Source organism: Pelobates fuscus, chromosome 4 (genome assembly GCF_036172605.1).
Source record: "Pelobates fuscus isolate aPelFus1 chromosome 4, aPelFus1.pri, whole genome shotgun sequence".
Classification (NCBI taxonomy): domain Eukaryota; kingdom Metazoa; phylum Chordata; class Amphibia; order Anura; family Pelobatidae; genus Pelobates; species Pelobates fuscus.
The window spans coordinates 231,003,506-231,147,684 of NC_086320.1; the positions used below are offsets into that span (position 1 = coordinate 231,003,506).

Consider the following 144,179-nt stretch of genomic DNA (forward strand, 5'->3'; position numbering starts at 1 on the left):
TGTAAACAGTAACCACAACAGGGCAATAATCCATACTCTGAATGTCCTTTTTATATCTTACGCCTTTGATTGGTAGCCACGCCCCCAAAACGATCGAATTGAAATATTTTGGCGGGCCTTGACGTCATGACGTTGCATCATAAAAAGAGGCGGGGTTAAAGCGGCCGGCGTCGGAATTGTTGGAGACATGAGAGAGACCGTGGAAAGGGTCCCTCTCCCCTCCCTGGACCTCCCCAGGCTGTTTAACAGCCTAGGCAGCTCAAGGTACTGTGACAGGAAGATGACATTTTTTAAATGAGTTCCATTTTGATTGCATTGTTTATAACATTAGTTAAAGGGACACTATAGTCACTAGAACAACTACAGCTTATTTAATTTGTTCTGGTGAGTAGAATCATTACATTCAGGCTTTTTGCTGTAAACACTGTCTTTTCAGAGAAAATGCAGTGTTTACATTACAGCCTAGTGATAACTTCATTGGCCACTCCTCAGATGGCTGTTAAAGATCCTTCCTGTGTCATGGCTGCCTAAAATGCATCCAAACATTCAGCATCTCCTCCCTCTGCATGCAGACACTGAACTTTCCTCATAGAGATTCATTGATTCAATTAATCTCTATGAGGAGATGCTGATTGGCCAGGGCTGTGTTTGAATCATGCTGGCTCTGCCCCTGATCTGCCTCCTTGTCAGTCTCAGCCAATCCTATGGGGAAGAATTGTGATTGGATCAGACTACTACTTCTAATGATGTCAGCAGACATTCCGAGTCTAACAGCATGCAGTGTTACAGCTTCAGGCTTGAATACAGTAAGATTTTGCTATATTTATGGAGGCATGAGGGGACCAGGGGGGCTAGATGGTGGTGTTAACACTATAGGGTCAGGAATACATGTTTGTGTTCCTGACCCTATAGTGATCCTTTAAAGGACCACTATAGTGCCAGGAAAACATACTCGTTTCCCTGGCACTATAGTGCCCTGAGGGTGCCCCTCCCGCCGGGCTGGGTGGAGTGGAAGGGGTTAAACTTACCTCTTTTTCCAGTGCCGGGCGGGGAGCTCTCCTCCGGCTCTCCTCCTCCTCTCCGCCTCCTCGGCTGAATGCGCATGCGCGGTAGGAGCCGCGCACGCATTCAGCAAGTCTCATAGGAAAGCATTTACAATGATTTCCTATGGACACTGGCGTCTTCTCCCTGTGATTTTCACAGTGAGAAGCACGCAAGCGCCTCTAGCTGCTGTCAATGAGACAGCCACTAGAGGCTGGCTTAACCCTAATATAAACATAGCAGTTTCTCTGAAACTGCTATGTTTATATAAAAACGGGTTAAACCTAGCTGGACCAGGCACCCAGACCACTTCATTAAGCTGAAGTGGTCTGGGTGCCTATAGTGGTCCTTTAATGTTTGAAACTCTAGCGCTTGAATTTTTGCACAGATATTCTCCTTGAGCTGGTCAAGTGTACGTGATTTGTTCATGTACGATTTGTAGTATTGCCACTAACTCCTAGTTGATATTTCAAAAACCAGCAGGAAATAAAAGGCAAAGAGAAACCGCATGGTAGTGAGTCCAAGCAGAAAGCAGCACTCATCAGGTGGGATGTTTTCGATTCCCCTCCGAAAAAGTCCACCAGCTCAACAATACCTTCTGCTGCCTCTTCCACTGGCAATTCTGCTTCTTCTACTACAGCTTGTTCATGAATTATACCTTATGTGTTTTATGTTCGAAGCAAGGTACAGTGAAACCAGTGGATTTGTTGCTATTCCCAATGTTATCCACTAGATTCCCCAAGTAGAAACTAAGGGATATATCAGCAGTCTAGTTTGTTAATGCTGTCCGAGACCACCTTTACTGAAGAGGTTGAGCAGAGCAAGTAGTGTCCCACCTGTTGGTGATGAATCTGGTGATGATATTGTTCTTTCCCTCACCACTGCAGAATAGTTTATTGACCTCCAGCCCAGAAGGAACCGGATTATGAGCAAGAGAAAATACAAAAGGAAAGTCTGTAGAAGACAGGCAGTAGTCCACTAGTTTCTCCAGCTATTGTGCAGTCCTCTTCTACATCTTCTTAAACTTTCCCAAGTCAATGTGGGGCTTAGCCTGTTTAGCCTTGAATTGAGCGACATTCATCCCCTTTACATTCATAGAACAAAATGGTAAGTGCCATAAGGATTTGAAAAGTTATATGCTAAAACAGACATTTTTGTTAGTTTTTTTGTTTTTTTTAATTTTTAATATTCTTTTTTTTGTTATTCAAGGATCATTGCAGACTATAAATTCTCAGTTAATATTAGAAATGAGTGTATTGTAAATTATAGTTGTGAACAAAGTATTATAGGTGTGAACTGTGAACAAAGTATAACTGGAGCCAGTTATAACGCAAAAGCTTGTCTGGTTTAATTTAAGGAAAACTGAGAAAAGAAAAAAAGTGAATTCCACCTTTCCACATGGTAAAGTTCCTTAGCAGTGTACAATATATTATAACAGTGCTATATAGATAGAATTAACAACAATTACATTGAGGTGCAGTTTTTCTTCATAAGTAAAAACTAATTATCCCATATTGATTTGGCAGCCTTTACATACAGGGGTTAAATGCATTTAAATTATTATTATAATATTTCTGATAGTATTATTTAGTTTGCTGGGGTGGTGGAAGTTAGTTGGGAAATTTAATGTTAGGCTAGTTAGTGATTAACAGTAAAAAAAAAAGTTTAAAAAAGTTAAAAAAAAAGGTTTAAAAAAAACCCTCTTATTACCACTACACTTGATACAAACTAGCGAAAAAATGACCCCACAGTAAGGTTCAAAATATGCCCTTTTCAAATACCCCAGGGTTTATTCTTTAAGAAATGGTAGGCCTTTGTAGGGTTGTTTGATACCGATAATGATAATCTGTGAACTTTCAGGCCGCTAGCCGATAACTTACCGATATTCTGTACATTTACCGTTTTTAAAAAATAAACTATTTCTACACAAAACTACCGTTAACTGAACATGTTTATTATTTATTTATTGCAAATCTTTTTTTTATTAACCTCTTCAGGAACGAGGACGGTTCAGGACCATCATCAGCATTTTTGCATTGCTGACCGGTGACGGTCCTGAACCGTCCTAACGGTCCAATGTACTTACCCGATCGCCGTCGTTCCCCCGGCGGCAAACGGCATTGGTCCTGTTGTGGGGAGACTGCCTGCAGCCCAGAAAGTCTCCCCGCGGCGGTTAGGACCCCTGGGGCCATGTCTCCCTGTTAGTGTAAAATAAAAATAAAAAATAAAGTTAAAGTTGATAAAAAAAAAAAAATTATATTATATATATATAATGTCATACTAAGTGTATTTTTATATTAATATGTACATACATTAATATAAAAATACACTTATAATTAAATTACACACACATATATATATATATAATATATATATAATAACTATATATATTGTATATAAATATTATTATAAAATACAAATAATAAGTAATTTAAATTAAATAAAAACATGTAAAAATGATAATAAAAATTAAAAAAAAATGTATATATCTATATGAAATTTTATTCTAATTGTATTTTGATAGTAATATATATATATGTATATCAAAATACACTTAGAATGAAATTGTATATATATCTATGTATATATAAATAAATAAAAATAATGCAAAATATACATATGCCCATATACAAAATTACATAAATAATTATATATAACTATGCACGTAGACTTCAAATATATAAATATGCATATATATTTAAATTCTACGTGCGTATTTATGTAATATTTTTAAATAATTAATTAATTTTATTGATTGCAATTTGAGGGACCTGCCTGCCAACCCAGGCCGAAAGTCCAGATAATTTAATTTGCTAGCACTATATTTTACCCTGTAACTTTCTATGACACCCTATAACCTGTACATGGGGGGTACTGTTTTACTCGGGAGACTTCGCTGAACACAAATATTAGTGATTCAAAATAGTAAAACATATCACAAATTTGGAATCTATTTAGCAGTTTTTTTCATTCACTTTTGCAGATGAGTAAAATATTTTTTAAGTAAAAGTCAAAAAACATGTATTTCTTTCAATTTTTCATCATATTTTTTAATTTTTTTTAAATTAAATTACATGAGATTATATAAATAATGGTATGTAAAGAAAGCCCCTTTTGTCCTGAAAAAAACTATATATAATTTGTATGGGAACAGTAAATGAGAGAGTGGAAAATGACAGCTAAACACAAACACCACAAAAGTGTAAAAAGAGGCCTGGTCGTAAATGTACAACATCGCAAAAACAGTCCAGTCCTTAACACATTTACGACCAGGCCTCTTTTTACACTTTTGTGGTGTTTGTGTTTAGCTGTCATTTTCCACTCTCTCATTTACTGTTCCCATACAAATTATATATAGTTTTTTTCAGGACAAAAGGGGCTTTCTTTACATACCATTATTTATATAATCTCATGTAATTTAATTAAAAAAAAATTAAAAAATATGATGAAAAATTGAAAGAAATACATGTTTTTTGACTTTTACTTAAAAAATATTTTACTCATCTGCAAAAGTGAATGAAAAAAACTGCTAAATAGATTCCAAATTTGTGATATGTTTTACTATTTTGAATCACTAATATTTGTGTTCAGCGAAGTCTCCCGAGTAAAACAGTACCCCCCATGTACAGGTTATAGGGTGTCATAGAAAGTTACAGGGTAAAATATAGTGCTAGCAAATTAAATTCTCTGGACTTTCGGCCTGGGTTGGCAGGCAGGTCCCTTAAATTGCAATCAATAAAATAACTTAATTATGTAAAAATATTACATAAATACGCAAGTAGAATTTAAATATATATGCATATTTATATATTTGAAGTCTACGTGTATATTTATATAATTATTTATGTAATTTTGTATATGGACATATGAATAGTTCGTATTATTTTTATTTATTTATATATACATAGATATATATACAATTTCATTCTAAGTGTATTTTGATATAAATATATATATTAATATCAAAATACAGTTAGAATAAAATTTCGTATAGATATATAATTTTTTAAAAAAAAATTATTATTATTTTTACATGTTTAATTTAATTTAAATTACTTATTATTTGTATTTTATAATAATATATACAATATATATAGTTATTATATATATTATATATATACGTGTGTAATTTAATTTTAAGTGTATTTTTATATTAATATATGTACATATTAATATAAAAATACACTTAGCATGACATTATATATATGATATATAGACATATATTATATAAATATAATATATGTCTATATATCATATATATATACAGATATATAATAATAATTTTTTTTATTAACTATAACTTTAATTTTTTCTTTGATTTTACACTGTCAGGGAGACTGTCTGTGAGCACAGGCAGTCCCCCTGCAGGCAGACAGATGGACACCTATTGTGACCATGTGGTCGCCCTGTTGGGCGATCACATGGCCACAGGGATCCTAATTCGCCATGGGGAGACTGTCTGGGCTGCAGGCAGTCTCCCCACAACGGGAGCACCGCCGATCGCCGCCGGGGGAACGACGGCGATCGGGTAAGTACATTTTAAATTTAGGACGGTTCAGGACCGTCGTCGGTCGGCAATGAAAAAATGCCGATGACGGTCCTGAACCGTCCTACGTCCTTAAGGGGTTAAGGGGTTAATGTAAATGCACAAAATATATATGTGTGTGTAGTGGATACAGTGAGAGTATTTGATTACTGAATGCAGTGTGTTTGTTTGTGTAGTGGATGCAGTGTGTGTGTGTTTGTGTAGTGGAAGCAATGTGTTTGTGTGTAAATATGTTGGGTAGGAATCTGGGCTAGATAGGTGAGCAGGGGCAGTATGGTAGACATGGAGCAGGGGCAGTGGGGTAGTAGGGGCACTGGGGTAGATAGGGAGCAGGGGCACTATGCTGGATGGGGAGCAGGGGCACTGGGGTAGATGGGGTAGTAGGGGCACTGAGGTAGGTAAGGAGCTGGGGAACTATGATAGACCGGGGGTAGGGGCACTGGGGTAGATAGGCAAACAGGGGCACTATGGTAGAAAGGGAGCAGGGGCACTGGGGTAGTAGGGGCAGGGGCACTATGATAGACAGGGAGTAGGGGCACTGGGGTAGATGGGGAGCAGGGGCACTGTGGTGGCTGGGGAGCAGGGGCGATGGGGTAGTAGGGGTTGTAAGGGCACTGGGGTAGTAGGGGCACTGGGGTAGATGGGTTGGTAGGGGCACTGGGGTAGATGGGGTTGTAAGTGCACTGGGGTAGATTGGGTAGTAGGGGCACTCTGATGGTAGAGGCACTGGGGTAAATAGATGGGGAGCATGGACTCCTTCTAGTTTACCTCACACTTACCAGTTCGGGCCACATTTAGCCCTGCCGCACGCTAAGCCCCGCCCTGCTGCATGTGAAGCTCCGCCCAGCCTATGCTAAGCTCCGCCCCCAGGCTGCAGTATTGGAAATAACAGTATCTTTATAGGCCGATACTGATATTGCTGAAAATTTAGAATATTGGCCACAACGATAATCGGTTGATCCCTAGCTAAAATGCTCCAATATAGAACATGGACCCCTCAACACCATCTATAGAAATTCACACTTATGAACCTGAAATCGTCATGAGTCTTTTACAGCACTGTAACTACACAAAATAGTGTCTAGGTCTAGATTATACATTGCACATATTGATTTACTCAGAAGATGTAACAGAGCACAATTTGGGGGAGTTTATCACAGTGGCACATATGTACAAATGTACAAAATACCCAGCAAAAATGCAACATGTATGGTAAAAAAAAAAAAAAAAATTCTCCACAAATTTTGACCGAACTTAGGTAACAGAAGGATGCGCTCTAACACTGGGTGTGGGCGGTGCCGCTGCGGTGATGTCAGCAGCAGGGAGCAGCAAGCAGACCTTCATCAATTGTGAGTGGAGTGTCTGCTTGCTTAAATTCTTTTTAAATGGATACTACCGTAAGGGGCTGGGCTGGGGTTTTACAGAAGGGGGTGACCGGGGTTTGTAGAAGAGGGGGGCAGGGGATTTGTAGAAGGGGGAATAGGGGTTTTGTAGAAGAGGGAGACATTGGTTTTGTAGAAGAGGGGGGCATAGTTTACTGTGATGGTTATTAAATGTAGAAGACAAACATACCAACTTCTAAAATTGTTACACATCAAAATTTTTTTTACTCCTTGTATTTTGTGACCTTTAACTATCAAAAATAAACTGGAATACTAGACATATTATGCACTCTGTAAATCAATACATATAAATACATTTATTTTGAATATAATTTTTTTTAAGCTGGACATATTATCTACACGTTGTATGTCCCGTTATTATTGCCAAAACTGTGAATAACTTTTTTTTTCATAATAAATAGGAATTTAAATATGTATATGTGACATCAAACTAAAGCCCGTTTAAAAAACAGTATATCATATGTGTTGGTGCAATAAATAAGAAAAATGCAAATTGCGGTTGAACACAAACAGAAATTCGAAAAATTGCTTGTGTCCTTAAGTCAATGTCCAGCGCTATTGAAGCTATGGGGTTGGTTAATGTAATTACATGTATAGCAGCTTGGTGTCTATTTCTGTGTTGCCTAAATGACACATTTTACATTAATTTAAGGCCGTTTTCCCACATGTAGTTTTGCTAGAGATTTATTTTACTTCATGTCTCTGTAATCCCGCCATCACTGACCGCTCTGCGCTCTATCCCGGTCAGAGCAAACTAAGCAACCCGAAACCAGACCGGTTACTGCGGTATTTACAGCATGAGCCGTAGGAAGTGGTCACGGTCGCTATGGTAACGGTTGCCGGGATACAGGACGCTTTCCACTACAATAAAACCGGGGCCTTGTCTGGCTGTTTGCTGATACCGGCGGACGGTGTACTCGTTATAATAGGCGGCCGGGGAGACAGAACGTCCGGACAATCACACTCTGCCAAGGTATCAAACAGTTACACAGCGTGCTGGGTGGCAATGTTATAAAGGACTGCTCGCAGCATTCACAGAGCACCGCGTGTATTATATCACATAGGGAAATAAGTAATGACTGGCATCCAGCACGGCGCTTTGCTGAATTATTACTTTATTATTGTTATCACTTTCTATCTCATACCGGATTTTATGAAAATTATAAAAAAAAAAAAAAAAAAAATTATAAAAATTATATTAACTTAGTCAAGTATTTTTTTTTTAACAGTGAACATGTGTTTGCAATTGTGTTTTCCAGGGGTTACCATTCAGAGTCAGTATTACAGTTACTATTAAAGTATTACAGCCAGTGTTAGAGTCAGTATCGGAGTATTACAGCCAGTGTTAGAGTCAGTATCAGTCAGTTTCAGAGGCAGAATTATTATATTAGCGCTTTATGCATTAACAAATGTTACCGATTGCTTTACTTTTTTGCAATTTGTATTAATACATTGCATTAATATCCAAATACTAAGCTAATCAGAACTTATCATGTAGGTTTACAAAATCCGTGGACAAACAATATAGCAGGTGTCAAGAGTCATAAGATTGCGCCTCAAGTTTTTTAAGTATTTCCTCTGTATTATATTTGTATTATTATTATTAATAATACAGCACTTACATACTCTTCAGTGAGGTACAGTACTGTGTTCTTTTTAGGGAAAATATACTTACAGTATGCATACATATATAGCCAGGACATACTTGAAAACGAGAGAAATCTCAATGTATCTTTCCTGGTAAAATATTTTATAAATAAATAATGTTACAATTCTTTGAAACATAATTTCTTAATCGTTTTAATATCTCACAATAAGGTGTCCAAATATACATTAGTTTGGTGGTCAGGTGTGCTTGTATGGATGCAAACATTTTGGTGTGCACTAAAATATATTGGATGGTGCCTTATCTTACATCAGTATGTTTTCCAATCTAAAGTATATGTGTATCAGTGGGTCGCATTGCAAAGCTTTCAAAGTGGGACACCATAATTATTTGTGTTTCAACAAGTACAATTACTGATAGACTAACTCAGTATGATACATTTCTAGAATAGGAATTCTTTTTAAAATAAATGTTATATTTTATTTGGAAGTTTGCCTTCCAGAGGCTTTTCATTGACCCACCATCATAGTACAATTGTAATTTTTTAAACACCAACACTATTCAAGAAGCTTGACTCTCACAATAAGGTGGTGACATTTGTATACATTATTTAATAGATTCTAGTTTTACTTCAGTGATCCATATATATTTGTATTACATTTCAACAAAACATATACATATGTATACCTTGTCTTTTTTTAAGTTTATTTTCCAGACAGCCTCAAAGATATGCCTCTTCCTGACACAATGTTCTGTGCACAACAAATACATATACCTCCTGAACTGCCTGACATCTTAAAACAGTTCACAAAGGCTGCTATCAGAACCCAGCCTCATGATGTGCTTCAGTGGTCAACTGCGTAAGTTATATATTGCTACTCTTACCAACCTAAATGTGTCCTGCTCAAGTAAGAACATTTTATAAATGTCAGGAAAGTAAAATGGTTAAAATGGTTTTCAGCGCTGTGCAGGGCTTCTTGTCTCAAGCCTTGCCCCGATCAGCCACAGTAAAGCATTAGATTGGCTGAGATCATTAATTGTGATAATCTCAGCCAAGCAGGTGAGGCCGAGGTGGAGCCAAACGCCACCCTGGCCAATCAGCATCTCTATGAGTAACATTTATTGCCTTCATGCAGTGTGCGGAGATGCTGAACATCAGTGCTGCACATTGTGGTGTTAGTAGGCAGTAATGTAAATACTGCCTTTTCTCTGCATTAAAATGCCTGCATGGACATACTTACAAGACATGTTCTTGTGACTATAGTGTCCCTTTTAGTCCATTATTTATATGGTAATTATGTAGTAATTTATTTCTACAACTACATGTATGGCACATTACAACATTTTCATACAAGTTATGGCATTTGCTCAGTTTTATATTTATTTATTTATTTTTTTGCTTCAGGAAGTCTTCATTTTACAGCTCAAACATTTACCATTAGTGTATTATAATATGCTTCTCTCACTTTCAGAGCTCACACTTTGAATTCTAACTGTATCTTGATTAGGTGAAAATACCAAGAGCTCAAAAGGAATCCTATGAATGAAATGTGTTATATCATGTATACTTAAAATATGGGTAATTATTGCAAGTGATCTATTGTTACCATAAAACAGCTATTTTAGAGGTACTTAAGCAGGACAGGATATCAGGACCTCGCTCCCACACTCACCTACCTCATGCTCCCACGCCACGTCTCTCTCTCACTCCATTAGGACGCAGTTTCGGACGCGACCCTCCAGATAGCGTGGTCGGCTAAACCACCCATGCTGATCGCTTTTGTTCATACGAACGCCACGTCTGTTCGTGCAAACACAACTTACCAACACAGGAGGCAGAACTCCCTTTATGATAATAGGTTTTGAGTTAAACAGTTGTTTATATTTCATTTAAAGTGTGTATTTTACCTGTTGCAGGTATTTTAACTGTTTAGCCAAAGGAGAACAGTTACCAGTCAAGAGCCGGGTTGAACTACCAGTGGCCACACAAAAAACAGACACAGGCCTAACTCCTGGGCTTCTTACAATTCTTCATAAACAGGTACATAGAAGATTCTTCCATTTGATTGAGGTGAAACTCAAGACTTATTTTTTCATGGAAAAGGGAATGCAATAAAGATTTTATTTCCATGGTTTTGTGTTGATCTTCAGTAAACAATATTGTATATTGTCTAGCTCTGCCTTTTTCTGACATTACATATAAACACAATTCTGTATCATGTAGTTAGAATGTATTTTTGTGTCCTCTACATAAAATCACAAATAAGCTTTGTTCTATTGCATACCCAAATAACAGCAATTTTATCAGTTTTCACTAAAGTGATATTTTCAAAATGAATTTCAAATTTAAGGCCAATATAGCTGATCAGGAAGTAACATCGATTAGAGAATGTTTCCAGATTGGCTATTTTGGCCTTAAAATTTAAATTCATTTTGACTTCACTTTCAATTTTCAGTTTAGTGAACAAACTTACATACCAGTTGATCAGATACTCACAGATGATATAGGTAAAATGATCACATCCGTGGTATTGTTGAGTAGACAGTATATGTCAACTGCTAGCATTATTGCATTGTACTTCATTGGTCTTTATTGGACTTTTCCCCATGAGTTAACTTGGATATTATATCTCTTTAGAGGTAATGCTTTACTGGTGAGTTGTAGGAAGGATTTTCTAATTTATTTGCTTGTTTATTTTTTTATATTTGTTAGATTGCATAAGGCATTATTTAATACATTGATCGTTTAAAAGATTTCTAGTGAAAAAGTATTGAGCAGCTTACACAGAGGTGGGATGCTTTTTTAGCTCGTCTATGTCTGAATAACAGTACATCCCCTAATGTTGGCGTCAGTTTAGGATCCCTGCATTCTGCAAAGCTCTAACTGTGCCATACTCCATGCTATCTCATAATGCATCATAATGAAAAACACCTGATTCCCTGTGCTAGAGTTCTTAGGTTGTTGATATATCTTCAACTGCCTTGTCTGTCTGATTACAGTCAGAAGAAATGGAGATTGATCACTCTACAAGGATGATTAGATAGGAGTTGTCAGGCTGGAACTCACACTTCCCCCAAATTGCCTCATCACCAGTGTGGTTAATGATATCATGTTTGGCCTTCTTACATTAATGTGACCTTCCCCCTATTGAACTTGGCATATTGTACCAGTTTGCTGACTGAAACAACATTGTGTTCCATCGTGTTAGGTGCATCTCTGGCTCTAAAACCGCCTGGGGCTTGAGCCCAAATCCTCTGTCACTATGTTTACAGCCTTGCCAAGCCATTGAGACAAATGAAGGAAACGCTACCATAGACAGGGACGCCAAATTCTCTTTTGTTGTCAACAGTTTAGGTATTAATGGCTGTGTGTTGAGTTATTTTGAGGTGACAGCAAATTTACACTGTTACACAGGCTGTACACTTACTACTTTACATTGTAGCAGAGTGTTATTTCTTCAGTGTTGTCACATGAAAAGATATAATAAAATATTTACAAAAATGTGAGGGGTGTATTCACTTTTGTGAGATACTGTATGTCAGTATGTGTCTGTATGTATGTCAGTATATGTATGTGTCTATGTATGTATGCGTGTATGTAAGTATGTGTATGTATGAATATGTATGTCAGTATGTGTATATGTATGTCAGTATGTATGTGTATATTTATATCAGCATATATATGTGTGTATGTATGTATGTATGTGTGTGTATGTCTGTATGTCCTAATGCGCGTGTGTGTGTGTGTCTGTCTGTATCTATGTTAGCAGGGCTGGCCTTAGGCCATGACTTCACGGCGCCCCCCCGCCCCCTCTCCCCACCATGTTGCCTGTATACAGTCACGCACACAGGCACAGGCAGACAGTCACACAAGCAGTTAAAAGCAGACAGTCAGACACGCTCAGTTACAGACAGACAGTCAGACACGCTCAGTTACAGGCAGACAGTCAGACACGCTCAGTTACAGGCAGACAGTCAGACACGCTCAGTTACAGGCAGACAGTCAGACACGCTCAGTTACAGGCAGACAGTCAGACACGCTCAGTTACAGGCAGACAGTCACACATGCTCAGCTACAGGCAGACAGTCACAGAGCCAAACACACAGTTAAAGGAAAACAGTCACACACAGTTACAGGCACACAATCACAAACAGTTGCACACAGCAGACAGTCACACATGCAGGGAGGCAGTCACACACACACACAGGCAGGCAGTCACCCCCCCCACACACACACAGGCAGGCAGGCAGACACACACACACACACACAGAGTCAGTCACACAAACAGGAAAACAGTCACACACAAGCAGTCAAGACAGTCACACACAGGCAGGCACACACACACAGGCAGTCAGATAGACAGTCACACATGCAGGCAGGCAGTCACACAGACAGAAAGTCTCACACACACACAGGCATGCAGACACACAGGCAGGCAGTCACATACACACAGGCAGGCAGATAGTCACACAAAGGACAAGCGGGCAGACAATCACACACACACACAGGCAGTAAGACAGTCACACACAAAGGCAGGTAGTCACACAGACAGTCACACATACAGGCAGGCAGGCAGTCACACAGGCATGCAGACACACAGGCAGACAGTCACACAGACAGTCTCTCTCACACACACACACACACACACACACACACACACACACAGAGGCAGGCAGTCACAAAAACAGGAAAACAGTCACACAGTCACACACAAGCAGTCAAGACAGTCACACACAGTCAGGCGGGCACACACACACAGGCAGTCAGATAGACAGTCACACACAAAGGCAGGTAGTCACACAGACATTCACACATACAGGCAGGCAGGCAGTCACACAGACGGACAGTCTCACACACATACAGAGGCATGGAGACACACAGGCAGACAGTCACACACAAAGGCAGGTAGTCACACAGACAGTCACACATAAAAGCAGGCAGACAGTCACACAAACACACACACACAGACATACAGACTTACCTCTTTCCATTTTGGCTGGAAGGGGAGTGGATGCACTTGGTTGTAGTCCTTCTTTCATCCCTCTTCCTGTGCAGGGGCTTTGGGTATTAGCCCCGCCTCGCGATAAGCCCTGCCTCCGCCGGCCGTTAAGCCCCGCCCCCGCTGCCGCAATTTAAAAATTTTTTTTTTTAATAGACCCGGGTGGAGAATAATTAATCCTCCACCCAGGTACCTGCTTTAGCTCCCCTGACAGCCGGCCATGTGTGAGCTGTGTCGGCTGTCAGGGCGCCCCCTGCTCCATGGCGCCCTGTGCAGCCGCACAGCTCGCACACCCCTAAGGCCAGCCCTGTATGTTAGTATGTATCTGTGTGTCTGTATATGTGTGTATGTTTCAGTATGTGTGTCTGTTAGTATGTATGTGTGTGTCAGTATGTGTGTATATTTGTGTGTATGTATCTGTGTCCTTTTGTATAAGTGCGTGTGTTTGTGTCTGTGTGTGTGTGTATTCCTGTGGGGCAGGCCCTGGAGCGGGCTTGGAGGCTGTCCAAGGGGGGCCCAGACCTTGAGCTGTGTTAGAAGCCCCAACATTTCTGATGGCGGCCCTGACCCTAGAGTTCCACAGTGGTACAAATCTGCTGTTTTGAATCTACAGTGCCACTGCAAGGAAATAAAGCACTGGTATTAGTAGGAGGAATGGTAGCATTATTTAGAAATGTAAATGACAAATATCCCATGATGGGATATGGGGATAATGAGCAACATATCTGGGGTTTAACCCCTAAGGCCCCACTAGCATTGTACATGCACGACTTAAAAAGGGATATACATCTCAATAATACATAAGAAATAACATTTTGCATGGTGCTTAAAATTGTTAAGGGCTTTTTCATTGAACAGTTAAATTCATGCTTAGTAAGGTAAAGATAATGGTTCGAAACACAAAAGCCTATTTGCCTACAATCTAATTTCCTGTTAATACTTTGTTATTGCATACATTTATATGCATGGTATCGTCCGACAGCTTATGCAGGTATACATAATCAATTCATACTTTGGCCCAGAGACCTTACAATTGAGTTATAGAAAATTTACATAAAATATTGCAAAGTAGTGTAAAATCCCATTTTATATTACGCAACTTGCTGTTCTGCAGAACTATTGCAAAAAGGAACCTAGTGCTCTAAAAAAATCTTAATCTTATTTTCAGTTATCCTCCAAGATTTTTGTAATTGAAGATGAATTAAAAGAAAAGTGGAATGATCTCAGCTTACCTCAAGAGCAATTGCAATGTATTTTGGCGCTGGATAACTTCGAGGGAGATGTAGAGTGGATGAAATTTCTAGGTCTTGCCTGTAGCACTCTTGGAGGGGTTTGTATACTAATATTGCTATTTATGAAAAAAAAAAAGAATGTTCTGATGTGCTTTATATATAACATAATCCAGCGCACTCACTCAACTTTTAACGCTTTTCAAAGCTTGCAAAATGTTAGTTTCAGAAATAGATATATGCAAAATGAGGATACAGCTGTAGATCTACAAAGAATAAAATAAAACAATAGTGCAACACTGTATGATAAAATATGAGTGCACTAAGTAGAATAGAACTCACAAGATTGATGAATGGTTTGCGCCCAAGGGTGCCTCCCCTGATATCATTGGGGGGCGTGATCACTGCTCCTGCTCCAAGGAAGGTGAAGTACGACTCAGGAAGTGGAGTAAAAAAGTATTTCTTCTTTATTTAAAAAGATTAAAAGTATAAGTATACAAAATAAGCTGTTATAGTACCAGGACCTGGTATAAGTATACAAAATAAGCTGTTATAGTACCAGGACCTGGTACTATAACAGCTTATTTTGTTTTCTTATACTTTTAATCTTTTTAAATAAAGAAGAAATACTTTTTTACTCCACTTCCTGAGTCGTACTTCACCTTCCTTGGAGCAGGAGCAGTGATCACGCCCCCCAATGATATCAGGGGAGGCACCCTTGGGCGCAAACCATTCATCAATCTTGTGAGTTCTATTCTACTTAGCGCACTCATGTTTTATCATACAGTGTTGCACTATTGTTTTATTTTATTCTTTGTAGATCTACAGCTGTATCCTCATTTTGCATATATCTATTCTATATTGGAGGGATTATTGCTGGGATATCCCTGGAGGAAGCTGTCACCTCTGTCTACTAAGATAAGTGTTGTATATTCATCTTTTTGTTTTAAGGGCAAAAAGTGATTGTTCTTTTGTATTATATGCATAGTTTCAGAAATAATTCCCAGATTTTACTAGTAACATGACGTAAAGTCATGATTTTATTAAAGACACGGAGGCGAGTATTATGCATATCTCTTTCTTTATTTCCTCAGCAGCAAAGATAGAGGAATATAAATATTATCAAAAATGAAAGAAAAACTGTACAGGCATAACAGGTAGCCAATCACACAACGGAGGAAGTAGCTATATAAGTCCTGTGTCTCCCACAATCCCCCTCTTTCTTGCGAAACCGAAGACCAGGTAAGATAAATGATGTCCCACTTGATCCAAACAGGAAACGGGAAACAAAACGATAACTTCAAGCTAAAAAAGATAGAGAAATATGGTAATTTCCAAACTCAAAACTGTAGACTTACCAAACCTAAACGTGAGGAATCTACATGAAACAGTATTCTGAAATAGAAAATATATAAGATTAGAAATCAATATAAAACTGTCAAATCATCTAAGCATGATAAAAACTACACGATACAAAACATGAACTCAATACAGACCCAATTGACAACATACTTGTATAGCATCGAAGCATCACTAATCCCAAATCCACACTGGGAGGGTGGGAGGGAATAATACTCGCCTCCGTGTCTTTAATAAAATCATGACTTTACGTCATGTTACTAGTAAAATCTGGGAATTTTATTAAAGACACGGAGGCTCCTATTATGCAAGTTCAAAGCTGTGCTATCACCTGAGATGCGACGTGTTCAATTGGTCTGAAATAGAAGTCTCTGAAGGTCGACTCCCGGGACCAGTCCGCTGCGCGCATGATGTCTTCCAGGCGGCAACCAACTGAGGATGCCTTCGAAGCCATAGCACCCCGAACAGAATGAGGCGTAAAGACAGACGTGTCTATACCCGCTAGGGATAAAAGCCAACGAATCCAACGCGCTAGCGTCGGAGTCGAAACTGGGCGATGAGGAGCCTTAAACGAAATGAATAGGGGATGGCGTTCAGGTGAACGCAACGTACGTGTAGCCTCTAGATAGGCCTTCAAACAATCCACCGGACAGAGTGCCGGACATAACGTGAATCTAGGATATACGAAGGATTTGGACGCCGACTTAGTTCTCCTAGATATGGTGAAAGTAACGCCATCCGGCGTAAACACAAAGGCACCCCAATCAAGAGCCCTAACATCGGAGACTCTCTTACAAGAGACCAGGCAAAACAGCATAACCATCTTGGAGGATAGTTGTTTAAGAGTCAAGTCCTGGTTAGGGTACCATTCCGACAGGAACCGCAACATAATGTTGACGTCCCAAAATGTCGAAAACCGCGACCTAGGCGGGCGGACGAAGCGAATACCCTTGAGAAGACGGCATACAAAAGGATGTTTGCCGACGGGTAAACCTTCCAAACCACCATGACCGGCCGATATGGCCGATCGAAAAACATTGATAGTCCTGTACGCCTTGCCTGAGTCGAACAGGGCTGTGAGAAACCCCAGGATCAAATGGAGAGGGGCAGATACGGGATCCATTGCCCGTTCCACGCACCAATCAGACCAACACTTCCATGCAGCTCGGTAAGCTGATCGCGTGCCCGGAGCCCAGGCGTTATCGAGGAGCAAGAGAGTTGACTGCGGAACGTCAGGGACAAGCCAGCGTCCCCTGAAAGGAACCATGCTACTAGGGGCAACTGGTGTTGGAGCACCAATTCGTGCGAGTTCCCATCCGGATCCAGAAGGAGGTTCTGAAGGTTCGGCAACAGACGAGGGAAGTCTATGGACAACTCCATCAAACGAGGGAACCACGGACGGGATCTCCACAGAGGGGTGATCAGAGCCAGACAACAGTCGTGACGAACCAGCTTCGAGATCGTACGAGCGATCATGTTGAATGGGGGAAAGGCATACAGGTGGCCTGGAGGCCATTCTTGAAGAAAGGCATCCGTCGCCACTGCCGCCGGGTCCGGTCTCCAACTGTAGAACCTCGGCAACTGAGTGTTCAGTCGGGATGCGAACAGGTCCATCTCGAACCGACCCCACAGCCTGGTTAAGCCTCGGAAGACCGAGGCGTGCAAACGCCAGTCTCCTGAGTCTCTCAAATGTCCGGAGTTCCAATCCGCATCTGAATTGTCCAGACCCGGAATATGTTCCGCCGTCACCGAAACGTTGTTTAGAAGGCAGAACTGCCAAAAGTCCTTCGCCAGGAGAGCCAACATCTTGGACTTGGTGCCGCCCAGGTGATTTATGTATCGGACCGCCGATACGTTGTCCAACTTGAGGAGAACACAACAGTTCGCCCTTCCAGGGGTCAGGCTGCGAATCGCAAAGGCCCCCGCCAGAAGTTCTAGGCAATTGATGTGTAACGACTTCTCTGTGTCGGACCATCTGCCTCCCGTGGAAATGTCGCCACAACGAGCCCCCCAGCCGTGTAAGCTGGCATCTGATTCTATGATCACGTCCGGAACCGAACCGAAAATTGCTTTTCCGTTCCAGGCTTCCATGTGTGCCAACCACCATACCAGCTCGTCTCTGGATTCCTCGTCCAGACAAATTCGGGATTCGTACGATCGACCCGAACGTAGGTGTGACCCCTTGAGCCGCTGGAGAGCCCGGTAATGTAAGGGGCCTGGGAATATAGCCTGAATGGAGGAGGCCAGCAGGCCGATGATCCTCGCCAACTGTCGGACTGACAAGTCCGAAGCACGAAGAGCTCGACGGAGCTCTTTCTGGATGGCTTTTATCTTGGATTCTGGCAAGTACAGGAACTGCCGTACGGAATCCACCTGGAACCCCAAAAACTCCATAGACTGGGCGGGTTGCAGGACCGACTTGTCCCAGTTGACCAGGAAACCTAGGTTCTGTAAGAGGTTGATCGTCCAGTCTAAATGCAACTTCAGGCATTCCAACGACTGGGACATGATTAGGATGTCGTCCAGGTAAATAATCAGTCGAACCCCTCGGGTACGGAGGAACGACACCACCGGCTTCATAACCTTGGTGAAACACCAAGGGGCCGAGGAGAGACCGAACGGAAGGCATGTAAAGCGCCAACGCCGTCCGTGCCAGGTGAAGTGCAAGTAGTCCCTGGACTCTATCGCTATTGGAACCGTGAAGTACGCATCCTTCAGGTCCAATTTGGCCATCCAATCCGACTGTCTCAGAAGGCCTCTGAGACAATGAATGCCTTCCATCTGGAAATGTTGGTAGCGTAGGAAGGCGTTGAGAGGGCGAAGGTTTATCACTGGGCGGACACCGCCCCCTTTCTTGGGTACAAGGAAGAGATTGCTCGTAAAGCCTGGAGTGGCGAACGGCAATTCCTCGATGGCGCCCTTCGAGAACATCTCCGCGACTTCCGCGGAGATCATTGCGTCCTGCTCCTGTGGGAGGGACAACTCCCTGGGGGTATACGTTTGGACAGGCAGGGAGACAAAATCTAGTTGGTAACCCTTTACGCATTGCAGAACCCAAGCATCTGAGGTTATAACTGCCCACCTTGGATAAAATAAGGCTAGCCTCCCCGCCACCCGAACCTGATCTAGAAGGGAAGAAGGGGTACTCACCATAAGGGCGTCTGCCCGACGACCCACCACGGGGGTATCTAGAGCCCCACGATCTCCCTCTAGCCGGGAAGAAAGGAGGCGTTTTCGGGTCCTGGAACCCTCGAGAGGGGAAAAAGGAACCTCTGTTGGCACGGAATGAGCCTCGGAAACCACGGCCGGGTGGACGGTTCCTGCTACGCCCGGCCCCACCGAAAACCTTGGGCGCGAAGACACGCTTCATATTTGCCTGCGCCTTGTCGATAGCCGTAAAGGTTTTGACATAGGACCCCATGTCCTTCACAAAGGATGTGCCGAACAACATCCCCTCATCGGCTGAGTCAGGCTCAGCTACGGTCATAGCAGCCAACTTAGGGTCTATTTTCAGAAGAATAGCCTTGCGTCTCTCGGAAGACATAGCCGTGTTGGCATTCCCCACAAGGCATATAGCTCGCTGGACCCACCCGATGGCCACATCCATATCTAGAACTGAGTCACCACTACGGGCTGCCTCAAGGAGCTCGTACAGCTTAGACAGGGGGCCCAGCGTATCCAGAATTTTATCCTGGCACCCTTTCAGGGAGTGATCAAGACCCTTTTTCGGCTTCCACCCAGATTTATTTAGAAATTGGGCAATTTGAGGGTCAACGTCTGGGGTCTTACAGGCAGCGCCAGGGAGGGAAGGTCGTGGGCATTCGGCACGCAATTTATTGCGGCCTTCCTTTGACAGAGGTGTGCGAATCCTCTTAGCCACATACTGGGCGATATGGTCCGGAGGGACCCATTCAGCAGACCGCGGGTGACGCAGGTCGTCCGGGTCAAACAGGGGGTTACCCTGTGGGTCTAAAAGCCCTTTATCATTATCCCCAGCGGGGTCAGGCACTTTGCCACGTGGAACGGCAGAGGACCCAGAAGGGGTTACACCCGTAAGGGGTTGATCCTCGCCTGACTCGTCCTCCCCATAGGAGTCATAGTCCATAACATCGGAATCATTGTCCACACTCCGGTCGGTATCCGACCCATCATCCAGGGCTCTAGCCCGTTTCCACAATCTAGCCTTTTTAGCCCGGCCAGGGGCTCTTGTGCGCGTGGGATGCGCGCTATCTGCGACCGCCAGAGGCGTGTCAATCATGGCAGGCAAAGCCTGCATCGAGGAGTGGGATCCGATATGTCTAGATTTTGCCTTCGCCTTACGGGCACCCGGCACAGTTTGGGCAGGGGAAGGGGACCCCACACCCAGGGGGTTAGGGGTAGCCATGGAAGGCAAAAACACAGACTGAAGTGACTGGGCAAAAGAGGATGAGACAGTCCCCATAGCGGAGGCAATAGCCTTCTGAAGGGAGGAAGCCATAGTGGCTTCTAATAAGGCCTGGAGTTCCTGAGAGGCCATAGCACCTTCAGGAGTATCTATTGGGAAATCCCCAGAGGGGTCAGTAGGCCCGTCCTTGCTATCCTGCATACTGAGGCACAATAAAAGCAAAACGCAAAACTAGAAATGGGTTGATTAACCCAGCAGAACAGACAAGCGAAAACCTGATCGTTGGTGTAGTAAGGGGACCCGGAGCAAAAAGGGACCGACCGCACGGCAGAACAGGGTGATACGACCCAAAATGGCCGCCGCACGTGTCAGGGTGTGCCCGTGGACCGGCTCCAGGCGGGGGAAGGGGCGCGTGCACTTACCCGCGTGGGCAGCCCACGAGAGAAAAACGAGCACACTCAGCCGCGGCCACAGAGAAGGGTCACGCGGCTGAGATAGCGCCGATAAGCGGCAATAGGGACGGAAGGAGGGAAAAAACAGCCCGCGGCGGCGGGCAAAGCCCCCCCGGGGGAACCCCCAAATACACCAACGATGTAGGTACCAGATAGTTATCAACAATGAATAAAAACGACAATAATGAAACAAATCATAATCAAAACATGAGCACAAGTAAACAAAATGCAATGAGTAGGAGAGCTCAAGTAAAATACTTAGCTGTCTGAGGAAGCAGCAAAGAAAGAGGGGGATTGTGGGAGACACAGGACTTATATAGCTACTTCCTCCGTTGTGTGATTGGCTACCTGTTATGCCTGTACAGTTTTTCTTTCATTTTTGATAATATTTATATTCCTCTATCTTTGCTGCTGAGGAAATAAAGAAAGAGATATGCATAATAGGAGCCTCCGTGTCTTTAATAAAATCTGGATTTAATTACAGTATGTATTGATACATTGTATAATCCATTTCACCCCATTTCTGGCAGGTCCATCCAACCCTCTCTTTCGTTTGAAATTTCTTTGTGCCTTTTGTTATTAGCAACAAAAACAGAATATGAGAGCGGGCAAAAGCTCAGAGAGCCTCAATAACTTGCCCTTTGGTTAGTCTCCACTCGTGTTTTAAAAATGTTTTTGCTCACTTGTGCCATTAGAGAGAACTAATGCTATTTGCATTTCAGACTGATCCCGACAATTAGGGCAGTCTAGATCCGAAATGCTGAAAAATTGATCTCTGATCAGTCTGATCTCTCCTTGGGCCAAGAAGCTTTTAACACACATATTAAATATTATATTCCTCAATATTATGCTTTTGCAAGAAATCATCCAGTTGCTGTTTAAAAATCTGTACAGAGACTGATAAAATCCTCTTTTCAGGCAGATAGTTCCACATCATTACTCTTCTTACTATAAAGAATCCTGGCCTTTGCCTTAGACTAAATCACCTTTCGACCAGTCTACATGGGTGACCTTGTGTCCTAAGTATAGTATACGTACATATCCTATGTATAGTGTATATACAGGTGTGCTCAAAAATTTGCATACCCTTTGAGAATTGGTAATATATGTACAATTTTTCAAGAAAACACGTGTGCAGGCAAAATACATTTCTTTTATTTCTTATGGGATTCATATTCAACTGTAGGTTATAACAAAATGGCACAATCATAAAACAAAACATGGCAACAAAGAAAAAATGAAATGACCCCTGTTCAAAAGTCTGCATACCCTTAGTTCTTAATACTGTGTATTGCCCCCTTCAGCATCAATGACAGCGTGCAGTCTTTTATAATAGTTGTCTATGAGGCCCCTAATTCTTGCAGGTGGTATTTACTGTATGGGAAGGGAATCCTCCCTTCCCTCAAATTGTCTGCCAGTATTTTCTGATAACATGCTGCATTCATCTTGCCATCAATTTTCACAAGATTCCTCGTGCCTTTAGAGCTCACCTCCCCCCTCTCCCCCTCCCCCCCCAAAAAACATCAGTGAGCCACCACCATGCTTCACAGTGGGGATGGTATTCTTTTCACCATAGGCCTTGTTGACCACTCTCCAAGCAAGTATGTCGTATTGTGCTCCTTGAAAAAATCAAACCATCTTTTTCCAGAGCTGCCTGTGTTTCTCCTGAGGTTACCTGTGGGTTTTTCTTTGTATCCTGGCAGTTGTGGCTGAAATCTTTCTTGATCTATCTGACTTTGGCTTGGTATCAAGAGATCCCTGGATTTGGATATCTCTTTATATCCTTTTCCATTTTTATAAAGTTTCATTACCTTGTTACGCAGGTCTTTTGACAGTTCTTTTCTGCTCCCCATGGCTCAATATCTAGCCTGCTCAGAGCATCCATGTGAGAGCTAACAAACTCATTGACTATTTATACACAGACACTAATTGCAATTTAAAAAGCAACAGGTGTGGGAAATTAACCATTAATTGCCATATTAATCTGTGTGTCTGTAACAAGGCCAAACATTCAAGGGTATGTAAAGTTTTGATCAGGGTCCTTTGGGTGATTTCTGTTATCATTATGATTTAAAAAGGAGCCAAACAACTATATGATAATAAATGGCTTCATGATCACTATCCTTCAATAAAATATATATATATATATATATATTTTTTTTGCATGATCAGTCATATTTTCAAAATCAATGCCAAAATTTCTAAATTTCTGCCATTGTATGCAAATTGTGAGCACAACTGTATATAACCAGCCAATAGTTTGTTTTAGCCTCAGATATATTTGTATAATGTACATTTGTTATCATATCCCCTCTGAGGTGCTGTTGTTCTATACTTAACAGATTTCAATGTGTTAGCATTTCTTCTTAAAGGGAAACTCCAGTGCCAGGAAAACAATCCGTTTTCCTGGCACTGGAGGGTCCCTGTCCCTCCCACCCCCCAATCCCCGGTTACTGAAGGGGTGAAAACCCCTTCAGTCACTTACCTCAGGCAGCGACATGTCCCACGTTGCTGCCTGCTCCTCCCCCGCCGCTCCACCTTCTTCCTCCAGCGGCCGGTGGGCGAGACTGATCCCGCCCACCGGCCGAGGAGTCCCAATGCGCATGCACGGCAATGCCGCGCATGCGCATTGGCGCACCCAATAGGAAAGCATTGAAAATGAATTTCAATGCTTCCCTGTGGGGAATAGAGCGACGCTGGAGGTCCTCACACAGCGTGAGGACGTCCAGCGACGCTCTAGCACAGATAATCTGTGCTAGGGACCAGGAAGTTCCGTCTAGTGGCTGTCTAGTAGACAGCCACTAGGTGAGGACTTAACCCTGCAAGGTAATTATTGCAGTTTAAGGGTAGTGGGAGTTGGCACCCAGACCACTCCAATGAGCAGAAGTGGTCTGGGTGCCTTCCTGCCATCCATCAGCTGGGGCATTCCATCCTCCTTTTAATATGCCTTTGTCCATTCCACTTGTTAATTTTGTAGCCAGCTTCTGCACTTTTTCTAGTGCAATATAATGCTTCCTTAGATAATGTGCCAAAAAATGGCACAGTGTATTTATAGTGTGGTTTTGCTATTAATTTATAAAGAAGCAAAATTATATTTTTGGCTCAAGAATGAATGCCCCTTTTTGGGTATGATAACCAGGGCCATTTGAAGGAATTTGGGGGCCCCAAGCAAAACGGACAGACAGACACACACTAACAGACACACTCACTCACTAACAGACAACCACACTAACAGACACACACACACACTCACTTTTTTTTAAATCATTTTTTTATACTTTTTAGCATTCCCAAAAGTAAGGAGGCTGGGAGGGGGGGGGTTCTCCCTCTCCCTGGGGTCTAGTGGGGCTGCTGGGCGGTTGGTTGGGTGGTGCTGGCGAGGGAGCACTTTCCCCTGAGCACTCTGCTCAGCTCCCTCGCACGCCGCAGAGTGATGCCGGGAGCTGGAATATGACGTCATATTCTGGCCCCCGGCATCACTCTGCGGCGAGCGAGGGAACTGAGCAGAGCGCTCAGAGGAAAGTGCTCCCTCGCAAGCGCCGCCCGACCGACCGGATTGTTAGTAAGCCGCAAGGCTAACAAAACATTTGCCCTGGGCTTTTTTGCGGCCCCCTGGAAAGTGCCGACCAAGGCAAATGCCTTGTTTGCCTCACAGCTAATACGTCCCTGGTCATTGTCTTGGGGCCCCAGGCCAGCTCGGGGCCCCAAGCAATTGCTTGGTTTGCATGCCTTGTCGCAACGGGCCTGATGATAACACCTTACTGGCCTTAGCAGCTTTCGATGACATTGAACATTGTTGCCTGGTTTCTCGTTTTTACTATTCCCAAATCCTCCTCATATGTTGCTTTCCCTAACTCACTACTTTTTAAAAAACATTTTTTCTGACACTTAAACTCTATACATGTTCAAAGGGGAGAGGGATACAGAAAACACGGGTGTGTAAACTGGTATCACCTCACAATGGTACACTACAAACATGTCAAGTTCACAAGGAGCACAGTCAGCATTTGTCCTTATAAGGTCAAACTCACAGAGAATTTTCATATTATATATTAAAGGACCACTCTAGGCACCCAGACCACTTCAGCTTAATTAAGTGGTCTGGGTGCCAGGTCCAGCTAGGGTTAACCCATTTTTTTTATAAACATAGCAGTTTCAGAGAAACTGCTATGTTTATAAATGGGTTAATCCAGCCCTCAAATCCTCTAGTGGCTGTCTCATTGACAGCCGCTAGAGGCGCTCGCGTGATTCTCACTGTGAAAATCACAGTGAGAGCACGCAAGCGTCCATAGGAAAGCATTGATAATGCTTTCCTATGAGACCGGCTGAATGCGCGCGCAGCTCTTGCCGCGCGTGCGCATTCAGCCGAATGGGAGGAGAGGATGAGGATCGGAGGAGAAGCTCCCCGCCCGGCACTGGAGAAAGGTAAGTTTTAACCACTTTCCTCTCCCCAGAGCCCGGCGGGAGGGGGTCCCTGAGGGTGGGGGCACCCTCAGGGCACTATAGTGCCAGGAAAACGAGTATGTTTTCCTGGCACTATAGTGGTCCTTTAAGGACATAATTCAGAATTATATGCATAAACACCATAACTCATAATTCTCTCTCCTATTCCTCCACCTCACCCTACAAGCAAAACTTTTAAGCCACCACCAGTATTTTCAACTGATCTCCATGCTCACTACAGTGACCATGTCTTAGGAAATGTTTTTGTTGGTGTATATATGGCATATAGCTATATTGGGCTGTGTAGAGATTTTTTTTTAGTATTTCAATGAAAACCCCAATAGTATATATATTAAAGGAGTAAAAGGTAATTATAAGACTGGTCACCTCAGTAACTGTGTGAGGGCCTCCAAAAAAGATTCAATCCGAGAACAGTTCCACCACGTATGAATCATGGAACCTTCCTCTTGACCACACCCCCAACATGAGGAAGATGCTGTTGGATACAAAGAAAAAGATAAGAGATGATGTCACCACAAGGGAGATCAAATCTTAGATCGTTACCACCCCAAATAAAATAATCATTTATTAGACAGAACTAATAAAACCAAAAATACTTTATTGTAAAACACTATGCCATACATACAATATCACATAGAAGACAAATAGTGATTTATGGTGTTTAAAAGAGGAACCAAAGAATCTCAAATTTTAAATATTTTGATATTTCAACTATTAGACAAAGGGAAACCACATTGTTAAAATTGAATTCCCAGGTTTAAATAGATTAGATTAGAGTATATGTTACAGTTGATTAAGGATATTTAGATACATGTGAAAAAAGTTGAGAATTTGATCTTATTGGTAAGAGAGACATTGTATCAAAAATGGAAATTCACACGGTTGTTTCTGACAATAATAATAGAGCCCTTTAGCATTCTATTTGCAGTGAGTTTACAGCTTGTTTGGGGATTTCCCAGTCACGCACAGAAACCTACCCAGGTTATTTTAAGGATTTTTTTTTATAAATATAGAAAGGTACATGTGACATAGAAATAGTTAGTAATGATTTCCAAGTAACTGTGTCATTTTTGAGTCACCCAGTCATTGAGAGACATACTTTGAGTCTATATGAATACCATCCAGAGGACAGCACTCTGTTTTGTACTAGAGATTTAAAGTGAGAGGTGCCCAACATAAGTGTGACGAAGTGCCCTTTGCCACTTGTTCTTGGAGAGGACTAATGGCTAGTCTTTTGCCCTGTGATTATGGCCCCTGTGACTTATTGGATTTTAAAACACTTTTTCTGCCCCTTTTCCTGTCCATTGTTCCCCAGCAGGGCGTTGTACCAGGGACACTGCCAGACCGGTTGAGACTGGCTGCTTTGTCCCTCCTCAATCTCTCATCAGCCCTTGCTGTTGTTTGGCCCCATGGCGATCCAACTGTATTGGTGAGATCTGAGCGCTTTTCGGACATATTGAACGCTCATATCCAAGGTATCATTGTATTATGGGAGTTAAGTATTTTTGTGTGGTTTTTGTGACAGTTTTTGTTACTGGAGATAATTAGCTTACCACAGCCACTTAAGCCAATTATCTCCAGGGTAGAGGTGGACTGTTTTGGGCATGAAAGCCATGCTTGCAGTCGGTCAAATATGACTTCCACAAAACTTTTGAACCCCTGCTCTGATCTGGGTGATTTTTGGATATGTTGTTCACCCAGATCAGGGCTACCCAGGATGTAATTTGAGGGGATATGTGGTGTTTTGGGGTGTTTTCTGTGTTTTGTGAAAAATGTGTTTTCTGCCTGTGGGTAATTGAGTTAGTCCATTATGTTTGTTAATTGCATCACAGGCAGAGGGGAGGGTTTGTGTACATTATCTGTGAGTGCACAACTGTACGAGAGTGTTTTGATTGGCTTTGTAACCTTGTGTCCTGTGTACCACAAGGTCCACATGGATGGTAACCTTGTGGGAAAACCTGTATAAAAGAGACAATAAACACTCAGTTAATTCTGTTCCTGTTTGACCCTCAACACGTAGTCTTGTCTCGTGATTGGAGGGGAACTGCTATAATCACACTGGGGATTGCTATACTTTGTATACTCCCCTGAGCTCTAATCACTTAGCTCTTTTAAGAGCTGTTCCTGATACGCTCTCCTGGAGGAGAGGTCTTTCCCACACAGTCCTGGAGGACAGAGGCTGATCCAGGTTGGTAGGAAGACGGCAAGACTCCAGTTAAGCTACGGCGGTTGTGGAGTCTGTGGTGGTTGTTGTGTCTGGTGCGGTGCTTATGGTCCTCGGCGTCAGCTAGGAAGCGTCAGTCAACGGAGGTGCCCAGTTGGGGTGCCAGGTGATCCGTTATAATAAGTGTCTAATAAATACACTTACTAAGGGTATCATGAAAGAGTTAACAACTCTTGTTTTCACTTACCTGACTCCAGCACCAAGGTGTACTCCTCCTGCTATCTCTCCAATAGAGGAAGCTAGTGTGCATGCGCAGTGAGTGCCAAGTGCGCATTAGGCCTTCCCCCTCTCAAAGCAGTGACATTCTTATTGGCATTTTTAAGACACTGGACATCCTCATGCTGGATGTCGTTTCACAGAGTTAAACCTTGTGAAGCAGCAGGAAGCACCTCTAGTGGTTAGTTAGCTAACACAGTGATGTAATTATTGCAGTTTCTCAGAAACTTCAGTGTTTTACATTACAGGGTTAAACAGACAGGGGCACTGAACCCAGACCACTTCAATGAGATGAAGTGGTCTGGGTGCCAACAGTGTCTATAGACTACTTAAAGCAACTCCAAGTGGTTTCTGCAGATAGAATTACATTGAGGACATTTGCCTGCCTCTTCTTTTGACCCTAGTATAAATGATCTGTTCACAGTCTTTAGTGCTTCAGCTGTGCACATGCTTGCGCACGACAACATAGTCTAAAATGGCAAGCCAAATATCAAATAATTTAAAAGCATTTTCAGAAGATGAAAGGTCACCCACTATAAATACCGTTTCTAATTTCTTAAATATTGACCAAACCAAAGGAACACCTTTACTTACTAACTGGACATTACTAGTAAATGGTGTACTGTGTCCAGTCAAGCCCAATAATAACAAGTTGTGCTGGAGTTTGTTAGCAGGCAATGAGATTGCACTCAAAGGCATTTCATTTGGAGCAATATAATGGCTTAAATCCATAATTTTACTGTAAAAAAGTATTTTGTGCCAGATGTCTGCCCCATTTACAATTATATAGACCTCAATGCCAGCTGAAATGCCTACATTACTAATTTTTCTGAGTAACATGTATTCGGTTAATAGTGTAAGCACAGGCAGGGAACCATAGAGTAAATTACTTACTGGAACTATCAATCTTTCTTATTTTACTGTATATCAGAAAATCACTTTACTCCTGTAAAACCAAGCTCTGCCTAATGTGCTGGTCTCAAAGGATCAAGTCTGACATCTATAAGCAATGTTAATATGCTGCATTGTAACAGGACCTTCATAAAGTCCTTTGTCCCAACAATTCCTTTGCTGAAACTCGGAACTCATTATAAAGGCAAATGCTTCATCAAGGTCAGTAAGAGGAATGTCACCAAATTATCTGATCTAAGTTGTCAGAAGGCATTTTCCAGATGGCTCCTGATGAAAAAGATTTCCACAGGTGTATCATGAGCCTCCTGGTATCAGTTAGAGCTGTCAGCATTATATTTAGCTGTTGAAATAGGAGTTTGCAGTTTGTCAGCAGGATACATGCCATCTTTGATAACCATAAATGAATTTAGAAAGCTATTCATATCTACTCCTGGAGACTTGATACAATCCCAGTGCATTAAATATTGTGATACCTTCAAGGTTTCTGAAAGCAAACCAGTTTACAGTATTTTGCAATTTCCAATTATTGTGAACATTATTTTCTATATATCCATAAGGATGATAACAATGACATTTTAAATCTCTATTGCGTAGTTACACGGGCTGAAAAACGACTTACATCCATCAAGTTTGGCTTTTTTCATATTTGTTTCTGCAGTTGATAAAAAAAAGAAGGCCATCAACCCAGTCTAAAGCACTTTCCAATTTTGCAACAAACAAGGAAACAATTCCATCTCGACCCCAATATGGTAGTCAGATCTGCCATTAGGGTGTGATAATCATGTCTTGGGCCTGGCAGTCTTGAGGAGCCCAAACTGCTCGGGGAGTACATAAAGATCAAGGGGGTACAGGCATTATACTTGTAAGGGGCTTAGCCCCCATACTGTGCATAAGTATTTCTATAGAGCTGCGGGAAAGGGAGATCAAAGTTGTCCCTCCCCGTGCCACTACATTCTTCCCTGCTTGGAGAGTACACCATTTAGGGTGTATGCTGCTGAGAAGTAATATCCTGCTCACAGTGTATTGCCTTTACTATTTTTGTGTCATCCTTAAACACTGGAAAATGATTTTCAATTCTTTGAAACGACTTTGACAACTCTCTGTACTCTATCTTTAAGCCAATGTTCTCTCCAAGAACAAGAATTTCATCTAGACTTCGTTTCATTTAAACGCTAACCTGTTTTGTGGAATTGTATCAAATGGCTTTGGAAAATCCAAGGATATTACATCCAGTCATCCACTGCAACACCATGATCAATCTATCTATATTATACAGATCATCTTTCTTTGTAGTATGCAATTCAGTTATTTTCTGTAATTTGTTTGAAGATATTCCTTCTTTTTTTTTTTTTTCAATAAAGATTTTATGCCAGTTGAATAAAATAAAAACTTGAATATTGACAATCAGAAAATCAGCATGGTTTGTTATAATCAGATCCAGACAAGAATCCCTTTCTAGTTGGTGCTTCTATCAGTTGTGACATTTAGGTGTCATTTAACAGGTTCAAAACATTTTGATTTCTCTTGGTGATGTACTAGTCCCTCTTTATGTCTTGGTAATTGAAGTGTTACGCAGATGTGCAACTTTTCTAATTTGTTTCCTAAAACAAAGCAGGAAAGCTGCACATTTATTAATCCTCATCAGTATCAATATTAGGTGGTTTATAACATATTCCAACTAATAATTGATTTCCCCTCTTTTGCCCGAAGCCGACGTCTACACATAAAGCATCCACAATTTCCCAATTTTTCTTCTCCCATATTACGTGCATAATATTTGGCTTCCACTCATGGTTGACATATAAACATACCCCTCCACCCAGAGGCGTAACTAGAAATCACTGGGCCCCAGAGCGAAAACTGCCCTTGGGCCCACCATGTGTCTCAACCCCCCACCCCATCCACACGACTAATTCCCTCCCCCATAGCCCTTCCATGCATCTCATTCTTCCCTGGCCCCTCAATGCGTCTCATTCCCTTCCCCATAGCCCCTCCATGCGTCTCTTTCCTCCCTAGCAACCACGTGTCTCATCCCTTCCAGCCCCTCCTTATGACTCATTCCCTCCCCCATAACCCCTCGTTTCTCCCCCAGCCCCTATGTAGCTCTCAATCCCCCCCAGCCCCTCCATGCATCTAATTATTCCCTAGCCCCTCCATGCATCTAATTTCTCTCCCAGACCCCCCATGTGTGTCATTCCCAACCCCCCAGCCCCTGTGACTGTGAACTGGCCCAGAAGCTATGCAGGCCACCCACAATCGCTGGGGTCGTGGCTGCGGCCGGATCCTCTGGAGTGATCGGCATTGTCAAGTGGCGACCCCTGCAACCGTGGTAGGTCCCAAAGCTTTCACCTTTCCTATTTTTTTTCTATTCTTTCTAAATGACATGTGAGCAGAGCTGGGGAGAGAGCTAAAGAGAGACTGCAGTAGTAAGGAATACCTATACATTCATCATCACTTGCAGCTGCAGTGATTTCCAGGACTATGGCCTTATCCTCTATTTTTAACCCCTTAGTGACCACACCGTTTTTACATTTTCTTACCATTAAGGACCAGGGCTGTTTTTTCACATTTCTGCAGTGTTTGAGTTTAGCTGTATTTTCCTCTTACTCATTTACTGTACCCAAATATTGCTGTTTCAATATATATATTTTTTAAAAGTATCAACAATGACATTGTAACACTGTTATCTGCAGGGACATATTAGCTGCGAGGCAAACAAGGCATTTGCCTTGGGCGGCACTTTCCAGGGGGCGGCAAAAAAAAGCTGCCCCCAAATGCCCAGAGCAAATGTCTTGTTAGACTTGCGACTAAGTAAAAATCCGGTCGGGCGGGCGGGCGGGCGGCGCTGGCGAGGGAGCACTTTCCCCTGAGCTCTCTGCTCAGCTCCTTCGCGCGCCGCCGAGTGATGCCGGGAGCCAGTGTGTGTGTTTTTGTTAGTGAGTGTGTGTGTGTCTGTTAGTGAGTGTGTATTTGTCTGTTAGTGAGTGTGTGTTTGTCTGTTAGTGTGTGTGTGTGTGTGTGTCTGTTAGTGTGTGTGTGTGTGTGTGTCTGTTAGTGAGTGTGTGTGTGTCTGTTATTGTGTGTGTGTGTGTGTGTATCTCTTAGTGAGTGTGTGTATGTTAGGGAGTGTGTTACTATGTGTGTGTCTGTTAGTGAGAGTGTATGTGTGTCTGTTAGTGAATGTGTGTGTCTGCTAGTGACTGTATGTGTCTGTTAGTGAGTGTGTATGTCTGTTTATACTAGCTAGTGTATGCATGTCTGTCAGTGAATGTGTGTGTATTTAGAAGGCGGGGCAGGGAGAAAGGGTGGGGTTGCGCGTGGTGGGGGCGCCTGAGTTTTGTAATGCCTAGGGCAGCACAAAACCAGGATACATCACTGGTTATCTGTCAAAAATCTCTGAATCACACCTCACATGTACATATTTGTTTCAAACCCAGGGTATTCAATATGTGGTATGTCTAGTCTTTTAGTAGCCACTTAGTCACAAACATTGGCCAAAGTTAGCATTTATATTTGTTTGTGTGTTAAAAATGCAAAAAAAAACAATCATGAATGCTAACTTTGGCCAGTTACTTTTTAGTAGTTAATTTGGCTACTAAAAAATAATGAACATACCCCATTTGCAATAGTTTGGGTTGTCTTCTTTTGCAAATGGTATGCCATCATCAGGTAATTCTCATTCCTGGGCTACCATGCGCTCTCAAAAGCAACATAACCAATCTGGCAAATTTCAATGTGAAAAAACTGAAAATTAAGCCATATATTTTACCCATAATGTTCAAAAATACTATAAAACCTGTACATGGGGGGTTACTGTTATACTTGGGAGACTTCGCTGAACACAAATATTAGTGTTTCAAAACAGTAAAACTTATTATAACAATGATATCATCCATGAAAGTGCCGGATGTGTGTTTGAAAAATTCAAAATTATTTCATTTTCACTGACAATATCATCGCTATGATAGTGTTTCAAAACAGTAAAACATAATATTTGTGTTCAGCGAAGTATCTCGAGTAAAACAGTACCCACCATGTACAGGTTTTAGGGTGTAATAGAAAGTTACAGGGTTAAATACAGTGCTAGCAAATTAAATTATCTGGACTTTCGGCCTGGGTTGTCAGACAGCCCTCAAAGTGCAATCAATAAAATTACTTAATTATAGAAAAATATTACATAAATAGCACATAGAATTTAAATCTAGATACATATTTATATATTTGAAGTCTAAGTGTATATTTATGAAATTATCTATGCAATTATGTATATGGATATATATATATATATATATATATATATATCGTATTATTTTTATTTATATATATTTATTTTCATTCTGTGTATTTTGATATATATATATATATTTATATCAAAATACAGTTAGAATAAAGTTACATACATATATATATATATATATATATATATATATATATACATATATATATATATATAAAATTTATTTTCTATTTTTATATTTATTTTATTTACTTATTTATATGTTATAATAATATATATATTTACACACAATATATATATATAATTATATATATATATATATATATATATATATATATATATACACACACACACGTGTGTAATTTAATTCTACGTGTATTTTTATATTAATATATGTATATGTTAATATATGTATATGTTAATATAAAAATACACTTAGTAACTTAGTATGACAGGCAGTTCCCCTGGAGGCAGCAGTATGGACGCCTATTGCGGCCATGTGACCGCTCTTGCAGTGTGTGATGCTGAGACTCCTGAACTCAATAATTATTAAGAATGTCCATATAATGTATATTATGTAAAACAGCCTGACAAGTTGCGAGTGTGCATTTGTTGGTATATTTCCTGAATTATAACGCAAGACATCTGAGTTAGTATGATGAAGCCTATTCTGACAATACTGTGGAGGTCAACACTATTTTGTTCTTTTGTTCTCTCATATAGAGTATAACTTCTGCTTTGAAGCATGCCTGTGAAATTCTTACAGAAGATCCAGAAGGTGGTGCTGCTCGCATTCCTTTTAAGACGTTCACTTTCCTGTACAAGTATTTGGCTAAAATCGATGGGGACATTTCAGACACAGTAGTAGAGAATGCACTTTGTGCTTTGCAGACAGAAGCGTAAGTACAATGTGTAACATGTGTAAGAGAATAAGTGTGACATTTAGTATTCTATACAGGCTTAATAGGGGATTCATGAGAATAATTTCACTGCCTCTCTATATTTCTCAATATCGTTAAATGAGGGTTATAATGGATTATGGAACTAACCATGCTATTACAAATTATATGAACCTACTTCCATTTACAAACTGTATATAATATAAAGTGTAGATCTTACCACTAGAACACGTCTTATACATAAATATATTAGGATCAGACTAATTAACCAACAGGAACCTTTGATTTATGCCAGTTTTACAAATATCCAGAGGTATAATATTAATATTTCCCAATTAAGGGCTTAATAATCTTATCATAATCTGGGTTATTCACTAAAGTGAGAATTTTTGGAAATTCAAGCAGGGTTATTTACTGAACTGATAATTCAAAAAAATATTTAATTTGAATCCTCACTTAGTGAATAACCTAAAAGTGATATCAAATTAAAGATAAAAGTATAATCAAACTACAATTTTTGGGCGTAAAATTTTAAATGTACTTTGAATTCCTTAAAATTCTCAGCTTAGTGAATGCAAGTGATACCAACAAGCTGCAAATCGTTAAAATGGGTATTGTTAACATTAACAAGTAGCAGCTCTATCCATACTACAAAATCATACCAATTGTCTATCTCAAAATATATCAACAAATAATTAATAAAGAAAGCAAAGACCAGAGACATGAATTACAAAATATGTTTATTTAAGTAAGGTGTATGTATCATTCAAATAAACAATCTGTGTAACAGGAATTAAAAGAACACTCCAAACCAAAGCACTTCTCATTGGGACATAACAAATTGTGGAAGCACTTATCATTACATTGTACAAAAACACATGACAAAAACAAAAACACATGACAAAAACCAAAAACACATGACAAAAACCAAAAACACATGACAAAAACCAAAAACACATGACAAAAACAAAAACACATGACAAAAACCAAAAACACATGACAAAAACAAAAACACATGACGGTGCAAAGTAGAAATACTTTTTTATCATCGGCTTGTACTTAGACAAAAAGTGTATATATAATGAGAGATATTTTCTAATGAATTTCTGCAACCAATCTTCGTTAAACTAAACCGCAAAAACCATTCACTCAAATAACGTATTTAAAGCTTTCAAGTGTTCATAACTCAGATTTGACATTCAATGGCACCTATCTTCTTAAGGTTAGAGAAGGGTTAATATCAGAGTTGGATTATATAACGTATTTTGTGTTAGAAGGATTAAAAGCTTGAGGGGACATTTTGGTTATAACAAGTGTTAAGAATTATTGGTTTTGTATTTGGTACAATGTTTCATTTTTTACAGTATTTAAATCTAGGATTGAGGTAAATGGTTTTGTTTAATGTTTTGGCTTTTAGTGCTTAAAAACTCTATGGTAAGTTTTGGGAGGGGTTCAATTTAGGTTTAGAGAACATAGATTGTTTAGGGTACAGGAATATGGAGTTTGAAGGATTATTTGCAAATTACTCACCCTCCTATAATTGATAATATAGCAACGGGAGTTGTTATATAGTATGAATCACTTAGTGTTGTCCTATTATACACTAAAACCGCCTTCCTACTATTGGGTATGTCCCCCTCGTGCTGCCAAAACTGCTCTGATGTATTGAGGCATGGACTCCACAAGACCTCTCTGAATGTGTCCTGTGGTTTAAGGCAAGAAGACAATAGCTGCCAATCCTTTAAGTCCTGTAAGTTGCGAGGTGGGGCCTCCATGGCTCGGATTTGTTGTTCCAGCACATCCCACAGATGCTCAATCAGATTCAGACCTTGGGAATTTAGAGGCCAAGGCAACACCTTGAACTCTTTGTCATGGGAACACCATTATCGTGAAAGAGTGTACGTGGTATTCAAAAATCTCTAGGCAGGTGGTACTTGTCAAAGTAACATCCACATGACTGCCAGGAGCCAAGGTTTCCCAGCAGACCCAAGATTCCCCACATAAATGACACATACACCACCGGCCATCCAACTAATCTAAAAGAAAATGTGGTTCACCAGACCAGGCAACCTTCTTCCTTTGCTCCATGGTCCAGTTCTGACGCTCACGTCCACATTTAAGGTGCTTTTTCTTTTTCTGCATTTTGGAGATTAATCCCTGTTTAGACTTATATTTTCAACCCTCTACTTCAGGGGTTCCCTACCTGTTGTATGCCTACCCCCAGGCGAGCAATCCAGTACCCTAGGGAGTATCCGAACCCCCCCCCCAAAAAAAAATGCTAATGGCGGCATTGCAGCTTCACTGCTCGGGCTGTGAACCGCAGGCTGAGGTTCCATCGGATAGCCCATGTACTTAGGGCCACTCGATAGACATGTGACATTTATCTGCATGTGTGTATCAGTGTGTCTGTGCAACTGTATGTGTGTCAGTGTTTGTATCTGTGTAACTGTATGTGTGTCACTGTTTGAATCTCTGTGTCTATGTATCTGTGTGTGTGTTAATGTGTTTATGTCTGTGTATCTGCATGTGTGTCAGTGTGTGTATCTGTATCTCTGTATCTGTGTGAGTGTGTCATTGTTTGGATCTGTAAGTCTGTACATTTGTGTATATAAGTGTGTCTGTACATCTGCATGTGTATTAATGCTTTTTTTGTGTAAGTGTTTGTATCTGTGTCTTTGTGCGATATTGTGTGTTGGTATCTGTATTTATGTCAGTGTTTATATCTGTGTGTATGTGCATCCGCATTTGTGTCAATGTCTGAATCTGTGTCAGTTTTTGTATCAGTGTATCTGAATGTGTATCTGTTTGTTTGTATATCTGCATGTTTGTCAGTGTGTGTCTGTGTATCTGCATTTGTGTCAGTGTGCCTTGGGCAGAGGAGGTTCAGGGGTGCCTGGGTCAGAGGAGAAGCTGGGGGAGCATGGGTCAGAGGAGAAACAGAGAAAAGTGGAGATGAGGCAGAGAAAAGCGTACACAATTTGTGGAAATGGGCTTTCAAGGGGTACTCAAGCGAAAAAAGATTGGAAAGCACTGCTCTAGTTAATTCATCATAGTTCAATGTTTAGTAAACAAAGACCTTGGTTTGTCATGTGATTTAATGTCATGACATGTCATGTCATGTGATGACTGGCTTCCCCAGTTGAACACATGCTCATGACTCACAACATCTGCTTCAGAGCCAGCAGAGCAATTCCATGCCTGCCAGCAATTTTCTGGAAATTATGGGGTTTCCCCAGAAAGGAGAGCACGAGCACATGAGCTAGGATTGTTTTGCAGCTGATATACTACAAGGAGACTGAGGCTGTCTTGTTATAATACAAGGAGACTGAGGCTGTCTTGTTATACTACAAGGAGACTGAGGCTGTCTGTTTCTGGAGCACATTGAGAAAGCACACTCCTTTGCAGCTTATGTAGTGCAGTTATATTATAAGCAGTTTGAAAACATTATTAAAGACTGGTCCGTTTTGTCATACCCTGGTGTATAAACATTTTAGAATATGTGTGTATCTAAGTATAAACAGGATATTTCAGTGTAAGATTAGAGGATGAGTCTCAATTACCATGCATTAAATGTGTTGTCAATTTGCTAATACAGCATCTGATTATTTGTTAATAATCCTTTTTCAAAAGTAGTAGGTGCTGTTAGTGTGTACAGGGATTTACAGTTACTGTTTAATTGATAGACTTGGGCATTCATTTTCAGAAGAATCGCAATTCAAACGCAAATATGCTAATTTTTCCATTTGTTCAATGGGTTTCAAATTCTACCATGTGCAAGTTGTTCATTATAAAATTGGTCAATCCCACATAAGGTAGCCAAAATATGGAGCTATCTACCAAATAGCTCCCTAATGTGACATTCTTAAATATTGGAATCCTATGTCACAGTACCAAATTATGGTGTTTTACGTCAATTTGATCTTTCAGCTGCTTAGTAGATAGCTCCGTAACTTGGTATTCTTTTGTGAGATTGTCGTATTTAAGAACACCAAATAAGAGAGCTATCTGCTAAACAGCTCTCTAATTTGGCACTCTTAAATATGGCATTCCCACATAAGGGTACCATTTTAATTTGGGGAGTTATTTACTAAAGAGCTTAGTGATCAATATTAGGAAAAGCCCTTTTCTTACATTTGGTCTTTCTGCTGTCTAGCAGATGGCTACCTAGTTTTGTACCTTTTAAATATGGCAATTCCACATAGGGTTACCAAATTAAGTAGCTACCTGCTAAACAGCTGAATGGTCGAAATCAGCTTTTGTTAATTTTAAACTTTCTGCAGCTTAGAAAATAGATTCCTAATTTGTTATCCTTATGTGAATTGCTATGTTTAAAGATACAAAAATAGGATGCCATCTACCAAACACAAATTCCTTCCTAATTTGGTACACTTGGAGGAACACTATAGCAATAGGAACACAAATATGTAATTCTAACACTATAGTGCTGTAGTCATCATTTAAGTGACCGGTCCCCACTGACAGCCTACAGCTACGCTTAAGTAAAATGTAATTTAGAAAAGAACAATGTATCTTATTTATACAGACTGATTTCTAAACACATTTAAAACCAAATGTAAAACATTCAAATCAATTCAATTTAAAAGCAAATTACTTTAAAGGACCACTCTAGGCAACCAGACCACTTCAGCTTAATGAAGTGGTCTGGGTGCCAGGTCCAGCTAGGATTAACCCTTTCTTCTATAAACATAGCAGTTTCAGAGAAACTGCTATGTTTATAATAGGGTTAATCCAGCCTCTAGTGGCTGTCTCATTGACAGCCGCTAGAGGCGCTTCCGCGCTTCTCACTGTGATTTTCACAGTGAGAAGACGCCAGCGTCCATAGGAAAGCTTTGATAATGCTTTCCTATGGACTGTCTGAATGCGCGCGCGGCTCCTGCCGCGCATGCGCATTCAGCCGAGGAGGAGGAGAGGAGGAGGAGAATCCCCCGCCCGGCGCTGGAGAAAGAGGTAAGTTTAACCCCTTCCACCCCCTAGAGCCTGGTGGGAGGGGGACCCTGAGGGTGGGGGCACCCTCAGGGCACTATAGTGCCAGGAAAACAAGTATGTTTTCCTGGCACTATAGTGGTCCTTTAAGTATTATTGGTGTGGAGCTCTGTTATGCACTGAGACTCACTAACAATTATGGACCTCCTTCAAAGAAGGACATTAGGATAGAAAAGAGGGACAGTGGAATTTGGTTGTAAAATAGGGACTATAGATCCTAAAAAGCGACAGTTGCAATGTATGCTTTAAATATGGCAAATATGGCAAATTAAAGGGACAGTCTACTGCCCAAATGGGAAAACCATATAAATCACTGTTTCTTAGATATACCTCCAATTAATACATTCATGATTTTTTCATACATGTATTCATTGGGAGTAGATCTTGCAAAAATTTTCTTATGACTGCAGCCTTTGCAAGCCCTCCCTTTTCCCCCTGAAAGATACTTTCAGTATTTTCATAGGGAATTAATCAGAGGCTGATCACTGACATGATGCCTGTATGGCATGAGGCTAGCACTTAAAGCGGCACTGTCATGCCAAACTTACCTTTCCTCAATCTCTTCCTCTTCTCACCCTCTCTCGGGATCTGTTATTCATTTCTTCCATTCTTCTTTAGTTTTCTTTAAAACCATAAGACAAAGTAGGGACTCTTTGTCTTATGGGATTCCTCCGCTTGACCAGCTCTGACCAGCGGAGGAGCAAAGTGTGCTTCATTTCCGCTGGTCAGAGCAATTTTCCCATGATCCCTAGCTTTCCTCCCTGTTCCCACAATGCTTCCTGTCAGTATTGCCGAAAGTCCTGTCACTTAGACAGAACGCCGGCAAAACTGCCGAATTGCATCCTAACAGAATGAGAAGAGTTTCTCCATTGGTGTTAGGATGCAATTCGGTACTTTGATCGTATCGGAATTTCATTCAAATGAATGAAACTCCGATCCTATTCATTGCTGTGGCTGCATCTTGCAGCCGCTTAGTAGATAACTCCCTAATTCCCACGGTATCAGGGAGCTATCTACTAAAAGGCTGAAAGACCTAAACTGGTCTTTCAGCCAAATTTACTAGCACCAAGTAAAAATGACTTGGTATTAGTAAATAATATGCCCCTACTCGCTATACCGCGAGTAGGGGCATGTTTAGTAAGCAGTGAGCAGCCTGTGGCTGCTCACTGTAGAAAAAAAAAAAAAAAAATATTGCCCCCCACCCCTAAATGACGGGTGGGGGCCGTTAAGTAAAATAAGGGAGGGAGACCTATTGTCCCCCCCCCCCGGCCCCCACCCCTGAGCGGTGGGTGGGGGCCATAAAGATAATGAGGGGGGGGGACCTACTGTCCTCCCCCCCCGGCCCCCACCCCTGGGCGGCGGGTGGGGGCCATAATGTTAATAAAGGGGGGGGGGACCTACTGTCCTCCCCCCCGGCCCCCACCCCTGGGCGGCGGGTGGGGGCCATAATAGTAGTAGGGGGGGGGGACCTACTGTCCTCCCCCCCGGCCCCCACCCCTGGCCGGCGGGTGGGGGCCATAATGGTAATAAGAGGGGGGGGGACCTACTGTCCTCCACCCCCCGGCCCCCACCCCTGGGCGGCGGGTGGGGGCCATAATAGTAGTAGGGGGGGGGACCTACTGTCCTCCCCCCCGGCCCCCACCCCTGGCCAGCGGGTGGGGGCCATAATAGTAATAGGGGGGGGGGGACCTACTGTCCTCCCCCCCCAGGCCCCCACCCCTGGGCGGCGGGTGAGGGCCATAACAGTAACAAGGGGGGGGGACCTACTGTCCTCCCCCCCGGCCCCCACCCCTGGCCGGCGGGTGGGGGCCATAATGGTAATAAGAGAGGGGGGGGACCTACTGTCCTCCACCCCCCGGCCCCCACCCCTGGGCGGCGGGTGGGGGCCATAATAGTAGTAGGGGGGGACCTACTGTCCTCCCCCCCGGCCCCCACCCCTGGCCGGCGGGTGGGGGCCATAATAGTAATAGGGGGGGGGGACCTACTGTCCTCCCCCCCCCAGGCCCCCACCCCTGGGCGGCGGGTGGGGGCCATAACAGTAACAAGGGGGGGGGACCTACTGTCCTCCCCCCGGCCCCCACCCCTGGGCGGCGGGTGGGGGCACTAAGTAAATCCCCCCCCCCCCCATCAAGGTGACTAGGGGTGCCCAAGCCCCTAGTCACCCACCCCCCACCCAAATAAAAAATGCCCCTACCTACCCCCCTCACCCTAAAAAATAGTGAGGGGGGAATAAAATTGCTAACCTGTAAAGTAAAATTAAACTTACCATTCGACGTCTTCTTTTTTCTAAAATCTTCATTTTTCAGCCCCAAAAAAGGCCAAATAAAAAACCATCATAGCCGTCGAACTAAAAATAAAATAAAAAACCCGAGCGCAAAAAAAAAAACCCGACGAAAAAGAAAAAACCCGAGCGCACAAAAAAATAATCCATCTTCACCCATGGAGGGCTCCGCGCAGACTGAGCTCCGCAGGGCGGGGCAAGGCTTATAAAGCCTTGCCCCGCCCTGCAATTAGCCTAAGAACACTCTGATTGGTGGGTTTAAGCCAATCAGAGTGCTCTTTGTCATTTTACAAGCGTGGGAAAGTTCTTTGGAATTTTCCCACGCTTGTAAAATGACACAGAGCACTGTGATTGGATGGCTTGAAATCCATCCAATCACAGTGCTCTGTGTCATTTTACAAGCGTGGGAAAATTCTTTGGAACTTTCCCACGCTTGTAAAATGACACAGAGCACTGTGATTGGATGGCTTGAAATCCATCCAATCACAGTGCTCTGTGTCATTTTACAAGCGTGGGAAAGTTCTTTGGAATTTTCCCACGCTTGTAAAATGACACAGAGCACTGTGATTGGATGGCTTGAAATCCATCCAATCACAGTGCTCTGTGTCATTTTACAAGCGTGGGAAAGTTCTTTGGAATTTTCCCACGCTTGTAAAATGACACAGAGCACTGTGATTGGATGGCTTGAAATCCATCCAATCACAGTGCTCTGTGTCATTTTACAAGCGTGGGAAAGTTCCAAAGAACTTTCCCACGCTTGTAAAATGACACAGAGCACTGTGATTGGATGGATTTCAAGCCATCCAATCACAGTGCTCTGTGTCATTTTACAAGCGTGGGAAAGTTCCAAAGAACTTTCCCACGCTTGTAAAATGACAAAGAGCACTCTGATTGGCTTAAACCCACCAATCAGAGTGTTCTTAGGCTAATTGCAGGGCGGGGCAAGGCTTTATAAGCCTTGCCCAGCCCTGCGGAGCTCAGTCTGCGCGGAGCCCTCCATGGGTGAAGATGGATTATTTTTTTGTGCGCTCGGGTTTTTTCTTTTTCGTCGGGTTTTTTTTTGCGCTCGGGTTTTTTATTTTATTTTTAGTTCGACGGCTATGATGGTTTTTTATTTGGCCTTTTTTGGGGCTGAAAAATGAAGATTTTAGAAAAAAGAAGACGTCGAATGGTAAGTTTAATTTTACTTTACAGGTTAGCAATTTTATTCCCCCCTCACTATTTTTTAGGGTGAGGGGGGTAGGTAGGGGCATTTTTTATTTGGGTGGGGGGTGGGTGACTAGGGGCTTGGGCACCCCTAGTCACCTTGATGGGGGGGGGGGAATTTACTTAGTGCCCCCACCCGCCGCCCAGGGGTGGGGGCGGGGGGAGGACAGTAGGTCCCCCCCATTATCGTTATGGCCCCCACCCGCCGCCCAGGGGTGGGGGCCGGGGGGGGGAGGACAGTAGATCCCCCCCCCTTATTACTATTATGGCCCCCACCCGCCGGCCAGGGGTGGGGGCCGGGGGGGAGGACAGTAGGTCCCCCCCCCCTTGTTACTGTTATGGCCCCCACCCGCCGCCCAGGGGTGGGGGCCGGGGGGGGGAGGACAGTAGGTCCCGTCCCCCCCCTTATTACTATTATGGCCCCCACCCGCCGCCCAGGGGTGGGGGCCGGGGGGGGGAGGACAGTAGGTCCCCCCCCCCCCTTATTACTATTATGGCCCCCACCCGCCGCCCAGGGGTGGGGGCCTGAGGGGAGGACAGTAGGTCCCCCCCCCTTATTACTATTATGGCCCCCACCCGCCGCCCAGGGGTGGGGGCCTGAGGGGAGGACAGTAGGTCCCCCCTCATTCCCATTATGGCCCCCACCCGCCGTCCAGGGGTGGGGGCCGGCGGGGGAGGACAGTAGGTCCCCCGTCCCCCCCTTATTACCTTTTTTTTTTTTTTTTTTTTACAGTGAGCAGCCACAGGCTGCTCACTGTTTAGTGGACATGCCCCTACTCGCGGTATAGCGAGTAGGGGCATCGGGGAGATTTGAATCTCCCTTGTGCTATTATGGGGGTCATATTGACCCCCATAGAGTGAGGGGAGGACCTGGGGGGCTAATGAAGTGGTGGGGAGCACTGCTCCCTGCCGCTTCTGTCTTTACATAATGCAAGGAGGGAGCTGCACGCCGGTAGCTCCCTCCTTGTAATAAACCGAACGAACAAACTAACACTGATACACAGTGTTAGTTTGTTCGTCTGATTTTTTCTATTCATTCATTCGTCTGTCTGATGAATGAATGAATGAATAGATGAAATTCCCATTCGCATGTCCAGGTGTTTCACTGGGCATGTGCGGGAATCTCACAGTCTGTGTAGTGTGGGTAGATGACGTGTCCCACAGGGACTTCACCTACCCACACAAAGATGGCGGCGCCCTGAATATAGATCGGGGCAGAAAATAAAGAATAAGAAATAGGTAATGTGGGGGGCATAGGGGCATTTGGGGATGACTAGGGGGTCGATTGGATGTAGTTGAGGCGGGAGGGGGGTTAAAAAAAAAACGGAATTCGGCATGACAGTGCCGCTTTAACTAGAGCACGCCTGCTACTTCTGTTAGTTCTACTGATGCTGCAGCAAATCTCTCTAGCTGTTTGATTGACAGTTTGAGGGGTGTTCCTAATTTGGTTTCCATTTTTCATAGAAAACTGGGGTTAAAATTGGATACTCCTCAACCATAAAGCACTTCAACAATTTATCTATTTATTTAAAACACAAAAAGATGCACAGGTGATCTAGGCATTACATTTGTCTACATGGAAATCACAAACAGAAATCATTGGACAAATTTAGACTAAAACGCAGACCAAATGAATTTTGATGAAATTTAATTTATTTTCGTAACCCAGAAAGTCTATTATTTACTTTAATAGAACCAATTATTTTGGGAATATCTACATAACAGATTTTAAACCCTTACATTAATGTCATGCAGTCCTTCACTTATTACCAATGCAAAGTTGTGTCCCAAGAGTTATGTTATATATCAATGTTCCTGACTGCAACTTTACAACAAGAGTAACTTTCTACACCCATATCAGAGCTGACAATGGCACAGATCTGCTCAGGCAGAGCTGTTTAGTAAACATGAAGAGGCAGCTATGGTATAGTGCACTCAAACAAGTCTTTTGCAAAACAAAATCCCCAAAGGTCTTTAAATGAGCATTCATTGTGCTAGAGCAAATAAAGTCATTAGTGAAGTGACTTGTAATTCAGTTTATAAACTAATTAGAGATACTGGGGCTTTCCACTAATGTTTGAAATCATGAGTCACATGTAGTCCTGTGATTTAGTCATTTCCTTCTATATGCTCGCAAAACAATGTACACACAAGGAGCAGATTTCCCTTTTGGCACAGTAGGCACCTGGCTACAACCATCTGTCCTGTGGGGGTTTCTTGTTTTCAACAGAGTTATTCACTAAAGTGAGAATTCAAAGCAAATTTCACATTTAAGTTCAAAATGGCCAAACAGGAAAATATCAACTGTGCATTCAGCTTGGTTAATCTGGTCTTAAAATGAAATTCACTTTGATTTCACTGTTATACATGGTTTTTGCCTAAAGTGAGAATTCAAAATCAATTTTGAACTCAAGGCCAGACTAGCCAAACAAAGCATAGCTTCTCTCCGTGCTCCCAGTGATCATGGCAGATGTTCAGGCGGCAGCTCCAGCTGACACCGACGGCAAACTGAGCAAAAATGAGCTTAACCCCTTAAGGACACATGACATGTCTGACACGTCATGATTCCCTTTTATTTCAGAGGTTTGGTCCTTAAGGGGTTAAAAGGCAATTGAAAGCAGTTGAACAGGAAGCGAAGCAAAAAGAACAAAATGAGAAATTGCCCAGTGCAGATACAGAAATTATTAATGAAGAAACGCTTGATCTCAATCAATATTTTAAAATCCGCTCCCAAACCATTCAGCAGCTGAAGGGAACAAAGAATGACCCGTATCCGCAGAAGTACCAAGTTGATCTGTATCTCACATATTTTCCAAAATACAACAGTTTGGAGACCGAGGACCATTTAATGGAGGTCATTAGTGTGGCAGGAAGAAGCCATGCCAAACGTATTTCTGTAGCCAAGTTGATCTTCTACAATCTGCGTGGAGAAGGCACAATGTTGCAAATTATGGCTAACTCTAAATTTTACAAATCAGATGAAGAATTTATGGCAATCAATAACTGTCTGCATTGCGGTGATATTATTGGAGTGAAAGGAAATCCAAGAAAAAACAAAAAGGGTGAACTAAGTATTATACCCTCTGAAATAACCCTGCTGTCTACCTGTATGTATATGTTGCCACATCTCCACTTTGGATTGAAAGACAAGGAAACGAGATTCCGACAGTGTTACCTCGATCTCATCTTGAATGACTACGTAAGGCAGAAGTTTATTACAAAAACTTATCACATACTTAAATCAGAGCATGTAGGGGTAACCCATTAATGTACATCTTGTAAATACAGACCGGTTGCAGAGGGTATAATAACCACCCCTTAAGTGGCTTATATAGAAATCATAAATCAAAAAATACCCATACTCCAATGCAAATCAGATTTTATTAATTAATCAAAATTAAAATTTGTTCATAGTTAATCCATAGGTAATCCATAACCCTTGATAAAGGCCATCAATGCCGAAATGTTGGGTGATTTTTCTGCCCTCTTTTGACTGATAAGGTAAATATATTGTACAGCAGTTGATGTGTTTATCTCTTATGATTTGAATTTATTTTCTATATCTTTTGTTGGTTTATATATATATATTTAGATATATATATATATAATTTTGATAAATTAATAAAATATATATATATTTATATGTATATGAGGATTGATGCATATAATATTAACTTGTATATTAACTATTTCATATTTGTTCCTGAATTGGTGTATATGGATTAACTATGAACATATTTTAATTTTGATCATTTCATAAAATCTGGTTTGCATTATATATGGGAGTGTGGGTATTTTTTTATTTAAAACATATCACATACCTCAGAAAATGTCTGCATAATTTGGGCCTCGTTGAGATTGAAACTCCAATGATGAACATTCAAGCCATTCATCACCCATCATAACGAGTTACATGAGGATAGAACCAGAACTGTATCACAAGATACTGGTAGTCGGTGGCATTGATAGAGTATATGAGGTGGGCAGGCAGTTCCAGAATGAAGGGATAGATCTCACTGAAATAACAGAAAAGCTGATATCTGGAATGGTTAAACACATCACTGGCAGCTACAAAGTTGCTTACCATCCGGAAGGTCCCAAAGATCCTGTGTTTGAAATAGACTTTACTCCACCATTCAGAAACATTTGCATGGTGCATGAACTGGAAAAAGTCCTGGGGAGAAAACTGCCTAATAACGGCCAGTTTCACACTGAAGAAACTGTTTTCCAGCTACTATATTTTCTAAAATGTAAACAATTCCTTTTACAGACCTTGTTGGAATTATTGCAAAACAAAGGATACTGCATATAAACTTAAAACACTTTAACCACTCCACACACCACATAAAGTACTTCAGCAATACCTCCCTGGTTCTCCAGCTTTCTCCAGGTCTCCAGTGGTCTTCCTGGCCCCTCCCTTGCCTGCTCGTAATTCAGAATCCGAAAAGCTTGTGATTGGCCATTTCCCTGGTGCAGACTCCGGAATAAAAGAGGAGAGCTTGCAAAGGCTGCAGTCAGGAGAACGGCATCACAAACATTTTTTTAGATATACCACCAATGACTACATGCAATAAGACCTCATATTGCTATGATGAAGGTTGAAAGCCTCCATATAACCTCCCCTGCCATCTGGGTCATCAGGCTGGGACAAGTTTAAACATTCGGGCGGAGGACCTAATAAAAAAGGGGGGCTATATTTCCCTCCCCTGGCCTCCACGCATGGGCGGCTGGTGGGAGCCCTGATATGAGTAATAAAGGGGTCATTTAGTTAGAAAATATGCAAAAAAATTATTATTTTATTTAAGGATTGTGATCATATGAGGCCATTTACTATCACATAGAAACATAGAATGTGACGGCAGATAAGAACCATTCGGCCCATCTAGTCTGCCCAATTTTCTAAATACTTTCATTAGTCTCTTATAGTTAGGATAGCCTTATGCCTATCCCACGCATGCTTAAACTCCTTAACTGTGTTAACCTCTACCACTTCAGGTGGAAGGCTATTCCATGCATCCACTACCCTCTCAGTAAAGTAATACTTCCTGATATTATTTTTAAAACATACTTTTTAAATCATAATGAAAACAGAAATCAACCAAATGGCCCTGATCAAAAGTGTACATACCCTTGAATGTTTGGCCTTGCTACAGACACACAGGTTAAAATGGCAATTAATGGTTAATTTCCCAGACTGTGGCTTTTTAAAATTGCAGTTAGTGTCTGTGTATAAATAGTCAATGAGTTTGTTAGCTCTCACTTGGATGCACTGAGCTGACTAGATACTGAGCCACGGGGAGCAGAAAAGAACTGTCAAAAGACCTGCATAACAAGGTAATGGAACTTTATAAAGATGGAAAAGGATATAAAGATACCCAAAGCCTTGAAAATGCCAGTCAGTACTGTGCAATCACTTATTAAGAAGTAAACATTTGAGGATCTCTTGATCTCAAGCCAAGGTCAGGTAAACCAAGAAAGATTTCAGCCACAACTGCCAGAAGAATTGTTCGAGATACAAAAAAAAACCCCACATGTAACCTCAGGAGACATACAGGCTGCTCTGGAAAAAAACAGTGTGGCTGTTTCAAGGAGCACAATACAACAATACTTGAACAAAAACGAGCTGCATGGTCATGTTGCCAGAAGGAAGCCTTTACTGTGCCAAAACCATAAAAAAAAGCCCAGTTACAATATGCCTGACAACACCTTACAGCTTCTGGCACACTGTAATTTGGAGTAACGAGACCAAAATAGAGCTTTATGGTCACAACCATAAGCCCTGTGTTTGGAGAGGGGTCAACAAGGCCTACAGTGAAAAGAATACCAATCACCACTGTGAAGCATGGTGGTGGCTCACTGATGTTTTGGGAGTGTGTGAGCTCTAAAGGCACGGGGAATCTCGTGAAATTTTAGGGCAAGATGAATTATTCTGCACGAAGGCCGCACTTAAGATGCTCTTGGAATTTCCAGCATGACAATGACCCTAAGCACAATACCAAGTTGACCCTCCAGTGGTTACAGCAGGAAAAGGTGAAGGCTCTGGAGTTTCCATCACAGTCTCCTGACCTTAATATCATCAAGCCAATCTGGGAGATCTCAAACGGTTCATACAAGGAGACCAAACTCTTTGCATGACCTGGAGACATTTTGCCAAGATGAATGGGCAGCTATACCACCTGCAAGAATTAGGGGCCTCATAGACAACTGTTACAAAAGACAGCACAGTGTCATTGATGATAAAGTGGGCAATACACAGTATTAAGAACTAACGATATGCAGACTTTTGAACAGGAGTCATTTCATTTTTGTTGTTTGTTGCCATGTTTTGTTTTATGATTGTGCCATTCTGTAAAAACCTACAGTTGAAAATGAATCCCATAAAAAATAAAATAAATGTGCTTTGCCTGCTCACTCATGTTTTCTTTAAAAATAATACATGTATTAACAATTCTCCAAGGGTATGCAAACTTTTGAGCACAACTGTAGCTACATATTGAGGTTATAATTTTATGTTTTTATTAATATTAAGAGGCACTTTTTTTATTTACTTCCAAAAATTAGCAAATTAAGTAAAATTAAATACCATACATGTAAATAAAAGTATTTTTTAACTATCTCAAAACAGTGATCGTTTTATCATTTATCAATGTGTCAGCTATGCGTAATGTATAATAAATAAATGTAACACGTTTTGCAAACTCTTTTATATATTTTCTCTTATTAGTGTCTCTTTGGGTACTATTCATTTTAGATTTGTCTAAAATATGTTGTGTTATTTTTTTTAACCTGTTGGATTACAAAACAATAAAAATCCCTAATAAATAATGCCAGTGTTTTAGTAAAGAATACACAAATCATAATTTTTGCTAAAAGTGATATTTAGCTAATTTCTGAATAAATCTATATGCAAAATTATAGTTTTTACAAATTTTATAGCATGATAACCATGCTTCCCATGTTTTAAATACCAGATATACTCGAGTATAAGCCCACCCGAATATAAGCCGAGGTACCTAATTTTACCCCAAAAAACTGGGAAAACGTATTGACTCGAGTATACGCCTAGGGTGGGAAGTGCAGCAGCTACTGGTAAATTTCTAAATAAAATTAGATCCCAATAAAATTACATTGATTGAATATTAATTTACCGTGTGTGTGTATATAATTAATGCAGTGTGTGTGTTTGTGTAGTGTGTATATAATGAATTCAGAGTGTGTGTGTGTTTGTGTAGTGTTTGTATATAATGAATGCAGTGTGTGTGTGTATATAATGAATACAGAATGTGTGTGTATATAATGCAGTGTGTGTATATAATGAATGCAGTGTGTGTATATAATGAATGCAGAATGTGTGTGTTTGTGTGAATGCAGTGTGTGTATATAATGAATGCAGTGTGTGTAAATAATGAATGCAGATTGTGTTTGTATTAATGCAGTGTGTGTGTATATAATGCAGAGTGTGTGCTTGTGTATATGATGCAGTCTGTGTGTGTGTTTGTGTAGTGTGTGTAAACTGGGTGGGGGGAGGACATTTTTATATTTTTATTATTTTAATATTTTATTTTTTTTTGTCCCCCCTCCCTGCTTGTTACCTGGCCAGGGAGGGGGGCTATGGCATTTCCTGGTGGTCCAGTGGCATGGGCTGTGCAGTAAGGGGGCCGGCAGCAAGCTGTGACTTACCTTCCCAGCAGCTCCGTTCATCTCCCAGTGTAAATCTCGCGGTCTGTGTGCCGCGCGGAGCGTTTCCACGGTAACCTGTGGCAACGCTCTGATGGCCGTGGGTCTCGCGAGATTTACACTGGGAGATGAACGGAGATGCTGCAAAGGTAAGTAACAGCTTGCTACCGCCCCCCCCCCCCCCCCCAGGACCGCCGGGCTTGTAATGAGCCCGGCGGTCCTGGTCTGTATTATGGCAATGTAAGTTGCCATAATACAGACCCTGACTCGAGTATAAGCCGAGGGGGGCTTTTTCAGCACAAAAAATGTGCTGAAAAACTCAGCTTATACTTGAGTATATACGGTACTACTATTTATATCTATTTGTATATTTTTTATTTTATTTTAATATAACTAGGTAGTAAAGGGGTTAAGACTGACCTTTAAAATATGAAGAATATTTTCTTATGATGTATTAGGCAAGAAGATAATGTGTTTAAAAAAAATGAAAAAGTACCAAATTTTTTTATAGTGAATCAGACATATACTTTAAATTAAGTGGTTCTGACAACCAAACATTGCGTAAGTAATCACTATTTTTCTTTGATATGAAGACTAGGCTATTTTTTTTATTTTTCAATTTGAGAATGCTGCCAAAAAATAAATGCATTTATGTAATCTTGTTATTGTTTCTAAGCAGACTGAATGCCAAACTGTGAATAGATAAAAGTATTTTATAAATTGTATTATCGAGAATACTGTTATGGTCAACTTTTGGGACGTAACAAAAAAGTAGTTTTTGACATTTATTTGGTCTTCTAGCGCAACCAGTACAACTGCAGAGATTTGTCATAATGCATCCTTCTATATGCCGTTCTAAATGCTATTTGATGAAGGCTTTTCGTCATGTTATGTTGTCGGGGAGTTTTAGCCATTAGCCCCCATTTATGCCAATGTTAATCAAAGAAAATGTTTGCTTACACATAAAGTTAACTAGTTTCACTTTAACTAAAGGCAAATAAGTCTATACAATTTTTATTTAAAAAGGCATGTACTTGACATTTTTTACAGTAGCATATGCTATAATACAGCAATGTATCCCATTACATTAAAACACTGGACTTTCATTGAAAATAAAGACTCCAAACAAATAAAACACTTTGCTTCCTGAAGCATGTTTCTTCTACTTCTGTTACACCTCATTGGCTATCAAACAGACAACCAGCCCTGTTACTTACTGGCTCTTTAGCTCAGTGGAGCTAAACTCAAGAGGCGGCCAATTGTTCAGAGCACCTGCCTTGCAAAGACTTGTCATTGAGCTGCATTGGGAAGTATGTAATTGGACAGACATAGACAGTCTGGACTGATTTAAAAGGAGAGGGCTTGTAAAGACAGAAGACAAGAGATTTACATGGTTTGCAAACTTTTTTTTAGATATATCCCTAATGCATAATTAAATACAGGTATGCTTTCATGGGTGTATATCTACTGAATGTTTATTTACAACCATGGAGTGTACCTTTAACAAATGACACATAGTATAGTCTAATATGTTTTATAAATTGCAGGGAAAAAGTTGACTTCACTTATTGCAATCTAGTTGAACAGTTTAACATAATGTATGTTTTTTAAAAAAATATTAGCCTTCACACTTTGAAGAAATACAAAGATTCATATTAAAATCATCTCTCTGTCTTTTTATTTTTCAGGAATAATCAAAATGAAATGATCCAACCAAGAAATTTCCTGAGCGCTCAGTGCCCCCCACTTTCCTGAAATTAACATTCTTTTCCAGAGTGGGAAAACCTGCAGAAAAAAATCTGTATCTAATTCTAAATAAACCTGAAGCAAATTGTAATAGTATTGGTGTGTGTGTGTGTGTGTGTGTGTATATATACATATACATATATATATATATATATATATATATATATATATATATATATATATATATATATATATACAGTTGCAAGAAAAAGTATGTGAACCCTTTGGAATGGTATTGATTTCTGCACAAATTGGTCATAAAATGTGATCTGATCATCATCTAAGACACAACAATAGAAAATCACAGTATGCTTAAACTAATAACACACAAAGAATGAAATGTTGCCATGTTTTTATTGAACACACCATATAAACATTCACAGTGCAGGTGGAAAAGTATGTGAACCCTTGGATTTAATAACTGGTTGAACCTCCTTTGGCAGCAATAACTTCAACCAAACGTTTCCTGTAGTTGCAGATCAGACGTGTACAACGGTCAGGAGTAATTCTTGACCATTCCTCTTTACAGAACTGTTTCAGTTCAGCAATATTCTTGGGATGTCTGGTGTGAATCGCTTTCTTGAGGTCATGCCACAGCATCTCAATCGGGTTGAGGTCAGGACTCTGACTGGGCCACTTCAGAAGGCGTATTTTAAGCTGTTTAAGCCATTCTGTTGTTGATTTACTTCTATGCTTTGGGTCATTGTCCTGTTGTAACATCCATCTTCTGTTGAGCTTCAGCTGGTAGACAGATGGCCTTAAGTTCTCCTGCAAAATGTCTTGATAAACTTGGGAATTCATTTTAAAGTGCAAACAAGTGTAAATCAAGTGTTAAAAGTGCAAACAAGTGCATATAAAATATGTAAATCCATTTATAGAGACACCAGAGACAAGTTGCAAGGAAACACAGTGCAAGCATGTTATTAAATTTGCTTGCGCTGTGCAGAACAAATACAGGGCTTTTTTCTCATGCTAGAGCTCTTTAGCAGAGCTCTGCACATGGTCTGCCCTGGCCTGCACTTTGAGAGCGGGCGTGTTTGTCGTTAGTGATGACAAAACACACCCTCTCTGCCCCGCCCCCTTCTTAGTGGGCCGCTGTGATAAAAAAATGCCCGGGCCGAATTTTTATCCCAGTCCGGCCCTGGTCATAGCGAGCGTATACTGAGTATCATTAAACACACCAAGTAGTATGATAAGGCCGATATAATGTTTTTGAAGCTTAAAGGCTACATCTCTGTGTATGAAAATGGAGACCCCTTTAGTCTTACTATCTGACATCGCATGGTATTGGGTGGGATAATGCTTAGTGAACAGAGCAGGGGTATGTCCACTTTTTGTTTTAATTCTTTATTTTTGTTGTGCAGGTAAGTACAGAGCATAGTCATGCGCCACAACAGCGTACGTTTACATATAAACATAGGTTAAACAGTGGCATGGAAAACTTGCACATTTTTTGTTTAAAGGCATAGTAAGCTAGGCAGGTATGTCTAAACGCTAAACTATTAGAGAACGAACAAGCTTGCAGCATCCTGACTTCGTTGGACCTCAGAGTTGAAAGAAAACAATGAGATGGTATCAACATTTGTGCCCTTCTGCAATGCTGTGTCATGATGACTATTGTGTTAAGTAATAACTGGTAATAACTGGTTAACTATCAGTGTATCTTAGTGCTTCAAAGGGCTGTCTGGTTTTCATGTTGTAAGCTATCACTCAGCTGAAATGCCACTAACATAACAATTGTAATTAAGGTAAGTATTCCCTGGATAAGCACCTCAGCCCTGGGCTGTGAACAGGTCATAGTATAAGATCCTAGCTGTTCTAGCATCCTGTGATAGCAATGTTTAAATGTTACTTGTAGAGGACATGCTGAGCAAATGTAACTTGACGATGCTTTATGTACAGGTTTGGGTATGTTTTAACACTGACGAAATGCAGGCTGAACATGTCATTTCTAAATAAACGATTTGCTGCGAATTACATTGCTGAATCAAGAGAATTGCATGAGCGAGTAGCACATTGCATATAGTAAAGGAGTAAAACTGAGCTTATTAAAGCACACTGCCTGCTACGTTTTTCCTGAATGCTCGACGCAATTGCAATACTGTAAAATAAGAGGCTTCTCAAAACATAACACAATTTTAAAAAGAGATTAAAAAAAAAAAAACGTAAAAGTGAACACGCTTAGAGTTCGATAATGGGTGGTCTGCTGGGGATATGCCCCAGAGAGAGCAAACAAATAAGAGTCATGTAAAATGAGGGAAATACCTCTGGGTGATAGTGGGTTGATATGCCCAGATGGCTCTAGTCCTCGGGACTGACAGTTTGTGAGTTATTCTTTATTCAGCCCACGCCAGTCAGGTAAAGTCCCGGTGCCCCTAGATAGTGTTCAGTAGTCGAGGTTCTCCCTCTTGTGGGCCACGGAGGGGCTCTCCGCCTGTGTCTGTTGCCAGTTTCCAGCTGGCTCCTGGTCAGCGCCGCGACCGGCACTGTGAGTTGTCGAGTGTGAAGTTGCGCCTTGCTGGGTAAGGGTAGTTGGGACCGCTGAGGTGCGGGCGGGTCAAACCTGTTGGCGGGACCATTCCTGAGGCGTGAGGGTGGGTGTGCTGGTGCCCATGATACCTGGTGCCGTTTCCCTCTGGTCCTCGGCTCCGGCGGGGAGGCGCCCTGGAGGTACGAAAGGGAAACCCGCCTAGACGGCGCCGGATTGCCGGGCGGATCCATGCAGCTACCGCTCTTATCGCCATCTGAAAGATCCGTCTCTGGGCATGAAGCTTTTTCCAAAGGCTGGCGCAGATCCGCTCATAGAACTCTTGTGGTTTTTGGCTTCAGGCTTTCTCCCAGGGTTGGATCGGGATAACCCCCACCGATCCGGGGGGGGGGGGGGAGGGAGCGCCATGTATCTCAGGCTGCTTGCGAGAGGACGGTTTCCTCTCCCCGGTTCCTGCGCCCACAGGTCGCGTTCATGCATCTTTGGACTCCGTGCACCGGTTTTCTCGAGTAAGGTATCCGGGTGTTTGGTGGGGCACACTGAGTCCAGGTAGGATAGTCTCATGTGGGTGAGCGCTTTTTCTCCCGATTATTTAGTGGTTTTTCAGTTTTTGTTGCAGGAGCTATGCAGCCATGCATGTAGTCAGGAAGCTGGTCAGGCTCTGCCCCGTATGTCCACTTTTAAAGTGAGTTTCTTGGATACATGCAATGTTAATTTTATTTTTCGTAAGATCTCTAAGTAAAAGTCTCCTCTTAACCAGGGTCCTCTTACATTGTAAGTAACTATTTTCATACTTAAAATAGACGTTTAGATGATACCCTGTGGAGTCAATATACCAACAATCAGGGCCGTCTATAATATGAATAGGACCCTGGGCAAAGCATTTTCTTGGCCCCCCTAGGCCCTGCCCTTCTCCCCCCCCCCAATTACGCCCAACCCCCAATCACACTGACAGACCTTCTGACACACACACACACACAGACAGATATATTAAAACATTCGCAGATACATACTGACACACATACACTGACACATGTATTGACACACACAGACATTCTGACACACACACAGGGATACTGACACACACAGACATACTGACACACAGGCATACTAACATACACACCGACAGGCATGCTGACACACACACACACACACACTGACATACACACAGGCATGCTGACACACACACACACACACTGACATACACACAGACATACTGACACACAAACACACACACGCACACAGAAATACTGACATACACACACACACACACAAACATACTGACATACACACACACAAACATACTGACATACACACATACTGACACACACACACAGACATACTGACACACACACACAGACATACTGACACACACACACACAGACATACTGACACACACACACACACAGACATACTGACATACAGACACACACATACACACACAGACATACAGACATACTGACACACACACACACAGACATACTGACATACAGACATACTGACACACACACACACACACAGACATACAGACATACTGACACACACACACACACACACACAGACATACAGACATACTGACACACACACAGACATACAGACATACTGACACACACACATACATACTGACACACACACACAGACATACTGACACACACACACACACAGACATACTGACACACATACACACATACATACTGACACACACACACACACAGACATACTGACACACACACACACACACAGACATACAGACATACTGACACACACACACACACACACACACACAGACATACTGACACACACACATACATACTGACATACACACACACAGACATACTGACATACACACACACAGACATACTGACATACACACACACAGACATACTGACACACACACACAGACATACTGACACACACACACACACACAGACATACTGACACACACACACAGACATACTGACACACACACACACATACATACTGACACACACACACACACATACTGACACACACACACACACAGACATACTGACACACACACACAGACATACTGACACACACAGACACATTTAGCCACCCTCCAGGTTCTTACCTTTTCCTGGAGGGTGGTTTCCCTGGGGTTCAGTGGCAGGCTGAGGCAGATGGGAGTTCTCCTCTGGAACTCCCCTCCTCCTGCCTTTCTCCTCCCACGCAGCTATTATCTCCGGCGGGAGGAAGTGACATGCGGCACTCACCTTCTCCCAGCCGGTACAGGAAGGGGCCGGTCGCGCTGTTTAAGCGTCACAGCGCCCGACCGGGCCACTGCTCACACGTGCTTACCGGGTGGCCCTTAGTGCATGGGCCACCCGGGGGGCCTTCTTAGTTGGCGGGCCGGTGCGGCTCTGTGCAGCTGCACCGCCGGGTACATGGGGGCTGCGCAAATCGCAGGGCCCACAGGGCAGCTGCTCTGGGGCCCCCCAGGAGCAACTGGGCCCGGGGCAGCTGCCCCGTTTGCCCCGCGCTAAAGACGGCCCTGCCAACAATTGACCTACAACATGCAAGCGGAGTCCCTTGGGTTAGGTGGCAGGGGCAGGGAGGGACACACAGTATCTTTCCTATGGTTTGGAGGAGTGGTGTCTGTGGCAATCCCGGAGAGGAATTGTATCCGTGCCCTTGGGAGCTTAGGGACCAGTACCGCACCTTTATGCTGGTGGGGCCTTGAGTCGACAGTCTGCTGGAAAGGGTAGAAGCAAGGCTGAAGGGTACAAGGGGAGGAAAAACGTGGGGGTAACATACCCAACTAGGTTCATCTATTAACTATCTTAAGATAGTCTTGGTCGCAAGTTGTGGGGAGCGTGGTGGTAAGCATCAGCACAGATTAGAGCAGCTCACCTACGGGAGTGAGGAGCCAGTTTTGAAAGTAAAAAACAGTGAAAGCTGTGCTCAGCTATGGAACATTTTTTTTTTATGTTTGTATTACATTTTGTAGTTTTTGTATAGTAAGCAGAATTAGGAATACAGAAACAATAGTAGTTAGCCACTTAGAATAATCAGCTTCACAAAAGTACAGAGCGAGAGCCTTAGCCCTATATCCCCAGTGGCCTAGGCAATGGGCGATATCTGTCAAACTGTGGGGCTGAGGTTAAGCCTCTTGGTGGGCATCGGGGGCTTAGTGCCAAGACAAGAACATAAACAGTGAAACTCATGAACCATTAAAATTCAGTATGTGTAGTATACCTGTGGTACGAGTAGGGCTACATGTAAGATAAGGGAGTTTACATCCCATATAGGGCTACCAGATACTTGCTGTGCAACCGTCATGGTCGTGCAGGTCTCAGGTGAGTGTCCATTCTGGTGACATCCGAGGGACTTTTGTGCATCTCTCCTCTGCGACAGCAGATGGTTGAAGGCCCCAGTCCCTGAGTTTTGACATACCAACTTCCAGGGAGGACACTCCATGGATGGTGTCTTTATAGTGGAGAAGCAACTTTTCTGGGAATCCCCATCTATAGGCAATGCCTTGGGCTCACAATGCAATGTGGTTGTGAGAGGTGACAAACTCTTCCGGAATTGGAGGGTCGCGGCTGAGAGATCCGTGAAGATCTTGAGTGCTTGATATGGCTCTGGCATCCCCGCCAATCCGCAGACACGCACCAGCCTCTCCTTTGCGTGGAAGAAGTGCACCCGAACCATGACATCACAGGCAGTAGTGTTATTTAGGTGTTTAGGCCGTCAGAGCCTGTGGGCTCTATCGATGAGTATTTGGCCTGGGTGGATTTCTGGTGCTGGGGCTTGAAAGAAACCAGTAAATAATTGTTGAGTGCTGGAGCCAGGACTGACTCAGGAATGCCCCGTATGTGCAGGTTATTCCTCCGAGCCCAGTTTTCTATGTCAGCGAGTTTCAGCTTGTGATCTCTAAGGATTGCGTCAATCTCCTGTAGTTTGTCTGCGAGGCTGTTGTGAGCTTCAGTGAACTCATCCATTTTCTTTTCCACATGGGATTTGCGTTAGCCCATATCGTGAAGTTATTTACGTAGATCTGTAGATAGTGTATGTATTTGAGTTTTCAGGTTGGTCTGTATGCTCTCGGAGAATTCCGCCATCATCTGGCACATAGTCGCCATAGTTAACAGTCTCTCGTCCGTCAATGAGGCTGAGGAGGCCGGGGGTGAAAGCGATGCTTCTCTAGAACAGAGCTGCTGCCATCTTTGGACTGGCTTCGGCCTTCCCGTGCTTTCGGTGCGGAGGTCTTAGTCAAGAAGAAGGATGCTCTGTCCGATTTGGAGTCTTTTGTTTTGTGTCTCTGTGACATGGTGAAGCTGTCCCGTGCTTGAGGGATAATTATTGCTTTGCAGACGGGTTATTTTGAGCTCCGTTGCACCCCAAACTCAGGCGCCTCACAGGTGTGCGTCCATTCAGTTCAGGTGCCAGGCCACACCCCTATTATTTTAGTTTAACTCCTTTTGCAACAGATACAATGTTGCAACACAAAAGATGAATATATACAAAGTTATTATAGTGGGGCCGTCCTACCATTCAGCATTAAATAGCATTTTGCATTTAGAATTTAATGTTTTAATGCTAAAAGATTTCTCAGCATCCAATCCACTCTCTGCTGCTTGGCCTAATGAGGAAGCATTAACCAGTGAAGCAATGGGCAGCTGTGATTGGCTGAAAGTGTCAACTGACTGCTTTAGCATATCATATTGTTATTGCAGGTATGCATCAGTATGGCTACAAAGAAGTGTGTAATCTCTGCCTTAGCCACAACTACACTGGGGCAGGGCAATGAGAAGCGTTAAACTGCTTGAACAGGATTTATCATTGGAGGACATTGCCATGGGACTTCAGGTTCTATAACAAATTCAATGAGATGAAATGGTTATAATTGCTACCATGTCCTTTTAAAGAAGCACTGTCATTTTGCAGGTTTTGTTTTGAAATCAATCGATTTTTGTAATAGTTTTTTTTTTTGCTTATCTTAGTTGTTTAGTTATACTTAACCTCTTAAGGATGGAGGCAATTGTCCAACTTCTGAATAAAGACAATACCTAGGATTTGTGCTGTGCATTTATCCCACTGTAATTTAATGGGACACTGTAGGCACCCAGACCACTTCAGCTCATTGCATGATGACCTCCAGCGTAAAATCTTTCCCCATACAAAAAGCCTAGTGCGAGCATGGCCATTGCCGCGCATGCGCATTAGGTCTACACGGCAGCTGACGTCGGTGGGAAGGAGCATGGGCCCCGGGGGGTTGGAATTTTTAATATCTTTATTTTTAGTTGGTTTCATAAATACATACATACATACTGACACACACACACACACAGACATACTGACACACACAGACACATTTAGCCACCCTCCAGGTTCTTACCTTTTCCTGGAGGGTGGTTTCCCTGGGGTTCAGTGGCAGGCTGAGGCAGATGGGAGTTCTCCTCTGGAACTCCCCTCCTCCTGCCTTTCTCCTCCCACGCAGCTATTATCTCCGGCGGGAGGAAGTGACATGCGGCACTCACCTTCTCCCAGCCGGTACAGGAAGGGGCCGGTCGCGCTGTTTAAGCGTCACAGCGCCCGACCGGGCCACTGCTCACACGTGCTTACCGGGTGGCCCTTAGTGCATGGGCCACCCGGGGGGCCTTCTTAGTTGGCGGGCCGGTGCGGCTCTGTGCAGCTGCACCGCCGGGTACATGGGGGCTGCGCAAATCGCAGGGCCCACAGGGCAGCTGCTCTGGGGCCCCCCAGGAGCAACTGGGCCCGGGGCAGCTGCCCCGTTTGCCCCGCGCTAAAGACGGCCCTGCCAACAATTGACCTACAACATGCAAGCGGAGTCCCTTGGGTTAGGTGGCAGGGGCAGGGAGGGACACACAGTATCTTTCCTAGGGTTTGGAGGAGTGGTGTCTGTGGCAATCCCGGAGAGGAATTGTATCCGTGCCCTTGGGAGCTTAGGGACCAGTACCGCACCTTTATGCTGGTGGGGCCTTGAGTCGACAGTCTGCTGGAAAGGGTAGAAGCAAGGCTGAAGGGTACAAGGGGAGGAAAAACGTGGGGGTAACATACCCAACTAGGTTCATCTATTAACTATCTTAAGATAGTCTTGGTCGCAAGTTGTGGGGAGCGTGGTGGTAAGCATCAGCACAGATTAGAGCAGCTCACCTACGGGAGTGAGGAGCCAGTTTTGAAAGTAAAAAACAGTGAAAGCTGTGCTCAGCTATGGAACATTTTTTTTTTTATGTTTGTATTTTCATTTTGCTCGCAGTTTAGGGAATAAGATCCATGAACTTGTGGCAATAATGGCAACTGATAGTGTAGATTTAGTCGCTGTTACTGAGACATGGTATAATGAGAAAAATGACTGGGACATAGCAATACCAGGGTACTCTTTATATAGAAAAGACAGGGAAGGCAAGAAAGGGGGAGGGGTGGCCCTGTATGTAAAGAATAGCATAAAATCTAGCCTAATAAAGGTTAGTGAGGCGAACATAGAGTCAGTTTGGGTTACGTTAGAATTTGGTAATCACACAGTAACTCGTGTAGGTGTGATTTATAGGCCCCCAGGACAAATTGAAGAGTTAGATAATCTACTAGTTGAAGAAATAGCTAAAATGACAATGAAGGGGGAAGTTATCATCATGGGTGACTTTAATCTTCCTGATATAAATTGGAAAACAAAAATAGCTACTTGTGCCAGGAGCACACATATTCTAAACTCCCTACTGGGATTGTCTCTAAAACAAGTCGTTGAGGAGCCAACTCGTAAAGAGGCCATACTAGATTTAGTGTTAACAAATGGAGATTTGGTATCAGATATTACTGTAGGTGAAAGTTTAGGATCCAGTGATCATCAGTCAGTGTGGTTTAATATAAGAACAGTGACTGAGTCACACCACACAAAAACAAAAGTTTTAGACTTTAGAAAAACAGACTTTTCCAAAATTAGAATATGTGTAAAGGAGTCATTATCAGACTGGAGCAATTTAAATGGAGTCCAAAAGAAATGGGATTATTTAAAAGTTGCACTACTGAAGGCAACAGAAAATTGCATTAGGCTTGTCAGTAAAAGCAAAAAATTCAAGAAACCACTGTGGTACTCCACAGATGTAGCCAAAATAGTAAAAAACAAAAAGTTAGCATTTAGTAATTATAAAAAAACCCAGAGTGAGGAAGATAGAATTACCTATAAGATTAGGCAGAAAGAGGCTAAGCAAGTTATAAGAGCTTCCAAATCACACACAGAAGAGAAAATAGCACAGTCAGTAAAAAAGGGGGACAAAACCTTTTTTAGATACATAAATGAGAAAAGAAAAGTAAAACAAGGATTAGTTAGATTAAAAACAAAAGAAGGAAGGTATGTAGAAGAGGATAAAGGTCTAGCTGACTGCCTCAATGAATATTTTTGTTCTGTATTTACAGATGAAAATGAAGGAAAGGGACCTCAGTTAAGAAAAAGGATAAATGAGTCATTTATTACACGTGAGTTTACAGAGGAAGAGGTTCTATTTCAACTGTCAAAAGTAAAGACAAATAAGTCAATGGGACCTGATGGAATACACCCAAAGCTATTAAAAGAGCTTAGTGGTGTACTAGCAAAACCATTAACAGATTTATTTAACCAATCATTGATAACAGGAGTAGTCCCAGAAGATTGGAAGTTAGCGAATGTTGTGCCCATTCACAAGAAAGGTAATAGGGAGGAGTCGGGCAACTATAGGCCAGTAAGCCTAACTTCAGTAGTGGGGAAAGTGATGGAAACCATGTTAAAGGATAGGATTGTTGAACATCTAAAAACACATGGATTTCAAGATCAGAGACAACATGGGTTTACTTCAGGGAGATCATGCCAAACTAATCTTATTGATTTTTTTGATTGGGTAACTAAAATTATAGATCAGGGTGGTGCAGTAGACATTGCTTACCTCGATTTCAGTAAGGCTTTTGACACTGTTGCACATAGAAGGCTTATCAACAAACTACAATCTTTGAGTTTGGATTCCAATATTGTTGAATGGGTAAGGCAGTGGCTGAGTGACAGGCAACAGAGGGTTGTAGTCAATGGTGTATATTCGAAGCTTGGGCTTGTCACCAGTGGGGTACCTCAGGGATCTGTACTTGGACCCATTCTCTTTAATATTTTTATTAGTGATATTGCAGAAGGTCTTGATGGTAAGGTGTGTCTTTTTGCGGATGATACTAAGATATGTAACAGGGTTGATGTTCCAGGAGGGATAAGCCAAATGGAAAATGATTTAGGTAGACTAGAAAAATGGTCAGAGTTGTGGCAACTGACATTTAATGTGGATAAGTGCAAGATAATGCATCTTGGACGTAAAAACCCAAGGGCAGAGTACAGAATATTTGATAGAGTCCTAACCTCAACATCTGAGGAAAGGGATTTAGGGGTGATTATTTCTGATGACTTAAAGGTAGGCAGACAATGTAATAGAGCAGCAGGAAATGCTAGCAGAATGCTTGGTTGTATAGGGAGAGGTATTAGCAGTAGAAAGAGGGAAGTGCTCATGCCATTGTACAGAACACTGGTGAGACCTCACTTGGAGTACTGTACACAGTACTGGAGACCCTATCTTCAGAAGGATATTGATACCTTAGAGAGAGTTCAAAGAAGGGCTACTAAACTGGTTCATGGATTGCAGGATAAAACTTACCAGGAAAGGTTAAAGGATCTTAACATGTATAGCATGGAGGAAAGACGAGACAGGGGGGATATGATAGAAACATTTAAATACATAAAGGGAATCAACACAGTAAAGGAGGAGACTATATTTAAAAGAAGAAAAACTACCACAACAAGAGGACATAGTCTTAAATTAGAGGGACAAAGGTTTAAAAATAATATCAGGAAGTATTACTTTACTGAGAGGGTAGTGGATGCATGGAATAGCCTTCCAGCTGAAGTGGTAGAGGTTAACACAGTAAAGGAGTTTAAGCATGCGTGGGATAGGCATAAGGCTATCCTAACTATAAGATAAGGCCAGGGACTAATGAAAGTATTTAGAAAACTGGGCAGACTAGATGGGCCGAATGGTTCTTATCTGCCGTCACATTCTATGTTTGTAGTTTTTGTATAGTAAGCAGAATTAGGAATACAGAAACAATAGTAGTTAGCCACTTAGAATAATCAGCTTCACAAAAGTACAGAGCGAGTTGGTATTTTTAGTTGGTTTCATAAATAGGCATTTTACCACCAATCTATGCCAAATTAAAAAAAAATAATTGGTGATTTTTTTTGACACACATAACAATTTAAGAATACATTTACAGAGAACTTCAAGAATTACTGCCAAAGAACACCCCAATATGTTTTCAGCAACATCTCCTGAGTACAGTGATACCCCCATGTATAAGTGTGTCGGGTTGTCTGGGGGCTAAAAGATCTTATTTGGAGGGTGCGCATTCCAGTTTTCCAACTTGTTTTTTTTCTTAGCTGGTCATCATGCACCCATGTCCAATTTGTAACATTTTTGAAGCCGGCCAATGTAATTTACCCCCATCAAACCATATATTTTTTTAAAGTAGACATCCTAAGGTATTTCAAATGGTGGTATTTTAACACTTTCCATGCACTAATTTTACCAACAGTCTTTGTCAAACTTTTGGGTAATCTTATTTTTGTGTTATTTGTCTCTCACATTGTACATTAGACATGGATTTTCAGTTCCTGTTTTGTGTTACTGACAGAGAACACCCCAATATGTGTTCAGAAACATCTCCCGAATACAGAGCACCCAATGTACAGGTTTTATAGGTTTTTGCAAACTTACAGGGGTCAAATGTAGGGCTTTTCCATGTTTGCACATTGAAATTTGCCAGATTGGTTTGCTGGGCCTTTGTTGCCTTTGAGACCGTATAGCAGCTCAGGAATGAAAATTAACCCCATCATGGCATACCATTTGTAAAAGTAGACAACCCACGGTATTCAAAATGGAGTATGTCCAGTCTTTTGTAGTAGCTACTTAGCCACAAACGCTTGCCAAAGTTAGATTTCATATTTGTTTTTTGCATTATTTTTTTTTTCACAAAAACTGCTGATTTCATAGTCGTGATGAGTTTTACTGTTTTAAACACTCATATTTGTATTCAGTGAAGTCTCCAGAGTATAGCACACATGTACAGGTTTTATGGGGTTTTGAAAAGGTGCAGGGCAGGGCCAGATTAAGAACCCAGTGGGCCTGGTGCTGACAATTATGATGGGCTTAATTATAAAATCTTATCGACCAAAAACACTAAAACAGTCCTACTTCCCAAGCGTCATGTAGCTGATGGAGATGGTGCTGGAGGAAAACTCATACGATGCAGCTATGAGAAAACACATATCCTATGCTAATCTCACGCTTTCATCTTTCAAGTAAATCCATACCCTCTATCAGCAGTGTCCAGTAAAGCAGGAAGTCTATGGACGGGGTAAAAGGGTGGGCCACTGACGCAAATTACATAACCAGAACTGCCAAAAGGGGCAAACATACCCAAAAAGGGGACATGTCTCCCAGTCTCCCAGTCCCTTAATGTCTGTATCCCCATGTCTCCCAGTGTCCCCATGTCACTAGGACACTAGGGGACATTGAGAGACATTGGGACACTGGGAGACATGGGGACACTGGTAGACATGGGGACACTGACATACTAGGGAACACTGGGAGACCTGGGGAAAGTAAGACACTTGAGGACACTGGAAGACATGGGGCAATTTGAGACATGAGGGGATACTGGGAGACATGGGGCACTGAAACACTGTGATACATAAGGGACACAGTGATATGTAGGGGGCACTGCAGACTTGATAAAGACCTGGGTACAGGTCAAAACATTGCGGTGTCCAATCAACCTGCTTAAATCTATCACAGTGAGTGCCTGAGATTGTATTATTTTATGCTAGGGGACACTGAGACACTTGGGGGCACTGTGAGACACATGGACACTGGGAAACTAGGGGACTCTGGGAGACTAGGGACACATAAACTAGTGACATTGAGAGACACCAGGGACACATACACTAGGACATTGAGAGACACCAGGGACACTGGGAGACATGGGGACACTGGCTGGGAGACATGGGGACACTGAGAGGGGCCCATGTCTCACAGTGTCCCAATGTCTCAGTGTACCCAAGTCTCTCACCGTCCCCATGTCTCACAGTTTCCCCTAGTGTATCAGTGTCCCCAGGTCTCCAAGTGCCCCCTAGTGTCTCCCAGTGTCTCCAAGTCTCTTAGCCTTCCCATCTCTCACAGTTTCCCCTAGTGTATGTGTCCCCAGGTCTCCCAGTGTCCCCTAGTGTCTCAGTGTTCCTAAGTGTCCCTATGTTTCCCAGTTTCCCCTAGTGTCTCAGTGTTCCCAAGTGTCCCTATGTTTCCCAGTGTCCCCTAGTGTCTCAGTGTCCCCATGTCCCACAGTGCCCCTAGTGTCTCAGTGTCCCCTAGTGTCCCCTAGTTTCTGTGTCCCCATGTCTTCCTGCAGCCTCCCCCCCCCCCCCATCCCACATTTACCTGAGCAGCTGGCTGCTGTCTGGACTCTCTGTGCAGAGCTGCTCCCCTGCAGATCAGTGAGTAGAGAGAGGCAGGAAGGGAGATGCTGTAACTTCTTATCCCTGCCTCTCTCCACACACACAGTGACCCCTACTGGCCGGTGCTGGTATTGCAGAATAATCTCTGCTTATACTGAGACTGACATTTGTATTGCCGGTATTACTGCAATACGGGCACAGGGTAGGCAGCCTCAAATACCTGAGAAACACTTTTGAGAAATACCTGGCAACCGTAAGAAATACCTTAGAAATACCTAGCAACCCTAAGAGTAGCATGTAAAAAATAAAAAAATAAATATATATTTTTTAAATCAATGGGCCTATTCTATTGACTAGGAACTATAGTGATATACAAGCTATACTACTGGCTGGCAAACAAGCCTGGCTCAGTAAGACGGACATAACTAACGCTTTCAAGTTACTACCAATCCATCCGTCTCTCTGGCACATCCACGGCATCAAATGGAGGAATAATTATTACTGCGCCCCCAGGCTCACTTTCGGCTCCAGGAGCAGCCCGAAGCTGTTCTATATATTCGCAGAAACACTTTGTTGACTGCTCCTGAATACAGTCAGTTGCCCCACGGTCATATATTATTTAGACGATTTTTTACTGGTCGAGGCAGGATCCCTCACCCCACATAATATCATTAGCACCACTGCACTGTTTTCTGCATTAGGTGTCCCATTGTCCCCTGACAAAACAATAGGCCCCACAACACAGTTGGTATTCCTGGGTATCTCAGTCGACTCAGTGTCCATGCAGGCACGCCTCCCCGATGTGAAATTGGTACGCATTAGACTAGAATTGGACCAGTTCCTGCAGAAAGGTACTGGTTCTTGGAGGGATCTCCAGTCTCTACTGGGATACCTTAATTTTGCGATGCGTATCATTCCACAATGGAGATCCTTCATCTCCAGGCTACTCTGCCTCCTACCCGGCATGCCTGATGATGGCACCATGGTCCTTAACCCGCCAGCTGTAGCCGATTTAATTATGTGGAAGCACTTTCTAGATGAGTGGAACAGCATCTCCCTGTTCATTCCCCCCCCTGACCGAGCACTCTCCTGCTATTTGGACTGATGCAGCAGCCCACTCGGGGTCCGCTGCAATTTTTTGGTAACCACTGGTTCAGGGACGTGTGGCCACAAGAGGAACTTGCCTTACCGGCCTTCAGGGAAACTTCAGCCCTTTTCGAGGTATATCCCATTGTAGCAGCAGCACATACTTGGGGTCATCTGTGGGCCAGTAAGGCAGTCATGTGTTTCTCAGACAATTTGGTGGCTTGCGATATCATAAATAAAGGGTGCTCTTCCTCCTTAACCATTATGCGGTTAATAAGGATATTGACATGGCTGGCCGCCAAACTACAATTCTTTCTAGTTTGTGAACACATCCTAGGCATCCATAATACGGCAGCTGATGCGTTGTCCCGATCAAACTTTCAGGCTTTCTACAAGGTGCACCCTTTCGCCAACCAGCTCCCATCCAGAATAAAAAATATTTTTCTCTTTTTTACTTTTTAGCAGATAATATACCATTGTTTTATCCAGAGAGCACTATTGGTTGTCTCCTTTTATCCTTCTTTTTGAGTGTTGAACATACCTCTGATGGAGGAAGTCTACCCTATATCCCATAAGCGGGGATTGTACCGCTGTACGCTCTTCACACAAGAGCTAGCTACAGCTCTAATATATGTGAGTTTATTACCATCCTTTTTATCATTTGCTATCTTATACTGGACATATTACACTATTTGGTTCTTTATTTTCTTTATCTTTTCATATGAGTGGATCTGCCCGGGCAAAGACAGAGAGGACATTGTTCCTGGCCAAGCACTTTATAGACTATGTAGATGATCGGTAAGATCATTCCAGCTAAGACTCTTTTATTCGGATTACCCTCATATCTTGACTATTGAATGTTATAAGGTCTTTTTTGCGCAGCCCTTATCTCTCTTTTTTATTATTCTTGTTGTACGCTAAGGGTTTTTGAGGGATTCCCTTATAGGGTTGCTGCCCCAATTGTTATTGAGCGTTTACTCTTTCCTCTTGTTTTATATATAACTATGTACCCTAAGGGTGAACGTGCAGAGTGCCAAATTCCAAGTCCATAAGAAATTCATTAAGTGCTACAAAAAATTAAATCTAAATATATACAGACTGTCAACATTCCTATGAGACTAGAATATAGTCAGTCAAATAGTATACAGAACACAGATATAATCAAAAATATGAAGTTCTATAAATCCAAATGCAATTTCTCCAGGATAGTACCCCAAACTCATAAATTACTAATGTGTCACTTGTAAATGTTCCACTGTAGAGTAGGTAATGTAGTTCCAGAAAAATATGCAGTTTAAAATATCCCTAAAAAAGAAAAAAATAGAGAAAAAATTACATGAAAAAAATGACATGAAAAAATAAGGCTACTGGAATGGGAAATTATCCAAGCATACAATTGAATTTGATCTCACCCATGGTAAATGATTAGGGAGTCATTGTAGTCTCTGTACAAGTAGAGAAGAAGAGTGTTCCTCTGTTCTAACTGTATGTCACTGGGCTCCACTTTAGAAGTGTGCTAGGCAAATCCTGGACTGTTCTGACTGACGTCTTCCAGACTCCAATAGTAGAATGTAACAGGTAGATCCTGGGCTGCGCACTCGGGAAAAAAACCTCCCTTTGATGGCCATCATAGAAATGTTGACAGACTGTATATATTTTGATTTTATATTTTGTAGCACTTTATGAATGTCTTATGCACTTGAATTTGGCACTCTGCACTTTAATATAGGTTATGCACTTTCACCGTTAGGGTACATAGTTATATATAATCGCATGATCAGTTATATTTACTTGTAGACTTGACTGATGGTGGCAATGTTATGTGAATACATTTATAAACTTTTTCTTTCCATATCTATTATTTTTTTGGAGTGTGGTATCATTTGGTTATTTTTGTATATTTATTGTTGTGGTCCTTGGAGGGTTCCCCAGATACCAGCACTAGTGATGTCGCGAACACGAAATTTTCGGTTCGCGAACGGCGAACGGGAACTTCCGCAAATGTTCGGCGAACCGCCATTGACTTTAATGGGCAGGCGAATTTTAAAACCCACAGGGACTCTTTCTGGCCACAAAAGTGATGGAAAAGTTGTTTCAAGGGGACTAACACCTGGACTGTGGCATGCCGGAGGGGGATCCATGGCAAAACTCCCATGGAAAATTACACAGTTGATGCAGATACAAAAAACAAGATACACCTAGAAAAAGTAAAAGCAGAGGGCATACATAGTGAAGTACCATTAAGTAGAGCAAACCCTACTAGAGATATATTGCACTCACGAAATAGAAGTGTATTCCAAGCCCATCAGGATATCTTTGGAACTTTTGAAGATCTTATGAAGAAATCCCTTGTTTCTCAGGCATACATGTAAAAGAGACTGAACATAGTATAGGACTGTCGGTGGGGGGGGGGGGGGGGAAACAACTACCCGCAAACACTTCCTGACCGTTGTTGTTTCCCCCCCCCAGCTGAGTTATTTACTGACAGCGAGTGCCCATATTGAAACTTCTACTACTTAGACGAAACGCGTAGAGCTTTTTTCTGTACCTGTTACCTGCTACTTCTATATACCATCTTGAAGGAGGGCTACAGATATTTGATGAGCATTTTTACTTTTCGCTTCTTGTAAGTGTTTCAAATAAATTATACTTTTTATCACACCAACAGTCCTATACTATGTTCAGTCTCTTTTACATGTATGCCTGAGAAACAAGGGATTTCTTCATAAGATCTTCAAAAGTTCCAAAGATATCCTGGTGGGCTTGGAATACACTTCTATTTCGTGAGTGCAATATATCTCTAGAAGGGTTTGCTCTACTTAATGATACTTCACTATGTATGCCCTCTGCTTTTACTTTTTCTAGGTGTATCTTGTTTTTTTGTATCTATATGTGAGGATTTGAGGAATCCTTTGTTACAGCCTAGTACATAAGGGGAGTAAATGTACCTTTATTTTTTTATTATACACTGCTGCACCTGGGTGGTCTGTTGAGATTTATATATATATATATATTTTCCCACAGTTGATGCAGAGTCTGGTTTTAATCCATAAAGGGCAGAAATCACCTAACATTCCTAAATCACAATGGATATGGATTGACACCTGACATATGACATATTGACACCTTGACATATGGATTGACACATGTCCTCAGAGACCCTGATACACACTGACACAGAGCAGAATAGGGACTATTCCCCCTACATCAGGTCACTTGGCAGATATGGATTGACACCTATCCTAAGGATCCCTGATACACACTGACACAGAGCAGAATAGAGACTGTTCCCCCTACATAGGGTCACTTGGCAGATATGGATTGACACCTGTCCTCAGAGACCATGATACACACTGACACAGAACAGAATAGAGACTGTTCCCCCTACATAGGGTCACTTGGCAGATATGGATTGACACCTGTCCTCAGAGACCAGGATACACACTGACACAGAGCACAATAGAGACTGTCCCCCCTATATAGGGTCACTTGGCAGATATGGATAGACACCTGTCCTCAGAGACCATGATACACACTGACACAGAGCAGAATAGGGACTCTTCCTCCTACATAGGGTCACTTGGCAGATATGGATTTACACCTATCCTAAGGATCCCTGAATCACACTGACACAGAGCAGAATAGAGACTGTTCCCCCTACATAGGGTCACTTGGCAGATATGGATTGACACCTGTCCTCAAAGCCCCTGATACACACTGACACAGAGCAGAATAGAGACTGTTCCCCCTACATAGGGTCACTTGACAGATATGGATTGACACATATCCTAAGGATCCCTGATACACACTGACACAGAGCAGAATAGAGACTGTTCCCCCTACATAGGGTCACTTGGCAGATATGGATTGACACCTATCCTAATGATCCCTGATACACACTGACACAGAGCAGAATAGAGACTGTTCCCCCTACATAGGGTCACTTGGCAGATATGGACTGACACCTATCCTAAGGATCCCTGATACACACTGACACAGAGCAGAATAGAGACTGTTCCCCCTACATAGGGTCACTTGGCAGATATGGCGTGGTCGTGGGAGGATGACTTTCACCTCTTCCCCTGTTAGATTCCCGTTGTGCTGTGACATCACCATTATACGCTGTTTAAAGCATACTTTTTAATTTATTTTGCAAATGCTGCATCCTTTCCAACTTGTAATTCGGTAACATTTCCGCCACTGTCTGCTTATACCGGGGGTCTAGTAGCGTGGACACCCAGTATGGGTCGTTCTCCTTCAGCCTTTTTATATGAGGGTCCCTCAACAGGCACGACAGCATGAAAGACCCCATTTGCACAAGGTTGGATGCCGAGCTACTCATTTCCCGTTCCTCCTCCTCACACAGAGCAGAATAGGGACTGTTCCCCCTACATAGGGTCACTTGGCATATATGGATTGACACCTATCCTAAGGATCCCTGAAACACACTGACACAGAGCAGAATAGAGACTGTTCCCCCTACATAGGGTCACTTGGCAGATATGGATTGACACCTGTCCTCAGGGACCCTGATACACACTGACACAGAGCAGAATAGGGACTGTTCCCCCTACATAGGGTCACTTGGCAGATATGGATTGACACCTGTCCTCAGGGACCCTGATACACACTGACACAGAGCAGAATAGGGACTGTTCCTCCTACATAGGGTCACTTGGCAGATATGGATTGACGAAAAGAAAATGTTACTTGCGCTTTCTCCTTAATCCCTATGTATATTTAGACAAATGGAGGTCATTTAGTTGCTCCAATGGCCATTGGAGGGATGCCCGCCTGCCAACGTCAAGGCAGACCCCCCTAAGCGGGTCCTAACACTGACCCTTCAGCCTGCTTCCTTGAGCTTCTGGCAAAGATATCTCTAATGAGACAGAAAGGGGTATTTTTTATATACACCCCTTTACTTATTAACCCTTAATAGGGAACACATGGGATGGGTAGCAGCATTGTAACCAGGCTGTGTGATACAAAGTAAATACAAATACAAAAAGAGAAGTCCTGCGCTTAAGCAGCAAGGACTACAACACACATCAGCCCCAATATATAGTAAAAACCAAAGAAAAGAAAATGTTACTTGCGCTTTCTCCTTAATCCCTATGTATATTTAGACAAATGGAGGTCATTTAGTTGCTCCAATGGCCATTGGAGGGATGCCCGCCTGCCAACGTCAAGGCAGACCCCCTAAGCGGGTCCTAACACTGACCCTTCAGCCTGCTTCCTTGAGCTTCTGGCAAAGATATCTCTAATGAGACAGAAAGGGGTATTTTTTATATACACCCCTTTACTTATTAACCCTTAATAGGGAACACATGGGATGGGTAGCAGCATTGTAACCAGGCTGTGTGATACAAAGTAAATACAAATACAAAAAGAGAAGTCCTGCGCTTAAGCAGCAAGGACTACAACACACATCAGCCCCAATATATAGTAAAAACCAAAGAAAAGAAAATGTTACTTGCGCTTTCTCCTTAATCCCTATGTATATTTAGACAAATGGAGGTCATTTAGTTGCTCCAATGGCCATTGGAGGGATGCCCGCCTGCCAACGTCAAGGCAGACCCCCCTAAGCGGGTCCTAACACTGACCCTTCAGCCTGCTTCCTTGAGCTTCTGGCAAAGATATCTCTAATGAGACAGAAAGGGGTATTTTTTATATACACCCCTTTACTTATTAACCCTTAATAGGGAACACATGGGATGGGTAGCAGCATTGTAACCAGGCTGTGTGATACAAAGTAAATACAAATACAAAAAGAGAAGTCCTGCGCTTAAGATATGGATTGACACCTATCCTAAGAATCCCTAATACACACTGACACAGAGCATAATAGAGACTGTTCCCCCTACCAGGACCGGTGCTAGGATTTTTAGTTACACAGGCGAAGATGCATTTTGGTGCCCCCCACCCTCGTTTAAAATAAGGTTCATACAAACACAGAAATAATCATACAGAGACATACAGACACAGACAGAGGCATACATGCAGGCATATAGACATACATACAGAGGCATACCGTCATACAGACACATACATACATACATACATAAATAGACATACAGAAACATACATACAGAGACATCCAGGCATACAGACACATACATACATACAGGCATACAAAGACATACACGCATACAGAGACATACCGTCATACAGACACATACATATATACAGGTATACAGAGACATACAGGCATACAGACACATACATTTGTACATACAGAGACATACAGGCATACAGAAACATACATACAAAGACATACAGAGACCTACATACATACATACATACATACATACAGAGACATACACACATACAGAGACATACACAATTACATACTTACATCAGTTCAATCTTGTCCCCTGGATGCATGCTGTCTGGCTCCTTGGAGTCCTGTCCTGCAGCCCAGCCCCATCACAGGGCGCCAGCCGCGCTGTGTGGTACACAGGGAGCAGGGATATGATGTCATTCATATCCTCGCCCCCTCCACACATCCTGCGGCAGACACCAGGGTAGGTGCAGTGGCGTACACATGACCCATGGGGGCCCCAGTGTGCAAATTGATCCGTGCCCCCCCCCCCTCGCGCTTACTCTGCGCGGGCCGAGGCCGCAACTCATGGCGACGGGCACCTGGTCGCAGGGGTTGCAGGGATGTGACCCCTGCGACCACGGTATGTACGCCAGTGCATGCAGATGCACACACAATTAAAGGACCACTACAGACACCCAGATCACATCAGCTCAATGAAGTGGTCTGGGTGTCAGGTCCCTCTAGTTTTAACCCTGCAGCTGAAAACATAGCAGTTTCAGAGAAACTGCTATGTTTCACCGAGGGTTAATCCAGCCTCTAGTGGATGTCTCACTGACAGCCGCTAGAGGAGCTTCCGCTATTCTAAAACACTGAACGTCCATAGGAAAGCATTGAGAAATGCTTTCCTATGGGCGGTTTGAATGCGTGCGCGGCAAGAGCATTCGGAGCTGAGAGGCGGAGGGATCCCCAGCGCCAAGGGAGTCCGGCGCTAGAGAAAGGTAAGTGCTGAAGACACACACACACACTCTCACGAACAGATGCATACACACCAGCTAACAGACACACACATTTACTGACAGACACACTCAGCGACAGACATACATACACACTCACTTACAAAACATACACTCTCACTGACAAACACACTCACTAACAGACATCAACCAGACTCACTAATACACACACAAACACACTCAGTAAGAGACACACAGTAACACACTTACTGACACTCACTAGCAGACACACTCACTGACACTCACTAGCAGACACACTCACTGACACTCACTGACACTCACTAGCAGACACACTCACTGACACACTAGCAGACACACTCACTGACACTCACTAGCAGACACACTCACTGACACTAGCAGGCACACTCAATGACACTAGCAGACACACTCACTGACACTAGCAGACACACACACTGACACTCACTAGCAGACACTCATTGACACTCACTGACACTCACTAGCAGACACACACACTGACACTCACTAGCAGACACACTCACTGACACTCACTAGCAGACATACTCACTGACACTCACTAGCAGACACACACACACACACATACTAGCAGACACACACACACACACACACACACACACACACACACACACTAACACTCACACTAACACATGTTTTTTTTTTTATTTAATCCCCCAGCCTCCTTACCTTTTTGGAGTGCTGAAGGGATTCCCTGGGGTCCAGTGGTGCTGCTGGGCTCCTGGGCTCCTTGGCTGGCTCCCTGGCTCCCTTGGTGGTTGGCTGGCTCCCTTGGTGGCTGGCTGGCTGGCTCCCGGGCGGGCGCGAGGGAGCACTCTCCCATGTGTGCTTCCTCTTCAGCTCCCTCGCGCACCGCGTAGGGATGCCGGCGCCGGAAGATGACGTCATCTTCCGGCTCCGGTATCAGTATGCGGCGCGCGAGGGAGCTGAAGAGGAAGCACACATGGGAGAGTGCTCCCTCGCGCGCCCGCAGAACCGGGTGCTCGGCCACGCTACAATAGGTCGTCGGTTGGAGGGGAGCGCAGTGCGCTTCCCTCCTTCCGGTCAGCCTGATTTTGCGCCCCCAGGGCCGGTGCGCCCTAAGGCGGCCGCCTGGGCCGCCTTATGGTAGCGCTGGCCCTGCCCCCTACATAGGGTCACTTGGCAGATATGGCGTGGTCGTGGGAGGAGGAGGAGGATGACTTTCACCTCTTCCCCTGTTAGATTCCCGTTGTGCTGTGACATCACCCTTATACGCTGTGTAAAGCATACTTTTTAATTTATTTTGCAAATGCTGCATCCTTTCCGACTTGTAATTCAGTAACATTTCCGCCACTGTCTGCTTATACCGGGGGTCTAGTAGCGTGGACACCCAGTACAGGTCGTTCTCCTTCAGCCTTTTTATACGAGGGTCCCTCAACAGGCACGGCAGCATGAAAGACCCCATTTGCACAAGGTTGGATGCCGAGCTACTCATTTCCCGTTCCTCCTCCTCAGTGATGTCAATGAAGGTATGTTTTTCCCCCGAGCCACGTACAACACCACGGGTACCAGATAGGTGACAACGAGCACCCTGGGATGCCTGTTGTGGTTGGTCTTCCTCCTCCTCCTCAAATCCACATTTCTCCTCTGACTGCTCTTCCTCACAATCCTCTTCCAGTGTTGCCGCAGGTCCAGCAAGCGATGCTGATAAGACTGTTTCTGGTGGTGATGGTGACCACAACTCTTCCTCTTCACGCTCATCTACGGCCTGATCCAGCACTCTTCGCAGGGCACGCTCCAGGAAGAAAACAATTGGTATGATGTCGCTGATGGTGCCTTCGGTGCGACTGACTAGGTTTGTCACCTCCTCAAAAGGACGCATGAGCCTAAAGGCATTGCGCATGAGCGTCCAGTAACGTGGCAAAAAAATTCCCAGCTCCCCAGAGGCTGTCCTAGCACCCCGGTCATACAAATATTCATTAACGGCTTTTTCTTGTTGGAGCAGGCGGTCGAACATTAGGAGTGTTGAATTCCAACGTGTCGGGCTGTCGCAAATCAAGCGCCTCACTGGCATGTTGTTTCGCCGCTGGGTATCGGCAAAGTGCGCCATGGCCGTGTAGGAACGCCTGAAATGGCCACACACCTTCCTGGCCTGTTTCAGGACGTCCTGTAAGCCTGTGTACTTATGCACAAAGCGTTGTACGATCAGATTACACACATGTGCCATGCACGGCACATGTGTCAACTTGCCCAACTTCAATGCCGCCAACAAATTTTTTACGTTGTCACAAACCACTTTGCCGATATCCAGTTGCTGCGGAGTCAGCCACTTTTCCACCTGTGCGTTCAGGGCGGAAAGGAGTGGTCGTCCGGTGTGACTCTCTGCTTTCAAGCAAGCCAAACCCAAGAAGGCGTGACACTGCCGTATCCGGGATGTGGACTAGTACCTGGGGAGCTGGGGGGTGCCGTTGATGTGGAGCAAGACGCAGCAGCAGAAGATGACTCAGCTGAGGAGGTTATGGAAGAGGATGGAGTAGGAGGAGTAGAGGAGGTGGCAGCAGGCCTGCCTGCAAGTCGTGGCGGTGTCAAAAACTCCTCTGCAGAGCCACGCATTCCCTGCTTGGCAGCCGTCAGCAGGTTTACCCAATGCGCAGTGTAGGTGATATACCTTCCCTGACCATGCTTTGCAGACCAGGTATCAGTGGTCAGATGGACCCTTGCCCCAACACTGTGTGTCAGACATGCCATTACTTCCTTTTGCACAATCGAGTACAGGTTGGGGATTGCCTTTTGTGAAAAGAAATTTCGGCCGGGTACCTTCCACTGCGGTGTCCCAATAGCTACACATTTTTTGAACGCCTCAGACTCCACCAGCTTGTATGGTAAAAGCTGGCGGGCTAATAGTTCGGACAAGCCAGCTGTCAGATGCTGGGCAAGGGGGTGACTTTCTGACATTGGCTTCTTACGCTCAAACATGTCCTTGACAGACATCTGACTGTGGGCAGATGAGCGGGAACTGCTCAAGGCGGGAGACGGATTGGCGGATGGTTTAGAGGGGGAAAGGAGGACAGCAGTGGTTGACGTGGCTGAAGATGCTGGACCATGAGGAGGATGGCGGCTTTGAGTTTGTGTGCTGCTTGTACTCATGTGTTGATCCCATAGGCGTTTGTGATGTGCGATCATGTGCCTACGCAAAGCAGTTGTACCTACGTGGGTGTTGGACTTCCCACGACTCAGTTTCTTTTGGCACATGTTGCAAATGGCATCGCTGTTGTCAGAGGCATACACACAAAAAAAATTCCACACTGCTGAGCTCTGCAATGACAGCATTCTGGTGGTGGACACAGCATGCGTTGATTGGCGTGCTGTCGGGCTGACCCCGGGTGCCAATGCATGTCTGACTGTGCCACTAGCTCCTTGCGACGACCTCCCCCTGCTTCCAACTCGTCTCCTCCTCCTCTCTGTCTCCCCATCTGAACTTTCGTCCTGTTCTTCTTCTTACCGAGCGGGCACCCACGTGACATCCATGGACGCATCGTCATCATCAACCGCTTCACTTGTATCTGACAACTCAGCAAAGGAAGCAGCAGCAGGTACATCATCATCATCACACCGTACGTCCATGTGTGTAATGCTGCCTGCCTGAAACATATCCCTGTTATCTACATCCTCTGGCAATAATGGTTGCGCATCACTCATTTCTTCAAACGGATGTGTGAATAACTCCTCTGACATACCAAGTAAAGCGGCTGTGGTGCTAGTTTTGGTGGTGGCGGCAGGCGGGTGAGTGGTATCTTGAGAGGTGCCTGAAGCTAAGCTGGAGGAGGATGGTGCGTCAAGGTTCCGAGCGGAAGCTGTAGAAGATTGGGTGTCCTGTGTTAGCCAGTCAACTATGTCCTCAGAACTTTTCAAGTTCAGGGTACGTGGCCTCTGAAAACTGGGCATTATTCTAGGGCCAAAGGGAATCACAGCACCACGACCACAATGGCCCCTGCGGGGTGGCCTACCTCTGCCTGTCATTTTTTTTAGGATTAGTGGTACTATGCGTGCAAGCTACTGTGAGACCAGATATGAGTGGCACTGTGCAGTGGCAGAGGTTGGCAGAGTACACGCTGTAGGCCTGATACACCCGCTTGAAGACAACTAACTGCTTTGTAAAGGCACGCTATAGAGACACCAGATATGAGTGGCCAAGTGCACTTGCTGAGGTTGGCCGAGTACACGCTGAAGGCCTGACACCCGCTTGAACACAACTAACTGCTACTAGCTTACAGTGAAAAACTTTTTTTGTTTTTAAAGGCACGCTATAGTCACACCAGATATGAGTGGCAAAGTGCACTTGCTGAGGTTGGCAGAGCACGCGCTGAAGGCCTGACACCCAGACGCTTGCAGACAACTAACTGCTATTAGCTTACAGTGAAAAACTTTTTTCTTTGTAAAGGCACGCTATAGAGACACCAGATATGAGTGGCAAAGTGCACTTGCTGAGGTTGGCAGAGTACACGCTGAAGGCCCGACACCCGCTTGAACACAACTAACTGCTACTAGCTTACAGTGAAAAACTTTTTTTGTTTTTAAAGGCACGCTATAGTCACACCAGATATGAGTGGCAAAGTGCACTTGCTGAGGTTGGCAGAGCACGCGCTGAAGGCCTGACACCCAGACGCTTGCAGACAACTAACTGCTATTAGCTTACAATGAAAAACTTTTTTTCTTTGTAAAGGCACGCTATAGAGACACCAGATATGAGTGGCAAAGTGCACTTGCTGAGGTTGGCAGAGTACACGCTGAAGGCCTGACACCCGCTTGAAGACAACTAACTGCTATTAGTGTCACGGGTCCGCGGGCGGCTAGTAGGGGAGGCTGCTCGCAACTCTCAGCACTCACCCTCAGTCCATCGCCGCCCGCGGTCTCCCCTCCACCTACCTGTCGGCGAGCGGCGTCTCCTCTCCGCTGCTCACCGCTCGCATCCGTCACGCCTCCCAGCGGCAGCATGTATAACGCTGCACGCTGGAAGGTCGTTGATTTATGCAAACGCCGGGGTCACGTGAGTGACCTGGCGTTAAAGCAACAGTACCACAATCACAGTGGGAGGCTTAGATATCTCCCACGTGTGATTGTTAATTCTGATTGGAAGTTATCCAATCAGAATTTAACCTAGGGTATTTATACTCACATTTCCTGTTCCTCCCTGCCCTGTTGTGGTCTTTGCTGTATGGTATTGATTCTGAATTTGTGATTTCTGGTTACGTACTCTCTGGCTTGTTAAACTGACTTTGTGACTTTCTCCTACCCTTTAACCTCGGCTTGTTTATCATTATCCTGTTTTCTGGTTCCCCTGACTCGGCTTGTCTCCTGACTATTCTGTGTGTGCTTAGCCCGGCCACTCTAAGGTCCGGTACGGCACCTTTTCTGTGTGTGTGTGTGTGTCTGTTAGCGTGTTGGGTTCCCGGAATCATGACATTACAACAGGGCCATTATGGAACCTGCTGACATTCCACAGCTCCTAGTTAATCAGGAGGCTAGAATGGATGGTTTAGACCATCTTATGGATCAGTTTGCCCAGGCTTTACAAACCATACTGTCTCGTACTGCCCACTTGCAACCTGCCGTTCAAGAAGTTGTTGCTGCTGGGCCAGAACCCAGTCCTGATCCGGTAACCGCTCCTGCTCACATGACGCCACCTCAGCGCTATAGCGGTGATCCAGCATCGTGCTGTGGTTTCCTCAACCAAATTGATATTCATTTGGTGATGAATCCGCGCTCATACCCCACTGACAGAGCCAAAATTGCTTTTCTGATCAACCATCTGTCAGGAAAAGCTCTAGCATGGGCCAACCCCATGTGGGAGAACATGTCCCCAATGTCCTTTGCAGACTTTCTAACAGCTTTCAAACGTACGTTTGATCAGCCCGGCCGGGTTGCTTCTGCTGGCAAAGCTCTGCTTAGGATCCGACAGGGAAGTAGATCAGTAGCGGATTATACCATTGAATTCCGCACTCTGGCAGCTGAAGTGGTTTGGAATAATGACTCTCTCGTAACAGCTTTTCAGGAGGGTTTGGCCGCTTACATATTAGACAAAATAGCATCCAGGGAATTGCCTATTCTTCTGGATGATCTAATAGATTATATCATTCTAATTGACAACCGTATAAGAGAGAGGCGTAGTCAAAGAAGAATGAATACACAGGGGTTACCTGCTTTACCCAGTACTGCACTACTAGCGTTACCTCCCCCTACTCAACCACCTCCCGAACCCATGCAATTAGGTGCTGTAGGCTTATCTGAAGCTGAAAGAACATACCGCAGAAGGGAGGGCTTGTGCCTTTATTGTGGTAAGAGGGGGCATCTCCGAAGTAACTGTCCTAGTTTGCAGGGAAACTACAGCACCTAAGGCCTAGAGAGGGGTCGGCCTCGAGTGTTATGGTTTTTTCCCCTCATGTGTCCATCTCCAGACCATTCATTACGGTTACTCTTTTGGTCAATCAAACCACGATTACAACTAAAGCCTTGATCGATTCAGGTGCTGCAGATAACTTTATCGATGAGAACTTTGCTAAAACCGCAGCCTTGAATCTGATCCAAAAGGCCACACCCTTGGCCGTTGAGGCCATAGATGGTAGACCACTTGAGAAACCCCTGGTGACCCATGAGACCCAAGAAATGGTTATGGCCGTGGGTGCCTTACACAAAGAAAGGATAACCTTCCAAATAATTGACTCCCCTACAGCTTCCATCATACTGGGCTTCCCCTGGTTAGTTAAGCATAACCCGGTACTTGATTGGGGTTGTTTGGATATACTCTCCTGGGGGGAATCCTGTCAACAAGACTGTATGGTCCGTTTACGTCCCGTTTGTTTACTCAATGTGCCTACAGCTAAACCACTTTCTGTTTCTGTCCCCCCTGTCTATGAAGACCTCGCATTGGTCTTTGAAAAAAGGGAAGCTGATAGACTACCCCCACATCGGGATTATGATTGTGCCATAAACTTGTTACCTGGAACGATGCCTCCTAGGGGCAAGGTCTACCCGCTTTCTGAGAAAGAAAACCAGGTCATGGAGGAGTACATACAGGAATCCTTACGTAAAGGTTTTATCAGAAGGTCCTCCTCTCCGGCTGTTGCTGGTTTCTTTTTTGTTGCCAAGAAAGAGGGCGATTTAAGTCCATGTAAAGACTATAGAGGCCTGAATAACATAACAGTTAAAAATGCTTATCCTATCCCTCTCATTACTGAGTTGTTTGACCGTGTCAAAGGTTCTAGATTTTTTACCAAACTAGACCTCAGGGGGGCTTATAACTTGGTTCGTATAAAAGAAAACGATGAATGGAAGACAGCGTTCAATACACGCAGTGGGCATTACGAGTATCTAGTTATGCCTTTCGGACTGTGTAATGCTCCTGCTGTCTTTCAGGACCTCATAAATGATGTCCTTAGAGATTTACTACATGTCTGTGCCGTGGTCTATCTCGATGATATACTTGTGTTTTCTCCTGATCTGGAGTCTCATCATGCCCATGTGAGGAAGGTACTTAAGAGATTGCTACAAAATGGTCTTTATTGTAAATGGGAGAAATGTTTATTCGACCAAAAATCAGTACAATTCCTAGGGTACATCATTTCTGAACAGGGGTTCAGCATGGATCCTTCAAAATTAGAAGCCATGTTGTCTTGGCCTCTTCCTCAAGGCCTTAAAGCAATACAGCGATTTATAGGCTTTGCCAATTATTATCGCAGGTTTATTAAAAACTTTTCATCAGTCATTACTCCTATCACTAAACTGACTAAAAAGGGTTTGCACCCCAGGGTTTGGACTCCTGAAGCCATTAAAGCCTTTGAGACTCTCAAAAAGGCATTTGCCACTGCCCCTGTGCTACACCATCCCGATCCTTCCCTTCCCTTTGTCATGGAAGTAGACGCTTCAGAATCAGGTGTGGGAGCTGTATTATCACAAAGACTATCCTATAACGAACCCCTCCATCCCTGTTGTTACTTTTCTAAAAAATTATCTGATTCGGAGAAAAATTATGACGTCGGGAACAGGGAACTATTAGCTATTGTGATGGCTTTTAAAGAGTGGAGATACTTATTAGAAGGAGCCAGACACGAAATCCTGGTTATAACTGATCATAAGAATCTCTCCTATTGTCAGGATCGGGACAGGGATCCAACACGCAGAGTACAAAGAGTGGAAAGGTACGTATACCGGGCCTTAGAATGGCCGGACTAACGTACCGAGAGTAATAGAGAATAGTCAGAGACAAGCCGAGGTCGAGGGAACGGGAAGACAGATAAACGAGAGACAAGCCGGATCAAGGGAGAACAGAGAAGCAGGGAAGTACAACAAGCCGAGTCAAAACCAAATAGAGCAAACTAGAATACCAGAGCACTGAGTGACTAGACAAGCTAGAACCACGACAGGGCAATGAGCTGAAGAGAGAAGTAAGCTTAAATACCCTGGCTCCGGATGGTAAGCACGCCTCTGACAAGTGCCGATTGGCTATCGGACACTTGAGTGACAGGTCGCTCGTGATAGCGTCATGACGTCACGTATTGAGCGTCCTGCTAGAAAAGGACGTGGATTCCTCGCGGCCGGTGTTTAAGTGGCTGGATGAACCGCGAGGAACGGAGGAAACAGCTCGCCTGGACGGATAAACCATCAAGTCTCTACCTCCCTTAGAGGTAGAGACCTCAGGTACCCTGACAGTACCCCCCCTCTCAGATACGCCCACCGGGCGGAAGGAACCGGGGCGAGATGGGAAGCGAAGGTGAAATGCTCTGCGAAGGCGAGAAGCATGAACATCCTCCTGAGGTACCCAACTCCTCTCCTCAGGACCATATCCCCTCCAGTTGACCAGATATTGCAATTCTCCCCTTGAAATTCTGGAATCAACGATGGAGCTGACCTCGTACTCCTCCCGACCCTCCACCTGAACAGGACGAGGCGAGGAGACCTTAGAGGAGAATTTGTTGCAAATAAGAGGTTTCAACAAGGAGACATGAAAAGAGTTAGGAATGCGTAAGGCAGGTGGCAGAGCAAGGCGATACGCAACCGGATTGATACGAGTGAGAACCCTGTAAGGGCCTATGTAGCGAGGAGCAAATTTCATAGATGGAACTTTTAGTCGAATATTCTTAGTACTTAACCATACCCTATCCCCAGGAACAAAAACAGGAGCTGCTCTTCTATGCTTGTCAGCGTGTTTCTTGAACAACGAGGAACTATGTAACAGAATTTGCCGAGTCTGATCCCATAATTTCTTCAGGTTGGCGACATGATCATCAACCGACGGTATCCCCTGAGAAGAGGAAACCGAAGGAAAAATCGAAGGATGAAAGCCATAGTTCATGAAGAAAGGGCTAGAGCGAGTTGAATCGCAAACAAGGTTATTGTGTGCGAACTCCGCCCAAGGAATCAGACCGACCCAATCGTCCTGGTGTTCGGAAACAAAGCAACGCAGATACTGTTCGATCTTTTGATTGGTACGTTCAGCAGCTCCGTTAGACTGAGGGTGATAGGCCGAGGAGAAGTTCAATTTGATGCCCATTTGAGAACAAAAGGATCTCCAGAAACGTGAGACAAATTGAGAGCCTCTATCAGAAACAATCTCCGAAGGAATCCCATGTAGGCGAAAAACCTCTCTTGCAAAAATCTCCGCCAATTCAGGAGAAGTCGGAAGTTTAGGTAATGGCACGAAATGGGCCATCTTAGTAAATCTATCCACCACCGTGAGAATAACAGTCTGTCTCTTGGAAGCAGGCAAATCAACGATAAAGTCTATGGACAAACAGGACCAAGGTTTCTCAGGAATGTCCAAGGGGTGTAAGAGGCCACATGGAGATGCATGAGGTAGTTTAGTCTTGGCACAAGTTTCACAAGCTGCGACGAACTCCTCAATATCTTTTCGAAGTGAAGACCACCAGAAATCCTTGGATATCAAAGAGTATGTCTTGCGAATACCAGGATGACCAGCTATTTTACTTTCGTGAAAACATTGTAAGAGCTCCAGTTGAAGTTCAGGAGGAACAAAGTTTCTTCCCTCAGGAGTGTTTTCGGGAGCTAGATGTTGTGACTTCAAGATCTGGTCAAGTAGCGGAGAATGAATTTTGAGACTGGTATTAGCAATAATATTGCATTTGGGTACAATGGAGGACATAAGTGGTTCAACTGAAGCAGAGGGCTCATATTGGCGAGATAGCGCATCGGCTTTAGAATTCTTTGACCCAGGTCTGTAAGTCAGAACGTAATTGAAATGGGTAAGAAACAACGACCAACGAGCCTGCCTGGAGGACAACCGCTTAGCCTCTCCGATATAAGACAAATTTTTGTGGTCAGTTAGAATGGTAACAGGATGTAATGTACCTTCCAATAAATGTCTCCACTCTTTCAAAGCCTTGATAACCGCTAGTAATTCTCTGTCACCAATGTCATATCTGCTTTCAGTACCGGTCAATTTTTTAGAGAAAAATCCACATGGATGTAATGGTTTATCAACCCCCAACCTTTGAGATAGGACAGCACCTAAACCAGTCTCTGATGCGTCTACCTCAAGTAGAAAAGGCAGAGAAGTGTCGGGGTGAACTAAAATTGGAGCGGAAGCGAAAAGCTCCTTGAGAATTTTGAACGCAAGGAGAGCTTCAGTAGTCCAATTCTTAGTATCAGCCCCCTGTTTGGTCATATTAGTGATAGGTGCGATAATGGAAGAATAGCCCTTAATAAAGCGCCTATAATAATTAGAAAAACCAATAAATCTCTGTACGGCTTTAAGACCTTTGGGTAAAGGCCACTCTAGAATGGAGTGGAGCTTATCCGGATCCATCTTAAATCCCTCCCCAGAGATCACATAGCCGAGAAAGGTTACCTGGGTTTGATCAAAGCTACATTTCTCCAACTTGCAGTACAAGCCATGCTGGAGAAGCTTGTGCAAAACCCTCCTGACTTGCTTGTGATGAGTCTCAATCTCACTAGAATGAATGAGTATATCATCTAGGTATACAATGACGCACTCTTGCTGAAATTCCCTAAGAACCTCATTTATCAGATCCTGGAATACAGCTGGCGCATTGCATAACCCAAAAGGCATAACAGTATATTCATAGTGACCATATCGAGTATTGAATGCCGTCATCCACTCATGTCCCTGCTGGATTCTCACCAAGTTATATGCCCCTCTGAGGTCTAACTTGGTGAAAATTGTAGAGCCCTTCAAACGATCGAAGAGTTCGGTGATCAAGGGAATCGGGTAGGCATTTTTAATGGTTATCTTATTCAAGCCTCGATAATCAATACAAGGTCTCAAAGAACCATCTTTCTTTTTAACAAAAAAAAATCCAGCCCCGGCAGGGGAGGAGGACCTCCTGATGAATCCCTTGTCTAAATTCTCGTGAATATACTCCTCTAGAACTGAGTTCTCTTTTGTAGATAATGGGTATACATGACCTCTGGGAGGCATGGTACCAGGGAGTAGGTTAATTTTGCAATCAAAGGACCTGTGAGGAGGTAAGGTATCGGCTTTCTTTTTGTCAAATACTGCCTTTAAATCTAGATACTGAGGCGGAATTTGTGTCTCTGTAGGATTGTCAGAGGTAGTCGATGTGTTAGTTAATCCGAGAGGTAAGACCTTCCGCAAGCATTTTTCTTGACAATTCTTTCCCCACGAAACTATCTCCCCTGACTCCCAATTAATAATAGGGTTGTGTCTCCTCAACCAGGAGTACCCCAGGACTATGGGAATAGACGGAGAAGAAATGAGCATTAAGGATATATCCTCTTTATGTAGGATGCCAACAGTTAAGTTAATCGGTATGGTCTCATGGAAAATAACAGGCTCAAGTAACGGTCTACCATCGATGGCCTCAACAGCCAGTGGTGTCTCTTTTAACTGGGATGGGATAGCATGCTTGGCAACAAAACCCTGATCTATAAAGCTCTCAGCAGCTCCAGAATCGATTAGTGCCATAGTCTTTACTACTCCCTTCTCCCACCTCAAAGAAACGGGTAACAGAAGCCTGAACTCTTTGTAGTTGTGAATAGAGGACAAAGTAGAAACACCCAAGGCCTGTCCTCTAGAGAAACTTAGGTGCGAGCGTTTCCCGAACGATTAGGACAATTTAGGCGTAAATGTCCTCTGACTCCACAATACATACATAAACCCTCCCTTCTTCTGTACTGTCTCTCTCTCTCTGTGAGATGAGTACTGCCTATCTGCATAGGTTCAGAAATACGTAAGTCCTCGAACTCAGAATTTTGAAAGGTAGGTGCTAGTTTAAAGGAGGGTCTGTGGGTCTTATCTCGAGTGTTCTGCCTCTCTCTTATGCGTTCATCAATACGAGATATAAAAGAAATTAAATCCTCCAAATTCTCAGGGAGTTCTCTAGTAGCGACCTCGTCAAGAATTACATCTGATAACCCATTCAGAAACACATCTATATAAGCCTGTTCGTTCCACTTAACTTCTGCCGCCAAGGACCTGAACTCTAGTGCATAGTCCACAAGTGTTCGATTGTCCTGTCTAAGGCGCAACAGTAATCTAGCTGCATTGACCTTTCTACCAGGAGGGTCAAAAGTTCTTCTAAACGCAGCTACAAAGGCATTATAATTATAGACTAGTGGATTATCATTCTCCCATAAAGGATTGGCCCATCTCAGAGCTTTCTCAATGAGTAAAGTAATAACAAATCCAACCTTCGCTCTATCTGTAGGATAAGATCGGGGTTGTAATTCGAAATGGATGCTAATCTGGTTCAGAAAACCACGGCACTTCTCCGGTGACCCGCCATAACGTACTGGTGGGGTAATACGGGAAGAAGCACCTACAGTGGCTACCTCTAGACCTGAGACTGCAGGAGAAATAGAAGGAGTACGTGTCTCCTCAGGTGGGTTACTAGCACGAGACAAAAGTGCCTGTAGTGCTAGAGCCATCTGATCCATCCTATGCTCCATGGCGTCAAACCTGGGATCAGAAGAACCAAGCTGACTGTTTGTACCTGCAGGATCCATTGGCCCTGTCGTAATGTCAGGATCGGGACAGGGATCCAACACGCAGAGTACAAAGAGTGGAAAGGTACGTATACCGGGCCTTAGAATGGCCGGACTAACGTACCGAGAGTAATAGAGAATAGTCAGAGACAAGCCGAGGTCGAGGGAACGGGAAGACAGATAAACGAGAGACAAGCCGGATCAAGGGAGAACAGAGAAGCAGGGAAGTACAACAAGCCGAGTCAAAACCAAATAGAGCAAACTAGAATACCAGAGCACTGAGTGACTAGACAAGCTAGAACCACGACAGGGCAATGAGCTGAAGAGAGAAGTAAGCTTAAATACCCTGGCTCCGGATGGTAAGCACGCCTCTGACAAGTGCCGATTGGCTATCGGACACTTGAGTGACAGGTCGCTCGTGATAGCGTCATGACGTCACGTATTGAGCGTCCTGCTAGAAAAGGACGTGGATTCCTCGCGGCCGGTGTTTAAGTGGCTGGATGAACCGCGAGGAACGGAGGAAACAGCTCGCCTGGACGGATAAACCATCAAGTCTCTACCTCCCTTAGAGGTAGAGACCTCAGGTACCCTGACACCTATATAGCTGATGCTAAAAGATTGTCCTCTCGTCAAGCCAGATGGTCCTTATTTCTTTCACGCTTTCAGTTCATTATCACATATAGGCCTGGGTACCGTAATGTCAAGGCTGATGCTATCTCCCGACAATACGAACCTTTGGAGTCTATTGCCCCCGCTCCTGAACCCATTGTACCCACGTCTAAGATAATAGCCGCTACCCGTTTGGTTATTTCGTCCCTTTTCCTGGATGGTATCAAGGCATACCAAACCCAAGCACCCTCTGAGACACCTGTTGATAGATTATACGTGAAAGAAAGAGATAGAAAGAAATTGTTAGTTTTATTTCACACCGCCAAAACGGCTGGTCACCCAGGTGTTACCAAAACATACAAGGGTCTCCTTCAACAATTCTGGTGGCCTTCACTTAAGCAAGACGTAGTGGATTATGTGCAGGCTTGTCGTGTTTGTGCACAGTGTAAGTCCCCTACTGTTAAACCCCCGGGTCTCCTGATGCCTCTGTCCGTACCCAAGAAACCATGGACCCACCTATCCATGGACTTTATTGTTGATCTTCCTTCATCCGATGGAATGACAGTAATTTTGACTGTGACTGATAGATTCTCTAAGATGGCACACTTTATTCCACTCAAAAAACTACCTTCTGCGGTTCAGTTGGCTCGGGTGTTTGCCAATGAGGTTTTCCGCTTGCATGGTATACCACAGGATATCGTATCCGACAGGGGTCCTCAGTTTGTCTCTCGGTTTTGGAGGGGCTTTTGTGCTGAGATGGGGATTTCCTTGTCCTTTACCTCCTCCTATCATCCACAATCCAATGGAGCTGCCGAACGGGCAAATCAATCTGTGGAGTTGTATTTACGCTGCTTCACGAATGCACACCAGGACAACTTGTCTCACCTCCTTCCCTGGGCTGAATTCGCCAGAAACACTGTGACTCATTCGTCCACTGGCTTAAGTCCTTTTTTGGTTGCTTATGGGTTCCAACCCTCTGTCCTTCCCGGCGTATTCTCCGACAAGGGAATACCCACTTTGGACGAGCACCTAACCTCCTTACGGAAGATGTGTGATCAGGTCCATGCTACTCTTTCTCGAGTGGCTGTTGCTCAGAAGAGATTTGCTGATCGCCGTAGAGGTGCTGCTCCTTCTTATGTTCCGGGTGATAGGGTTTGGTTGTCCTCTAAGAATCTCCGCCTCAGGGTCCCCTCAATGAAATTCGCACCCAGGTTCCTTGGCCCCTACAAGGTATTGCGTAGGGTGAATCCTGTGTCCTACTCCCTGGCCTTACCTCCTTCCATGCGTATTCCTAACACCTTTCACACCTCCCTTTTGAAGCCCCTGCTCTGTAATCGATTCTCTGGTCCTCTCATGTATAACGCTGCACGCTGGAAGGTCGTTGATTTATGCAAACGCCGGGGTCACGTGAGTGACCCGGCGTTAAAGCAACAGTACCACAATCACAGTGGGAGGCTTAGATATCTCCCACGTGTGATTGTTAATTCTGATTGGAAGTTATCCAATCAGAATTTAACCTAGGGTATTTATACTCACCTTTCCTGTTCCTCCCTGCCCTGTTGTGGTCTTTGCTGTATGGTATAGATTCTGAGCTTGTGATTTCTGGTTACGTACTCTCTGGCTTGTTAAACTGACTTTGTGACTTTCTCCTACCCTTTAACCTCGGCTTGTTTATCGTTATCCTGTTTTCTGGTTCCCCTGACTCGGCTTGTCTCCTGACTATTCTGTATGTGCTTAGCCCGGCCACTCTAAGGTCCGGTACGGCACCTTTTCTGTGTGTGTGTGTGTGTCTGTTAGCGTGTTGGGTTCCCGGAATCGTGACAATTAGCTTACAGTGAAAAACTTTTTTCTTTGTAAAGGCACGCTATAGAGACACCAGATATGAGTGGCAAAGTGCACTTGCTGAGGTTGGCAGAGTACACGCTGAAGGCCTGACACCCGCTTGAACACAACTAACTGCTATTAGCTTACAGTGAAAAACTTTTTTTGTTTTTAAAGACACGCTATAGTCACACCAGATATGAGTGGCAAAGTGCACTTGCTGAGGTTGGCAGAGTACACGCTGAAGGCCTGACACCCAGACGCTTGCAGACAACTAACTGCTATTAGCTTACAGTGAAAAACTTTTTTTGTTTTTAAAGGCACACTATAGTCACACCAGATATGAGTGGCAAATGCACTTGCTGAGGTTGGCAGAGTACACGCTGAAGGCCTGACACCCAGATGCTTGCAGACAACTAACTGCTATTAGCTTACAGGGAAAAACTTTTTTTTGTTTTTAAAGGCACACTATAGTCACACCAGATATGAGTGGCAAAGTGCACTTGCTGAGGTTGGCAGAGTACACGCTGAAGGCCTGACACCCAGACGCTTGCAGACAACTAACTGCTATTAGCTTACAGTGAAAAACGTTTTTTGTTTTTAAAGGCACACTATAGTCACACCAGATATGACTGGCAAAGTGCACTTGCTGAGGTTGGCAGAGTACACGCTGAAGGCCTGACACCCAGACACTTGCAGACAACTAACTGCTATTAGCTTACATTGAAAAACCTTTTTGTTTTTAAAGGCACACTATAGTCACACCAGATATGAGTGGCAAATGCAGTTGCTGAGGTGGGCAGAGTACACGCTGAAGGCCTGACACCCAGACGCTTGCAGACAACTAACTGCTATTAGCTTACAGTGAAAAACTTTTTTTGTGTTTAAAGGCACACTATAGTCACACCAGATATGAGTGGCAAATGCACTTGCTGAGGCTGGCAGAGTACACGCTGAAGGCCTGACACCCGCTTGAAGACAACTAACTGCTATTCAATCTATAACAGTGAAAAAAGTTTTTTGTTTTTAAATGTCAAGCTTCAGCTATTGTGACACCAGATATGAGTGGTGGCACTGGGCAAGTGGGCACAGTATCCACTGTGAGCCTGACACAGAAGCTGGCAGGCAGGCAACTGCAATTACATTACACACACAAAAAAAAAAAGCAGACTGATGTTCTAGCCCTAAAAATGGCTTTTTGGGGTGCTGTCCTTACAGCAGAGATCAGATGAGTCCTTCAGGACTGTAGTGGACACTGAATACCCTAGCCTAGCTATCAATTTCCCTATCTAATGAGCAGCAGCTACACTTTCCCTCCTCTCACTAAGAATGCAGCTTCAGAATGAATCTAAAATAGATGCTGGGAGGGAGGTGGGAGGGTCTGGAAGGGAGGGTCTGCTGCTAATTTGCTGGAATGTGTCTGCTGACCGTGAGGCACAGGGTCAAAGTTTGCTCAATGATGACGAATAGAGGGAGGATCGAACCGCGCATGTGTTCGCCCGCCGTGGCGAACGGGAACACACTATGTTCGCCGGGAACTATTCGCCAGTGAACAGTTCGGTACATCACTAACCAGCACCAAAGATTTCAGTGAGTGCACGCATACTGAGTAGTTATCAATAACATTTTTAGTCCTCTACATAAACTTTTCCAGTGTGTGTTCAATTTTCATGACCTCTTGAACCATGAACCCAGAAGTGAACAACATAACGATCCAAGTGAACAATACAGCTATCCAAGATCTAATTTAGAAGATTTGAAACTAAAGATATATCCAGATACAATGCCAGATGAGAGCTGGCAGGTTTTAGCTTAGTGTGCAAGTTCAAATGGCCACTTGTGGTCACAAAACTCAAAGATCACATGGACAGTTGTGCTCACATGCAGCATAAAATATATTGATCTATTAAATCCAAAGTTAGAAACCAGGGAACAAACCCAGACACGAAGGAACAAGACCCAGAAATAAGAACTGTTCTTCCAGAATCAGGACAGTTGGAAGACCTGCAAAGGACAGTTTGATGGCCTGCAGTGTGGACATGGCCTGCAGCCTCACACTTTTCTTCTGCAGATTAAAATAGCAGCAGGTGTACTGGAATACCTATTAGCACAGTACTGCAGGAATGAAGCAGCATGCAATCTTTCCTCGTGGACTGCAGTATCTGAGGTTTACCAGGGTGCCAGATTATCAGATGTTTACAAATGACTGCAGTCTGAAATTAGACAGTGCAAAGGACATTCATAAAACACACCAGCTGTCATTAGCGGTAACATAGATTTGGAAAACAGAGTTTGCATCTCTTGGTCATACAGAGGTTTCCGCAAATGTCTAATCATGATGTGCATGATGGCTTGGACTATTCTTATAATGTGCACATAAAAGACCATTGACCAAAAGGTGCCAGCCCTCCTCTTTAGCTTCTCAATTTATACATTCAAAAGAATTGGTAACATTTGAAATGATATCAATTGTGAAAGTAACAATTTGCAATACCATATAGCAATTAAACAAGGTATTTTTTGATTTGGACTAAAATATTATTTAAAATGGAATAAGTAAAGATTTCAATTCTGTTCATCATAAGATATAAAACCATTTAGATGTTGAAACACAGCATTTTAGAAGCTGATTTTTCTTTCTTTAGTGTCTTGTAGAGATTTTACAGAGCTTTATAGTGGCTTAGATGGGAATTAAGTACATTATTTCTCTATAGGGATCCTTAAAGTTATAGTTCAAGTCTATTATTCACTTTAACCACCATCAAATCTAATAAACTAAACTGAGAGACAAGGATAGAAGATTATTGACACAGACACCATAAATAACAATTTCTGAGTTTTAGGTAAACACAATTGCAGTTCAGAAGTTACAGACTGATCTCATCATGCTTGAAACTCTGTCTGTTTGCCCTATAAAAAAAACATTAAATAACCTTTGTAAAATTGTGTGGGGACTAGGGACAAGAAATAATAACATACAGAAACATCTCACCATCTTGCAATATATCCTGATACAAAGACAAGGCATGGGACTGCTTGACTTGATGCTCAGTAGTACGCTACAAATATTGTTATACACATATGGTGTATGTAATAAACAAATGTCACTCTATGACTTATAGAACAATATCTACTTGCGATGAAAAGAAAATACTCAAAACAATATATTTTTTTCTCTCATTTGGTTTAAACTAGGTTTAGGATTTGGTCCTGCCATTGTATAAAATAAAATCCTTGGAGATTGTACAAAGCAGTAATTGCTCATGCTGGTTTTATAGTACAGTGTTCAAGTGGAAATATCGATTGTTGAGTATTATTTGTGTGTTCTGCAAAGCTTTTGACACCTTCAGTTGGATCAGCTTGATTTAGTTTTTAAACTAATGGTATTCACAACTCTCTCTAGAAAATACATGTATAGATGCAGTCTTTTCCTGAAATTCCACAAAATATGGAATACGTCTCTGATATTTTTAAAGATATGATATATAAGGAAATGATTTAAAGCAAGTAAATGTACTGCTATCAGGAAAATATTATATATTATAATATATAAGCAGCTAAATAATTTTACACAAAATAAAAAAAAATCATCTAGTTAGTCACATTTTTACTTCTAAAATATTTGTATTACTTTTTGTACTTATTTAAATCTGAACTCTGCTTTGGAAGTAATGCCATTCTTACTAAAAGTTGCATTCCCTACCCTAGAAAAAAAATGTGATTCTCCGCGAAACTAATGCCATCATGGAAAAAGTTACCCAATCAGTATGCATGTGCAGAACATCATATCATACCTATGACCTGTCCCACATGCAATAAGAAAGTCATAATTATAGCTCTGGGGGTACTGGCTGACATGCTAAATTCCCTTTAACCTTATTTTATCTTACACTATTCTGGTATATACTTTGTTTTAATACGAATGAAAATTCTCCCCAAAAAACTGAGGCCTAGTTCAGGTTCCTGGCAACTGATATGCGCATGTCTACACCTCGTTTTGTTGTGGGATAGTGCTGAATATTTTTTTTTTTAATTCTTTATTTTTGCGTGCATGAGAGATATAAATATGGTACAACATATGCATCACATGAGAGTATAGCAGGTTACAACTGTAGTGGTTTGATGCATTCAGCCGGTTTCAGCACAATTTTTTGTTACTAGTATGAAATCCTAGGTATAGTGTGTGGTTTTGTAGGAGTGTAGTTGGGTTAGTCTTTCGTGGGTTTGTTGCCTAGGTGTTGGGTTGTAGTGGATGTCTGGGCCCATCTAAGCTGTTAACTAAATGAGTGAGGTTATAGCGCGTTTCGGGGGCCTGGGTTGGTTCAGTGAGTGTTGTGTTGTCGGTTGGTAAGTCGCATGAGTAGCCCTAGTTAGTGTTTTTACGCCCCATGGGAGTTTAGTGGGTCAGTGTCGGTGGAGGCTACTCGTGAGGGGTGGTGGCCCTAACCATGGGGCTGTCGGGGGGGTAGGTGTCGTCCTGAGCTGCGGTTTCCAAATACTGGTGGTGCGGTTGTGCGTCTGCGTTGGCCATTACTGCTAGTATGTGATAAACAGGTGTATTAAACTTTGAGGTTATAGTGCGTGGAGGGTGGGGAGAAAACAGAATACATTAAATCTTAAACATGGCAAAGTAGTGTCGCCGTTGAGCGGACAGGAGCAAGAGACTTCTCCCCCCCTGTCCGTCAGGTGGCTTGTGCATTGGTTCTCTGTCTTCTTGGCACAAATGTTTCTGAGGTTGCCGGGTTCCAGTCGTGGGTTATGCCCTGGGCGGGCGGGTTCTGTAGGCCCAGCCTTGTGAGGAGTTCAGAGGCCTCAGTCCCTGAGGTGAGTTTATGTGTTACCCCCTGGTGGGTGACAAGTAAGGAGCGTGGGTTTCCCCACCTGTATGGTATTCCCGCCGTGCGCAGTTGGCTGGTGTGTTCAGTAAGCGATTTCCTCCATTGGAGGGTGGCCTTGGATAAGTCCTGGTAAAAGGTCAGTTGGGCTTCTTCAAAATCAAGCGGGGTCTTGCCCTTGAGTGCGCTCATGATGTGCCCTTTATCTTGGGGTAGGACGCAGCGAATGATGACGTCTCCAGCTAGTGTTGCTGCTGCTCTGGGTGGGGTGGGTAGTCGGTAGATCCCTGCGAAGGTGAGCTTCTTTGTTACTGCCAAAGGAAGTAGTGATTGTGTGAGTCGCCTCATGTAGTGCGGTAGGTCTTCTTTGCTCACCGAGGCCGGGATTCCTCTTATTTTGATATGGTTACGCCGGCTTTTGTCCTCCTGTACTGCTAGTTGGGTTGCCATGTGCTGGTGGTCTTGTTGTAGTTGGTGGAGTGAGTTTTGCAGTGTGGTGATGTCTCCCTGGATTGTTTTGACTTGTCCCTCTGTGTTGGTCACTTTTTCTGTGATCTGCTGCATGCTCATTTTGAGCGCTGGTAAGTCTGCTGCCAGCAGGCGTTGGATATCTTGTAGCATAGTCTGCATCTGCTGCAGATCCTGTTTGGTGGCTGGGTCTGCAGTTCCTAGCAGGGGTGTGGGTTTGGTGGGTATAGCCTGTGTGGGTTGTGGGTTTTTCCCTGTTTCCCCTTGGGTGGTTTGGGCTGGAGGGGTATCTGCCTGTGGGGGGTCTGGGCCCTGTTCGGCCGCCATTTTGGCTGGGGTGTGTTTTAGCAGCATTACCCCTATGTCTGACTGTGCTGTACCTTGTTGTGGTTTTTGCAATCTGCGCCCCATCTCCTTGTGGATGTGATCAAGGTCCTGCAGTGGTTCGTCACTGTAGTCTCCCAGGCTGTCTCCGCCCCACAGGTACTCCAGGCCGCGGTAGTTTGGTGTGAGGTAGGCCCGGTTTTTGGGTTTGGGCTTTGCCTGCCTCGGTGTGTACCGAAATGGCATCGGATTGTGCAGGGTGGTCTCCCCTTTGTAGTGCCGGTAGTTTTTTGCCTGGATGGCATGTAGTTTTGCAGATATCCAGCGGATTTCGTGCCGTTTGCACGGAGCAGCTTGTAATGGCGTCCTGCTCGTTTGCCGCGAAGCTCCGCCCCCCGGATAGTGCTGAATATTGCCATCCAGGTAGGTATTAGTTCTGATTTTTTGTGAATTTGGGGCATTATTTAAAAGGTTTAGAGGTGTCTCTGATGCTCTTATACCTTGAGAAAAGGTGATATGCCAAAATGTTGAGATATTCTGCTCCTCTGTTATACCCTTAAGGTAATACTATATATTGAGACCAGCTACTTTTGAGTTCCATTTAACTAGCATGTTATGTAGTATAGTATTCCTGTATCATTTTGTATAACATGTGTGAATACATGCATGCTACTTGGGTAGGAGGTAAGATATGGTATAATATTTATATTATTTATGTCTTCTGTTATTTATTCAGTAAATACTTTAAAAAACATTTTTTGTGTGTTCACTTTAACTGCACCAATACATATTTTATATATATATATTTTAACAAATGTGAGGAAGGCTGGACAAGGATTTTTGCCGCCCTAGGCAAAAGAAAAATTTGCCGCCCCCCCCCCCCATGTGACATCACAATGCCCCACCCATATGATCTGCCATATGAACTAACGCCAGTGCTGCACACTGTGTTTACATTAAAAAGCCTGCAGGGACAGGCTATAGACACTGGAACCACTTCATTAAGCTGCAGTGGTTCTGGGGACTATAGTGTCTCTTTAATGTGAGGTTAATTAGAGATTAGTGTCACTAATAATATACTAGATTGCCTACTTACAACCAGATGAAGATGGTGATGGGCTCTAGCTGCAGTCTGGCTCCACTGGTCTGGTGTAGAACCGAATCTCTGGAGGCTGTTTGTAACTGCGGTCACAAAATGAAATGTTCTGGGAGAACAGGAAGCAGCTCCATTTTTTGAGGCCCCTTACACAGCTCAAGGTCTGGGCCCCAGGGCCTGATGGTGAGTATGCCCATAAGGCTCACCCATAAGTCCACCTATATGTTCCACCCATTAAATTTGCTCACAGGGAGTGTAGTGTGTAGGGCATGTGTTATGTGTTATTGTAGAGGATCTAATGTGTGTGCTTATGGAATGTAGTTTATAGGCATACCAGTTTGTGTAGGTGATGCAGTGTGTTTGTGTGTAGTGGAAGCAGTGTGTGTTTGTGGTTGTCTGTAAGGGATCTGTTACAAATCGCTATTTGTAACTGGCCCTTTAAATGGAAAAATCGCCCTGCTTCCCTGGATTGTGGAGAAGCCTATTTGCCAGCCTCCTTCCTTATGACTATGGCCCTGGAATGTATTGCCCTTTAAGACTTACATTTGGGCATAAGGGATTTTGGTATGCTGTTCCGGGCCCTTTAACTGTTTGGTACTTCGATACTGAACTTCGGACACAATCGAAGTGCCAAAGCCGTCGAAGTGGCGAAGTCGCCGAAGTAGTCAAAGTGGCCGCCATTACAGTCGAACACGTGGCGGCGGCCATTTTAATGCAGTCGAAAGCGGTCAGCGGTGACCTGTACCTTCCCCTATCCTTCGACACCACAGCTGGAGACTAAGTCCCGGTCGAACGTTCGAACACCCGTTCGAATGGGACGTTGTCATCTTTTCATAGGAAATAGATCGCCACTCGACTAACGACCACCGCGGAAGTTTTAACCACGTTTTACTTCGACACTTCGACAAAAGTCGAAGTGCGTTCGACTATTCGAACACCGACTTCGGATGGGACTTTACCGATTTTCCGGACAGAAATAGACAGACCACACAGCCGGAATCTGTGGAACTGTTTTTGGGCATGCAAACAGGCATGCGGTCGGTCCAAAGAGACTTTTTAATATTTCTGGAACCACTGGACGGATTCTCACGAATTTTGAATATGTTGTTCCACAATTTATGTTGTTCATAAAAATGTAAGTTTTATTAATGTACTATGTAAAATGGGAAAGTTATAAAAATGTATAAAAATGTGTAAATTTTAGCTTGGAGATAATTGAGTAGATATAGTAGGAAATTCAATTCTCTCCCAAGCAGAGGGGAGGGAACCTGTGGGCTGTACTATGCTGTGATTGGTGATTTTATGCCTTTTATGAGTGTCCTGTTTGCATGTAACCTCAATAAAAGCCAGGCTGGGTGTTCCAGCACCTCAGACCTCTTCTGACCCTCTAACTTGCAGCCTTGACTCATGTTTGTAGGGGACAGCTATAATCACTACAGGGATTGCTATGCTCTTCATACTCCCTTAGCTACTGAGCTCTTGTAAGAGCTCTTGTAAGAGCTGTTGTTCCTGATCCTGCTTCGCTCTACAGAAGGAAGAGGTTCACCTACTGGAACCTGGAGCCTGGTCGTAGGTCCAGGGCGCAGAGCAGACGGCGAGATACCAGCCCAGCAGTGGTGGTTCGTGGAGTACGCAGTAGTTATAGTGTCTACGGTGCTGATGGTCCTTTGGTGAGCGCTAGGAGCATCCTTCCTACGGTCCAACTTCCAGCCAGCCTGGAGGCCACCGTAACAGGATCCATTGTTTGAATCTGTGTTTGTATGCATAAGGGATGCAAAGTGTGTGTAAGTGTGTGCATTGAGTGTGTGTAAGAAATGCATTGTTTCTGTGTGTATGCAAGAGAAGCAGTGTGTGTGTGTGTGTGTTTGCATGTGTGTGTAAGGGATGCATTGTGTGTTTCTGTGTATGTATAGGGATGCATTGTGTGTGTGCGCATGTAGTGTGAAAGAGATCTCCCTTCTGTCCCTTAGAGCTCTCCCCTGCCCCTTAGTGGTCTCTCCTCTCCCCCCACCCTCCCTGGGGTTCTCTTCTCACACCCACCGACCCTCCCTGTGTTTTCCTCACCTCCCCTTCTCCTCATTTCCACTTCTCCTCACCCCCTCTCCTGTGTTCTTCTCACCTGCCCCCCGTGTCTTCTCACCTCCCCCCGTGTTCTCCTCACCTCCCCTTCTCCTCACCCCCTCTCCCTGTGTTCTTCTCACTCCCCCCTCCCTGTGTTCTTCTCACCTCCCCCTCTCCTCACCCCCCTCTGTGTTCTTCTCACTCCCCCTCCCTGTGTTCGTCTCACCTCCCCCTCTCCTCACACCCCCTCCTTGTGTTCTTCTTACTCCCCCCAGTGTTCTTCTTACTCCCCCTCCCCTCTTCTTCTTACCCCCTTCTTCTTACTCCCCCTTTCTTCTTATTCCCCCTCCCCTCTTCTTCTTACTCCCCCCTCCCCTCTTCTTCTTACTCCCCCCTCCCCTCTTCTTCTTACTCCCCCCTCCACTTGTCTTCTTCTTACTCCCCCTCCCCTCTTTCTTCTTACTTCCCCCTCCACTCTTCTTCTTATTCCCCCCCTCCACTTGTCTTCTTCTTACTCCCCCTCCCCTTTCTTCTTACTCCCCCCTTTCTTCTTACTCCCCCCCTTTCTTCTTACTCCCCCCTCCCCTCTTATTCTTACTCCCCCCACCCCTCTTCTTCTTACTCCCCCCCTCCACTTGTCTTCTTCTTACTCCCCCTCCCCCTTTCTTCTTACTCCCCCCCACCCCTCTTCTTCTTACTCCCCCCACCCATCTTCTTCTTACTCCCCCCTCCCCTTGTCTTCTTCTTACTCCCCCTCCCCTTTCTTCTTACTCCCCCTTTCTTCTTACTCCCCTCTCCCCTCTTCTTCTTACTCCCCCCACCTCTCTTCTTCTTACTCCCCCCTCCACTTGTCTTCTTCTTACTCCCCCTCCCCCTTTCTTCTTACTCCCCCCACCCCTCTTCTTCTTAATCCCCCCACCCCTCTTCTTCTTACTCCCCCCACCCTTCTTCTTACTCCCCCTCCCTCTTCTTCTTACCCCCCTCCCCTCCCATCATTCTTCTTACCCCCCAGTTCTTCTTACCCCCCCTCCCCTCCCCTCCCTCAGTTCTCCTTACCCCCCCTCCACCAGTTCTCCTTACCCTCCCCCTCCCCAGTTCTCCTCCTAACCTCACCTCCCAGGTAGCGTGGCCGAGCTCCTCTCTGGTCCACGGTACAGGAGCTTGTGTTTCCTGTACCCGGCCGGACTGACAGGAAGTGCACACTCAGTGTGCACTTCTTGTCAGTCCGGCCGGGTCGCGGACCGGAGAGGAGCTCGGCCACGCTACAGGGGAGGTGAGGCAGTGCGGCAGTCGCCTGAATGCTCTCTATAGAGCGCTCAGGCGGCTGCAACATTTAAAGGGTCGGCGATGGGGGAACAGGGCGCCCCCTCCTATATGGTGCCCTAGGCGTCTGCCTAGTTCGCCTTATAGGAAGCGCCGGCCCTGGCTGAACTTGGAAAAATGGAAAAATTTCACTTTTTAGCCTATGTGACTATGTAACTATGTAAAAAGGAAAGGGATTTCTGTTACTATTCTATATGTATATCTAACATAACATTATGTGTGAATAATATGTAAAAAATGGGAGAAAAAATGCAATTTGCACATTTTTGCGTAAAATATTTTTTACACATAAAGTGCAACTAAAGAGTAAGTTTTAAAAGTCTCATATATCTACGGTCTAAATTCATTTTTGGTAACATGCTAACCTTATACTAACCCTTACATCCATATACCAACTCCTATGCTTACCCCTAACTATATACCTTACTCCTAAACATAACCCTACACTATCCCTAACCCTAAAACAGCAGTCTGAAACCTCCAGTGTGAGGCTGGAGCACCACACAGAGACTGCCTTACCTTAAGTGCTACAAGATACACCAGGGATATTAAAACTACTCATCACTGCATCTATATCTGTTGTATTATCGTTTTTGTCAACTACTTCATTTGTTTTATCTTTTGTACTCTTATTATATGTTGAATGCTTAACTCAGAGATAGAATATTTCATCCCTAGTATCCAATCTTTTCTGTTTTACAGCTCGAGTCTCTTGCACACAAGCAAGTAAGATCACACATTCACACGTCCAACACAAACATTTAAGTCCCATTCTATCATTATTTATCTGACCACTCTTTTTCTTTTATCAGCTGAGGATGTATGTCATAATCCTGGTCCCGCTGCTGCCCACCCCACCCATAGTTAACCCAGAATAAATTAAAATCTCTTACATATACCCTGTCACTCACTACATCACATTTTTTGTTGTTGTGCCCTTTGGAATGCAAGCTCAGTCTCTAACATCATTAAATCTACTGACAGCCATGATCTCCTCATCTTAAACCTCTTGACAGTGACTGAAAGCTGTCTTTCTCTCTTTAAAATTGCTACCCCTGCTTCGCTTTCCTATGGTGAATTGTACTTATCCTGCTGTCTCCTGCGATGCTAAAAATGCTGGTTTGGGAGATTTTTACTCTCCCTTCATTGTCTCTTCAAACATTTCCTCCCTTGCTCTTCTCCCTCCTTTTCCCCTTTTGAACTCCATTCCCTATGTTCCTTCAATTCTCCCTCAGCCCAGGTTGCCATTATCTACTGTTCCCCTGGCTCTCCTCTAATCTTACTTTATCATTTTTTCTGATTGACTTCATTACTTTGTCTTCTGACATTCTTTCCCTCATCTTTAGTAACTTCAAATCCCTATTCACCAAACAAACAATTCAAAAGCCTCTTCATCTATCTCCCTGGGCATCAATAGAACACCCCTTTTACCCCAACCCCTCAAGCTCGTTCCCTTGGAGTTACTTTCAACTCAGGTCTTAACATTTTCTCCTCACATCCAGTCTGTCTTCAAATCCTGTCACTTCTATCTTAAAAATATTGCCCACCCTTTTCTAACTCAAGATAAAACTAAAGCATCTAGTAACTCATCAGCAATTCAAATACCCTACTTGACAAATACCCTACTTGACAAATACCCTACTTGAGTCTGTAACGACTGCTGTTGACAGGCTCATCTTCCCAACTGACTGCTACATCTACAAATGTTATTGCCCCTTTTCAGTATGTAACGAATGCTCCAAAGCTCATCTTCCTGACTGACCGCTTATCCCACATCTTACCCCTTTACTAATCATTACATTGTCTTACTGTACCTTTCAGGATGAAATTAAAACTGCTAAACTAACCTACAAAGTCCTCAATAATCCCACTCCATGCTACATTTTCTCTTTAGTCAGAAAATACACAATACTCACTCCCTTCCTTCTGAAAGCAGCGGTCTCCTGTCATCTACTCTTTCCCACACTACTAAATCTCATCTGCAGTAGTTTTTAAGGGCTGCCTCATTTCTATGGAATGCACTTCTCTGTGCCTTTATGCTCTCCCCTAACCTCCACTCATTTAGAAGTTTCCTGACCTAACCCTACCCTAACAGTACCCTTAACCCTACTCAAATACAAACCCTACCCCTGTAATACACAATACCAGAAAACCGGTTGCTACAATGCAAAAGAGAGAAAACATAGGGCAATATTGCCGTATAGAAAGTGATATTGAAAAGTGTAAAGGTGCACTCACAAACCCCAATTGATTGAAGGCTTATCAGTGTGATGTAAAATATCTTCGTATCAATATCACAGCATGTGGGAGAGAAATAAAAAGATAATGGCGCAGAGTTTCTATGGCAAAATAAACCTTTTAATACACATTGCACTTACAGGATAACATCAATTCATAGGCATATCACCAAGAAGTAGCTCAGTATAGGAAGCAGAAACTTCCTCAAAGAAAGTGAGGTCCTTCTGGTAGTGCCAGGAGTAAAACAATATAAAATATCATAAAAAAACAACAACTCTGAACAACATAAGAACTACAGCCCTACGCGTTTCGTTCAATTACTGAACTTCCTCAGGGGAAACAAAGTACTCCTTGTGCACATCTCGATAGACAACAGACCGTAATGCATTTAAATACAGGTGGAAATTTCCACGGGTTATTGACAGCAGATCGGCACGGAGCTCTCGCAGCTGCATTCTATTCGGCCACAATGAGCATTTTAAGCCTCTTTCACGTCTGGAAATTCTTTGCCATCGGCTGTATGATGTCATTATTTGCCGCCAGATATGCGGTCCACGGTCGTGAATGTGTTCCATTCGCATTCCGGAAATTAAAAGTCCATATGATACAAAGTGAAAGCGATACAATGATATGTGTTAAAAATATGGGATCAGTCATCAACTATATAAGGAATAAAGGGATATAGCCAAAATATAACACTTTGAATATCATATGTATAGATAAACATCAAAAGTGTGTGGTATAGCCATATAACAGAGAGAGAGGTGGTAGCAGGATGTGTGAACATACTAAAAAAATGGATAAATAAAAAATTACAATAATTCTAGAAAAAATAAATAAGAAAATGTGAAAATAAAGAGAGAAAATAATAATAAAAAAATGAAAATCAAAAATAAATGCATGAATAAATGAAAATAAAATTAAGTCTTAAAAATAAAATTAAAATTAAAATTAAAATAAAAAATGAAAAAATAAAAATAAATTAAAATAACAAAATTAACAAAAAAATAACAAATTAAAATAAAAATGAAAAAAAAAATAAAGAATAAAAAAAAAGATAAAAATTTAAATGAAAATAAAATTTATATTAAAATTAATATTAAAAACGAAAATAAAAAATATATGTTACAAATCGCTATTTGTAACTGGCCCTTTAAATGAGAAATTGCCCTGCTTCCCTGGATTGTGGAGAAGCCTAATGGCCAGCCTCCTGCCTCATGACTATGGCCCCTGGAAGATTGTGCCCCTGAAAACTTATTAACATTTATTGGGTGTGTATGGCCCTTTAAGAACCGTCTGGGGACATAATGTGACTTTGCTGAACAATGCCCCTTTAAGACTATGTCCCCAGACCTGTAAAATAACTTGCCCCTGGCTCTCTCCCACTTGGTTCAGTAAATAGGGCTTACTGAACCAAGTACCACACAGGCGGACCACCCAGAAGTTAAAGTGTGCAGGCAATTTACCTCCCAGGCTGTGAGGTTACTGCAGGTTAATTGCCGAGCGCTGGGTGGCCGCCATTCGGCAGCCGAACACGTGGCGGCGGCCATTTTGGTCATATGAATGCGGTCAGCGGTGTATACTAAAGATTCTGTGGAACTAAAATCGGCTACACATTTTGCCGAACACCGCTGACCCTTACCTTCTCCCATACTGAACTTGCAGCTCCAGAGACTAAGTCCCGTTCGAAATGGGACTTAGTCGTTTTTTCGCATGAAATTGACCGACCGCACAGCCCAAATCTATGGAACTGTTTTGGGCAGGAAATTGTGCTTGCGGTCGGTCATAAAGGACTTCCAGCTAACTTTTGATCCACTGGAGGGATTTGGCTGATTTTTGGAAGTGTTTATGTTTGATGTATGCTGAGTCTGAATATGCAACTTTTATTGAAATTGAATGTATGCAGGGGTGGACTGACAGCCTTCTGGGCCCCCGGACAAAATTAGGTCCAGGGCCCTTCGAAGACAAAATATTAAAGTAGCACTATAATATTAGAGTAGAGCCGGGCTCCCTCGGCTCTGGGGAATTCTCCTTCCTCTGCCGACGTCAGATTCGAATGCGCATTCGCGGCAAGAGCCGCGCACGCATTCAAACCGCCCATAGGAAAGCATTACTAAATGCTTTCCTATGGACGTCCAGCTTGTCTTCTCGCTGTGATTTTCACAGTGAGAATCGCGGAAGCGCCTCTAACGAACTGTCAGTGAGACCGCCACTAGAAGCTGGATTAACCCTTAGTGAAACATAGCAGTTTCTCTGAAACTGCTATGTTTTCAGCTGCAGGGTTAAAACTAGAGGAACCTGGCACCCAGACCACTTCATTGAGCTGAAGTGGTCTGGGTGCCTATAGTGGTCCTTTAAGGACTAAGTAAATGTTAAAAATAATTTTAAAGTAAGTAGTCAAACCGTTTGAGAACAGTTTGACAACTTACCTGGGGTCTGCTGGGACATGAGGCTGTAGTAGGGCATAGGAGCAGTGGTGTGTGTGAGTGGTGCAGTGTGTGTGAAAGGTTCAGTGTGTGTGTGTGGGGGGGGGTGTAGTGAGTGAATGTGTAGGGTGTGTGTGTGTGTTTTGGCAGTGTATGTGTGTATGGGGGGCAGTGTGTGAATGTGTATGGTGTGGGGGCAGTGTGTGTATGGGGAGGGTAGTGTGTGGGGGCAATGTATGTATGTGTATGGTGTGTGTGGGGGCAGTGTATGTGTGTGGGGGCAGTGTATGTGTGGGCGGGCCGTGTGTGTGTATGGTGTATATATAGGTGGGCAGTGTATGCAGTGTGTGTGTGTGCATATATATATATGGGTGGGCAGTGTGTGTGTGTGTATATATGGTTGGGCAGTGTGTGTGTGTGTGTGTGTGTATATGGTTGGGCAGTGTGTGTGTGTGTGTATATGGGTGGGCAGTGTATGTGTATATATGGGTGGGCAGTGTATGTGTATATATGGGTGGGCAATGTGTGTGTATATATGGGTGGGATATGTGTGTGTATATATGGGTGGGCAGTGTGTGTATATATGGGTGGGCAGTGTATGCAGTGTGTGTGCATATATGGGTGGGTAGTGTATGCAGTGTGTGTATATGTGTGGGCAGCGTATGCAATCGGTGTGTATATAACGGTGGGCAGTGTATGTAGTGTGTGTGTGTGTGTGTGTATATATTGGTGGGCAGTGTATGTAGTGTGTGTATATCAATGGGTGGGCAGTGTATGTATATGGATGGGCAGTGTATATATATATATATATATATGGGTGGGCAGTGTATATATAGGTGGGCAGTGTATATATATATGGGTGGGCAGTGTATATATATATATATATATATATATGGGTGGGCAGTGTATATGTATATGGGTGGGCAGTGTATATGTATATGGGTGGGCAGTGTGTATATATGGGTGGGCAGTGTATGTACATGGGTGGGCAGTGTATGTACATGGGTGGGCAGTGTATGTATATGGGTGGGCAGTATATATGTATATATGGGTGGGCAGTGTATGTGTATGGGTGGGCAGTGTATGTGTATGGGGGGCAGTGTATGTGTATGGGGGGCAGTGTGTGTATGGGGGGCAGTGTGTGTATGGGGGGCAGTGTGTGTATGTGGGGCAGTGTGTGTATGTGGGGGCAGTGTGTGTATGGGGGGGAAGTGTGTGTATATATGGTTGGGCAGTGTATATGTATATGGGTGGGCAGTGTATATGTATATGGGTGGGCAGTGTGTATATATGGGTGGGCAGTGTATGTACATGGGTGGGCAGTGTATGTATATGGGTGGGCAGTATATATGTATATATGGGTGGGCAGTGTGTGTATATGGGTGGGCAGTGTATGTGTATGGGTGGGCAGTGTATGTGTATGGGTGGGCAGTATATGTATATGGGTGGGCAGTGTGTGTATGGGGGGGCAGTGTGTGTATGGGGGGGCAGTGTGTGTATGGGGGGGCAGTGTGTGTATGGGGGGAAGTGTGTGTATGGGGGGAAGTGTGTGCATGGGGGGGGAAGTGTGTGTATGGGGGGGCAGTGTGTGTATGGGGGGGCAGTGTGTGTATGGGGGGGCAGTGTGTGTATGGGGGGGCAGTGTTTGTATGGGGGGGAGGGCAGTGTGTGTATGGGGGGGAGGGCAGTGTGTGTATGGGGGGGAGGGCAGTGTGTGTATGGGGGGGCAGTGTGTGTATATGGGGGGGCAGTGTGTGTATGGGGGGGCAGTGTGTGTATGGGGGGCAGTGTGTGTATGGGGGGCAGTGTGTGTATGGGGGGGCAGTGTGTGTATGGGGGGCAGTGTGTGTAAGGGGGGCAGTGTGTGTATGGGGGGGCGCAGTGTGTGTATGGGGGGCAGTGTGTGTATGGGGGGGCAGTGTGTGTATGGGGGGGGGCGCAGTGTGTGTATGGGGGGGGCAGTGTGTGTATGGGGGGGGCAGTGTGTGTATGGGGGGGCAGTGTGTGTATGGGGGGGTAGTGTGTGTATGGGGGGGGCAGTGTGTGTGTGTATGGGGGGGCAGTGCGTGTATGGGGGGGGCAGTGTGTGTATGGGGGGGGCAGTGTGTGTATGGGGGGGCAGTGTGTGTATGGGGGGGGGCAGTGTGTGTGTATGGGGGGGGGCAGTGTGTGTATGGGGGGTGGGCAGTGTGGGCCTGCTTACCTGTACAATGTGATGGTTTTCTCCCTCCATCTCCTGAAGCAGCACTTGTCAGGCCAGGCTCCTCTTCTCACCCTCCATCCATGCTGTGAGTGCTCCGTGTGAGAGGGAAGCAGCGGGTGATGTCACTTCCTGCCCCCCTCCCATCCTCACACGGAGCACTGAGCAGGCAGAGATAGAGGAGACCTGGCAGAGTGACAGTGAGAGGTATGCTGCCAGGTCTCTCACTGAATGATGGGAGGGAGGTATTAGCAGATTGATGGGTTGAAGGGGCCCTTCGACTCATTATGGGCCCCTGCAACCTTCTTACAGCACTTTCTTTAACTTCCTTCTGCTGTGGAGATCTTTGATCTCCACAGCAGAAGCATGGCTGTGCTGCCGGGCCCCCTGACTGACTCGGGCCCTCGGTCAGTGACCGATCTGCCCGACCTGTCAGTCCGCCCCTGAATGTATGGTTTTAAAGTTACAGTGTGTATGTGAAAACTGTATTTTTATTGTATGTAATAATTGGTTTAACTGTTTATCTGAGGGGAGGGAACCTGTGGGCTGTACTATGCTGTTATTGGTTAATTTCATCCTCCCCCTGGGAGTGTCCTGTGTGTACCTTATCCTAATAAAAAGCAGGCTGGGTGTTCCAGTCCTCAGACCTCTTCTGACCCTCAATACGTAGCCGTGTCTCGTTATTGGAGGGAACTGCTATATCACACTGGGGATTGCTATGCTCTGCATATTCCCCTGAGCTCTTAATCACTTAGCTCTTTTAAGAGCTTGTTCCTGTTACGCTCTCCTGGAGGAGAGGTCTTCCCCACACGTTCCTGAATGCTGAAGGTTCATTCCAGGGTGGACGGAAGACGGCGCGGCTCCAGTTAAGCTACGGCGGTTGTGGAGCCTGCGGTGGTTGTGGTGTCGTCTGCAGTGCTTGGAGTCCTCTGAGAGTGCTAGGAGCATCCATCAACGGAGAGTACTCGGTCGGAGTACACGGAGCTCCGTTACAATATAAATAAAAATAATTGAACAAATATATAGAGAATTTAAAAATTAAGGAAAAAATTATAAAAAACACACACCAGGTCAAAATCAACATTAAGACCCCTAGGCTGCAAGGCTTGGAGCATATGGATCCAATGTCCTTCTCTCTGTCTCAGCTTGGTCACCAAGTCTCCACCTCAGTAGTCTGTGTGTGTATGGGTCAGTCTGTTTGTGGGGGGGCAGTCGGTGTATGGGTCTGTCTGTGGGTTTGTATGGGTTGGTCTCTGTAAGTGCTTGAGCTCTTAAGAGAGATACCTTGCATCTCGTGACCTCCCCTGTACCCGACAGATAGGAAGCCTTCTCAATTACCACAAATCTGATTGTGCCACCCTCTCTCTGCAAGGTAAGATGAGGGAAAGGGGAATATTCTTTTTTGTAAACAATTCTTAAAGTAAAAATTGTAAAGCTCTTCCCTATCCCACTCTCTACACCCCCTGAACACAGTACACCCTCACAGACAGTGAACCCCCACATACAGTACACTTTCACTAACACCTTTGCATACGCACACAGTGCACCCCTCACAAACACACATCATCTCTTCAGCCACATGCACACTTCTTCCCCACATAACCTTTATGTAACACTTTACAGGCCCTTACAGCACACACATTTTCTCACACACTCACCAATTGCTATTTTCATTTTAATTTAATTAAAATCCACCCACCCTTTGGCTGTTAGACTCAGAAATACAAGCAGTGTGCTGACATCATCAGAAGTGGTATCCTGATCCAATCACAGTGCTTCTCCACAGGATTGGCTGAGACTGACAAGGAGGCAGATCCGAGGCAGAGCCAGCATGATTCAAACACAACCCTGGCCAATCAGCATCTTCTCGTAGAGATGAATTTAATCAATGAATCTCTATGAGGAAGGTTCAGTGTCTGCATGCAGAGGGAGGAGACTCTGAATGTTTGGATGTATTTTAGGCAGCCATGACCAAGGAAGGATCTCTTACAGCCATCTAAGGAGTGGCCAGTGAAGTTATCACTAGGCTGTAATGTAAACACTGCATTTTCTCTGAAAAGACAGTGTTTACAGCAAAAAGCCTGAATATAATTATTCTACTCACCAGAACAAATTCAATAAGCTGTAGTTGTTCTGGTGACTATAGTGTCCCTTTAACAATATAGTAATGTAGGCAAGTTTTGCAGTTAGATATTGATACCGGAGAAACTGACGGAAGCGAAGCACAGAGAGATGGACACAGGTTTCTTCAGGAAGGAAGAGATTCTTTATTGGATCACCGATCGGGACTCAGAGGGACTAGCGTCACCAAAATACAGCAAGTTCTGAGCCCCGGACAATAGTGCAGGCTCCTTATATAGGCACATAACTCCTCCCATATTAAGCTCCACCCGCACATTCTCTTAACCAATCAATACAAATAAGAATTAACTTCCTGCTTGACCGCATGGCTTGTCCAGCACAATGGAGGAGGGGAATACTACATCCTGTATTCTTGCACATGTTCCGTACACTACTGATCGTATCTTGCCTCGTGCAACCAACTGATCGATACGTCAGCATATGCACGTACACATGCCACGTGGTAATCTCGGCCTACTAAATTTATTTTTACCGAGATTCCACCACATTCCCCCCTTTGATGCCTCTTGATATTTCACAATTACTTGAGGCATCACTTAACCTTGGTTTGCATACACCGCAGGTTACCTTGAACCAGACCAGACTTATCTCATGATGTGAATCTTCAACACTCATCTTCCTGCATTGGTTCTCCTTGATCTAGAGCCTTATACTTATAAATCGCCATTATCTGTGCAGCAGCCTTCCTCTCTGCTATATTTTCTATCAGGCTTTGCACAGACCTAACTACTAAGGGTATAAGACACGGCAGGAGTAGACACAACATTAAAATCAGTAGGACTCCACCTACCACTGCCTTAAGCCCTCCAAACCACTCATACCAGCTACCAAACCAACTACTTGGATTATACCCTTTCCATACCTGAGTAGGCACATGCGCTAGTTTAACCATATGGCTAGTAAGCTCAGCTATTGCTTGCCCTTCGTCATCTATTTGAAGACAGCAATTGCTCAGGTTAAACTTCCCACATACACCTCCCTCTACTGCCAAAAGGTAATCCAAGGCTAATCTATTTTGGTAGACTGCTGTCCTCATCCTGGTGTTATGCTTCGCTAGAAGATTGAGCGCTTGTGATGTCTCGTTGGTGATAATCTCAACCACCGCCTGTAATCTTATAATTCGGTTGAGCATATAAATAGGGGTTCTGTAACCAAAGGTACCATCCTCAGCCCACGTGGCTGGCCCATAATAATCTATGATACGCTGGGGAGGCCATTCATCATCTTCCCAGGCGCCTATCTCTATGGGTCCCCTTTTCTTCCTATGATTCACATCATACACTTTAACACCTAAAGTCTCACCTGTTTCAATCGGTAACAAGAAGAAGGATGGTTTGAGCATACCCAACACACATGCCCCTTCCCAGTCCTGTGGCAACTCCGAATAGGCTTTCTTACCACAGATCCAGTACAAATTTGCTGGGGCTCTCCAGGTAGATGTGATGGATAGGTCAAACCACACATCCTTTAAATTGGCGTATCTAGCAAACGGGTTAGATGGTTCTGAGACATTTGAAGCCGACCACCAAGTTGTATTCTTTGTATCATCATCATAAGCTTTTTGCCCTAGACAAGTTAATTCTCCTACAGAAGTATTATACATTATTCCTTTCCTTGCTATGCAAACATAACCTATGATGGAGGTCTTTAATCTCCACTCAGATTTACCTCTAACACTCATATGATAATCGGCTTGTGTAGATATTAGTTGGTCAACTGCCTCAGAACTGGACATTACCTCCTTTGCTTCCCAAGGCCATTGGTCTCCCATGTTAGTACCTCCACACACATAGCAGTTGGTAACATTAAGACTACCGGCAATACTTTCAGCTAAGTCAATGAACAGGTTTTTAGCATTATGGGGGATCTTATTATCTATACTCATCTCTTCATAAAAGGAATGGTATACTTGATGAGTTTGGGAGGATACCGTATCAGTCTCTATCCCTATAAACAATACTGTCCCAGGATCTAAACCCGTCCCGTATATTTGAAACCCAAATAAATTGCCATATTTGTCTAAGAACTTATCGGGGTTATTTATAAGTATATGGATGGGATTACATTCCATAGACTTACAATATGGGCTAGTCGGCAACTTAGTCACTATCATGTCTTTGTCTACTGTCTGTCCCCAAGTCGCCCACCCCACACAAGACCAATATGGGCAAAAGTTATAGTCTTTATTTGGGCATCTAGGACTCACATATTTATTTTTACTACTGGGACAAATATATTTATCATTAGACCCATACGTCCTCTCCCATCTAAGATCCCCACATACATTCCACGGCTTTCTACCACTTGATATCGCCTTACACGCATCAAATAGCAGAACACCCGAAGAATATACGGATTCTAACACCGTCTTATTAATTAGGGTCCCCTGAGGATCTCCATTCCTGAGAGTCAACCAAATTGTACGGGGTTGATACTCCGGACTGAAGCACTTAGGTTCTCCTACTCCTAAATGGCACACACTATAATCTATATTTAGGTATCTACATCTCGATACATCTCCTTTACACTCGTATTGTGAATGCCAAATTAGGGTTTGGGAAATATGGTTACCTGTTCTCGTAGTCTTAATGCATACCTCACAGCTAGGAGTGTCGGTACCTCTACCTTCCTGAATATAAAAACACACATAAATAAACACTATCAAAAACACATCTTTCGCCGTCATCCTCAGTCTTCGTCCGTGCGAAGGCACCTCAGCTTCCAGGATGTAAGGGCTGCAGGGAATGGAGTTCTGCTCGTCTTCACAGGAGTCCCTTCGAGACTTTCCCTGGCTTATAAACTATACGTCGGTGGGCGGACAGGCTTTATTATGGCCTTCTCACTCACGCACCAAATCCCAAAAATAATAAAATTTGTAATCCACAATAGTTCCTCGTTACTCCGACTGAGTAGTGCGTTTTAACCGGATCTTGCAGGGATTCTCTGGATCTGCTGTAACTTGCCAAGAATCGACTGCTGCTGGTTTAACCCTGGAGTGATGTATCCACGGAGTCACTTCGGCTACTTTTATCGCTGTAGGGGTAGACAAAAGAACAACATAAGGACCTCTCCACTTGGGCCCTAACGGTACATTATTCCACTCTTTAATCCACACTTGATCTCCTGGATGATAACTATGAACAGGGGGATAAATATTCACAGGTAATCTATCTTGTACCCATTTCTGTACCTCCTCCATAGTCTTACCCAACTCTACAACCTGCTGCCGGGTAATTCCTTCTCCCAACTGACTCAAATCCCCCCTTAAGTTACCAAGTACGGGAGGTGGTCGCCCATACATGATTTCAAAAGGAGAGAGGCCCATCCTTCTGGTAGGGGTACTGCGGATTCGCAATAGAGCTATGGGTAAGAGAACGTTCCACTTAAGTTGGGTTTCCTGACACATTTTAGCCAACTGGTTCTTAATAGTTCTATTCATTCTCTCTACCTTACCAGAGCTCTGGGGTCTATATGCAGTATGAAGCCTCCACTTTATACCAAGCATATGAGTCAGTTGTTGTAGGCACTGATGAACAAAAGCTGGACCATTGTCCGATCCTATAGAACAGGGTAGTCCATATCGGGGTATTATTTCTCGTAGCAGGAATCTTACAACTTCTCCTGCTTTCTCTGTACGAGTAGGACATGCTTCTACCCAGTCTGAATAGGTGCACACAATTACCAGCAGGTAACGATGTCCACCCGATTTAGGCATCACTGTAAAGTCTATTTGTAGATCGGACATGGGGAGTCCCCCCATGAACTGGACTCCTGGTGGCTTTACTGGTCCTTGTCTTGCATTATTTTTAGCACACGTTACACATCTTCGTACAATGGCCTGAGTCAAGTTGGACAATCTTGGTATGTAGAAATGTTTTCTGAGAGATTCCTCAGTACTGTCTCTCCCAGAATATGTCCCGTTATGATAATTTTGGACAATTTCTACCGCTAGTGATGCTGGTATGACTATTCTTCCATCTTCTAGCTGATACCACTTGTTCTCCAAATACTTTCCTGGTTCAGTCTTTAACCACTCCTCTTCTTGAGCTGTATAAACTGGAGTCCATTGGGACAGTGGAGTTGGTATAAGAGCAGCTATATGCCCCACATACTCCTGTCTTCCTGATTCAGCAGCACGCTTAGCTGCACTATCTGCCATCCGATTTCCCTTGGTTACATCACCATCTCCTCTCAGATGCGCTCGACAATGTATGATACCGACTTCTTTCGGCTCCCACACTGCTTCCAACAGTTGTAGGATTTCAGCTGCATACTTGATTTCTTTGCCTTCTGAATTCAGTAGTCCTCTTTCTTTATACAAAGCTCCGTGGGCATGAGTGGTTAAAAACGCATATTTGGAGTCCGTGTAGATGTTCACTCTTAAAACTTCAGCCAATTGTAACGCTCGTGTCAGTGCTATCAATTCTGCCTTTTGTGCTGATGTTCCTTTCGCCAGTGGCCGAGCTTCTATCACCTTGTCTATTGTTGTTACTGCATATCCTGCATAGCGGATCCCTTCTTTCACATAACTACTGCCGTCGGTATAATATTGAACATCGGGGTTCTGGATGGGAAAATCACGAAGATCTGGTCTACTTGAGAATACTTCATCCATTACTTCCAAACAATCATGTTGACTTTCAGTAGGTTGTGGCAAAAGGGTAGCTGGATTTAAGGTGTTTACAGTCTCTAAATGCACTCTGGGGTTTTCACACAACATTGCTTGATACTTGGTCATACGGCTATTACTAAACCAATGATTTCCTTTGTAATCCAACAACGTCTGTACTGCATGTGGGACTCGTACATAAAGTTCTTGACCCAGAGTGAGTTTATCGGCTTCAGCTACTAGCAGGGCGGCTGCAGCTACGGCTCTTAGACAAGGTGGAAGTCCGCTGGCCACTGCATCCAATTGCTTAGACATGTAGGCAACAGGTCTTTGCCATGATCCCAAGTACTGTGTCAATACTCCCACAGCCATTCTTCTTTGCTCGTGTACATATAAGTAGAATGGTCGTGTGTGATCAGGTAGACCTAATGCTGGGGCACTCATCAAAGCCTTCTTCACATCTTCAAATGCCGTTTGCTGTTCTTGGGTCCATAAGAAGGGGTCGTGCTCTGTACCTTTGATAGCTGCATACAGAGGTTTTGCCAGTATCGCATAGCTGGGAATCCATATCCTACAGAAGCCTGCTGCCCCCAAGAATTCTCGCACTTGTCTTCTATTCTTGGGTATTGGTATTTGGCAGACAGCTTCTTTTCTCTCTGGCCCCATAATTCTTTGACCTTCAGAGATATGGAATCCCAGATATTTGACAGTTGGCAAACACAACTGAGCCTTCTTTCTAGACACCTTGTATCCTGCCTTCCAGAGAATGTGTAGTAGATCGTGCGTTGCTTGCTGACAGATTTCTTTTGTAACTGCTGCTATCAACAAGTCATCTACATATTGTAACAATACACACTCTCCCAGGGATGGACTCGAAATCCAATAGATCTTGACTTAGGGCTGAACCAAATAGGGTAGGTGAATTTTTAAACCCTTGGGGCAGTCTTGTCCAAGTCATTTGGCGTTTTGAGCCCGTTACAGCGTTCTCCCATTGGAAAGCGAAAATACATTGACTTTCAGCGGCAATTCGGAGGCAAAAGAAGGCATCTTTGAGGTCTAAGACTGTAAAGTAGGTAGCCCCGCCCGGAATTAAAGCAAGCAGGTTATATGGATTGGGTACAACTGGATGTATACTAACAACCACATCATTGACTGCTCTCAAGTCCTGCACAGGTCGATACTCATCTGTACCGGGCTTTTGAACAGGCAGCAATGGGGTGTTCCAGGGGGAAGTACAGAATTTTAGGATACCATACCGTATGAACTTATCCAGATAGGATTGGATGTTCTTCTTAGCCTTCTGTGGGATGTGGTATTGTCTTAGGCTCACTGGATAAACCCCAAGTTTTAGTTCAATTTTTATAGGTGGAATATTGCGGGCCAGTCCTGGTGGGTTGTTCTCTGCCCAAACTCCTGGTATGTTAAATAATGTCTCATCACTCCTAGGGTTTTGGCTAGTCAACGCTGTATAAAGTCGCCACTCTTCTTCCTTTGGTACGGATAATGTCATGATACCTGAAGGTCCATTAAACTTTAAGGATGTTGTTCCATTTGGTAGGAACGTAATCTGCGCTTGTAATTTTGATAGCATATCACGTCCCAGCAATTGGACTGGACATTCAGGCATATAAAGGAATTGATGTTTTATTACGTGGCCTCCCAATGTACAGAGTCGACTTTTAAGAACCGGTTTTTCAGCACTTCTTCCAGTTGCTCCTATCACAGTAATAGTCCTTCCAGATGGAGGAGCAACTAGATTAGTCACCACTGAATGTTCAGCACCAGTGTCGATCATGAACGCACTCCTTTTTCCCCCTATTGATACATCGACCATAGGCTCCGCTCGACCAAGGGGGATGGAGCCCGGTCGGTATCAATAGTCCTCCATGACCGTGTCAGCCAATCCCACAAAGTCCCTACCTTCTCTATCGCGGGACCTTTGCGCTGCTGGAATATACCTGTCTTCCCTAACACTTCCTCTGTTCCCATTATTCCCTCTATTACCATTACTCCCTCCGGGGCCTCCTCTACCTCTCGCTCTGCCTCTAAAGTTTCCGTAGCCTGCCCTGGGTTGGTCTCTCTCGTACTGCTCTCTTTGCGGACATTCGTTCCTCCAATGCCCTTCTTCCTTGCAATACGCGCATTGATTCCTACTCAAAGGCTCCCTATTCCATCTACTATCGCCTCTATCTGGGCCCCGTCTATCTACGCCTGCGATCGCTACCGCTAGCATATCAGCCTTTCTACGCATCTTGCGCTCTTCCTCTTTCTTACTTTCTGTTTCCCTATTCATATAAACCTTATTCGCTACCTCCATTAGTTGGGTGATTGACATACCTGCAAACCCTTCTAACTTTTGTAGCTTGCGCTTAATATCTCCGTAAGCTTGGCTGACAAAGGCGGAGTTCACCATTCGGGAATTGTCTGCGTCTTCCGGATTAAAGGGGGTATACAAGCGGTATGCCTCCAATAATCGGTCATAAAAGACACTGGGCGCTTCATCACTTTTCTGAATCACCTCAACTGTCTTCGACATGTTAATAGCTTTCTTTCCTCCTGCTTTCATGCCAGCAATTATAGCGTCTCTATAGGCTCTGAGTTGAACCATATCAGCACCATTTACATTCCAATCGGGATCGGTGTTGGGATAATGTGTTGCGGCCCATGCTGATGGATTGGCTTGGTTTAAAGTACGGCTTTATCCTCTAGTGCTTTAATGGCCGCTTGATTAATTCTTGTCCTTTCCTCATTGTTGAATAAAGTCATTAATAACTGCTGGCAATCAGCCCATGTCGGGTTATGTGTCTGTACTATTGAGGTGAACAGATCAGTCATAGCTTGTGGTTTCTCAGTATACGAGGAATTGTGGGTCTTCCAATTTAAAAGATCGGTTGTCGTGAATGGGACATATACAAAGACTGGGTCAGCATGTGCCATTTGGCCTGCGGCATCGATATAGGCTGACCCAGGATTCAGACGAAGAGGCATCTGATAGTGTTTTAATTGTTGGGCACCGGTCAACTGTCGGGTCTGTATGGGGCTACGTGGAGGGGCGTCAGTCATAGGCTCCAGTCGGGGAGAAATAGGGTAAGGGGATGTGGGAGCTTGGTTTTGGGAAAAGGTTGTAAATAAAACACTTCAAGCCGAGCTAGATGAAGCTTGACCGGAAGTCTGAAGTGGCGCCAAATCAGGATATTCGTTTTTAATGGGGGTTGGTTCTGATTCCGGAAGGGGAGATTTAGTACGAGGGGGGGTGGATCCTGTACTGGAGAAGGAAGCGGAAGTGGATGGGGGTAATGAGGGGAGGGTTGCAGGACTTCCTACATTTGCGTCACTTCCTCTTAACGGAAAGTAAGGGGGCGGCAAAGGGATCTCGGACTCAGGGGGCGTGTCCAAAATGGGCCTAACACCAGTCCTAGTGGACAAACAAGTCCTAGCTACCATGAGGCGACACTGCTCCTCGTGGCATGTCTGGAGCCATTTTGGCGAGTCATTTACGGCCTGTCTCCAACAATCAATATAAGGAAACTGGCCGTAAAGTTCAGGCCTACCCGATACAGCCACGTGTACGCGCTGTACCAGAGTTGGATCCAAACTGCCACGTGGCGGCCATGCCGCAACCAAAGTAGGCCACTCCCTAGTACACAAAGTGACCAAACGTACAGGAGACATTTTAACCCCAAAATCACAAGTTTTGAATCCCTTTTTAAAATTCTTCACCATACAACCTAAGGGATCCGGAATCGTTGACTGCGACGCACCCATACTTAACAATGGAACGTCGTCGACAACGAATACTATACACGCGTACTATTCAACAATCACACCCGTTTCCTCTGGCAACAGCACCACGTGGTACGGTTACCAAGTGAAACGTACACAATAACACAATAAACACTCAGGGAATTCCCGTACACACACACAGCTGTTACACCAGTCACTAGATAATCAATATTATGCCCTTTGGCGTAACTATACAGTCACCCACGCTATAATTCTCTATATACGAATTACCCGTCTATAACACACCCCAGTAACATCGTCTTTTACAAATAGCGGTTACAGTACTGTTAGCATAGGTCAAAGCACAAGTTAAGGTCACAATACAATTATTAGTGGTTATGGTGTTAAACATGCAATGGACGACAATGATTAGTACTTATATACAGTGTCAGTAAATATACAGGGTTATGGTACCGTGCACTATAATACAGCAACACACTATTAACACTCTCGCTAGACGGCTGAGCTCGCGCTATCTAACAAGATATACACTTTACTAAACAATCTTTAACACATTTACAATTCCCAACTAAACTATTGGCCAGTACCTTGAATGGACTACCTAAAACTATATACACCCGTTTTGGTTAGCCACACTGCCCAATCACCACATATAGCGAGCTAGAGATCCGAATTTACACAGGCGCCTCTTAGTCGCACTATCAAAAGTCTAGTGGGATCCAAATTTACACGCCTTCCCACTTAGCCCAGATAGGTTGAGAGCTAGCGAACCGAATTTACACAGGCGCCGCTTAGTCTCCCGGTCCCTCCGACCTAGCGAACGTAATATACACCCTAGAACGCTAGTCTAGACAAGACACCGGTGTCCGGCTAGGGCTATTTACACCAGGACCCCGCCTGACTAACAAAATCAAACGGTCTGACTAAAGAGCGTTCGATCGAGCGGTGCGCCTTCGCTCCTTCCCTCCGACAGAGGGGGCAGATACACAGATTCAAACCCCTTTGGGCCTACCGCACAATCAGTATACCCCTAGTGGGTCCTGCCGTCTAAAACAGCAGTTGTCTTACCTCCTCGTTCCTGAACCTGAGTTCACACTCATCGACGGGGACACCCCAGCACTTCTCACGTAGAGGCCGATGATCTCCTGGACAACAGACCAGTGGCGCCGAGACGAAGGGAGGTCCACGCAGAAGTTCAGGGGTGCAGCCGTAGAGAACGTGGGCAAAGATAGACCGTCTCACGCCTCTGCCTCTCAGCTACCGTTGAACGATGAGCTTCCCGGCCAATGCACCAAATGATACCGGAGAAACTGACGGAAGCGAAGCACAGAGAGATGGACACAGGTTTCTTCAGGAAGGAAGAGATTCTTTATTGGATCACCGATCGGGACTCAGAGGGACTAGCGTCACCAAAATACAGCAAGTTCTGAGCCCCGGACAATAGTGCAGGCTCCTTATATAGGCACATAACTCCTCCCATATTAAGCTCCACCCGCACATTCTCTTAACCAATCAATACAAATAAGAATTAACTTCCTGCTTGACCGCATGGCTTGTCCAGCACAATGGAGGAGGGGAATACTACATCCTGTATTCTTGCACATGTTCCGTACACTACTGATCGTATCTTGCCTCGTGCAACCAACTGATCGATACGTCAGCATATGCACGTACACATGCCACGTGGTAATCTCGGCCTACTAAATTTATTTTTACCGAGATTCCACCACAATATCTCACATCTTGGATTTAATGATGATGAGATACTGTCTAACAGCAATGCAGAATAATGCAGGTAAGGCATTTACAATAAGTCCCTATATATTTGTAAACCTTACTTTATTTTAGCTGGCACAAAACTCCGTAGTTGGTTGTTTATGTAGCTTTCTTTTGGATATTGGTATTGTAAATATAAGCTTGAATAGCACTAAAGACTGTAAACTTGGTTACCTATCATTATGTGCACCACAGAATGGAAAAATCTTGCTTTTATCACAGAATGTGTTAGTGTTAGTCTTCTAAAGCTTTGGCATGAGTGCACATCATTCTTATTTCTTTGTTCATAAATGTTTTAAAGAATGGAAGTACAACCATTGAATATGCACTAAAAAAACAATAACTACCATTACAATGTAAAGTATTTTTTATTTATTTTTTATCGTAAAATGCAACACCGTTAATAAAAACCCTAAACCAAGGTACTTAATAAATAGAAGTGCATGTAAAGTCATGCTATAAAAAAAAACAAAACACTATTATTACTACTATATAACACACAACTGGCAAATATTTTCAAGATGTCCATTTCAAGTTCGTACCATTCCTTTCACTCAGGTATATTTAACAAATTCAAAGTGTTTTCCAGCGCTCTAATAGTACAGATACACACACTTTTGAGCACTTAAAACAAATATTTGTATAGGTCATGGCCACACCGACATGTTTGTAAGGTGCAAAAGAAAAGAAAATAGTTTTAAAGTCACATGTAGCCTTATACAGAAATAGTTGCAATCATGTACTGTGGTTGCAGTTACTAAATTGCCTATCTATAGGCATCATATTAAGCCTGGACACACACTGAGGACTTCAATCTGTGTGTTTTTGTCTTTCTGATACCTGAACAAAGAGCCCTTCATTTCCTGTAGAATATCAGAATTCTTATATATCGCTTTTCTACATTCCCCAATGCCAAATGCATCAACAACTATCAGTGAGCATTCACTCTGTGGGGACTGAAAATGTCCTATGTACGCATCATGGAATTATAGGTCCATCAAGAGGAAATCATGATAAAAAACCTGAGAAATATATGAGATTATATCATCATGCATAAGTGAAGTAATCAAGGAGCAGGTATTTGGCAGAGTACAAAATTAAATAAGTGCATTCTATTAACTATACCATGTCTAATAGTAAGGTTATGGCTGATAAAAAATACCAAATGTTTTCATTAAAAAACAGTACATTTTAATTTTTGAAAATTTATTACAGACAGCCACTAGAGGTGCTTCCTGGATGTTTTTGGTAACTGACGCTGGACAACCTCAGCATGAGGACATTCAGAATCAGTTATTTCCCTATAGGAAAGCATTGATTCAAGGCCTAATGTGTGCATGGCACTCGCCGCATAAAGTTGTTTTGGCTGACCTAGAAAACTCACATTAGCCACAGCTACGCAATTGACTAAAAATGTGCAACATTGTTTTTAATTCACTACTATGCAGTATTTGGTATATATATTTGCTAAATATTTATTTTTAGCCAACACTGGCTGCAAAGGAATGCAATACATCTATACAAACACTCTAACAGCATTATCCACAGAATTTTAGCAAAATAAATCTGAATGGAAACTTTAGGCTAGAATAGACAAGATGTAACCACAGTCTGCTTGTTTTTTCCCCAAATCAGCCATTTTAGCCCCAACTTTGTCATTCAGATTCAATTTACTTAAATGTGGCATTTAGTGATAGAATTCTGATAGAATGTGTGGTAAGCAAAATTTAATTTCAATCAAAAGGCTTTTGTCAGGGAAAATAGTAATTTGAGTGAACACCGTTTTCCTAACTAGTATTAAAATATAGATGGTATTGCAGGTTCCCTACTGTGTTATTTATATTTATTTATTTTGAAAACCATTTGCCTAAGAAACAGGGGACCAGACAACCTGGGAAAGTAGACCCTTCTCACCAATAGCCCCTCAAGCAATCCTAAATATGGCACCAGCTCAGCAACAAACACCCAGTCATCCTTGAAAAGTGGCCCTTTCCTTGCAAATAACAAAGGAAAATTTCACCGGCTCATGAATAAGTGACCAAGAACCAAGGAGATGGTCCATGTTTTGCATTCTGGGAAAATTAATATATATATATATATGTATATATATATATATATATATATATATATATATATATATATATATATATATATATATATATATGTATTGTATATATGTATATATATATATATATATATATATATATACACACTTTTTAAAACTTTAATCTCCCCCCCCCCACTGCACCCCAAACACACACACTGTAACTTGAACCTTCACACACACACAAACACACACACTCTAACTGCACCATTTCCACACACTCCACCCCTCTCACATGATCACAACTGCACCCTTAAAACGCACACTGCACCTCAAACACACACACTCTACCTGCACCCTTTACACACACTGCACTGTAACGGATCACCTAGCCCCCCAACTGGGCACCTCCGTCAACGGATGCTTCATAGCTGATGCTGAGGACTATAAGCACCGCACCGGACACCACAAGCATCGCAGACTCCACAACCGCCGTAGCTTAACTGGAATCTCGCCGTCTGCCTTCCACCCTGGACCAACCTCTGACATCCAGGACCATGTGGGAAAGACCTCTCCTCCAGGAGAGCGAAGCAGGAACAGCTCTTAAAAGAGAGAGTGATTATAACCCAGGGGAGTATAAAGAGAATAGCAATCCCCAGTGTGAATATAGCAGTTCCCCTCCAATCACGAGACGAGGCTACGGGTTGAGGGTTAAACAGGAACTCAATTTTAATGGAGGCACTTTTCTGCAGGTTTCCCAACAGGTGTGATGCCCAGGTGGACCTTGTTGGGCACAGGGACACAAAGTGTACAAGCCAATAAAAATTTAACAATGAACGACACTCCCACATACAGTACACAATCCCTCCCCTCTGCCTGTGATACAATTAAGGTAGAAAATACATTAACTTAATTATCCCCAAACAGAAAAAAACACACATTTTTATAAAGTCCAATAAGTACCCCAAAATACAACATATCCCCATAAATAAATAGCCCTGATCTGGGTGAACAACATATCCAAAAATCACCCAGATCAGAGCAAGGGTTCAGGAAATTCCTTGAAGTCTCTTTTTGACCGACCGCACGCATGGTTTCATGGCCAAAACAGTTCCAGAGAATCAGGGTTTGCGGACGGTAGTTTGCAAACAAACAAACTACCGAATGGAGTCAATAGTCTTACCCTGGAGCTTGTTCCATTCATCTAGATGAATTATGTCACTGAACAATGCCCTTCTAAGCTGAAAAGAAACGAACGCAGGCGATGATGGCAGTTCAGCGGTGTTTGGGAGTTTCTGTATCCGATTTCAGTTCCATGAGATTCATGCCCAAACACAGCTGACTGCATTCATGCGAACAAGATGGCCGCCACCTTGTGGTTGTTCATAGGAATCGTGGCCACCGAGACAAACAATTAGAACACTGCGGTGAGAAACGTTCCAAGTTGTTAATAGGTGTTAACCAGCTCCAGGGTGGTCTCTGTTTGTGCGGTTGTTCGGTAAACAATTGCACGAACAGAGCCTGTTTGAAGTATAGTAACCAGCTATGTTGCAGGGGCCATAGTCACAGGGTAAAAGGCTGGCAAGTAGTCCCCCTCCAAAACCCAGTGGCCAAGTCTCTTTCCTCACATGCACAGTTTTGCACACACACCCATTGCACCCTTCTCACACACACACACAATGCACTGCCAAACACCACAATCAGCTCACTCTACACACACACAATCCAACAAGCAGGCTTCAAACACATGCACAATACACTTTCCTGGTCCTTTTGTCCTCTGGTATCCCACTTATGGAGACATCAGAGACAAGTCACAAACCAACGTAGTGCAAACATGTTAATAAATGTGCTTGCCCTGTGCAAAACAAATACAGGACCCTTTTCTCATGCGAGAGCTCTTACGCAAGGTTCTGTGCATTGGCTGCCCTGGAAGAGCATTAAATCAACATGCTCACCTTGAGAGAGAGGGTGCTTGTCATTGGCTCTGGCCCCTCTCCCTTCTCAGTGGGCCACTGTTTTCAAAAATGCCCCGGCCAAATTCTTTTCCCCAGTCTGGCCCTGATAATACCCATCCAGTGGCGGAAAATTATATAAGATCTGTCTTCGCCTCCTCTTTATTTCCTCCTTCTCCCTATGTATAAAAATCTCTCCTTCACTCATCCCCCCATCCACATTTACATATGCCCCTCTCTGCTACACTCCTCCCTTCTCTCATCTCATGCCTTGCACTCATTTTTCTACTCTCTCACTCCTACCCACAATCGATCTCATCCTAGACCCCATGCATACAAAACCCATTCACACCTCCTGTCAATTTCTCTTCTCCTGCTTCTAGCAGCTGGTGATGTCTCTCCCAATACAGGGCCCCTCACCTTCTCTACACACACTAAGAAAACTAGAAACCTCATCACAATACCCTGCCCTTTACCCTCACTTACCAACATTCAGTGTGCACTTTGGAATGCCCACTCCGTCTGCAGTAATTTAAAATCAACAGCCATACACTATTTCATCTGAAACTCACTCACACTACTTGCACTTACAGAGACCTGGCTGTCCCCCTCTGATAGCGCTACTCCTGCCTCTTTATGTTTTGGTGGGCTACAATTCTCTCACACTCCCAGATTCAACTGTAAAGGAGGTGGTGTGGACATCCTTCTCTCCCCTCGATGAACCTTTCAACCAATCATAACTCCCTCTGCCCTATCCTTTTCTTCTTTTGAAGAATTTCAAAATTTAGAATTGCTATGATCTACCGCCCCCTGGACATCCTAGGCTATTTATTGAGCACTATTCTTCCTGGCTTCCCCACTTCCTCTCATCCTTATACTTTGGGATTTCAATATACCAATCAACAATCCCAACTGCACTGATGCCTCTCGTCTGCTCTCTGTAACCTCTTCCTTTGGCCTTACGCAATGGTCCAATTTAGCAACCCATACAGCGGGAAACACTCTTGATCTCACCTTCACCAATTTCTGCACCGCCTCTAATCTCTCCAATATTCATTTTCCTCTATCTGACCACCATCTGCTGACTTTTGACATCGGCATCCCTAAGACCCAACTGACACCACCGTCTGAACATCAATCTCACAGTGTGAATCTCCAATGTCTTGACCTAGAGCATTTCTCCACTAATCTCCAAACTCTCCTTTTACCTATCTCAAACCTCACCTGTCCTAGCTCTGCAACCTCCTTTTACAATTCCACTCTCTCCTCTTAACTAGACATCATGGCACCTCCTTCATTTAAATGCAGCAAGCGCCCCGAACAACAACCGTGGCCCACCAAGCTGACTCGATATCTTCAAAAATGCACTAGAACTGCTGAACGCTATTGGAGAAAGTCTCACTGTGCATCTGACTTTATCCACCATAAATTTATGCTGTGCACCTACAGCTTGGCTCTTTCCTCTGCAAAAGTAAATTACTTCAATACCCTCATAACCACACTCTCCCGCAAACCCAAACGACTATTTCACACATTTAACTCTCTTCTTCGTCTTATTGTTCCTCCTCCACCTACTAAGTTGACCGCCTCACATTTTGCAACTCACTTCACTGGCACAATCTCTACAATCAGGGAAGAGATCTCTCATCCCTCCCCTTCCCCTTACAATACTTCCCCTAACCTCACTCCCTCTGCTGTTCTATGTTCATCCGCACCCACTACAGCGGAAGAGCCCAACCTTGACCCTAACTCCCCATCCAACTACTGCCTTTTGCATCCAAGATCCTTGAAAGAGTTGTGTATGTGAGATTGACAGACTTCCTGGAGTCCAATTCTCTGATAGATCCCCTTTCAGTCTGGTTTCCGCGCTAAGTACTCTGTAGAAACGGCACTGACCAAAGTATCCAATGATCTACTCGCTGCAAAACCTCGTGGTCACTACTCTATCCTAATTCTCCTTGACCTTTCTGCGGCTTTTGACACTGTTAATCAGCAACCGCTTCTTCTCATCCTCTGCAATATCGGTCTACAAGATATTTTGCTCTCTCGGTGCTCCTCCTACCTCTCCCAGCGCTCTTTCAGTATTTCTTTCTCTGGCTCTGCTTCTTCTCCCCAACTCCTCTGTTGGTGTCCCCCAAGGTTCAGTCCTTGGTCCCCTCCCTTGGTAAACCCATTTTGGCTCCTTTGGCTTCCAATATCATTTATATGCGGATGACACGCAAATCTATCTGTCCTCTCCTGATCTCTCCCCGTCCCTCTTGACTAGTGTCTCTGACTGCCTCTCTGCTATTTCTAATTGGATGGCTTCCCACTTCTTTAACCCCTTAAGGACACATGACATGTGCGACAAGTCATGATTCCCTTTTATTACAGAAGTTTGGTCCTTAAGGGGTTAAACTCAACATGACCAAAACTGAAATTCTGGTATTTTCTCCCTCAAGTGTTGCTACTCCTGTGTCTGTCTCCCTCCAAGTCAATGGTGCTACCATCAGCTTGTCAGGATATTTATATCGGCAGACATTTTGTGCTATGATAGAAATTAAAAGTGTATATTGCCTGAATCACTCAGAACAGCCCTTGCCTGTGACTTACACAGTCTAACTAAACACCTGAATTCAAGCGAACAAAAAAACACAAATTTCTATCCTCTTTGTAACTAAACACTAGCTTGAACTAAGGAATGCTTTGTATAAACAAACCAAGTGATACAATGAGTCTAACAGAGAAGGGAAATGAAATACTCTTCTTAATGTTAGCTTAACAAGAAAGCCACACGCCAGTGACCAGATAAGACTTAGTAATTAATTTTACTTTCTAAATTGTATAAAGTCCCATTGTAAGTAAAAGTTGAAATTAAGTTTAAACTGTCAGTTTTAGAAATTACGACAGAAATTGCAGACACAAAGACTGAGGCAAATGCTTTGAACTGACAAGTAAACTTAAATTATAATGGCCATTTCAGATAAGCCAAATTACATCAAAATCGTCATCAGGAAAAGTTAACAGTTTCCTGGATAGGAAAGTTTAGTGAGACGAGACTGCCCTCTATGGACCAAATACCTAAATTGCTATATGCAGGGTGACCCCACCTTCAATTTCCTATTGGCTTATCAAGTAATGACGAACAGAAAGTCTGGCCCTTTAAAAATCAGGATACCAGGCTAAGTGAAAAGAAGTAAGAAAAGGAGTAAGCAAGAAGCAGAAGAAAGACAAAAAGTAAGAAGCAAGTGAGTCAGAGCGAGAAAGAGACCAATGACAAACATTCCTTGACACTTAGCTACCTGAGAACATCTGATGAGAACATCTCTTTAACTGGTAAATATGCTGGTTTCATTTAGTTAATATAATTTAATTAAAAATCTTCTAATAGCATGATATATGACTGGATAAATCACGGTCAGATTTCAATATTTAGAAATCTTAGTTAACTAAGAAATATATAGTTATAACCATTCCATTCTGCAGATGGAATTAGAATAATTATGTATTAATGTGACATATCACATGTTAGCATATCGTGATATTTATCCAGGTGTATTGTTTTGCTCTAAAATAAAATAAGATATCTTTTTAGACAAATTAAAATTCAGCTTATAGAATTTGGTAGATTTCTCTTATTGGATGGTTTCAGGAAATGACTAATGGGCTGGTTTAAATGTTATGTTATTTAAAATTACATGAGAATAGATCGTATATGTCCAGAAAGATCTAACCAGCATTGAAAGGGTTACTCAGTTATTCAGTTAACTGCTAGCAAAGGTTTTATGGCCTTTCGCTGCTGCGGTGTGTGAAAGGAGACTTTCTTTCTCTGTGAAGCCCCTCATAAATCTTGTCTTGACAATTGACTGTGTTAACCATTGGAATGTGTATTACCATTGTATTGCATACCATGTTATACTAAATATTTATTGATTATTATCACGCATGTTACATATTATTATTATTTAAATTGTCACAATAAATTGTATCTATTTTTATAACAAATTGTGATTTTATTTCTATGGAATATATTTCACTTACATGATAACGATCTTTGGGATCTGGAGAGTTGAAATAGTGGGCAATTCTCAACTGTTTACTATTATTATCCCATAAATATCCCCACAAGCTCCACCACGCAGTTTCGCTGCCTAGGTGTTCTCTTTGACTCCAACCTCTCCTTCACCCCTCATGTCCAGTCTATCACCATATCCTGCCACTTCCATCTCAAAAACATTGCACGCATCCGACCCTACTTAACGCCAGATGCGACTAAGGTGCTGGTCCATTCCACTATCCTTTCTCACCTTGACTACTGTAATCCGCTTCTCATTGGTCTTGCGTGCTCCCAACTTACGCTATTACAGATCATAATGAATGCGGCGGCGAGGCTCATCTTCCTGTCCGCCCGCACCTCCCTCTAGGATGTCTGCTGCTCCATGCTTTGAATACATCCCTGCACTTTTTTGCTTGCAGTCTCTGATAATCCTCCCCTGGCAAAATGCTTTGAAACCCTCCATCCACCCATGGCCTGTGCAAGGATTTTTGGGTACACAGGTGAAGATGATTTTGGTATCCCCCCCCCCCCCCCCCAGAAAGCATCTTCACCTGTGTGCCTATTAACCTGCCTTTTGTTTCTTATCCCCTTCACTGTATTTTTTCCCATAATTTTCCCCTTTTGTGTGTCTTACACCTCCCTTGTGTATCTCTTACAACCCCCCTTTGTGTGTCTTACTCCCCCCAGCCTCTTTGTGTGTTTCTATTTCACCCCCAGCCCCTCTGCGTTTCTCTTTCACCTCCAGACCTTTCTGTTTGCTGCTTTAATCACCAGCCCCTTTGTGCGTCTTTCTCACCTCCAGGACCCTCTTTGTGTCTTTCTCCCCCCTCATGTCCCTCTGTGTGTATTTCTCCTCTGTGTGCCACGCTCCTCTCCATGACTCTTAGTGTTACTCTCCCCTCCCCTCCATATCCCTTAGTGGTCCTCTCCCTTCCCTGTCCCTTAGTGTTCCTCTCCCTCCCCTTCCTGTCCCTTAGTGGCCCTCTCCTCTACCCTTCCTGTCAAATACGCAGGACAGGCAAGGACTGAACCAGCAGGAATGTCGAGGGATAGCCGAGGTCAAAGGATGCCAGAGGTCAGGAACAACGAGGAGTAGCCGAAGACAAGGGATGCCAGAGGTCAGAATAAACGTAGTCAGAAGCCGGAGTCAATAATACGAAGCAGATGAAACTGGAACACAGGTACGAAACAGGATCATAAGATCAAAGACTTGACCCTGAGCACAGGGCGAGGCTGGGTTTAAATACCCTGCTGATGACCGATCAGAGTCAGGTGAGACACAGCCAAGTCAAGGTGCAGCCCCCGGTGTAGTAGCCATGCCAGGATTAACAGGACCGGAATCAGTAGTCTCTGTGTAAAGCTGCTGTGGCTCAGAGGCAGAGAGCAGGACTAGGACTGATAAGTTCCCCGGTTCAAGTCCCCTGTTGGGAACTCCAGGAGCGACCACGTCTGGCTGTCTGTCTAACAGGTGAGAACCCTGACACCTGTCCCTTAGTGTTTCTCTCCCCCTTCCTTTCCTCCCTTTAAGTGGTCCCCCCTCCTCCCCAGTGATCCTTTTCCCTTCTCTTCCCTGTACGTTAGTGTCCCCCGTCCCTTGATGTTCTTCTCTCTCCCCTCCCTTCCCTGTCTTTTAGTGGTCGCCCCCCCCCCACCTGTCCCTTAGTGTTCCTTTTCCTTTCCCTCCCCTGTCCCTTAGTGCCCCTCTCTCTCCCCCCTTACTGGTCCGCTCCTCTTCTTCCCTGGTGTGCCTCTTACCTCTTTTGTAGCATGGAGAGCGGACCGCGATACAGAAGCTTGTTTCCTGTACCCGGCTGGACTAACAGGAAGTGCTCTCTCAATGAGCACTTCTTGTCAGTCCAGCCCGGTACAGGAATCAGAAGCTCCTGTACCACTGTGTGCTCCGCTGAGTGACTGGTAGGAGGGAGCACTGTGTGCTTCTTTCCTGCCATTCATTCTAATCTAGTGCACCCTGGGCCAGTGTGCCCTAAGGCGGCCGCCAGGTAGGATTTATGTCTGATACTCTGCATATTGAAATTTAGTTAATATGTTTAGTAGTGACCTCTAATTGTAATGTTGTAATGTTTTCCCTTTAGCACTGCAGTTCTTGCTGGAGACTTTACCTTGAGACTCAGCCAGTCTTTTAGCTTGCTAAGTGTCTTGAGAAATATGATGCAAGAACAAAAAGAAACACCTACTTATATGGGTATTGGCAGATTAAAGGCATACCATAGGCACCAAAACAACTTTAGCTTACTAAATCAGTATTGGTGTATAGATCATGTCCCTGCAGTCACACAACAATTCCCAGCAATTTAGGAGTTACATCACGTTATTTATGCCTGTGACTTACACAGTCTAACTAATGTTTATAAATTTTTTTGTTGCACACTGTATTAAATTAAAGGACCACTATAGTGCCAGGAAAACAAACTTGTCTCCCTTGGCGCTGAGGAAATCTCCTCCCACTTCCGACGACAGCCCTGAATGCGCATGCGCGGCAAGAGCCATGCGCACATTCAGTCAGTCCATAGGAAATCATTTCTCAATGCTTTCCTATGGACGGCAGCGTCTTCTCACTGTGATTTTCACAGTGAAAAGTGCGGAAGCGCCTCTAGCGGCTGTCAATGAGACAGCCACTAGAGGCTGGAATAACCCTAATGTTTCTCTGAAACTGCTATGTTTACAGCTGCAGGGTTAACCCTAGATGGACCTAGCACCCAGACCATTTCATTGAGCTGAAGTGGTCTGGGTGTCTATAGTGGTCCTTTAAGAATATCTTAACTCCCCCTGTGTTGATGGCATGTTGCAGGACCCTCTTGTGTGATTAAAGTTCAATTACCGGAGCATAAGATAAAAACTTCTAAAGTAAGATCTGAAAGCAGTGTCAGGTATGACTATGATTGCATAAGCAGAAACAAAGTGATTTAACTCTTAAATTACAGATAATTTAGCAGTGAGACTGCAGGGGCATGATCTATAAACTATATTACAGCGATAGAGCCTAGTGCCGCCATCTGAAAACTTCAGCATCTGCCACAGCGTACTCAACATATTTTCTAGGGCACATATTTCATATTTTGTTATTATTCAATGCTCTTCAGCATTGCATTATAACTGCTGCTCTGTGTTCGATAACTGCTAGCTTGCAATGTGTAGTATTTCTTGCATACTAATTGAGTGAAATTTTAAGTAAACAACTCCTTAATAAATAACACGTATATTTATCTACTATTTTTACATAATTAATTTTATTAACTGTAATTCCAGGGACCTGCATGACAATCCAGGCAGAAAGTCCATTGAATTTAGTTTACAAGCCCTATATTTTACCCTGTAACTTTCCAAAACACCATAAAACCTGTACGAATGGAGTACTGCTGTACTCGGTAGACTTCACTGAACACAAAGATGATTGTTGTAAAACACAAAAACGTGTAATGATGATGATATCATCAGTAAAAGTGCAGTTTTTGTGTGAAAAAATAAAAAATATATATGAAAACTAAATTTAGCTAGCGTTTGTGACTAAGTGGCTATTAAAAAAGACTAGACATACCCCATTCTGAACACCCTTGGTTGTCTACTTTTGTGAAAATGCCATGATGGGGGTAATTATCATTCCTGGGTTGCCATATGGTCTCAACATAGGCAACATAGGCTACCTAACCAATCTGGCAAACTGAAATAGGAAAGCCCTATATTTGACTCTGTAACTTTGCAAAACCCCATAATACTTTCACAGGAGGGTACTGTTTTACCCGTGAGACATCGCTAAACACAAATAGTGTTTTAGAGCAGTAAAACTTAAAACGACAATGATATCATCAGTAAAAGGGCATTTTTTGCGAGGGGTGGAGGAGAGGGGAAGACTCCAAAAACACTAATATGAACGTTAATTTTGGCCAGGGTTTGTGACTAAGTTCTTACTAAAAACCACTGGACATAACCCATTTTGAATACCTTGGGTTGTCTGTGTTGTTACTTTGGCAAATGGTATTCCATTATGGGGCAATTCTCATTCCTGGGCTGCCATACAGTTTCACAGGCACCATAACCAATCTGGCAAATCTCAATGTGCAAAAGAGTAAATGGGCAAGCCCTATATTTGACCCTATAACTTTCCAGAACTCTATAAAACCTGTACATGCAGGGTACTGTTTTACTCATGAGACATTTATGAACACAAATATGAGTGTTTTGGCGAGAAAGAGGCTCTAACTATGAGGAGGGCCGAGTGGGTGTGGGCCACAAATGTGGCAGGAATGTTGGGCTCTCTGTGACAGTAACAAGACCAAATATACGTGGGCGTGACATGGTGAGGCCCTCACTAATAACAGACAGTGATCAATGTGAGGCTCTAACTATGCGTTGGACCGAGGGGCGTATATCTCCAACAAGGATAAGTGCTGGGCTCATGGGAGTAGATTACTTTATAATAATAAGCTAGGGACGAAATGCTAGTAACTAACAGCCAGTTGACCAACCCTAGCCTATAGCGGGATGGGAGTAAGATGTAAGATGGAGACGTACCTAGCCTTGAGAAGTAGTAAGATTCTGTTCAGACAAGGAGGAATGCTAGAGAACCTAAAGAGGAAATGTGGAAGGTTAGTTCATATTTGGGCTTAGTGCTTCCCCCTTTAATGTGAGTAAATCTCACCTGTGGAATGATGACCGTGATTCGGAGGGAGTTGCTAGTAGTGGTTATCTAAGGAAAAAACTACAGTTATCCTTTATCTATATAGTAAAGTATGAACTGACAAACAATATTGTAACACAAGATATCTGTAACATGAGTAGAGTAATAATCCAATGAATACCCCAAAAGTTCTGGTGGGGGAGTAGTAATAGTAACAATAACCTAATATAGAGTATGGACAAATGTAAGGGAAAATGTGGTAGCTCTCAAGCATGAAAAGTGCATGCATACTGAAATAAGACATAACCGCAATGAATATCCCTGGGCAGGGCCGCCATCAGGGGGTGACAACCGTGACGGTTGTCACGGGCCCGGCGGTCCTGGGGGGCCCGGACTGCTTTGGCAGTCCAGGGCCCCACAATTACTTTCTGCACATATATATAGCGATCATCGCTATATATATGTGCAGCCGCGGGCCCCCCGGCTCCCTATACTTGCAGAGGGGGCCCAGCGGACTGCAGAAGCACTTTCCAGCATTTCCCTCGCTCTAACTCCCGCGAGACGTGCGGCCGTTAGAGCGTTGCCATGGCAACGCTCCGCGCGGCGCGCACACCACATCTCGCGGGAGTGAGAGCAGGAAAGGCTGTAAAGTGTTCCTGCAGTCCGCTGGGCCCCCTCTGCAAGTATAGGGAGCCGGGGGGCCCACAATTCCACCTGACCGGACCACCAGGGATCAAAGGATCTTCCCCCCTCCCTGAACCAGGTAAGAAACAGGGAGGGGGAATAACAAAAATACATTTAAATTACTATTACTACATTTACATGCATACACTACTAAACACATACACACACTGCATTCATTACACTGACACACACACTGCATTCATTACACTGACACACACACTGCATTCATTACACTGACATACACACTGCATTCATTACACTGACACACACACTGCATTCATTACACTGACACACACTGCATTCATTACACTGACACACACACTGCATTCATTACACTGACACACACACTGCATTCATTACACTGACACACACTGCATTCATTACACTGACACACACACTGCATTCACTGCACTGACACTCACTGCACTAACACACTGCACTCACACACACACACTGCATCCACTGCACTCACACTGCATTCACTACACTGACACACACTGCACTAACACACACACACTGCATCCGCTGCACTGACACACACTGCATCCGCTGCACTGACACACTGCATTCACTACACTGACACACACACTGCATTCACTACACTGACACACACACTGCATTCACTACACTGACACACACACTGCATTCACTACACTGACACACACTGCACTAACACACACTGCACTACATCCACTGCACTGACACACACACTGCATTCACTACACTGACACACTGCATTCACTACACTGACACACACTGCATTCACTACACTGACACACACTGCATTCACTACACTGACACACACACACTGCATTCACTACACTGACACACACACACACTGCATTCACTACACTGACACACACTCTGCCTTCATTGCACTGACACACACTGCATTCATTACACTGACACACACTGCATTCATTACACTGTCACACTGCATTAATTACACTGACACACTCTGCATTCACTACACTGACACACTCTGCATTCACTACACTGACACTCACTGCACTAACACACACACTGCATTCACTACACTGACACATACGCACTGCATTCACTGCACTAACACTCACTGCATTAACACTCACTGCACTAACACACACACACTGCATTCACTGCACTAACACACACTGCATTCACTGCACTAACACACACACTGCATTCACTACACTAACACACACACTGCATTCACTACACTAACACACACTCTTCATTCACTACACTGACACACACTGCATCCACTACACTGACACACACTGCATTCACTACACTGACACACACTCTGCATTCACTGCACAAACACACACTGCACTAACACACTCACTGCACTAACACACACACTGCACTAACACACACACTGCATCCACCGCGCTGACACACACACTGCATCCACCGCGCTGACACACACACTGCATCCACCGCACTGACACACACACTGCATCCACCGCACTGACACACACACTACATTCACCACACTGACACACACACTGCATTCACACACACACCCACTGCATCCACTGCACTGACACACACTGCATCCACTACACTGACACACACTGCATCCACTACACTGACACACACTGCATCCACTACACTGACACACACTGCATCCACTACACTGACACACACTGCATTCACTACACTGACACACACTGCATTCACTACACTGACACACACACTGCATTCACTACACTGACACACACACACTGCATTCACTGCACTAACACTCACTGCACTAACACACACTGCATTCACTGCCCTAACATACACACTGTATCCACTGCACTAACACACACTCTGCATTCACTACACTAACACACACTCTTCATCCACTACACTAACACACATACTGCATTCATTGGGGGGGAGGCAGGCCGGCCGGGCAGGGAGGGGGGGAGGCAGGCCGGGCAGGGAGGGGGGGGGGCCCAGACTTTGTGCTTTGTCAGGGGCCCCAAAATTTCTGGTGGTGGCCCTGTCCCTGGGTGTGCTAGAAATGATACCCTAGGTTTCCAGTTTACTTGGTGTACGTCATATAATAGGGGAAAAGTGGCTGGGACTGCTCTGTCTAGGAGTCTGGCCGTTGAATAACCATAGTAGTGAGAAGTGGTATTGGCGTATAGGAATAGATAAGGTTACAAATATTTAGTTGTACATGGAGAATTTAAGGATAAGATGACAAGGGGTATGCATATGAAAATAATACTGATTAGCTAGAAAAACACAATCATATGTACCTTGTGTATTGGAGAGATATTCAAGCCTAAATGTCAATGGTAGACTGTCAGGGTACCTGTGGTCTCTACCCCCGAAAGAGGTAGAGACTTAGCTGTTCCTCCATCCAGACGGCCTGATGGCTCCCTTCCCCACGGTCTATCCGGTCATGCAAGGCCGGCCGCGAGGGAGTGACTGCCTTTTACAGCATCTAGGCAGGAAATTGTCATCAGGACACTCCCCCGGAACGACCTGTCACTCAATTGCTGCAGGACCAATCAGGAAGCCTCGGAGGCGTGGTTACTGCTCTGAACAGGGTATTTAACAGAGCTTCTTTCATTAGCTCATTGCCCTGTCGTGGTTCTAGCTTGTTCTAGTCACTCAGTGCTTGTGTATGCTATTATCCCTTTTGGTTTTGACCCGGCTTGTTTACCTTACTCTGCTTATCTCTGTTACCCTTGATTCGGCTTGTCTCTCGATTACCTGTCTTCTGTTACCCTCGACCTCGGCTTGTCTTTGACCATTCTATACTGTACTACTTACGTTAGTCCGGCCATTCTAAGGTCCGGTATACGTATCTGGCTACTGTTTGTACTCTGCGTGTTGGATCCCTGTCCCGATCCTGACATTACGACAGGGCCAATGGATCCTGCAAGTACAAACATTCAGCTGGCTTCTCCTGATCCTAGGTTTGAAGCCATGGATCACAGAATGGATCAGATGGCGCTTGCGCTACAGGCTCTATTATCTCGTGCCAATAACCCACCAGAGGAGATACGTAATACCCCTGTTCCTCCTGTCAGTTCAGGTCTAGAGGTAGCCACAGTGGGTGCTTCTTCTCGCATTACCCCCCCAGTACGCTATGGTGGGGCTCCTGAGAAGTGTCGTGGTTTCTTAAACCAAATTAGTATCCACTTTGAATTGCAACCTCGCTCTTATCCTACAGATAGGGCAAAGGTAGGATTTATTATCACCCTACTTATTGAGAAAGCTCTGAGATGGGCCAACCCATTATGGGAGAACGATAACCCATTAGTTTATAACTATAATGCCTTTGTAACTGCTTTTAGAAGAACATTTGACCCTCCAGGTAGAAAGGTTAATGCCGCCAGATTACTGTTGCGTCTGAAACAGGAGAACCAAACACTGGTGGATTATGCACTAGAGTTCAGGTCTCTGGCGTCGGAGGTCAAGTGGAATGAGCAGGCGTATATGGATGTATTTTTGAATGGCTTATCTGAAGTAATCCTTGATGAGGTTGCTACCAGAGAACTCCCTGAGAATTTAGAGGATTTAATTTCGTTCATCTCTTGTATAGATGAACGTTTAAGAGAGAGACAGAACACTCGAGAGAGGAACCGGAGACCTTCTTTTAGGTTAGCCCCCGCTTTTCCAAGTCCTGACTCCACGGTATCTTTGCTTCCTGAACCTATGCAGATAGGGTATACCCGCCTCTCTGAGGAGGAAAGACAGTACAGGAGAAGAGAGGGTTTGTGTATGTATTGTGGAGTTAAGGGTCATTTACTCTCGAACTGTGCTAACCGCCCGGGAAACGCTCGCACCTAAGTCCCTCTAGAGGACAGGCCTTGGGTGTTTCTATTTTGTCCTCTACTCCTAATTATAAAGATCACAGGCTTCTGCTACCAGTTTCCTTAACTTGCGGGAGGGAAGTAGTAAGGGCTATGGCTTTGATAGATTCCGGTGCTGCTGAGAATTTTATCGACCAAGCCTTTGCTAGTAAAAACAATTTCCCATCCCAGCTAAGGGAGACACCCTTGGCCGTTGAGGCCATAGATGGTAGACCACTACTAGACCCTGTTATCTTTCGTGAGACCATACCCATTGAGTTAGGTGTTGGTGTCCTACACGTGGAGAATTTATCTCTTCTGCTCATTTCGTCTCCTTCCGTTCCCATAGTTCTGGGGTACCCATGGTTGAAAGAACATAACCCTATTATCGATTGGGAGTTAGGGGAGATACTCTCGTGGGGCCAGGGCTGCCAGGATCGGTGTCTGTGCAAGGTTTCTCCATTAGCTAATATTAACATACAGGAGAATCCTACTCAGTCCACAGAGAGACAAATACCAGACCTTTACCTAGACTTAAGGGCAGTGTTTGACAAGAAGAATGCCGATTCTTTGCCGCCACACAGGTCATTTGACTGTAAAATTAAGCTTTTACCCGGGACTATGCCTCCGAGGGGCCATGTATATCCTTTGTCTGTTCAGGAAAACTCGGTTCTAGAGGAGTATATTCAGGAGAATTTAGAAAAGGGATTTATCAGGAGGTCTTCTTCTCCGGCCGGGGCGGGGTTCTTTTTCATTAAGAAGAAGGATGGCACGCTGAGACCTTGTATCGATTACCGAGGCTTGAATAAAATAACTGTCAGAAATGCCTATCCTATCCCACTGATTACCGAGTTATTTGATCGTCTTAAGGGCTCTAAAATCTTCACCAAGTTAGATCTCAGAGGGGCTTACAATTTGGTGAGAATCCAGCAAGGTCACGAGTGGATGACGGCATTCAATACCCGGTATGGCCATTACGAATACACTGTTATGCCATTTGGACTATGCAATGCTCCTGCAGTATTTCAAGATTTGATTAATGAGGTACTTAGGGAGTTTCAGCATGATTGTGTTATTGTTTACCTGGACGACATACTAATACACTCTAAGGAGATTGAGACTCACCATAGACAGGTCAGAAAGGTGTTACACAAACTTCTGCAACATGGTCTATACTGCAAATTGGAGAAGTGCAGTTTTGATCAGGCTCAGGTAGACTTTCTTGGGTACGTGATTTCTGGGGAAGGTTTTAAAATGGATCCTGGTAAACTCCAATCTATTTTAGACTGGCCTTTGCCCAAAGGACTCAAGGCTATCCAAAGGTTTATTGGGTTTTCCAACTACTATAGGCGCTTCATTAAGGGTTACTCCTCTATCATTGCGCCTATTACCAATATGACCAAACAAGGGGCTGAGCCTGAGGAAGCTCTTGGTGCTTTTAAGACTCTCAAGGAACTTTTTGCCTCAGCTCCCATTCTAGTTCATCCTGATACGACTCTGCCTTTCTTGCTCGAGGTCGATGCTTCTGAGACAGGAGTTGGGGCTGTTCTGTCTCAAAGGTTAGGGGTGGATAAACCGTTACACCCTTGTGGTTTCTTCTCTAAAAAAATTTCTGGGCCTGAGAGCAGATATGACATCGGGGAGAGGGAATTGTTAGCGGTCATTAAGGCTTTAAAGGAGTGGAGACATTTACTGGAAGGGACACTACACCCTGTTACTATTCTAACGGATCATAAGAACTTGTCTTATATTGGGGAGGCGAAGCGCTTGTCCGCCAGGCAGGCTCGCTGGGCCTTGTTCCTCACTCACTTTAATTATGTACTTACGTATAGACCTGGTTCTAAGAACTCTAAAGCCGATGCATTGTCTCGTCAATATGAACCATCCACTATAACTGAACCACTTCTGTCCTCCATAGTTCCTAAGGGGAATATCATCGCGAACACGAATCTCAGGATTCACTCTCCATTGCTTTCTGAGATCATGAAGTTGCAGCATTTGGCACCAAACAGACCCCTGGGGATCGACACTTCGTTCCTGCCGCTCTCCAACTGGAGGTGCTACGCTGTCTCCATAACAGTAAGGTGGCTGGGCATCCTGGCATCCGCAAGACTTATGCACTGGTCTCTAAAGATTTTTGGTGGCCTGACTTACGCAAGGATATTAAGGAATTCATCGGGGCATGTGAAGTTTGTACCAAGACCAAGCTACCCCATTCGCTTCCATGCGGATTTCTACACCTTTTAGAGGTTCCTGAAAAGCCTTGGTCCTGCCTGGCAATGGACTTCATTGTTGATTTGCCTATCTCTAAAAAGCAGACTGTCATCCTCACTGTGGTAGACAGATTTACTAAAATGGCTCACTTCATTCCCTTACCTAAACTCCCATCTTCGCCCGAATTAGCGGAGATATTCGCCAGGGAGATTTTCCGTTTGCATGGGATACCTTCCCAGATTGTCTCTGACAGAGGCTCCCAATTTGTTTCCCGTTTTTGGAGATCATTCTGCTCCCAACTAGGCATCAAATTGAATTTCTCCTCTGCCTATCATCCTCAGTCCAATGGAGCTGCTGAACGCACTAACCAAAAAGTTGAACAATATTTACGTTGTTTCGTTTCAGAACACCAGGACGATTGGGTCGGTTTGATTCCTTGGGCGGAGTTTGCACATAACAATCTCATTTGTGATTCTACGCATTCTAGCCCTTTTTTCTTGAATTATGGCTTTCATCCTTCCATCCTTCCTTCGGAGTCTTCTTCTCAAGGGATACCGTCGGTGGATGTTCATGTTGCCAATTTAAGAGAGTTGTGGGATCAAACTCGACAAATCCTTCTGCACAATTCTACGCTGGTTAAAAAACACGCTGACAAACGTAGAAGGTCAGCACCGGTGTTTGTTCCAGGCGATAGAGTATGGTTAAGTACTAGAAACATTCGGTTAAAAGTGCCGTCCATGAAGTTTGCTCCTCGATATATTGGACCTTACAGGGTACTGTCTCAAATTAACCCAGTTGAGTATCGTTTAGCGTTGCCTAATGCCTTACGCATTCCTAATTCATTTCATGTTTCCTTGCTAAAACCATTAATATGTAACAGGTTCTCCTCCACGATCGCTCCTCCCCGCTCAGTTCAGGTGGAGGGTCAGGAGGAGTATGAGGTCAATTCCATCGTTGATTCTCGAATCTCCCGGGGGAAACTGCAATATCTGGTCGATTGGAAGGGTTATGGTCCTGAGGAGAGAAGTTGGGTACCTCAGGAGGAGGTGCATGCTCCCCGTCTCCGCAGGGCGTTTCACTCTCGATTCCCTTCTCGCCCTGGTGTATTCCGCCCGGTGGGCGTATCTGAGAGGGGGGGTACTGTCAGGGTACCTGTGGTCTCTACCTCCGAAAGAGGTAGAGACTTAGCTGTTCCTCCATCCAGACGGCCTGATGGCTCCCTTCCCCACGGTTTATCCGGTCATGCAAGGCCGGCCGCGAGGGAGTGACTGCCTTTTACAGCATCTAGGCAGGAAATTGTCATCAGGACACTCCCCCGGAACGACCTGTCACTCAATTGCTGCAGGACCAATCAGGAAGCCTCGGAGGCGTGGTTACTGCTCTGAACAGGGTATTTAACAGAGCTTCTTTCATTAGCTCATTGCCCTGTCGTGGTTCTAGCTTGTTCTAGTCACTCAGTGCTTGTGTATGCTATTATCCCTTTTGGTTTTGACCCGGCTTGTTTACCTTACTCTGCTTATCTCTGTTACCCTTGATTCGGCTTGTCTCTCGATTACCTGTCTTCTGTTACCCTCGACCTCGGCTTGTCTTTGACCATTCTATACTGTACTACTTACGTTAGTCCGGCCATTCTAAGGTCCGGTATACGTATCTGGCTACTGTTTGTACTCTGCGTGTTGGATCCCTGTCCCGATCCTGACATAGACTGAAGGCAGTTGAATGAGACTGCGCGGAATTATACGGGTTTCTAACGCCTAGCGAAGGGAACAGGCAATGGTAGGGCATTGGTAAGCCAAGTACATGAGACTGGAAAACTTAGTACTGTAACATAACAGATATACTGGAAAATAATATACTAATGTCTAACAAAGATTTAAACTACTTCTTATATGTAAGACGCTTATACACTATTTAACGTATTCACAACAAAACAGTAGCCCAGCACATATTCCTCATAATTCGAGTAACATACTCAACCAAGTATTAATTAACCAAGGGAATACAGGTGAATAGAAAAGCACATGAAAGTTGTGCTTGTGATACTGACAGTAGGTAGTATGGCCACTAGGGGTCGTACGTGAGCAATATAGAGGCCTGTTCGGTAAAATTTTTCATGCAAATGAACCATAATGTGAAACAATGAACTGACATGTACAGGTTGGATAGGGACGAACAAGGAACTGAAAGCGTGTTCACGAGAACGGAGCGTTCGTATGGACCATTATGGGCAAACTTACAGTTCGTGGATCGAGCAGGAGAACACAACCCAGAAGTAGCGGTAAGGTAAGAGGTCAGCCTGGAACCATTTCCGGTGGCTCCAACCGAAACGGAGAGCAGAGTGGAGTGTGTGGCTGGGAACAGCGGCTGGACAAGGTAGGTAACACATCGAGGTGCTGGATCTGCAAGGTGAGTGTTCAAAACAGGCTGGACAGACGTGGTCGTGGGACAAGGTGGTCAGTCTTGCTGGGAGAACTTGGTCTGCAGGAATCAGCGTGGAAAACAGAAAATCTACAATACAATAATAACAGAGAAAAACATTTGTAACAATTTTAAGATGGAAAGTAAATGCAATAATCACACTCACAAACCAAAATTGATTGTAGGCGTATCATAAAAATTGTAGAAACCTCAGGACTTGTGGAACATCATGGCAAATATAGAGGAAAAGAGAAAAAAAAGAGAAAAAATAATAATAGTGCAGAGTATCTCAGTCAGAATAGACACTTTAATATAAAGACACATTCAGTCAGAATAGACACTTTAATATAAAGACACAGGAACCAGCGTGGGAACAAGGAGGCCTTTAGTAGCCTGGTAACCCCTCCCACAATTACAGGCTACACCTTCATATATATATATATATATATATATATATATATATAGTATCCAATAGTACCCAGCACACACACTCACAGAATGTCAAAAAATGCCGGGTGCATTCCAGCCATGCGCACATGGAAGTGAGAGACGCCGGGCGCCTCAACACACAGGTGGTAAGTGTTTTTAATTGTTTTTATGAGTCTGTTTAGCTATATATAAGCAGTTATTTGTTAAAGGAATGTTTTTGTAAGCTGAGTTGATCCTGATGAAAGCCACTGATGTGGCTGAAACGTCGATGAGATGACAGCAACTATGTTTTAAGCGAATTTGAATAAAGAAGAAGTATTTTAATTCAAACAACAGACCGTGAGTGCAAGCCTTTATTTTTGGTATTTCTATATATATATATATATATATGGGAAGTTTTTGTATTACACAGCATTTTTCTTGTATATTTACATTCGACCCTCATTTGGCCATTTTGAATTTGTATTATAATGTAATCAGGCCCTCATTTATCCATTTTGCATATTTTGCAGTTCTATCAAAACCTTATCTGGGTCTCATTTGGCCATTATAAATACAATTGTAATCTTAGACAGGAGCAAAAAGCCACTTCATAGTCTTTTGTCGACTTTACTAGGCATACGTTTGGCTCACGGTCACACCATAGACATACAGGTTCATGCCACTAGTCTTACTACAAACCTTATTTGCATAGTATAAGCACACTGCAGGAAGTCAGCCCTCTATGCAGCTGTAGATAAATGTAAATACTTATCAGCACCCCGATTTCTTACTGTTATATTGTAAATTAAACTATGCCATTAAAATATCCTACATATAAGTGAATTCATAACAATTATTATTAATTATATTATATATTTTGTTATTATAGCTGAATTTCTAGAAGTCGAAGGGAATTGTGAAGGCATTACTTTAGTTATCCTTGTCATACATAAGGTAACAATTTTACTATTCACTTACTGTCATTTAATTTATTAGTCTGCATATTCCTTACAAGTAATAGTATTTAGATACTCCACACTCTCCTCTCCTTCATCTGTATTATTAAAAACAAAAACCTGTTTACTTTAGGTACATTTATGTACTAACTTAAATATCTTTACGATCTCATATATACATTACAATCTATTTACCGTATTAGATCTATAGGCATTCGCCAGGATGCATATTATGAACGTTTTGTGCATTACTAATACACGAGTTATGTGGGTTCACTGACTTACTTGTTACATATGTTAATTCCCATTCCCACAATTAGGGATAGAGGAACTTGCTTTAGGGTACAGGAGCTGAGGTCAATCGCTCATCAGCCCTCACCTCATCCTCATTAGCGCCTCACCTCATCCTCATCTTGGGTTATAGTTAGGGCCAAATAATTAACAGAGCCTCTCTCAGTTGCTTGGCACCTAGCAGGGCCTCATCTTTCTTGGTGCAGTTAGTTTTTCACTGCTTGGCAATAGTTAGTAGGCCAGGTCCACCCTAACAACAACTTAATGTAATTTTATGTTTTCCTCTCAAGTACCATTACTTACGTGTCTTTATCTAATTATTAATGTCAGAAGTTTCAAAACAAGGAGATCAATTATCTCTCCCTAGCTCTCTCACTAGACTTTACACCCCTGTTAGACCTAGTACTCTTGCCGAGAATCAAGACTCCTCTACACCTGGTTCACCTAGGTCACAGAGTATCCCCAAAATGTCAGCCTTTATAAGGAGTAAGGGCAAGGAAAGCAGAACTCTATTCACTCATAATAAGAAATTAACGTGGGTAGCAGAATCACAACCGTTTTCCTAGTTTGTTTTCACATTCAGGCTGTCCTAACTGAGGCCCATTCCAATTCTCATTCTCAGCACTTCTTTAACGTCTACCGGCAGCCAGGAAACTCCCACCTAAAAATCCCAGCCTTCATGTTGATTTGATGGATCAAACCTACTATTGGCCTAAAGCAGGTTGCTGTCACAAGTGGCCTTAGCCATCAACACCCAGAGAACATACAGTAGAGCACTCACCATATTCATTAGATTAATCTCCGACAGATAACCAAAAGTTAGTCCATAGAGATCATGATAGCATTTTCTGCTTTTTGGCCACGTTAACAAAATTACCATATGATACAATAAACTTTACTTCACAGGTATTCAACATCGCTTATTAACCACCTTTCCTAAACCCAAAACTTTCATTCCTATATAGCCACTAAAAACATTCTAAAGGTGTACAACGAGTAGACCATCCAGTAACCCCCAAACGACTATTGACGGGCCAAATTCTCACATACTTTCAAATGACTTGGATTAGACCTGTCTACATTTTCAGATCATTCATTCAGAATTGGGGCAGCATTAGCTGCCTATAGCTGATATATTCCAGGGCATCTAATCAAAGACTAGGACACATGAATAATCTGGTTACAATAGATTTATTCCTCAACCAGAGAAAGTCAATGATAAATTTAAGAGTGGGTTTTGCAATGGTATTATGTGGTACGTGAGCATTTTTTGGAATTCTTTTTGTCCTCTTTATGTACAGACACACAATAACCAACTTTCCTCTATACCATGGCTCATTGTTCCCAACCACAAATATTGAGATCTAAAGACCTGTATTTGAGGGAGGGGTTACATGACTTTTAGAAACTCTGGCAACCCCCTGACCTGGGAAGTTGACATTCGATTCACCCAAACCACCTCTCCTCTCTTTCTCATATCACTACCTTGATGGGCCCTCTTTATTTACAGGCCACATATATATATTTATTATATAGTGTATATGTAAGGCTGGGCCTGTAGTTGTGGGAGGGGCCCAGCCTTAAGGAGCAACAGACCTCTCCCCATTATCGTTATTGGTTCTGGTGATTTGCATACAGTGACTTCTGGTCAGCGGCAAATCACCATCTTACTTACCTACATCATGAGGAAACTCTCCAGCTCTCCAGCCACTCCAGCAGGCATCCTGTTTCCAAAATTGCGCCTCCTCACCGGTTCCTGGCTCCTTCAGATGTCCATTCCTTCCACAGGCTCCTCGTAGTATGCCCGGGAAGCGGTAAAACCGTAAGTCATAGTCTATGTTTCTTACCTCTGTTCGAACGCTTCATTGTCGGTCGAACTAAATTAATTTTGTTTCCTTATGTACGAAGGAGGCTCTAATTCTGGGCGTTTGCACAACATCTCTGCATAGAATGCTATTTTCGTTACACATTTGCACAAACGTTATGCTTTTGGGAGCATGCTCACGAACGCTTCTCGTTCGTTTGTTTTAATATGTACTAAGAGAGGTTTTGTTTAAACTTGTGGTTGCATTGCATAGCTACAGTACCTTCGGTTCATACACTTGTATTGATTCATGGAGCTGTTCGTGTATTT

The 144,179-nt window shown here is 43.7% G+C and overlaps 2 protein-coding genes across 2 annotated transcripts; both read left to right on the forward strand.

Annotated features, from left to right (window-relative positions):
- Positions 1 to 7,846: 7,846 nt before the first annotated feature.
- On the forward strand, positions 7,847 to 52,003 carry ROPN1L (rhophilin associated tail protein 1 like). The gene is made up of 6 exons (XM_063450604.1): positions 7,847 to 7,963; positions 9,300 to 9,456; positions 10,514 to 10,637; positions 14,765 to 14,926; positions 33,797 to 33,972; positions 51,829 to 52,003. Exons 2-6 carry the CDS (start codon positions 9,326 to 9,328, stop codon positions 51,893 to 51,895), a joined length of 660 nt encoding a protein of 219 aa, XP_063306674.1. The 5' UTR covers positions 7,847 to 7,963; positions 9,300 to 9,325; the 3' UTR covers positions 51,896 to 52,003.
- On the forward strand, positions 44,927 to 46,775 carry LOC134608217 (lysine--tRNA ligase-like). The gene is given in 5 exon segments (XM_063450881.1): positions 44,927 to 45,012; positions 45,071 to 45,688; positions 46,269 to 46,343; positions 46,345 to 46,371; positions 46,373 to 46,775. Coding segments are annotated over 5 exon segments (1,209 nt in total).
- Positions 52,004 to 144,179: the final 92,176 nt, after the last annotated feature.

Excerpts from the sequence above, each read along its gene's own strand:
- ROPN1L (XM_063450604.1), top strand. The coding sequence starts at position 9,326 with ATGCCTCTTCCTGACACAATGTTCTGTGCACAACAAATACATATACCT. Across the intron at positions 14,927-33,796 it reads CCTGTAGCACTCTTGGAGGG|AGTATAACTTCTGCTTTGAA; the intron begins GTTTGTATACTA and ends TCTCTCATATAG. Across the intron at positions 33,973-51,828 it reads TGTGCTTTGCAGACAGAAGC|GAATAATCAAAATGAAATGA; the intron begins GTAAGTACAATG and ends TTTATTTTTCAG.